At 45.6% G+C, this 144,179-nt stretch overlaps 1 protein-coding gene across 4 annotated transcripts; it reads left to right on the top strand.

The window, feature by feature from the left end:
- The first annotated feature begins 72,076 nt into the window (after positions 1–72,076).
- ITPRID2 (ITPR interacting domain containing 2) lies at positions 72,077–143,361 on the top strand. Of its 4 annotated transcripts, none has more exons than XM_075001371.1 (19): positions 72,077–72,144; positions 72,575–72,817; positions 73,142–73,187; positions 83,503–83,552; positions 84,709–84,765; positions 86,906–86,945; positions 88,548–88,646; positions 89,821–90,029; positions 90,721–91,427; positions 96,603–96,678; positions 108,083–108,162; positions 112,216–113,415; positions 116,625–116,702; positions 122,954–123,081; positions 124,148–124,298; positions 128,604–128,669; positions 130,148–130,561; positions 141,523–141,647; positions 142,170–143,361. In XM_075001371.1, the coding sequence occupies exons 2-18, from the start codon at positions 72,628–72,630 to the stop codon at positions 141,625–141,627; spliced, it is 3,696 nt and encodes a 1,231-aa protein (XP_074857472.1). In that variant the 5' UTR covers positions 72,077–72,144; positions 72,575–72,627; the 3' UTR covers positions 141,628–141,647; positions 142,170–143,361. The 4 variants fall into 4 exon arrangements, with proteins under 4 accessions (XP_074857472.1, XP_074857471.1, XP_074857470.1 ...); XM_075001370.1 differs by having other exon boundaries at positions 142,165–143,361; XM_075001369.1 differs by having other exon boundaries at positions 130,148–130,573.
- The last annotated feature ends 818 nt before the right edge of the window (positions 143,362–144,179 follow it).

The raw sequence follows: 144,179 nt of genomic DNA, 5'->3' as shown, positions 1-144,179 counted from the left end.
GTTACACTCATATGTATTTTATTAACCATCATCGTTGGATTAAAGGTGAAGGGAGAACTAGCTTTCAGGCGCACACCCACACCCACTCATACCCTCCTGCACTCATATACCTGCACAGGTGAACTCACGCAGGCAAAGAGTTGCACAGAAGCAATGGAGGAAACCAAGGCATAGTGGGTACATTGTGTCTGCCTGCCATCATGAATCCAGGGTGGTGAGCTGATTGTGGGACACCTTTTCTCCCTTTTCATCTTGTGCTCTCTAACAGTGTAGTTCTCGGGAACAGTCAGTACCATTCATCCTGGGGAGAGGGGGAGGGGCCCAGGGCCAGGGCTCTTGCCCTCCTCCTGCCTCCCCAGCCAGCTCAGACTAACTCCTGAAGAGTGTTGGTGTCAAAAAGAACTCCCAGGCCCCATTGCTTTGCACCCATCTTCTTATATGTTTCAGTCCATAGCTCTTGTCCTGTCCCACTGCCATAGGAATCTGTGGCTATGTCTACACAACCAAGTGTTTTTGAAATAGCAGACATTATTTGGAAATAAGTGGGGCATGGTTTAAACGACACACGCACTATTTAAAAAGAGATTTCCCAATAGCAGGCATGTAATTTCGATTCCAGCAAACCTCATTCTATCAGGAACATTGCTGATTTTTCAAATAGATATTTCAAAATAAGCGCCACTTAGACAGAACAAAGGGCTATTAAGAAATAACTAGCCTCCAGCCCCACCCCAGCATGCCCTAGCAACCTCTCTGGCCAGGAACAAGAAGGATCTGTGGTCTCCCCCCAGCCCAGAGCCCTTAAAGAGGACAGAGTCCTCACAGCCCGCCAGTGAGTCACACCACGCTGCAGGCCCACTGCACATGTGCTGCTTACCAAGCCCTCCAGCACAAGGGTGGTGAACTGCCCCCCCCAGCTCCAAGGGTGGAGACTCTAGCCCCCCAGGAACCAGCACCAGTCTGAAAGAGGCACCTTCCTGGTTGAGTATGGAATTCCAGGACCTCAAGGTCTGGGGGAGGGAAGCCAACCACCAGGCTGTCCACACCCAGCAGAGGAAATGACCATCTATGGCTGCCAGCCTGGTGGAGCGGGGCCACATCCACACTCAGGATCAGGTATGGATGAAGGTCGAAGAACTTTGCCAGGCCTATGGCAGGTCCAGGGAGCACAGATCCTGTGCCTGTCAGCTGCCCCTACTACACGGAGCTCCATCTTCTCCTGCAGGGCAGGGCCATCCCATTGCTGCCCCAGGTGGTAGACTCAGGCCTGGAGGAGCTGGTTGTCATCTGCCCCGGGGAAGCAATTCTGCAGATGAGGAGCAACCTGATGACAATTACCAGAAGACGGCCGAGGACAGCCAGGTGACCGTGTGGGCACAAGGAGAGGCACTGGAGCCATCTCTGTTGTTGTCTGAGATGGGTGAGGGACCATTTGGTGAGTGCCATCATGCTCCCCCATGGGGAGGGGGAGGCTGTTGCTGCACACCTGTCCCTGGCTGGTCACAGAGCATGTGGGACCATGTGCTGCTCTGCTCCCACTCCTGAGGTCCTGGGAGGCTGCTGCAGAGGATCCCAAGGCTCTTGGGCACAGGGTGGATGGAGAGGTCTGCAATGCTCCCCACCCTGGGGTGGGACACCCTCCCTCCACAAGTCCCCACAGGAAGGAGGGAGGGGACAGCACATGCACTCCCAGCAGTCCTGCACACAGTCCCATGGCAGCCTCATGCCCAGGGACAACAGGGGCCAGTGGCCATACCACACCTGCCCTGGCTTCCAGCATGCTGGCTGTGGCAGAGGTGAGAGCCACCACTCTCAGCTCACAGGTGGGGGCTGGGCTTCATGCACTCTGTTCCCTAGGATGATTGACCCTCCAACCTTGTTCTCCATAGCCAGACTTGCAGCCAGAGGAGGGTGACCAGCATCTGCCAGTGCAGAATCCCTCTCCAGGGCCACCCCCCATGCCAGTGAAGGATAATAGAGTACCAGTGCCAGAACCTGGGAGAGCTCTAGGCCATGTGCTGCTTCATGGAGCACTGGGTGGAAGATGACCTGTAGCTCTGCTGGGATCACTCACAAGTGCAGCTGGCCCCGGGGCAGGCCCCAGTCGAGGGAAATCCTTGGTCAGCTTAAACTCAAAAAGGATGCACGTAAGATGTGGAAACTTGTACAGATGACTAAGGTGGAGTATAAATATATGTCTGGAGAATGCAGGGGAGTAATCATGAAAACGAAGGCACAACTGGAACTTCAGCTAGCAAGGAATGTGAAGTGCAACAAGCAGGGTTTCTACAGGCATGTTAACAATCAGAGGGTTATCAGGGAGGATGTGACACTATGGCTACGTCCACACGTGAAGCCTACATCGAAGTAGCTTATTTCGATGAATACGTCTAAACGTCCTCCAGGGCTGGCAACGTCGACATTCAACATCGACGTTGCGCAGCACCACATCGAAATAGGCGCTGCGAGGGAACATCTACACGCCAAAGTAGCACACATCGAAATAAGGGTGCCAGGCACAGCTGCAGACAGGGTTACAGGGCGGACTCAACAGCAAGCCGCTCCCTTAAAGGGCCCCTCCCAGACACAGTTGCACTAAACAACACAAGATCCACAGAGCCGACAACTGGTTGCAGACCCTGTGCATGCAGCATGGATCCCCAGCTGCCGCAGCAGCAGCCAGAAGCCCTGGGCTAAGGGCTGCTGCACACGGTAACCATAGAGCCCCGCAAGGGCTGGAGAGAGAGCGTCTCTCAACCCCTCAGCTGATGGGCGCCATGGCGGACCCTGCTATTTTGATGTTGTGGGACGCGGATCGGCTACGCGTGCCCTACTTCGACGTTCAACTTCGAAGTAGGGCGCTATTCCCATCCCCTCATGGGGTTAGCGGCTTCGACGTCTCGCCACCTAACTTCGATGTTAACATCGAAATAGCGCCCAACACGTGTAGCCGTGACGGGCGCTATTTCGAAGTTAGTGTCGCTACTTCGAAGTAGCATGCACCTGTAGACACGGCCAGTAAGTTACCTCTCTCATGCAGTCATAGGCCGTGTCTACAGGTGCATGCTACTTTGAAGTAGCGACACTAACTTCGAAATAGCGCCCGTCACGGCTACACGTGTTGGGCGCTATTTCGATGTTAACATCGACAGGCGGCGAGACGTCGAAGCCGCTAACCCCATGAGGGGATGGGAATAGCGCCCTACTTCGAAGTTGAACATCGAAGTAGGGCACGTGTAGCCGATCCGCATCCCACAACATCGAAATAGCGGGGTCCGCCATGGCGGCCATCAGCTGAGGGGTTGAGAGACGCTCTCTCTCCAGCCCCTGCGGGGCTCTATGGTCACCGTGTGCAGCAGCCCTTAGCCCAGGGCTTCTGGCTGCTGCTGCGGCAGCTGGGGATCCATGCTGCATGCACAGGGTCTGCAACCAGTTGTCGGCTCTGTGGATCTTGTGTTGTTTAGTGCAACTGTGTCTGGGAGGGGCCCTTTAAGGGAGCGGCTTGCTGTTGAGTCCACCCTGTGACCCTGTCTGCAGCTGTGCCTGGCACCCTTATTTCGATGTGTGCTACTTTGGTGTGTAGATGTTCCCTCGCAGCACCTATTTCGATGTGGTGCTGCGCAACGTCAATGTTGAACGTCGACGTTGCCAGCCCTGGAGGACGTGTAGACATTATTCATCGAAATCGAAATAAGCTACTTCGATGTAGGCTTCACGTGTAGACGTAGCCACTGACAGAAGATGTGGGAAAGGCTGCTTTTTTTGCCTCAGTCTTCGCAGGCAAGGTCAACTCCCAGGCTATGGCACTAGACAATGCAGTATGGGAAGGAGGTGGGCAGCCGTCAGTAGGGAAAGCACAGATTAAGAGCTCTTTAGAAAAGCTAGACACACAAATCTCTGGGTCCAGATTTAATGCATCCACTGTATTGAGGGAACTGGCAGATGTCATTACAGAGCCTTTGGCTATTATCTTTGAAAACTCGTGGAGACCAGGAGAGGCCCTGGATGATTGTAAAGAGGCAAATGTAGTGTCAATCCAGGGAATTACAGACCAGTCAGCCTTACCTCACTCCTCACAAAAATCATGGAGGGGATCCTCAAGGAATCCATTTAGAAGCACTTGGAAGAGGGGAAAGAAATCAAGAGTAGTCAACATGGGGAAGTCCTGCCTGACCAATATGACTAGTTTCTGTGATGAGGTAACTGGCTCTGTTGACTTGAGGAAGTCACTGGATGCGATACACTTTGACTTTAGCAAAGCTCTGGGGGGTGGGGATGGATAACTCAGTGGTTTCAGGATTGGCCTGCTAAACGTAGGAACGTGAGCTCAGTCCTTGAGGAGGCCATTTAAGAACCTGGGGCCCAAAAAAAAAAAAAAAGATGGTATTTAGTCCTGCCAAGAGGGCAGGGACTGGACTTGATGACCTTCCAAGGTCTCTTCCAGCTCTATGAGATGTGTAATTCTATATATTAATTTTTGATAATTTATGGGCAAGAATGTTGTGGGAGACTAAGGAAGTATGGATTTGATACATGGCCTGTAAAATGGATAGAAAGCTGGCTAGACAATGGGGCCCAATGGGTAGTGATCATTGGCTCAATGTCTGGTTGGCAGTTGGTTTCAAGGGGAGTGCCCCAAGGATCAGTTCTAGGGCCAGTATAGTTCAACATCTTTATTAATGACCTGGATGAGGGCATGGATTGCACTGTCAGCAAATCTGCAGATGACACTAAGCTGAGGGGAGAGGTAGATACATTGGAGGGTAGGGATAGAGTCCAGTGTGACCTAGATAAGTTGGAGGATTGGGCCAAAAGACTCTGAGGTTCAACAAGGAAAGGTGCAGAGTCCTGCATTCAGGACATAAGAATCCCAAGCACTGTTACAGGCTGGGGAACAACTGGCTAAGTAGCAGTGCAGCAGAAAAGGACCTGCGGATTGTGGTGGATGAGAGGCTGGATATGAGTCAGTTGTGTGTCCTTGTAGCCAAGAAGGCTAATGGCATATTGGGTTGCATTAGGAGGAGCATTTCTAGCAGATCTAGAGAAGTTATTATTCCTCTCTATTTGGCACTGGTGAGGCCAAAGCTGGAGATTTGCATCCAGTTCTGGGCCCCGCTCCAGTTTTGAAAGGACATGGATGCACTGTTGGCATCTTGGTGAAACTTTGTAAGACTTTCCTAGTGCAGATAAGCCTGGCCTGAACCGTATTTTTTTAAAAGACCTCTGTAAGGAGGTCCCACTTCTATTGATGTCAGTGGGACTTCTGCCTTTGTATTTTGTCCATTGTAAGCTCTTTGTGGAAACTAGCAGAGCATTAGCATTGTGCCAGGTGCATATAGTTTGATTCTGAAAAGCTTACTGATAGCAAACTATTTATGTGCCATACTAAGGAAATTTCTGTGACCTGAGATACAAGTATGTAACTTAATAGTTACAGCTTTCTAGATCTACAACTTGGAGATGTTCTGGGCTTTATTTGGTCATAGCTTGAGCTCAGTTCCATTGTCATCACCCAAATCAAAACTGAAACAGCTCAGATTTTGTGTAGCGATGAGCTGGGCAGCCAAAGTTTGGATTTAAATCCTGCTCTGTATTTGGGTGCTGAGATCAGATAGTTTTGTTTCAAGCTCCGCTGGACCAGGTTTGCAAACATGGACCAAATTCTGGTGCTGGGGACAAGGATCTCATAGAAGTGTATTGGCTTTGCCTTGTTTCAACAGTAAACCAGGCCAGCAGTGGTGATTCAGATGTATTTTTGTTTGAGTTTAGGGGGTTTATACGGTGAGCCAACAATAACTGGCTCAGAACATTTATATGAAATCAAGACCAACTTTGCCCTCCACTCTGTCTGGCTGAGAGTGCTGGAATGCATTGTTGTGTGCATATTGCTGACATGGCAGCAGGCTGGCCACAGAGTTGACTCAGTGCAACACTGAAATTTTGATTTTTTTTTTTTTTGGATGTTGGAAATAGAACTTGTGAATCACCATGAAAATTCAGTGGACAAGTCATCTGGGTGTGAATATACTCCTTTGCAGCTGTATCGCTTCAGTGATCTTTTTCCCTTGTAAATAACAAAAATGAATGTAAGTAGAAAGAAAAAAGAAAAAAAAACAAAATGAAATGTAAGTAAAATGAAGGGAGCTTGTAAAAAGCGGAAGACCCATTTTGATCTGGGTCTAAGTGGGTGGGTTGTGCTGTTCTGGCTCTTGGCACAGGGCAGGGAGTCAGAAAAGTCCATATCATAGGTAGTGTTAATTTCAAACTCCAGAAGGTAGTTCTTTCTGAAAAGATTCAGGAGCCATGTGAAACACCCCAACCCCCCTTCTCTCCTGCCCCCCTATAAAGCCTGTGTTGCATTTGTTCATAGTCTACTGAAAAAAATGCTAAAAAGGATAATTTAAAGAAAAAATATAGACCAAGAACAAGATGAAAAGGCAAGACGGTATTTTATTATTTTTTCTTTAGGAAGATATTTGTCTGGATAAGATGAAAGAATAATAGTCATAATAACATTTGTGGAAGAAGGGCCTTCCAGAAGAGGGATTTTGTTTGGAGGGACCCCTGTTTCCTTCCAAAGGACCCTAGTCTACATGGCAGCTTTTGCTTTAAGAAGGGAATCTTCCACAAGCGAGATCTCATGGGAATATGCAAATGTAGTGTGAGATATTTTAATCCATGCCTCATTTGCATCTTACACTCCTCTCATTACTATGCCCCTTCTGGAAGGGGGGTGGGCAGCGTAGATGTGGTCTGAGTGACAGGGCAAGGAGACGGGAATAAGGTGGCACACAGTGGAAGAGCTAGGAGGACTGATGTGGCAAATATCAGGAAGAAGTTGCTGGGAAAGGCCATTTGGGAAGTGGCCCAGCGTAGGGCTATCGCTCTGGTAATGGAGGAAAACTACCTATTGCCATAAGTGCCCCTGGCTAGAACAGAGGGAGGGCCCAGATTGCCCAAAACCTCCCCACACCACTACAGAGACACACCCCCGAAAGGGAAGACTGAGAGTAAAGAGGGTTCTCACACCAAACCCATTGACTGGCCTATGATGAAGGTGGCTTGGTGGGCTGTGACCCTTGCCTTCACAAAAGGGAGGGAGGCTATATTGAGGGTCACAGTGAGCCTCTGCGGCAAGCCCTAAATACCTAGAAATGGAGGACCCCGAAAGCAAAGCCAGAGTGCTGCCACAATTTCTATGGGTCTTGGATCAGGATTGATTTCATTTGAGCTATATACATAGTTGCAAGGAGATTAGGATTCAGAGTGTGAGAAGGAGAGGAATTTTGTTCATCCTGTATCTTTATTGGCCTTCAGGATAGAAACTCATGTTGAGTTCAGAACTTTCAATTGTCTGCATCTGTAACAGCTGTTGCTATTGGGCAGTGTAATCTTCTGTCAGTGTGGTTTTCATACCAATGTGTCAGTGTAACATTAATAAATACAAACTATGGATGTTGTATTAAGAACCCCAAGTATTTACCAGATATGCTTGTTCAATGCAAGCCATGTCCTGCATCTATATAAAAATACAAGCTGTCTTGTAGAACCTTAAAAGTTAATGGATTTATTTATTAGGTGCACCAGGACAGCTAGGCTACGTCTACACGTGCAGCCAACGGGTTGCGACATCGAAATAGTCTATTTCGATGAATAACGTCTACACGTCCTCCAGGGCCGGCAACGTCGATGTTCAACTTCGACGTTGCTCAGCCCAACATCGAAATAGGCGCAGCGAGGGAACGTCTACACGTCAAAGTAGCACACATCGAAATAGGGATGCCAGGCACAGCTGCAGACAGGGTCACAGGGCGGAATCAACAGCAAGCCGCTCCCTTAAAGGGCCCCTCCCAGACACAGTTGCACTAAACAACACAAGATACACAGAGCTGACAACTGGTTGCAGACCCTGTGCCTGCAGCATAGATCCCCAGCTGCCGCAGAAGCAGCCAGAAGCCCTGGGCTAAGGGCTGCTGCCCACGGTGACCATAGAGCCCCGCAGGGGCTGGAGAGAGAGCATCTCTCAACCCCCCAGCTGATGGCCGCCATGGAGGACCCAGCAATTTCGATGTTGTGGGACGCGGATCGTCTACACGGTCCCTACTTCGACGTTGAACGTCGAAGTAGGGCGCTATTCCTATCTCCTCATGAGGTTAGCGACTTCGACGTCTCGCCGCCTAACGTCGAAGTTAACTTCGAAATAGCGCCCGACGCGTGTAGATGCGACGGGCGCTATTTCGAAGTTGGTGCCGCTTCTTTGAAGTAGCGTGCACGTGTAGACGCAGCTCTAGTGTTTTGTGAAGCCATAGACTAATTTGGTTACCCCTCTGAGACAATGTCTATATAGCAGTATTTGGGGATTTGAAAATAATAAGTTAACGTATCTCTGTCTTTGAAGCATTATTATTTGTGATATAAGTAGTTATGTGAAACAATATATGGGATAATGCCTGTCATTCAGTGATCAACTACATTTCCAGGTCAGAAACATAAATAGTTTCCCCTGACCTCAGAAGCAGTATGGTGAGCTTTGAAAATAAGTTACATTTCTTTACGATCTCACTTAGAAATTAAATTTTTTTCAGCTACAGGGGGCTGCCTGACAAATATACGAGCAAAACTGCCTTTGTTACAATACCATTCTGTTAGCCCAGATCTGCTGATCTACTGGTCATATTTTGGTTCCTGAGGAAACACTACCCTATTTGGAAACAAGCCCAGCAACTCCCTGTAGGCAGCAGAATTATGCATTTGGTCTGAATCTAAACTCCTTCTTGTAATACTTCCTCTTGTATTATTGTTTATCAAAAGCTCCTCAACAGGTTCTTAACAGTTATTCTTTAACCTTAAAGAACTTTTCTGCTAGTACAACAAAACAAACAATTCTTGACATCTTCCACAATGCTGTAGAGCAAAAGGATGTGATCAATTCCTGACCAATACACTGCACGGTCCTGCCTACCATTTGACTTACAGATTATTTCTTGGGTATATAGCTACATTTGATTAGGACTAGAGCAATGTGGTGTACCCAACAACACTTCGGCGAAGATGAAGTAGAAATAAGTAATTCTGTTCTAAAATTTTACCCTTAAAAATCAATTTGATGCTAGACTGAAGTTATAACTTGTTGGATTTTGTGTTTATTTTTTGGTTGCTGTAGTGCTGAAATGAACATAAAGTTCTGTTCTGTAGATCCTCTGCTGAGCAGTCTAATAACTGATGTTTCAGGCAAATAAAGGCTTAACATGATGCTAACCAGAATATTATCTGCTTGGGTTACAGGCTTTCAAACATAATGCACATTGTCATAACTTCCAGAGTTCTGCAACCTTTTAAACAAATATTGTCCCTAGAGTTTCAGCAGGTCTCAGCATGTAATTTCCCTAGTACTATTTTCTGTCCTTTGACAAAATCTGAGTACAAGAAACTGACCAACCGGGTAGGAGAGAAGCTTTGGTATGGTATTCGTTAGCATTAAATTACTAATCTTTACCCATGTCTTAATTACACCTACAGCTCCAAAACTATTAAGGTAGACAACGTGGCTATATTAAAAGTACTAATGCATGTTTGTATCTTATGATACATCCTATGTTCAGGCCAGACCAGTGGTAAAGTTCCTGTCCTGCTGTGCAAGATATGGAGTGAATGTTTTGGCAGTGATGTTTTGCTCTCCAGTTAATCAAGAGTGTTGCTGTGGTCCAAGACATGACTACCATTCCTTCTTCTCGAACTGATAGCGACTATAATGTGTAGCGGGTGCACAGTGGGGAATTAGAATGGAGGAAAATAGCGGAGATGTTCTCCTGCCTCAGCATCAAAAGAGAAAGTAAACTGGTGTGCTTCAATGGTGGAGAACAAGGAAAGTACCTGAAAAGTGGCCCCTATTATTATGAGGGAACTCTGTGAGTATTCTGTGAAATTCCTATGATTTCACTAATAACCATGATACCTACATTATGTTTCAGCAGTAGAAGTGGAGCCAGGGGGCCTGGATTAATAGGAGAGTGTGATCTAATGGGTGGGGCAGGAGTCTGGGCACTAGAACTCTTTTGATTCTGCTCCTAGCTCTTCTGTTGACTACTTTTGGATGAAGCATTTAAACATTTTGTGCCTTTGTTTGTTAATCCATCTGCAAAACACGTAAGATTTACTTACTTGAGGGTGAAGTTGTCGTCGTCGTCATCAGCGTCATCAATAACCCTGGGCTCAGTGCCCGTTGGTGTCTGATGCCTCTCTCACTATTTCTTTCCATCTTTCCCTGTCCAGTGCGGAATGGCTTAGTTTCTGTAGACTAGCTCCACTCCAATCTACTATATCATCTATCCATTCTCTGTGTGGTCTGCCTCTCCTATTCAAACTGTCCATTATGCCAAATACTAGGGTCTTGATTTTTCCTTCGTCGTTCATTCTGCAAATATGCCCACATACTTGTAGCTTCCATTTTATAAGCTTCTGCAGCAGGTTCTCTTTCAGCTGTATCTTTCTATATAATTCCTCATTGGTGACCTTCTGCATCCATTCTATTCTCAGAATCTTTCTGTAACAACTCCTTTCAAACGCCAATATTCTTCTCTTCAAATCTTTGGTTATCACCCATGTCTCACATCCATACAACATGCTGCTGAATACACACGTTTTCAAGATGCCCACCTTTGTTCTTAAGCTAATTGTTTTGCTTTTCCAGATCTTATCCACCATCTTCAAACTCACTCTTCCTTTTTCTATTCTAATCTCTATTTTCTTCTTACAGTCTAGATCATACATTATGTTGCTCCCCATATATGTGACCTTCTCTACATTCTTCTAGTTCAATACCATTGACGCTGATCTTCCTTCCTATTTCCTTGTCTCCAAATACCATTGTTTTTGTTTTATTGATGTTCATAATCAGTCCATATGGCTTCCCTTTTTCGTATAACACCTGCACTGTTTTCGCTAGCTTCTCCTCCTCTTCCTCAATAACTATATCAGCTGCAAACCTCAAGTTGTTAATTCTTTTTCCATGCACAGATATCCCTTATACCTCCTTCCTTGATCTTGTCCATCACTCTCTCCAGGTGTGCAATGAAGATACTTGGCAATTTTTGGATCTCCTTGTCTCGTACCTCTACTTGTTTTAAACCAACTTCCCAACTCTCCGCATGTTCTCACTGCTGCTTCCACTTTACCACTGCTGCTTCCACTTTATCACTGATATCCTTCAACAACCTTATCACTCTGCTATCCTCTCCATATGACTCCAACACAGCCCAAGTCACTTTCTTGATGAAGCAAGTGTATACATTCTTGTTCTTTCATTGAGCTTTTTCTGCTATCAGTCTTAGAGCCAATATATGCTGTATGGTACTTCTGTCTTTTCTGAACCCCACTTCCTCATCTGCTATATGTTCTTCTCCCTGTGTTCTTAGTCTCTCAGTCAGTATCGTCATCAGCACCTTGCCTAGATGACTCGTTAGGGCAATCATTCTGTACTACTTGCACTCCAATGTACTTCCTTTCTTGGGCATTGTCACTAACACAGATGTTCTCCATTCCTTAGGCACCGTCCCTTCTTTCCATTCTATATTACATAGTCGGTGTATTTCCTAATCATGCTTTCTCTGCCATATTTTGATTATCTCTCCTGTGATCTTATCATTTCCAGGGCTCTTGTTGTTCTTTAGTCATTTCACTGCTTTTTCTATTGCCTCCTTCAAAATATCAGTCTCGCTCTCTATGGAAATATCTGTTTCAGTTCTTGAGTCAGTCTCTGAGACACTTGGGTCCAATTGTGCTTTGCATAGATCGGTGCAATATCTCGTCCACTGCTGCACAGTCTTCTCCCTGTTCATGAGCACTTCTCCGTTCTCATCTTTGATTGCCATCTGCTTCAGTTGCCAATTCCTATTAATATTCCTGATTGTTTTATACACCTCCCTGGTCTTACATTCACCATAATACCTCTCTATATCTTCACATTGCTCCTCTAACTATTTCTCCTTATTCTTTCTGGCTGCTTTTCTTGTCTCATTGCATTTCACCTTTTATATTGCTGTTCTGCCTTCTCAGAAACATCTCTTCTGATCTTCAATGCTCTCTTCTCTTGAACCAACTTCAGTGTCTCCCGGGTAATCTGCTTCTTATTGATCTTTTCTTCTTCTAGAACAGTCTGCTCAATTGCCTCTTCTATAGCAATGGCTATCCCTGCGACTCTCTTATCTAGGTCTTTCTCTGTGGCAATATTCTTAACCTTCTCTTCGAGCATTGCTCTGCATACATAGCCTTGCCATGTCTCTTTTCTTAAACTGTGCCTTTACATTTTTCTTTTGAGTTTTATCTTGATGTTTATGATCACTAGACTGTGGTCTGAGTCTGTATCCACTCCTTGGAAAGTTCGGCGCTGCTGTACTGATGTTATCCATCTTCTTAACAAAATCATACCTATCGTATTCTTGGACTTTCCGTCATTTGATCGCCATGTCCACTTTCTACAGTCCTTTTGTTGGAATCTCTTGTTGCAGATCACCATCTCATGCTCTGTAGCAAACTCTAGTAGTTTCTCACCTCCATTAGTTTCTTTCTCCATGCCCAAACCTTTCCATTACTCTCTCCCAACCTTCGTTTATCTGTTCCAACCCTCGCATTCCAATCTCCTCCAATGATCAACACACATCTTTCTTCGGTATCTTCTCCACCGTCTTTGTCAAGTCTTTATAAATAGCCCAAACTCTTCCTCCGTACTGTCCGACGTGGGTGCATACACCTGAATGACTGAGATGTTGAACAGTTTTGCTTTAAATCGCACTACCGTAATTCTTGCACTCACTGGTTTGTATCCTAATAATGATCTTCTAGCTGTTTTGCTAAGAAGGAATCCAACTCCTGCTTCATGCTTCATTTCCCAACCAAATGACCTTGCAACTGCATATCTCTTCTGATGCCATCCAATGCATCTCTTCCAATCCAAGTATATCGCATCGGTATCTCTCCATCTCCTTCCAAAGCACCTCTAATTTTCCAGTTGCCTACAGTATTCGGACTTTCTATGTTGCAATGGATAGCATATGTCTTAGTTGTAATTTCTTTCGGTAGCCAACTTATCGACCCAACCCTGATCGCTCAATTGGTATCACGGACCTTGTTTATCCAGGTGACATCTGAGCCGGCATTTTTTTTCATTTAGTTGTACTGGCATCAGATTTCATTTATATTGTTGTTTGACGGTCAGTGCATCGACACACCATCTGACCAGCCCTCCTCCTTCATCCAGGCTTGGGACTGGCATGGAGTTCATAGAGGCTTCATTGCAGAGTTGAGGGTGATGTAATTGAGGGTTATGTGGATACTCATGAATCTTTTTGAAATCTTGTAGAAACACTAAATATTTATTCTTTCTTGGCATACTTCATTCCCACCGTCCACTTGTAACAAAATAGTTTCAGAGATTACGTATCCCCTGTATATACATTTGGAGACTTTACTTTTATGGTGATCAATTTGTTCAGTGCACAGGATTTACAATAAACTTTTCATAATCAAACAGAGCATGCATGCAAAACAATCAGTGTGTTGCTGGTTTTTAAAAAATAGTAATATAGAATGACCTTTGCAAAATATACCAATCTACTGCACACTTGAGAGTTTGTCTGTCTGTCTGTTCAATAACTCCTCCTAAATAGTAAGAGCTAGGCCCACCAAATTTGATATGCAGCTTCCTCTTATCAAAACTTAAAGCAAGGAAATGATTTGGTTTTGCCAGGACGATGGGGGATCTGCCTAGAACAGAACTGTTTTTGTTAGAAAACCACACAGAAAAGAGACAGAATCACCAGGCAGGTGAAAGAGGCCCTAGCCTGAGCCTCCCACCCATCAGGTGCCATTTAGGGATTATTCCCCCCTTCCTGTCCCCCTACAGACCCCCCGATTTGTATGGGAACATTGCTGGCTGTTCCCCTTCATCAGGGAACTAGGGGAAAGTGCAGAGTTCGCTGCATTCCGCACTCTGGCTGGGGAATATAGTGGGAAGATGGACCTCCAGCCCTCCCCCAGCTGTGCCTGTTTACGCTGCAGCACCCATAGAAAGGCACTACCTACCTAGCCCCAAGGAGCTTCAGTGAGAGAGGGTTGGGACAGTCCCCTCTCCCTGTGGCAGCCTGCATACTAAGCCCTTCTTCTTCCCAGCCTCACCCCAGAACAAATACCTAAAGGAGGAAAAAAAATTGAGTTAAGGACCAGAGCAAAGCTGGGTAAATCTTCCAGTAGAGTATATTGGCAGAAGCTTGTTTATGAACTTGTGAGGAACATTGGAACAGCTTCTGAGACAGTTTTAGACAACTTTTTTGAGATTTTTTTTATTTTTGTGGAAATTCAGTATTTCCAGGTGCAGTTGGCGTACAGTAGTTGCTTTATCATTTTACGTCCACACTATTGAAGTAATAATGACCTATGCTCGACTCTGAGCTCAAGGGTTTAAGTCAGTGCAGTAATAAATAATATCTAGCTCCTTTTAAAGATCAGAATTTGCTAGGAAGAAAATGGAAGACAGGAATGATGGAGATTCTGCAGACTCTTTTTTCACGGGTGTGCCCAAGGTGACTGAAAGGGGTTACCATTTGGTTTTCTGTCCTGCATTTCTTACATGTAGAATCCCTTCTGCAGCCACCTTGTTCTGCTTTCCTCCAGGCACCCCTCCTGTGAGCAACAAGGCAGGACTGTGTGTCTCTGCTCCTCTCCAGATCTCTCTTCCTTCCTCGCAACACCTGGTCTGCGGGGGCAGGGGTGGAAAAACCCTAAAAGGTACTCCATAACCTGGGTGGGGATTGCAGTGATGGGGGAGATGGGAAACATTATTAATTATTGGCAGGGGATGGGTAGATGTGTGGGTAAGAGGGAGCCCAAATCACCTTGCACCACGGCTAATGGTCTCTCTCCATGCACGCGCACACACAATAGGCAGGGGCAATTCAAATATGAAAAGAGACCAGGAATGGCCTTAGGGTATCTTGAGGGCCCTGCTCTCTTACTACAGCATCCACTACTCACTGGCTGGTCCCCGATGGGATGGCTCTGAGAGAGAATAAACCCATAATATGGTTGTTGAGAAATCCACATGGCTTTTGGAGTTTGACTCATGAGTTTTGATCTCTCAAGGCGATGGTTCTGAGTGGGCCATTGGGTTTTCCTGGCAGTGGAGACTCTGGCCTTTTTCATTCTATCTTGTGACTTAATTAATCTAAAATAAATCATGAAGGCACAAAGTACATGCTTTGGGCTTTGTCTATGAAAACACAATGCTTATGCTTACGCAAAAGAAACTTTATCAATAAAAGTTTGATCCTGCTCCAAAAGCAAAACCCCACCCTGACTTCAGTGAAAACAGTATCTAGCCTTAAATTAATAGACATATAAAAGGTCACTATTTTGCTCATTACTGGGCTGCAGCCACCTCTGGAATGAACATATCAAATGTTTTAACGGTGCACAGCAGCATGGCACTGGGGTTTGGAAAGAAGTGGAGAAGAACACAGTCTCCACTGGAAACTGCAAGGGCCCACTACTGACTCATAATCCTTACTCACATGAGTAACCCTTACTCATGCAGAGAAAACCATTACAGTGAGACAGACTATATTTACCTAGATATCAGAGGAGTAGCAGAGCTCATCTACATCTTCAAAAACAACAAGAAATCCTGTGGCACCTTATAGACCAACATATTTTGGAACATAAGCTTTCATGGGCAAAGACCCACTTAGTCTCTTCATTTGCCCCTTGTTCAGGGACAAATGCCCCTCCCTCAAAGGGGAGGGATGGCTTGGTGGTTTGAGTGTTGGCCTGCTAAATTGAGGGTTGTGAGCTCAGTGCTTGCAGAGGTTATCTAGGGATTATGGCAAATAAATGATTTTGATGCCCAGTAAGGAATATTTATGGGAGGGACAGCTCAGTGGCTTGTGTATTGACTTGCTAAACTCAGCATTGTGAATTCAATCCTGCAGGAGGCCATTTAAGGGACAGGGATAGCTCAGTGGTTTCAGCATTGGCCTTGGAAACCCAGGGTTGTGAGCTCCATCCTTGCAGAGGCTGATGGGGGGAAACAGATGTCAGGGATGGTGTTTGGCCCTGCCAAGGGGACTGGACTAAAGGACCACCTCAGATCCCTTCCAGTTCTAGGAGATGTGTATCTCTCAATATATTCTGGTCCAGAAGAGAGCAACAAGAATGATTAAAGGTCTAGAGAAAGTGAGCTATGAAGAAAGGCTGAAAGAATTGGGCTGGTTTGGAAAAGAGAAGATTGAGGGGCAACATGATAGTGGTTTTCAGGTATCTAAAAGGGTGTCATAAGGAGGACAGAGAAAACTTGTTCTTTTTGGCCGCTGAGGACAGAACAAGAGGCAATGGACTTAAACTGCAGCAAGGGAGGTTTAGGTTGGACATTAGGAAAAAGTTCCTAACTGTCAGCGTGGTTAAACAGTGGAATAAATTGCCAAGGGAAGCTGTGGAATCTCCATCGCTGGAGATTTCTAAGAACAGGTTAGATAGACAGTACTTGGTCCTGCCTTTGGGGCAGGGGGCTGGACTCAATGGCCTCTCGAGGTCCCTTCCAGTCCTAGTATTCTATGATTCTATTCTGTGATTCTTATTTAGGCAAGTCAGAATTCATCTGAAATATCAATTTTTTGAGATTGTGAACACTGTGCTGCAGCCCAGACCATTGGATGTGATCTAGTTGACTTCTATAGATCCTGCATAAACTAAAAAGAAATGAATAGAGAGGTAGCTGCGTTAGTCTAGTGCACGTTAATGTATTCTGATAGGTTAATGTGCACTAGGTAGCATTTAATTCATGCAAACAGGATATAGATGGGCCTGTTGGATTGTGAGACCACGCAGACAAACCTTATGCAACACTTCTAACTTTATTGCTGTCTAGGGCTTATATTACACTAAATATCTTCAGTAAGACCCCCATGTACTTTTCATTGAGGGGTTCTAATTATGTATAATTTATTTTTATATTGCAATTCAGCAGTAAAAATGTTACTATAGTGCAAGTACATACAATACAACAGGGATGTGAGATCAGTATTAAGTGGACAGGAAATGACACTGCTGAATCAAAGATTTTTATAAATGGTTAAAAATGGATGGTGCAACCTATTATTAAACTCTTTCCTCAAACAATCTAATGTATGCTTTGTGAAATACCATAATTAGTTCAAAACACTCAAATATTTTTTTCTCTAGTGTGTTAACAGCAGGTGTGGACTAGTTGAAGACAATTAATTGAAATAAAATGCGTTTTTTTTCTGGTTGCCAAGAAACATATTTTTCTTACAGTATGCAGCACACTATGCTTAGAGCTTTAGTTTCTTCATTTTTCTTGGAGGATTTAAGAATTATATGCTGTAGCAGATTAATTACCCTGTGTGAACAGCAGCACAAATCCAGAAGCAGTAATAGGCAGAATGTTATTAGGTAAGAGCCAATGTTCAAACCTCTTGCATATATTTAAAAATGTTAACCTATTTGTTGGGCCACTGTTACGTTGTGCCTTCAGAAAATTTATGAACTAAAATAGACTTTCTTAAAGATTAGAGATGTTGTGTTTACAAAACACAGTCACCACCTAACTTCTTGGTCTGAAAAAAGAAGCTGTTATAGCTTCAAGCATAATCACCAGTTATTTACTAATGAATATGCTACAGATGTGTTCTGTCTGGATTTGCTCCTTGGTACCAGTGATTATGGTGTGTCATCCCATCATTGGCTTTGGAATATGTGCCAGGAAATCCTGAATCTTTGCATCAGAGATTAAACTACTGAACTAATTGTCATGAGTGTTCGGTAATGCATTTTTTGGTGATGTGATTTCTGCTCATACCTCTTACTTAGTGCATTCTAGTTTGAGACTGTGATGTTTGTATTTGTTAAAATAGCAAGCACCACTGATCTGAATCACTCTCCCTACTACCACCTGTCTCTCTCTGTAATCTGTTTCTGTTCCCCGTCTCTCTTCCTGTAAGACCAGCCCACCTCATCTCATTCAGGCCTTCAACCCATCATCATAATGCCTTTAGAAGCTTCACTTTTGTGGGTCCACACCATACTCTGTCCACTGAGATGGAAAGCATCAAGTAGATCCTGAGTGGAGGCACCACTGGTGTAGATAACAGACACAGCTTCTGTTTGGGGCTCCCATTTCTCTAAGTCTACATGCCTCTTTTCTCACACAAGATTTGGTGGTGTCAACCAGCTGTAGATTAAGGAAGACCATGTCCTATTTTTTTTTTTTGCTCCATTTCCTCTTTTCCTGGGAGATAAAGGGACTTTTGTCCCATTGCCTTCCTGCTTACAAAGTGTATTTAGGAGGAGAAGATGCAATCTTATTCTGTAGATAAGTTTTTTTTCTTCAGGACCCACTGTGCAGTCACACATCCTTGTGCTGGAGTTTTGTGCAGTCTAGCAAGGGAAACAGCACTGGTTTTGAGTTAGAAGTTGGAGGGTAGACCGATATGGACCACTAGCTAGGAAGTGATGTCACTAGAGGTACATTTAGACTACAGGGAAGATTGACCCTGACCAGGACAATCTTCCAAAGTTCTATTTTGTGTGCCTGGTGGTTCTATTTCACACATCTCTATCAGAGGGATCTACTCTGACCTCAGCTCCTCAATATTGCAAGGAGAAAGTGAGGTTGACAAGATAGTTTCTCCCTTCAACCTTCCTCTATGAAAATGGCCAGGAAAGTCAATTGCAGATATGTAAATTCTAGCTACACAATTCTTGTATCTAGAATTTCATATCTGCAATGCTACTTACCTGCCTAGTATAGACCAAGCCTATGATAGCTAGTACCACACTTTCCTTGGAGACGGTACTGAACAAATGCCACAACATGGTGTTTGGGGACACTGCACATTCATCTTTTGGAACAAAAAGCAGTCAAGTCGCACTTTAAAGACTAGCAAAATAATTTATTAGGTGAGCTTTCATGGGAGAGACCCTCTTCTTCAGACCTTAGCCATATGGACCATACGGCTATGGTCTGAAGAAGTGGGTCTGTCCCACGAAAGCTCACCTAATAAATTATTTTGCTAGTCTTTAAAGTGCAACTTGACTGCTTTTTTGTTTTGATAGAGAAGGAGCTGTGCTAGTCTATATACTGTTACTATCCATCTTTTGGGTGAGACTCACAAAAGAGGTCCTGACCACCTGAAACGGTGGCTGTAACCAACCAGGCTCAGGTTCCCCAGAAATGAGGCTTCACCCAGAAGGCAAGTGCTATATTTGGTTTATTGAAAGTGCATGACACCCGCAATGGGAGCCCTGGAGACGCCGCAGTCACCAGTGGGGGAAAACCCGACGCGTCGGAGCTTCGCTTGGTCAGAGGCTCTGCACGACCACCACGTGACCCGCAGTCTGGGTAGAATGCAGAATGGTCACCTCAGCTCCAGTGTCTAATAGAGCTAGCACATGCTGCTCCCCTCCCCGGGGCCACTTGATGGTTACTGGGACGACTGGGTGCCGGTCCCCTGCTACCTGTTGCACCGCCACAGCCTGTACTGCACTTCCTAGAGGGAAGGGTCCAGGCGACCAGGGCACTGGGCTCGGTCCTCCCCCCAGCTCCTTTACCTTTCTGTGGTGCCTGAGTCTCGCCCGCCCTCTTGGAGGCACCCACCTCCTCACTCCACTGAGTAGGCGGCAGTTGTAACCAACGCTTGTACAGGTCTGGTGTTGGCAAACCATTGATCTCCTCACGGGGGACTCCTGCCTTCAGCAAGTCCGTCCACATGGTTCTCTGGGTCACCCGAGCGTGCCCTTTCTCCTGCCCAGGGGCTCCCGCCCAACCACCTTTCCTTTTGTGGCGCAGACCACTTTCGTGCCTATGACAGTCTCTAACTGCATCAACATTCCAACCAAGTCACCTACATTCCCGCCCGCTACCATGACCATGGCGATAAGGGAGGCCTTCAGCTCGAGGGGGGCAAGGCATAACAGAGTGGCCTTGATGGATTTATGGATCCCTATATTGTCCGGTCCCATGTCTATGAAAGCCACAGCCCACGCCATGCCCAGCTGCCGCAGCGCACTCACCCCTTCTGGGATCATACGCCAGGGCCTCACCAGTGCTTCCAGTTCCCCCAGGGAGGGGTAGACCTGGTCTACCACCACAGTCAACCAGCGGTACAGGGACGGCGCTTCCATGGCGTTTCCCTGTGCATCAGTAAGACCTTGCATAGTCTGCAGCGCCTGTCTGACCTGTGAATCCTGGGACAGCATACCCATCTGGTGGAGTTCCGCAAGCAGCAGCAACACAGTGTTGCCCGCATTGTCCCACACACGCACTAACCAGGCCAACAGGCCTTCCCCGGCTCCTGCTTGAAACTCTTCACCATCTCCTGCACCTCACTTGTCTTAAACGTTCGCCAGACCTCATTGCAGTGACCTACTTCTGCCCTCAACTCCCGAATGGGGTGCGCCTGTCTCGGGTTGGTTTGCACAGCATCCTCCTCAGACGAGGAAGAGCTCCAAATGTTCCCATCCCAGGTCTCGGGGTCCCAAGTGGCTAGCACAAGGACCGCACGCACTTGGGCCATTGACACCGGTTCTTTCCCCAGTTTCACGCGCCGCTGATTCACAACTCTCACCGCCAATACCTCACAACGATGGGTTAACTCTTGAGTCCTTTCGGACTGTGAGGTAACAACCTCCTGCGCTATTGCCCGTGCATCCGCCAAATCGCGACATTCCTTCTCCTTTCCCGCCAGTGCCTTCTGCAAGCGGAGAAGCTCATCATCCAGGCCCCAGAGGGCGGTTAGGAAAAGCCATGCTACCTCTCCCACTGCTCTTTTTTCAGTCCCTGGCCAGCTGCTCAGACGCAGCCCACGCAACGCCCCTTCTACCTGTACCGGTGTCATGCCTGCCGCCTCCTGCAACTCTGGCCAGTCTTCCGGGGCTGCCCAACAGGCCACCATCCGCGCTACCAGCCCCCATCGCTCCGTTGAGGGCCATCCTGGTATGCACTGCAGGGACAGCGCCAGCTTCCCTGCCTCCCCTGCTTTTGACCAAAAAGGCATCGTACCTGGAGAACCCTGCTCACTACGCCAGTTGTAACCAACCAGGCTCAGGTTCCCCAGAAACGAGGCTGCACCCAGACGGCGAGTGCTATATTTGGTTTATTGAAAGCGCGTGACACCCGCAACGGGAGCCCCAGAGACGCCACAGTCACCAGTGGGGGAAAACCCGACACGTCAGAGCTTCGCTCGGGAAGAGGCTCCGATGCGTCGGGTTTTCCCCCCACTGGTGACTGAGGCATCTCTGGGGCTCCCGTTGTGGGTGTCACGCGCTTTCAATAAACCAAATATAGCACTCGCCTTCTGGGTGCAGCCTCGTTTCTGGGGAACCCGAGCCTGGTTGGTTACAGTGACCAATCATAACTTTCTTAGGGTAGCCCTGCCTAATTCCAGCTGGTGTACTTCCATTCGTCCAAATGATACTAGAGTTTTGCTGCTCTTTCAGAGGGAGAAGCAGCTCTTTATTCCCTGTGCTGTAGAGTGGCTGGATATGATGGACAGCGTGGTGGACTCTATATCAAAATCTTCTGACCACAGAATATTTTATTGGAACCCTTTTCAGGAAAAAAAAAAAATTTCTGACTGGCTGTAGTGGCTACATTTTAGTAGTTAGCCTATCAAACAGGCCTTTCTTTTCCTCGTTGGGCCTCTGATATTTCCAGCACTCCCTTCAGGCACAACCAGCCTGTTAATTGAATTCCTCTTTGCTAACTATACAGTGCCATCTACAGTAATTACTCTTAGAATGTCACAAGATTGCTTTAACTAAGGTTGTTTCAGAGTTATCTGGAGTATTAACTGAGTAAAATTTGGATAAAGTAACTTAGATATTAAAAGCAATTGGCAATGTTTTGGGGGCAGCGGTTGTTTTGCCTTTTTGTTTTTTCCTTTGCGTGACCACTGTAATACAAATGGCTCTCATATCGCTTAAAAACCTGAGCAGACAGTGCACAATGATCACTTCAGGGTGCGTTGGGCTGTCATCTGTTTAGCTAAGTATGTCATACTTTGCAACAAGTTTGGAAGATGTAGAACAGGAGATAGTGGAGGGGAACTGATGCCTGCACAATGTAACTGTCAGAAATTAAACCAGAAGAAAACTTCTTTCATTAGCCTACATAGGCATGTCATAGTCTGCCTGTCTTTGTCGGCAGTGAGTTGCGGCCTTTGAGCATGTGCTGTGTATGTCATTTCAGCTCTGTGTTATGAATGCTTATTGCATGTTTGTGGGCTCTCTTCCCCTGAGCTAGATGCTATTAAACAATACAACTGCAATACCATTCTCTTCCTCCTGTCATTAGAATACAAGCTAACTTGCTTGAAAAAAGTAGGTATCTTGCAAAAAAAAAAAAAAAAAAGTAGGTAGGTATAGTAGCTGAATTAGTGCCTTTATAATATCAGCTCCTGATAGTATCTTGTAATCAAAGCTGGCCAAGAGGGAAATACTCCTTTTGTTTTAGAATGGAAACTTACATTTGCAGATGGAGATTTTCATCTAGCTTGGACACTTCTTTAAGCTGCCTGTCACTGTGGAATCTAAACATTGTTTGGAAGTATCAGAAATACCTAGGTCTAATCTATACTAGTTAAACATTAAAAGAGCAATGGCCTCTGCTCTTCCACAACTCTGGGAAGAACTCCAAAGGACCAAGCTGAAAAGAAAAGAAATGGGGGCAATACATCAGGGCAAGTGCAAGAGATGGACTGAAAAAATGGCTTCAGCCTCGAACCATTGAAAGGAAATAGAAGGTTGCCCACAGTTCTCTGTTAACAAGTTTTGCCCTTATACCTTTGCTCACTTCTCCAAACTGACTTGATTCTCTCAGGCAAGGAGAACCTGCTAAAGGGATCTCTCCTGCCTCTTCCTCCTCCTACTGTGCTCCCTCGTATGCAACATGCTCAAGAAACTTCAGCTGTCTTCAGAAAGAACTATGCTTAGCTCACTACCAGCTCTTCAGGGCTTCCTATTTATGTCCTCCTGTGGAAACACCTTCCAAAGCCCTGATTATCTGACACCTTCATTATTACAGATTTTCACTGGGAAACCAACAATCTGTCTGCAGAGCACAGGCTGGAAGCGCTGATGCTCACAAAGCTCCATTTACATGCAAGCATAATGACATCTGCCTACTCCTTCATTGGCTACCTGATTCTCAAAGAACGCATCTCCAGGTCCAAGACATGCCTCATGGCATGCCTCACTTACCATGACTTCTATGTGTGCTTGTGCTCACCTGCTCATCCCCTCTTTGTGTCTCTTCCATTGTTAGCATCAGTTAGAAGTCAGGAAAACTTTCTCTAATGAAGTTCAATGTCATTGGCTCCAATGGTGCACTCAATTCCCTCCCCTCCCCACTCCACTTTCATTTTTTTTCCTTTCTGCTGTTCAGCCCCATTGAAAGACTGAAGTGGGACAGCAGCAGGTCACCAGGTTTTCTCCCTTTTATTGCGTTTGCACTTTGTTTTTATGTGATCCTTGCTCCTCCTGTCTGCTTCATGGTGTTAATCTTTTTGCCATAGTTTGTTACAGACTTTGATCATTGTACTTGAATATCCTTTTTTTCACAGTGTAATACGCCTCTGGACCGTAAAAATAACAAGGATTACAAAAATATGAAAGGTATTGAGCTGTTCATTTGCTTTTGGAAGTCTCCTAGTTTAAATTTATTACTCTTGCTGCAATTATTCCTTCTGTCGTACCTGTATTTGAAATGCATAACAATGTATTGATGTGGAAAGTGTATGTCGTGCAAGTTTCAGCAGGTAGCCATGTCAGTTTATTTCAGCAAAAACAACAGGGGATCGTGTGGCATCTTAAAAAGTAACAAAGTGATTTGGACATAAGCTTTCATGGCCCACTTTGTGAGTGAGACCCAAATCAATTTACTAGTCTTTAAGGTACCACAAGATTCCTTGTTGAATGGGGCTCATAAGCTTTACAAAAACTTTCTATTGTCACTAACATGCAAAAAAGTTTTTTTTAATGGTTCAGTGACTCATGTGGAACTGTAGAATGCAACCCAGAAATTTTAAATATAGGGCATCTTTCTTCTCATAACAAAACTAAAATTACAGGAGTGCTGCTTAAGAAGCTTTTTAAAAAGGGAACCACCAGCTTCTACCTTGATTCTAAATTAGCAATGTATAAAGAAAATTGCACAATTTTGCAGAAATACACAATTGCCTATGCTACCCAACCAAAAGGCAGACTAATCTCCTGGTATCTGCAAATATTAGAAATTATTCCTATAGTTTCCCACAGAGGTGGTGAATTTCCTTTCAAACTGGCTTGCTGGAGGGAGTGAAGACAAGGTACTTGAAGAAACCTGCTTTATTGAGAAGCCTGGAGAACCTGCTGAAAAAGGTCAAGTTTACAGTATTCTGTTGTCAGGATCCCTGACTTGCACTTGTGTGTGTTTGTAGTATTGTTTTGTGTTTTTTTTTTTCTAGATGCTGGTGAATACTCAGAAAAGAGTGCTTTCTGAAAGAGGAAGGGAAAGTGTTTTGTCAGCTTTCCAATTAATGCATAAGCAATGAACACAGACCTTAATGTGTTTGCTGTGGCTTAACATTTTAAGGCTAATGGATTTCTGCTGGCTGCATTCACAATGTGTTTTGTGCCCAAAGTGCCAGTTTGGTGGAGTTAATCTTGCTTTGACACTCAAGCAGTGTATCCCGTGATATCACTTGCAGTTACCCTTTCCCCAAAGTCTCCATAGTCCTTTCTCAGGCCAATTTTCCAGCACGTTATTTGCATTTGGCTAGCCACAAATAATAATGGGCATCATTTTTCGTGGCTGCAGATTGGATTACAGACATCTCAAACTCTCTGATTTGCTGTTGCGATAAGAGACAGAAAGGTCTAAGTGACTAAAATTGTGGTTGCCATTTTGTACAAATAATTTTTGTGCTTACAACATAATCCAGCAAAACTGGAGCTTTAGTTAAACCCATGTTGGAAGTGTGGCCCTAAATGTAGGTTTCTAAAGATTAAACCTGATCCAAATAAATAATAATAATATTTCAGTTTTTTGAAACTGACAATATCCCATTTTGTCACCTACAGACCATGTTGCGAGCCAGGTACAGTTCTAGCTTTTTCCAGCAAAAAACCCTTTTTTACTACAGGTGGCACCTCCCTGTCTGGCACCCTCAGGACTTGACCTGTCCCAGTGTAGGGAATTTTCCAGATGAGGAGAGGTCCCCTGACTCCAGCCCCATAGCCTGCTGCAAGCTCTGCTTCCCCTACTGGTTCCCCTGGCTCCAGTCCCCCACCTCCACCCTTGGACCCCCTTACCTCCTCCCAAGCCACGGCCCTTGCTGGGCAAACACTGGCCCCAGACCTCACCATGATGCAGCTCGGCCCCATGGAAGCTGGCTCCAGCCGAGCTGGGCTGCTGGTGAAGCCTTCGCCCTGAAGACACCAACTTCAGCAGCCAGACATCATCCTAGCCCCATGGAGGCCAGTTCCAGCTGGCAACACAGGCCCGCTTCCCCCACCCAGGGCTGATGATCCACTATCACTGGGCTCCACCATCCCTCCCTTTAATAGCCTCCCAACCCAGGACTCTCAGGTCCTGTAAATCCATGATCCTGCAGGACCACTGATGTTGCCAGACCAGAGAATCCCAGTTTTGGGAAGGCTTCCCAGGGAAGTAATTCTTTGTTTTTTAACCCACCTTTTTTAGTTGCTCTGTAATATCTAACAACCCTGTTTGCTTTCTCATGTCTATCTTCATGTTTTGTTAATAAATCACCTCTTTGAGGCAATGATTCGATTGCTGTGTCCTAGAGAAGGGTCAGTGTGTGCAAGTCTAAAACTGAAAGGTCGGCTCTCAGAGACTGATGTTTTTTGTCTTTGTTTTCAAGCTCTTCCCTACGGGTAGGGTGACCATATTTCCCTGGGCTAAATATGGGACACCCTGGGAGTGGGAATTGTCCCGGCTAAAATGGGACAGATGATCAGGCTGCATCAGGCAATGGCTGCACCCTTCTTTGCACCCAGACCTCTCACCTCTGCTCCTGAACCCACCCACTGCTGCACTTCACCTCCTGCCCAAACAGAGTAGATCTAGAGAAGTAGTTGCTCCCCTCTGTTCAGCACTGGTGAGGTCACATCTGGAATATTGTGTCCAGTTTTGGGCCCCCCCAGTATAAAAAGGATGTGGATTTACTGGAGCAGGTTCAGCAGAGGGCAACAAAAATTATTAAGGGTCTGGAGTACAAGACCTACGAGGATAGGCTGAGGGATTTGGGCTTGTTTTAGTTTATAGAAGTGAAGACTTAGGGGTGATTTAATAGCAACCTTCAACTTCCTGAAGGGGAGCTCTAAAAAGGAGGGTGAGAAACTGTTCTCAGTAGTGTCAGATGACGGAACAAGGAGTAATGGTCAGAAGTTGAAGAGGGAGAGGTGTAGGTTAGATATTAGGAAAAACTACTTCACCAGGAGGGCAGTGAAGCACTGGAATGCGTTGCCTAAGGAGGCGGTGGATTCTCCATCCCTCAAGGTTTTTACGTCCTGGCTGGACAAGGTCCTGGCTGGGATGACTTAGTGGGGGTTGATCCTGCTTGAAGCAGGGTCTGGACTAGATGACCTCTTGAGGTCCCTTCCAAGCCTATGATTCTGTGATTCAAACACCCAAACCACAGCCCATTCCTGCATCCTCCCTCCCATCCAGACCTCAAACACTCCACCCCCCGACAGCCCAGGGGGGCCGGGGAGAAAAACAAGCCTGGAGCAGGTTCTTCAGGGCTTGGTGCTGCGGACTCCTGAGGGGCTCTGGCCCTACCTCACTCCGCATACGGCTTCAGGGTATGGTGGGGGGCTCCAGCCCTGTGGGACATCTGGGGGGGCCTTGGCCACACACACAGTACAAGGCCCTGGCCCTGTGGCATGGCAAGGGCTGGCAGGGGTGGTGGTTCCACCCTCATGCCATGCAGGGCTCTGGCCCCAGGTCCACAGCAGGGGCTGCCCCGGTAAGTCTCCAGCCCCAGCTACACCCCGACCACAGCCCTGTGGCAGGACTCTGGGAGGAGGGCTCCAGCCCTGCAGGAGGTCCAGGGGGCCCTCGAACCTGCACCATACACAACTGCAGCCCTGGCCTTGTGAGGTGGCAGGGGTTGGTGTGGGTTCCGGCTACAGTCGGGATCTGGCTCCACACCAGCCCAGCGGTGGGGACTGGAGGGGGAGGGGGGCTCCAGCCATGTCCCCAGCCCTGCACTGTGGTAGCCCCAGCTCCAGCCTCCACTTTCCCACCCCCCTGCTCTGTCCCCAGCCCATCCACCTGAGCAAGGCTGGGGCTGGCAGTGGTGGCCCAGTGGAGCAGCAGGTCGGGAGCTACGTTTCAAAAATTGGTGATGGCTGGAAAAAGAGCCCTAAGAGTCTCCAGCCAGCACAGGGAGAGATCAGCAGGGAAAGGCCAAATAAGGGAAAATTAGTCCCATTTACAAAATAAGTTGGGACACCTTTTTGGCTTCCTAAATATGGGACCATCCTGCCTAATATGGGACAGATGGTCACCTGCCTAAGGGAGGGGCAGGAGGTTTGGGTTACCCCACAGGGAGCCATCCCAAGTGTGTCTTCCTGAGTTTTGGAGAGGGGTTTTCTCACTTGGGAGGTGGCAGCTACCTCCCAGGGTCAGGGCATATGTGATCTTGGGAAGCTTTTAAGCAGAAGCCTACAGAGGCAAGGTAATTTTAACATCTTCTGTGGTCCCCACCTTCTGCACTCAGAGTGTCAGACTGGGGAACAGACTTAACATTCCCTGTGAGTCAGTTGAAAAGTCGTTGTGTGTGGGGTGGGGGGGGCGGAGCAGTGAATCAGTCAGTGTGAGAGCTCCCGAACGAAACCCAAAACAAAAAAATTATATGCTCACATGAGACTAAACATTTCCTTTCCACTCACCTACCTGTTATTTCAGGATTTCTTTTGAGGCCTGGATATTTACAGAAATCCTCCAGGCCTGGTTCAGACTTAATTCGTCCCATCTCTCTTCTCTGGCAACATAAAAGACTCTCCTAGCTGGTAACTGATTTCATTCAAAAATCCCCCTCTTTCTTCCCATTGGCTCACCTGGCTGCTGGCCAGCTCAGAACCTGCTATCTCTGGGCTTCACCCTTTACAGGCTTTTCATAAATCTTTCAAATAAGCATCTCAGAAGTATCAAACACAATATAGTACTTGGGTATCAAAAATATACTTCGTAGTAAGTATCAGAGAGGTGGCCATGTTAGCCTGTATCTTCGAGAACAACAAGAAGTCCTGTGGCACCTTTATAGACTAACAGATATTTTGGAGCACAAGCTTTCATGGGCAAAGACCCACTTCATCAAATGCATCTGATGAAGCGGGTCTTTGCCCTCGAAAGCTGATGCTCCAAAGTATCTTTTAGTCTATAAGGTACCACAGGACTTCTTGTTATACTCGGTAGTGACTATCTCACAATTTATTTTATCTCCACTACATCCTTGAATTAGCGAGAGAAATACTGTTGTTCCCACTTTACTGGGATAGAGCTGAGGCAGTCAGAGACCAGGTGGCTTTCCTGAAGTAACACGAGGTCTGTGGTGATCCAAGGAATCGGACTTAGGTCTCCCAAGTCAGTCTAGCAACCTGATCATTGGGCCATCCTTCCAATCACTCTTTTCAAACTGCTTCGTAGTGTTAGGTGCCTATCTCCAAACGAAAGGAAAAAGGAGTTAAACACTTATCTCCTTTATGCAGTTTTGAAAATCCTACCCTAAGCAAGGCACAAAAAATCTGTGGCAGAAGAAGAAACAGTTTTTAGCCCTGGGCCTTATGCACAAAGCTTTACTTCCTCTCTTTAGCTGCATTGCTTAAAACTTCTCAGAACAAAGCCACAAGCACCTACAGTCACCCCCTGTCCAAAGACTCCTTAGGGAAAGTAGCGGATGCCCAAATCTCTCAAACCCAAAGACAGCAAGGGCAGTATGATACTGTACATGACCGCAGTGCTTCCATCATCTCTGCGTATTGAACAAAAACTAAGGGCAAACATCTCTAAATGGCTGTTTTCTGGCTGTATCTAAATTAATCTTCTTCTCTATAGCGAAATGAAAAAGGGTTTGAGGGAAGGAGTTAAAAATAATGAGAAGACAAAGTAACTGCTCCTCATGCTGTGTACCATTCCGTCTGTCGTAAAACATAATTGCAATAATTCTGGAGGCAGCAAAGTTGAAATTTTTCCTCCCAGTCTCCCACAACTTTAATTTTTATTCTGTTCCAAGTGGCTGCAGTGAGTTTTAGTCAGACTTTTACTAGACGTATGAACTATTCAGAAAAGGCTCTGTGCAAGGCTGGTGTATTTGCAGCTCGAGGGGAGGGAAAATCAAGGCCACATTGATATTGGTTTATATATCATAATTCATTTCTTGGACGGCTCTAGGTCACTACAAGTATAAACCATCCAGGAATACATTCCATATGGCAGTTTCTCAGGTGCTCTGATAGCTAACTGGAGTTAATGATTAAAATAAATTTGCATCATTCTTTCTTTGGGATGGAAAAAAAGTTTCTGTGGGATACCCATTTCCTCATTTTTCTTGTGGAACATTACATTATCTACAGTTACATGCTGTGTGTGTCTGTTTCTTGCATTGTATAATAGTTGGTCTGAATTAGAATTTATATGCTTATACAATTTTTATACTGATGTGTATAGTAAAGAAGCGTCTCTGGCAATGTCTGTGACTGATAAGCATTGTTAGTGTGACTGAGGGCTGTGTTAAGACCCCTATCCTGGAGGAACGTTGGAAAGTTGCCCCCAGACTTCATCTCATTCACATACTGGGGGCGGGGAACAAGGATCTTGAATTAAGTGACAATTGAACAGAAAGTTACATTCTTGAGTTCAGCAAAATCAACGGCTGCTGTAATCAGTATGACCCAATTTGGTATTTGCTGCTGCCAGAGTGACTTTTACTGGTTGGTGCTGTAATCTTAGCAGGCTGCATGCTCTGGAGAAGCAAGCACAGGACTGGCAGTCTGACATTCTGGGGTTTATTTTTGGCTCTGCCTTGGCTCCTTGTGTGGCCTTGAGAAAAGTCAGTTTCCCTGACTTACTTTCCCCATCTGTGAAATGGGGATGACGACATACCATAACAAGGGTGTTCTGAATATTGATTAATAACATGAAACAGTATTATCATGGCACTCACTAAGCTCTCAGGAATGAATGTAGCCCCTTGACATGATGAATTATCCCTCTCTCCTATTTGCAGGCATGATGTATTTTTATCTTTAAGTACTTAAGAATTCACTTGGTCAGACCAAGGGACCATCTAATTTGGTAGCCTGTCTTCTGACAGTGACCAGTGCCAGATGCTTCAGAGGGAATGAACAGAACAGGATAATTTTCAAGTGTTATCTAGTCCTGGCTTCTGGCAGCTGGAGGGTTAGCATAGAGCATGGGGATGCATCCTTTATATGTCCTCTCTCACTGATACCCACAGTTTTGAATATGCATATCATTATAACATGACTCAAACATAGGGAAATACTGTTCTGACTATTTTACAGATGTGGGAACTGAGGCACACATGGACTAGGAGACTTGCCTAAACACGGGAGGTCTCTGATGCTATGGCTACACTGCACCCTAAACTCAAAATAAGATGAGCAATTTGTGCTATGCAAATTATCGTATTTGGTGTTTATTTCAAAATAGGCTATTTTGGCATTTGGTGCTGTCTACACGTGGCCAAATGTCAAAATACTGTGCTATTTTGAGGCATCCCGCTCTCCTCCTGCAATGAGGGATGGAGGGATGCTGAAATAGCATGTCTATTATTTCAAAAATATGTCAAAATAATGGGCAGGTTTCATAGACATGGAGTAGATATTTTGGGACACCTCGGCATCCCAAAATAGTTCTGTGGTGTAGACATAGCCCACCAGAGCAAGGTATTGGACCCTGGTCCCCCAAGTTCTAAGCTAGTGCCCTAACTGCTGAAATTGTGGAAGGTCCAAGAAAATCTTTAACATATAATCTGTAGCATAATCCATCAACTGGCATCTGCAGTGTGAGGATTGATTAGTCTACTGTACACCAAAGCTTTTGATTTTCTGTGCTTTATGTATTTTTATGACTTCCAGTAGGATAGTTTCAAAGTTCACTGCGGGAACATTAAGACCTGGAGGAGTCTTATCTACTATTGCAACAGCCCCTTTAAAACCCACACAGGTGATGGAATTGTACAAAAGGCAGCTGTACAGTCTGTATGTTTTTGCATCAAGGAAACTAAGCTGCATAGGTTATGTGCGTGGTTTTATGCTTCTAGATTTGCCAAAATATGATGTCGATCAGCTTAGTGCTTAGTTTATTTCTAGGGCACTTGCATGAAGTTTTTAAAAAACATTCAAACAATCGTTTAGTACTTGTTTATTTTTAAAGGGAAGAACAGAGAGATTAAACCTCTTTGCTAATGGGTGTGCGTCTGCCTTCACCATGCTGCAGAAATTTTATTATTTAAAGCCAGCCAATGTCAAACCTCAATAACTAGGAGTTCTAATTAAAGTAAGCCACATATTAATTTTCTTGTCCTGTCCTGGTTTAGGGAAGTGTTTTCCCCACGCTGGAAGAGAGGGTACTCTTCCTTGAGTTTTCAGAGACTGAGCAGAGCAGAAAGTGGTGGAACTGCAGAGCAGCCGCTCTTCTTGACGTGCACCCTAAACACTCTGTCGCTGTGTCTACATGTAAGCGCCCTTTCAAAAGGGTGAAAATCGAAGTTTGGCGTTCGAAAAAGCGGCCATTGAAAGGGAGCACCAACCACCATTTTTCAGATCGGTGTTCCGATCTGCTCTTTCGAAATACTGTCGAGATCTTTCGAAAGAGAGCGTCCACACGGCTCCAGGCCCTCTTTCTAAAGAAGGAAGGCAGGAAACGCCGCGGATGGGGTCCTATGACTGACAACCCCTTCCGGGGCTGCAGCCAGCCACCGCCTTTACAGGGCCCTTCCTTCCACCCTCCCCTCCGCACAAGCCAACTGCTGCCCAGCCTGTCCCAGCCCGGCAGAGCCCACTCGTGCTCACCATGGAGGCCCAGCGACAGCTGCTGGAGGAGGACGCCCTCATCGTGGATGCCCTGCTGGCAGTGCTGTGCACCCTCGCCGCAGCTGCACCCAAGCTCATCGGGTGGCTGCGCAGTCCCCCCCGGTGGGGCTAGGGGGCTCCCCCCACTGGGTGCACTGCTGGGTGCCCCCCTGAGTGCCCCAACGCCTCTGGACCCACCCCAGCAGCACTGACTGGTGGGAGCACGTGGTGCTAGGGGAGTGGGGCGAGGAAAGGTGGCTGTGGGAGACCTTCAAGGAGATCTGCCACTGGCTCGCCCCCACACTCTGGCACCATGACACCTGCATGCGGCCAGCCCACACCCTGGAGAAAGGGGTCACAATTGCCATTTGGAAGATGGCCACCCTGGACTCCTATCGCTCCATGGGACAGCAGTTCGGGGTGGGCAAGGCCACCATTGGGGCTGTACTTACGGAGGTAAGGTGGGCAGTGGGGCTGAGGCAAGGGGAACCCTCCCCTGCAAGGGGCTGGATGGGGCAGGGGCTGGATGGGAGGGGGCAGGGGCTGCACGGGCCAGGGGCTGGATGGGAGGGGGGCAGAATGGGCTTGAGGAGGGGGGCAACAGCCACCACCCCCGCACTAGAGCACATGTCCCCCTTCCCCCTCTGCAGGTTGTCAGGGCCATCAAAGCAATGCTGCTCCATAGGGTCATCCGCCTGGGGGATGTGGACAACACTGTCACTGGCTTCCAGGACCTGGGCTTCCTGAATTGAATCAGCGCGTTGGATGGCACATACATCCTCATCCATGCCCCACCACGCAGTGCCGGCCAATACGTGAACAGGAAGGGCTACCATTTGGTGGTGCTGCAGGCCCTGGTGGACGCGAGGGGCCGGTTCACCGACCTCTACGTGGGCTGGGCCGGCCACACCCACGATGCCCAGGTCTTCCAGAACTCCGGCCTCTGCCGCCGCATGGGAGCTGGCACCTTCGTCCCCCAGAGGGAGATCCCCGTGGTGGAAGATGTTACCATGGTGGCAGATGCAGCATACCCCCTGCAGCCATGGCGCATGAGGCCCTGCATGGGACACCTCGACCCCACCCAGGAGACGTTCAATGAGCACCTCAACCATGCCTGCAATGTGGTGGGGCGGGCCTTTGGGCACCTAAAGGGGCGGTGGAGGTGCCTCTTAACGCAGCTGGAGGTTGGGGTTGCCAACGTGCCCCAGATGGTGGGCACCTGTTGTGTCCTCCACAACATTGTGGAGGGAAAGGGGGATGCCTATGTCTCCAGAGGGGGGAAGGCGGCCCTCCAGTTGGCGCTGTCTATGAGCAGCCGGGCGTCGCCCCTTTCCGCCAGGCCCACCGGGATGGCCACCACATTCAGGAGGCCCTCAGGCAGGCCTTTGCTGATGGCCACCTCTGACCCGCACACACGCCCACATCCCACGTACATCCAACACCCACCATCCCTGCCACCCCCACCAGCACCGCACCCGCACATCCACCAGCCACCGAGGAGCACAGCATGGAGTGGTGAATAATAAAGAAACATTTATAAAACTGGGTGTTTGTAAATATGTACAAGGGGGAACCTAACTTGGAGGGGGGCAAGGTGCTCATTCCGGGGCAGGGGTAGTGGGCCGTGAACCCCCCTGCCACCTGGAGCCCCTGCCCCCCCAGCCACCCAGAGCCCCTGCCCCCCCAGGTGTGGGGTCCCCGGGTGGGGGGGAAGGGTGCCGGTAGCACCGGCAAATATTGCCAGCAGGTGGGCCTGGTGGGAGCGGAGGGGCTGGGATCAGTGAGTGCGGAAGGGGCAGGCTTGGTGGGGGCAGGGGGAGCAGGGCCAGCACGGGGAGATGCCGGGGGGGGGCCAGGAGGTGGGCCACAGTGGCCGTGTGCTCCCACACAGCATGGCCATGCCCTCAAGGGTGTCCAGCAGTCTATCCCAGGCTGCCCTCCACCACTCCATTTCAGGCCGGGCCAGCTGAGCATGCTCCTTGGCCAGCCGCTGGGTGGATGAGTCTTCCTCAGCCTGGCGGGGGGCCCTCCGGCCATGGCCCTGATGGTGCGCTCCCTGGGGTGGAGTCCAGACACCTCCGATGCCTGTGGGCGGGCTCTCCGGGATGAAGGATGGCGCGGGGTTCTCCTGGCCCACGGATGGTGCAGCTGTGTGGAGAGGAGGCAAGCGTGTCAGTAGTGTGCCGTGGACAGAGGGGACCCTGCTGTGGCCTACCCACCCGAGCCTACCCCATGGGTCCCCTGCACCCCACAAGGGACACTGACCCCCCCTCAGGGAACACCGCACCCCCCCCCAGGACTGGGCCTCCCTGCCTGGGTGTGATTCCAGGGGTCTGTCCTGCAGGGCCCTTCCTGGCCTGCAGTGTGCGGGCCTCAGGCGCCGTCTGGCACTGACTGGCCTCCACCGCTGTGCGGCTTATGGCAGGTGCTGGGCATTGCTGGTGTGGCACCACGGGGTGCCGCATCCCGTGTGGGGGCTGGCCTGCGTGTGGCCCGGGACCACCGGTTCTGTGTGTAGGCACTTAGCTGTTGCGTCGCCCCCACCCTGTGGAGTAGGTGTCTGCCCCTCCCTGGACGTACCTGAGGGTCCCTCAACAACATCCAGAGATGTCCGGCCCTCGGTCACCCGGCTGGAGGAGCAAGAGGGGATGACTATGGTCAGCTCCCCCTCCTCACTCAACCAGTCTGTGGTCCCCTCGCCCACCTGGGTCCCTGATCCGGGCTGCTCCTCCTCTTCCTCCAGCTGCAGCTCCTCCCCGGAGGTGCCCAGGAAAGCCATGGGGGGTGAACTCTCCTGGGGCCCCAGGATGCTCCCTAGCTCCCTGTAGAAGGGGCAGGTCACTGGTTCTGCCCTGGAGCGTCCAGCCTAGTCCCTGGCCCGGGCGTATCCCTGACACAGCTCTTTTACTTTGGAGCCTACCTGCTCCGCGGTACACTCTGGGTAGTCCCTGGTGTGGAGGCCCATTGCCAGGCGGCCGAAGGCTGCAGCATTGCGCCGCTTCATGCCCATGTGGCACAGGACCTCCTCATCCTGCCAGAGGCTGAGGAGGTCTTGCAGCTCTCGCTCCGTCCAGGAGGAAGCCCTTTTTTTCTCCTCCTGGGAGCCTTGCGGGGGCTTGGAGGGGGGACTGTGGGGCTCACGGGGTGGGGGGGGGGGCGCTTCCTGCTACAGGTTTCCTGCATGCGTGCGGCTTTAAGGCAGCCGAACGCAGAGATCATAGAGCCCCACTGCTGCTGGCTGGAGTGGCCCTGCGCTCCAGCTGATTGGCTCCATGGCGGACCTGTATTTCGAAAGAGCGGACTGTGGAGCGTCTACATGTGTACTCTTTTGATGTAGCATTTCAAAAGACAGCGATCTTCCTGATACGGGATCAGGGTTCAGATTTTGAAGTCTGTGCCCCGTTCTTTTGATTTTCTTTGGAAAGACGGGTTTACACGTGTGGACGCTCCTCCTGCTCTTTCAAAAAAGAGCCATTTATTTTGACGTTTTTTGCACATGTAGACACAGCTTGTTTGTTTATGATGCAACATCCAGATGCATTAACACCTCTGGGACTGCTTTTATGGGTCAGCTGCTGTCCCAAGCCACTATGGGAGTCCACTTGCAGCGCCATCTCCTTCAGAAACTACACTGCCAGAGGTGCAAGAAAAGGGAGAGGCCAATAAGGGGACTGTGTGGAGACATAAGAGTCTCTGGACTCAGCATCCACACCATATGCCTGGTTTACTGAGGGGCAGATGACCCACAACTTCCCACTGGACTCCCAGTTTGCTGAATTTCCTGGTCTCTCTTGGAAAGAATCCATCTAGTAGAGAAGATGGTTCTAAACTGGGAATGTTAAATTGTAAAAAATGGTCCGAAGATAGCCTAATGGGAATATTCAGTATATACAAGGCTCCCCCTTGCTGCATTCCAAACCAAACCCAAGCAAACATTCAATTTTTTGTTAGTGTCCATGGACTAAATTCATTCCTGGGTGCGCAGTGAGTTTGGCCCACAGCATCCCACGCTAGACCCACACTAAGTTTCTTTCAGTGTTTCATATTCCCCAGCCATGACTCTTAAGTTATCCAGTACCACGCAACAGTGCACATAAAATCCTCTGGCACATTTATGTATTTGCTGAAACTCCACACAGAGAAACTCTTTTGGGGAGACCAGTGTCCCCCTTTTGGTCAGGAGCTGCATTAATGAATCCACATAAAGCACCATTTTCATTATAGTTATCCATCTAAAATTATCTGTTCTTGTAACACATCCCTTTTGTGCATTCTTAGGATACTGTATCTCAGAGGAATAAACACATGTGGACTTACAGATGAGTTCTTATCTTTATCAGGATTGCTATGCTTTTGTTGGCTGCAAAACATGAAATAAAGTGCCTAAAGCACTCCAGAGTGTTCTTTTCAGAGTTCTTTAATTTCACTTGCAAGCAATACATTACACATGCATCTGATGAAGCAGGTCTTTGCCCGTGAAAACTTATGCTCCAAAATATCTGTTAGTCTATAAGGTGCCACAGGACTTCCTGTTGTTTTTGAAGATACAGACTAACTCAGCTACCCCTCTGATACTATCTACAATATGGTATCTCACTTGGAACCCTGAGCTACTGAGTGCTGAAAATGTAATTTTTGCAGCAAACAGTAGACTACACTGTTGAAACGTGTCCAACAAGTAAATCGATTATGATTACATCAGGTTCAAGAGAGTATACAGATTTTCAAGGATCTGTACCTTGGAGAAAAATTAAAGCATGGAAAATATGAACTTAAGCAGTAACAGGCTTGGTAATAGAAACATTGAGGGCACACCAGAAAACAAATAAAATGTGCTGTGTCCTTATTTGTATTTATGGAAGGCAATTGATTTTTTTTTAAATTGACTTTTGCAGTATGCATCTTTTGCTTAGCAATTGTTTCAGTGTCTTTGGGCATGATGTGAAGCATGCCAGTTCTATAGGTGAGACAGTTACAATGGAATGTGTCATTTTCATGTTTTAACGTTTAGGGTGGCATTTGCAAAAGCACTCTAACTCCACCTTGGTCTGATCCTGCTCCCATTTAAGCCAACAGTGAAACATAAGTGGATTATGCCAGTGCAGAATGCCTTTGCAAATTCCACCCTTTCTCTGAAAACACACATTCCTTAACCTCCATCAGCATGTTGGAAGTAAAAGTGAAGGCCTTTGCTATACTTTTATAAGCTTTCCATTGCTACTGTAATTGCTTTATGAAAATCATCAACAGGGTGTTACCAGCATTCAGTTCTGCCAAGTCAGAAAGGTGGAGCTGCATGTGGGAATGAAGCCTTGTTTAATCGGGTTTCATAATTGCTTTGATACAATTTTAGCTGAGGCATGTTGGATCAAGCAGTCCTTAGTTTCATACTCCTCAGAATTAAGTCTGACCAGACAGCATTTATTACAGCACTGTTCTTCAGCATTATTTAGTGATCCACTTATAAATACCAAAAGTAACTCCGTTATGGTTTTGTTTGTTCATTTAGACTTTACTAATTACCTTTAGGGGTAATCGTCCTCCCAATGGAGGGTGAAGGATTTTGATACTGACTTCAATGACTGCAGGAACTAACTCTTAGTTTGCACACACAATAGGGAAAGGATAGGTAGCACAAATGTTGCTAAGACTCTATTCCATCTTCTTTATTCTGGATTTGTACTTTTAGGCATTGGGCTTCTTAAAATACTGTTCTCCTAAATATCTGTCCAAGTTTCTTAATGATAGTAAATGAGATAAGAGAGAATACCATTCACTAAACAGTGTTGAGAGGTGATGTTGAATAATGATTATCTCCCCTGCCAAATTCTGCATCCCTGGTAGGGATCACTGTGACTTAAGGTTTTGGGGGGTGGCATTCTCTGGACAGGCAGGGCATCCACAACAAAGGGCTGCCCTGTCTGCTGGTCTTCTGGGGGCCTGTTTTGCTGAGGGAGCAGCCAGGCAGTCCAACTGTTTTGTAATCAGAGCGGACCGCTCTCCCAATTGGCTTTTGTGTGTGGCTGTGCTCTGTTGGCAGAAGTTTTGTGGGAAATCTCCTCCAACAGTGACTTGTTAACAGAGCCCTGTAGTGTGACTGCAGCCAAGGAGTACTGTACAGAGGCACCTATGGGGTATGTCCTTTGAAATTTGGGAGGAGTCAGGCATAGTTAAATTGGTCTGTATAGTATCCTAGGAATCTCATAACACTGATGAGCTATTATCTGCAGGCACCACTTGTTGGTATGGGTGGATGTAGATGTTTCATAGATGATTCCTAAGAATAGAGGCATGCCACCCACAAACAGTGGAAAAGCATAGACTCTCTTTTTGATTCAAAGAAGCTGGCTGCATAATTGTGAATGTTTTAGCCCCCTTGTACAGCTGTTGCCAGACATTTATGAAGGTAATTTTTTTCTCAACAAAGATCTGCTTCTCTTGGGACTGGTCTACATGAGAATGTTCAGGAAAGTTAAGATGAATTAAGTAAAGCTGGGAAGTTAATGTATAATTGAAGTACATTGAGAAGTAACCTGAGCTCAAGATTGCCTGTGCTATATAGACCAGGTAGGCTATGCCATACTCCTGGCACAGGCCACACCTATTTTATGAGACTCCACTGCTCAAGCCTAATAGCTGGTCTACCTTAGTAAGTTAGATTTGTTCTGCATAACTCAGGTCTATGAAATATTCAATGCAGTGTAATTAAACTGATCTAAATCTCCAGCCTTTTCTACACTACTGTAGTCCATTGTGCTAAGTTACACAACTTCAGCTGTGTGAATAATGTAGCTGAAATTGACATATGTAGATCTGTTTACTGTGGTGTCTTCACTGCAATAAGTCAACAGCTGAAATTCTCCCATAGACTCTGCTTACTCTTCTCATGCTTACTCTTCTCATTCTGAAAACAAAAAAGCAGTCCAGTAGCATTTTAAAGACTAACAAAATAATTTATTAGGTGATGAGCGTTTGTGGGACAGACCCACTTCTTCAGATCATAGCCATACCAGAACAGACTCTCATTCTGGTGGAGTACTAGAGTTGATGGGAGAATGCTCAGCCATCAATTTATCGTGTCTATTCTAGACATGATAAATTGACCTCCACTGTATGAATCACTGCCCATCAGTCCAGTATATAGTTAAGATGTACCCTCAGTGTACACACAACTAAGTAGACAAAAGAATTCTGTTCACTTAGCTACCATGTCTTGGAGAATCCCACCGCCCCCCCATCACTTTAGTGTCTACACTACAGCACCATTTCTAGCATAGACACACCCTGTTTTTGTGTGTTAAGGCTACTGTACACATGAATAAATGTGTTCTACTGGTTTAATGCACTTTAGTTAAGGTGCAATCACATGCTTTCATTAATTCATCTTAACTCCCTGTGTAAACAAGCCTTTGGTTCTCATTGGTGTTTAGAACCATATATTCTGCCAGTTACTACAAAAGGGTGTGTTTCTTTATGTCAAAACTGGGTCATATTAACTTGCTCAGTGTGTTTGAACTGAGATCCCTTTCCAAGGATTGTATTAAAGAGAAACATCATAAAATTAGGTATAATATCAAATGTTTGTAGCAAATGAATGAATACCTCCAAATTGTTATGCATTCTCTAGCTTAAAAGTCCAACAGAGGTCTAAAGTAGAATTAGTATTTCAAATATTCCTACACTGTGAAGAAGTTAAGATAACTGGAGTGGGGTAATCTTTACAGTGTGGGGCTTACCCTGAAAATGCAGGAAGATGGAAATCAGTGCATTCCCCACAAACTGCCCCCACCCCAAAAATTATCGAGTTTTCCTTTCAGTAGCTGTGCAGACTATCTTAATTATACAAGAGCCTACGTAAAGGTACCACTGGATAAGAGCCAGTTACAGCTACAGCAAACAATATGACAACAAAAAGGGCACTTGCGTCATTTGACTTAGTTCTTTTCTTACAAACAATAATTGGCAAATAAAAAGCCTTCTAATGTGTTGTGTGTACAATCATGCCATGCCAACTGCTGCGCATATGGATATGCATTGCTGCTTTTGGGTTTTAGCACAATTTTACCATATGGTGTTGCATTATATAGTCCTGTTTTATTTTTGATGGGTTGCGTAAGGAATAGTGTGCGTATAGAATAAGAGTTCAAAACAGACATGATTTCAAAGTCTCTGCTCTTCTGGGGCTGGGTTTTAAAGGAGCCATGTGGTCTAGCAGATAGAGCACAGAGATGGTTCCTGGGTTCTGTTCCTGGCTTTGTCACTGGTCTGCTGGGTAACGTTGGGGATGTCACATCCTCTCCCTGAGCCTGACTTTCCTCATCTGTAAGATGGCAATGAGACTGACATCCTTTTTAAAACATTTTGCGATCTCTGGGTGAAAGGTGCTATATAACAGCAAGGGGGTGTTATTATTTTTCTCTATCAATGCTTGTGTTTATTATGCATTTCTTAAGATTCTGAAAACACACACACATGGGTTTTAGATGGCAGTTCAGCTTCTACCATTCAAAAAAAGACCATCACCACAGAGTTTCTGCCTTCTTCACTCTGATCCACAAAAGAAAGGGCTTCCATTAGCAAGAGTGGAAGTTTCCTTTAGTGCCACTTCATCTTTGTGAGAGAAATTTCTTCACAATTTCAAAAAATAGGATTAATACTCTAATAATGGTGTTATCTAGTCTTGTGTTTGCATGCATGCACACATGCACTGCTCATGATTGGTAATAAAAGGTAGCAAAGGCTAAGAGAAGCACGTTCATGTTGGTGATTAAGCAGGTAATACGGATCTTTAGTTCTAGAGGTACTATCTTTCGGGTAAGACTTTAAAACAGCCCACTCATGAGCCTTAAAAATGTTCATTTTCACAACTAGAAAAGCATTATCTCTAGCATTCTGGCTATATTTAACTTGTGCAATTATAGTTTTTGTACTTAAGATGACTATGGCAACTAGTAACTTTGTAGAGAGCTAAGTTTAAACAAGTCTAGTTAGTGAAGCGGTCTAGGTCTAGCCCATATTCCCACAGATTTAAAAGTAGCCGTTCTTCTACAAAACAATTTTACCACAAGATTACAGACGGAATTCATTTGCAATTTTGACACATTTAACCTAAGCCTGGACAGAAATCACACTACATTATGCATTAAAATGGCAATTTCCCCGCCTTTGATATTTGCAGGAGTGGGACACATCCTACTTAATTTGCTTCATCAACTGGTCTTACTAGTGACAGGGTAAGCCCGCACTTCTGCCCCTCATTGCTATATGATCCCTCTATTCTACATTTCTATTCCATTATCATCTGAAGAAGTGGGTCTTACCCACTAATGCTCATGACCGAGTACATCTGTTAGTCTCTAAGGTGCTACAGGACTGCTTCTTAACATGAGTTTGTAAATGCATTTCTTAACATGCATTTTTCTGTGTTGATATGGCTTGTCTTGGCCTTTGTGCAGAAAATACACAATTTACCTGATGTGCAGCACTGTGAGTATAATCTTTAGACAGCTATTAACTATTTCTCATTTCTGTGAAGACAAAAGGGAACAGATGACAGGATAGAAAGCTTGTAGGGAGCACAAGGAAATTTGAATGTACTGCTTTATTTGTATTCCATATGGAAATTGTGCATCAGCTGGGATACATCCAGATTTGGCAAACCTAGATGGTCAGCCTCAAACGGCAGATTTTTCCCTGGTTTCCTCACATGGAAACCCTTTTTATAAAGCCTACAGCATGGATTAGTTTGATTTACCTTTTTCGAAAACACATCCCTTATGCAACATGAAACTTGCACTTTCATCTTGCTTAACTTTTTGAAAATACAGTTTTATGGGGAGAAACCTTAGAGCATCTACTTTCTAGATAGCTGTTTCTGAGAGTGTAGATGGTGATGTGAAGGGTCAGCCAATGAATTTGTCACCTTTGTATGCAGGATCTGAATGAGTTCTTCCCTGACAGGTAGCTGGGAGCTGGAGAGACTTTCTGTGTATTTATGTAGATACCACTTGGTCCTGCTTTGCTCAGATATCCAGCAGCTAGGGTGGTGTTTTGCTCAACGTAATCAATTTTGGCTTGTGTTGAATCACAAATCACTTTAATATGGAATACAGGTCTAGTGAAATGTTGTTACCAGTGTTGTAATTATTGCAGAAGTACAGAGAAGCAGGACTGGGCTTTACCTGCTCTAAATGAGAATGCCAGCCTTAGCTGAAAGAACTTAATTAAGCCAGGGACTGGAATACAAGTCAGAGAGGTTGGGTTAGGTATGCTAGTCAGGAGATGTGGATCCTTCTCAAAGAAATGTCCTTAGACTGGCTTAACCCGTTCTCCCTGCAACACCCATTCAAACCAACAGCTAGATAGCCATCATTAGGAGCCTTTTTGTTATGTCAAATGCTCAATCAGTGATTAAATTGGTTGTGGGAAGACTGTGCTTTTACTTTACCTGCTAATAACTGAAAAATCATTAAAAGCTAAATTCACTTGAGACAGGGCAGTGTTTCTACCCAACTGCAAACAGCTGAAAATTAGGGTATGTCTATACGTACAGAGGGTTCGATGTGCTGCGATTGATGCTCTGGAGTTTAATTCAATCTCTCTGGGCTTGTCCATCAGCCCTGGTACTCCATGCTATTTCATGGAATGAGGGACACCAGTGCAAGCCTGAAGTGCCAGGATCTACACAAGGGCAGGAGGTCAATCCTGGTATGGCGATTCTAGCTACACTAATGGCATAGCTAGAATTGCATGTCTGGGGTGGACTTTCTGCCTTTTTATACACCAGCCTTACTAAGAGACAGATGTGCAGAGGTCACAGCAAAGAAGTATCTGGAAGCAGTTAGCTGGTGAATGAGTGACTGGTGAGCTGGAGGGGCACAGTGAGTGGCCAGCTGGGCAGTGGCAAAGAGGTGTGACGAACAGCTAGCAGGGTGGCTGGTGGACAGGCGTGGCAAAAGTGATGAGTAGGTGGCCAGTTGGAGCAGTGAACAAGTGACCAGCAGGAGTAGTCTGAAGGAGCAGCTGGTCTGGGTGGCTGGAAGAGAGGGGTGGTGAGCAAGCAGTGGAGTTAGGTGCTCTTTACTTTCTCTTCACTTAGGGTGGGAGGTCAACTTTGCAAATGTACTTCTGAACTCTGAGGCTACATCTACACTAGCACACTACGCTGAAGTACATTGAAATAGGCTACTTCAATGCGTATCGTCTACACGTCCTCCAGGGGTGGTGCCGTCAACATTCAACGTCGAAATACTGATGGGGAATGTCAAAAGGAGCCGCCCTGGAAGGAAATGCAGAGCGTCCACACACACACACATGTTCTCCGTCGAGATAAGGGGCCAGCAAAGCCTGCAGATGGGGTCATAGGCTGGACTAACCATTCTGGGGCAACAGCAAGCTGCTCCCTTAAAGGGGCGCTCCCAGACACACTCAGCCTGCACAGCATGAGGTCCGCAGAGCCAACAACCAGTTGCAGACCCTGTGCATGCAGCATGGACCCCCAGCTGCAGCAGCAGCAGCAGCAGCAGCCAGAAGCCCTGGGCTAAGGGCTGCTGCACATGGCAACCACAGAGCCCCACAGGGGTTGGGCAGAGCGTCTCTCAACCCCTCAGCTGATGGCTGCCATGGAGGACCCTGCTATTTCAATGTAGCAAGATGCAGATCAGCTACACACGCCCTACTTCGACATTGAACGTCAAAGTAGGGCACTGTTCCCATCTTCGGATAGGAATAGCGATTTCGACATCTCTCCGCCTAATGTAAATTTCAAAGTCGAAATAGCACACAGCGTGTGTCGACGCGACGCGTGCTATTTTGACTTTGTGCCAGCTACTTCAAAGTAGCTGGCTAGTGTAGACGCACCCTGAGACTCCATTGATCAAGGACTGCAAGCATGAGTAGGGTGCAGAGAACAATTGGGTATGTGAAAGGGACTTTTTGTGAGGCTGGTCTGAAGAACCTGAGAGGAAAAGGAAAATGCCCAGCTTGCTTGAGGGTAGTTCTTTTACTCATGGCTTATGTTTATGAACCCTGTATTCAGTGTTTTTGAAGTTAATGCTGAGTTACTTCCCTCATTTTGTTAAAATGTTACTATTTTATTAAAGAGTAACAGAGAGGAAGCCGTGCTCGTCTATATCAAAACAAAAAGCTGTCAAGTAGCACTTTAAAGCCTAGCAAAATAGTTTATTAGGTGAGGTTTGGGGGACAGACCCATGTCTTCAGACCATAGCCAGACCAGAACAGACTCAATATTTAAGGCACAGAGAACCAAAAACAGTAAGCAAGGAGGACAAATCAGAAAAAGATAATCAAGCTGGCTTTTATATTCAAATTCAGCACATTCACACGTGGTTTAAACCAGCATGGGAACTTTCTGAGTCACTATAGGGGCTCGTCTGCATACTTGGCTTAATCTAATTCTTGACCTTCCTCCCCACCCCTCCACTCTCTGATTTGCTCACCTTGATTATCTTTTTCTGATTTGTCCTCCTTGCTTACTGTTTTTGGTTCTCTGTGCCTTAAATATTGAGTCTGTTCTGGTCTGGCTATGGTCTGAAGAAGTGGGTCTGTCCCATGAAAGCTCACCTAATAAAGTATTTTGCTAGTCTTTAAAGTGCTACTTGACTGCTTTTTGTTTTGATATTTTACTAAAAGTTTCTTTTCCACATTCAGGCTCTGTGCTTAAGAGTGGGGAAGTATCACCTCTCCAAAGCACCTGGGCATGATGTGTAATTTTCCCAGGTTACTGGGTAGGGGCTCTAGCCAATTCTGAGTTGTATTAATGGAAAGGAACCCCTATGCTTTTGACACAGCTGTGCTGTAGCTGGCTCCACCTGTCAGGGGAAACTTTATATTCTCATGTGCTACAGCAGGAGAAATGCAAGATGATACTTTCTCTGAGAATATTTTGTATCTCCTCATTTCTTACCTTCATCCTGGACATACATATGCTGCCCTATAGTATTTTTTCTAAACCAAAGAGAAATATACACCATGTTTACATGAAAACTAGCACCTTTGTCTCTAGTAAATCAGCCTCCTTCTGCCCTGTCATGTCTACATGCTATAATCTCTCACTTGTGTTATCAGAACCACTCCAATATTTATTGATTATGGTCTCTGAAAGAAGATGCCTCTTTGTTTATGCATGAGAACACTGGTGTGGTAGTTAAAAGCAATGCTTTTTTGCAGAAAACCAACACTATACATGGGTTGTTAACAAGCCATTTAGGGGAGAAGCAGATACTGTCTGTTCTTGACCTACAGAAAACTAGCAAAGTTTCAGTCCAGGTGAAAGTTTATTTTAAAGGGACACAAGCTATTTTTTAGATATTACAGTGAGATCGTCTTTGTTTATGTATAACAATGGTAATTAATGTGGAAGAAATGAAGCTTCTCTGCGTTTGGTTAGAAACTGTCAGAGACTCTTTATTAGAATATACAAGCAGCTGCAGGGGACAGCACCAGCTGACAGAGTTTCCCTTAGCCGGTTTATAGGTGGCTCCCTGAATACAAATTTGGGCAGGTATATATACCTTTAAAAGAAAAGAAAACAACAGTCTCATGACTTAGTAACAGATAAGTGTCAAAACTTATTCGCCTAATTAATAGGAGTTTTGTACTGCCTGGGTCTGGCTTATCTCAAAGCTGCTTGATGTTATCACTATGCTAGAAGCTTCTGCTTCTCATCTCTTGTCTCGCATACCTTCAGCGTAACACCCATCATTCCTTTCAGGCCAGGCTATAGCTTGACCAAACTTTTGTTAGGCCTCTGGTCTTTTGCTTCTACACTCCCACCTTTTGTGCTCCAGCACAACCATCACACATACAAGTTTTATCTTGCTGTGCTTACCTAGTAAAGCATGCCTACATATTGCAAGCTGATATATATATCACAGATGAGGGCATATTTCGGTCTTTTAGAACGCTACTGGACACAGGAGGTCTTCTAATGCCTCCCTTGGGTAATTGTCATCAGACCGCAATTGCTGGGTAAATGGTAGCCACATAACAGGTTCCTCCCCAGCCAGGAGGGAGATGCTTATAGGCCTTATTTCCACATACAAAATAATGGCCCACCAAGGTGGTAGAACCCTGGTGACGCAGTGGTGAACTCATCCATTGTTCATAATATCCTGTAAATCCAGTGCTGTGTGGAGTAAGACTGGATTTCCAATCTCGCGTACGGTTTGAAATCCAAGCACCGTTTACCTTAAATTCAACTTCACAAGCACTATTTCTCACAGGATATATAGTTCCATTACAAGTCCAGCAATACTGTTGTTTTACAGGGGAGATCAATTGCACATAATCAGTTCGGTTACACTGTATATCTTGCTGAGTTTTGTTACCTTTTAAGTTCAGAAAAAAATGGGGTTATCATTTGAGTGGTGTTTGAGGGAGTGGTATCATGGGTATACCCCCAGTAGAATGCAAGGGGACACGGCTACTGATCCAGCAACGAGAAACATTTAACTCTTGTCTGATTTGTTCTATAAACAATAGAAATACATTCTCTGCTGTGGCGGAATACAGGGCCCCAGGGTGCAGAGAACCCAAATATACCTTCATACTTCAATTTGGAGTGGCAAATCCTCTTCACTCTGGAGAGGCAAATCTTCTTCATTCAAAGGGAGAGGTTTACTAGTATATCACCTTATAGCATGAGTTCGGCACAGTGGGTGCATCAATCTTTGGTAATCTCAGGAGCTGTAGTCTTCTTACAATGAGATGCGTGGATCCAGGTAGGAGTACTTGGCACTTAACAGCAGTATTAGTGGTGAGGAGGATCTGAAACAGACCTTTCCAGCGAGGCTCCGATGCAGTTTTCCTTTGAACTTTCACATGCACCCAATCGCCAGGCAGCAGGCAGTGACATGGCTTCTCAGGTTCTCTACAGGTTCTCTACAGTGCTTCCTGTACCTGTGAATGGAAAGTCTTGGCACCCTTCATTAATGCTTGACAATAGTTTAAAAACTCTTCTTCAGTCAAGTGAATATCAGTTTTTGATGCTGACACCAGGGTGGAGGCTGGGATCCTCATAGGCTTTCCCATTAAACTCTCATTCTCTTCAAGGCTAGTGGTAGGGCATATACCCATTTTAGGCTAGATTTTTGCATTCTTGTTCTTTAGAATCCCATTTTAGGCACAGATTTTTGAATTCTTGTTCTTTAGAATCCCATTCTGTCTTTCCACAGCTCCTGCTGATTGTGGGTGGTATGGGCAGTGAAAATTCTGCTGAATTTGCAAGGCATTACATATCTCCCGTATAATCTTGACCTGTAAAATGAGTTCCTCTATCACTGTTAATGGTCAGTGGGATTCCAAACCTGGGGATGAAGTCCTTTAACAGAATCTTGGTTACAGCTTTTGTATCTGCTTTGGTCGCAGGGTAAGCTTCCACCCACCCTGGAAAACATACAAACTACCATTAGTACATCTTGATATTTACAACATTTTGGCATTTGAATGAAACCAGTCTGCATATTGACAAAGGGTCCTCACGATGGGGGATGTGCTGCCCTTTTGGTCTTTACAGGTTTCCCAATGCTATGGGCCTGACGTACTGGACAAGCCTGGCAATAATGCTGGGCTATAGAGGGAAAATTTGGAGCATACCAATAAGTTTGAACAGCAGTATTCATCCCCCCTTTGCTTACGTGAGCCATGCTGTGTGCCCGCAAGCAAGATAAGGGAAAAGGACCTTGAGCGCAAGCAGGCGGCCATCTGGGGAGCACCAAAGGTGGTCAGGATGCAAAAGACATCCATCCAGTCTCCAGGTGGCCTTTTCCGAATCTAGGGGCTGATCTTGGAATAGTGCAACATCAACAAGAGTTGCAGTAGGAGACTGGGAGTCTGTAAAAATAGGAAATATTGAAGTGGCCCAAGTGGGGAGAGGGCCGCAGCCTTAACTGCTGAGTTAACCAAGGCATTTCCACGCGTAACTTCATCATGAGCAGCTTGATGAGTAACACACTTAATATCTGCAACAGCACACAGTAGCTGTGTCTACACGTGCACGCTACTTCGAAGTAGCGGCACTAACTTCGAAATAGCGCCCGTCGCAGCTACATGCGTCGGGCGCTATTTCAAAGTTAACGTCGACGTTAGGTGGCGAGACGTCGAAGTCGCTAACCTCATGAGGGGATCGGAATAGCGCCCTACTTCGACGTTGACATTCAACGTCGAAGTAGGGACCATGTAGACGATCCGCGTCCCGCAACGTCGAAATTGCCGGGTCCTCCATGGCGGCCATCAGCTGCGGGGTTGAGAGATGCTCTCTCTCCAGCCCCTGCGGGGCTCTATGGTCACCGTGGGCAGCAGCCCTTAGCCCAGGGCTTCTGGCTGCTGCTGCGGCAGCTGGGGATCCATGCTGCAGGCACAGGGTCTGCAACCAGTTGTCAGCTCTGTGTATCTTGTGTTGTTTAGTGCAACTGTGTCTGGGAGGGGCCCTTTAAGGGAGCAGCTGGCTGTTGAGTCCTCCCTGTGACCCTGTCTGCAGCTGTGCCTGGCACCCTTATTTCGATGTGTGCTACTTTGGCGTGTAGACGTACCCTCGCAGCACCTATTTCGATGTGGTGCCGCGCAACGTCGAAGTTGAACATCGACGTTGCCAGCCCTGGAGGACGTGTAGACGTTATTCATCGAAATAGCCTATTTCGATGTTGGCTTCATGTGTAGACGTAGCCAGTAACTGCAAGGCCTTTAATAAGGCAGCAATATATGGACCATTTTTAATTTGCGAGCTCCCCCGAGATAAGAAACCCTTTTTACTTCCATAATTGACCATAATCATGAACAACTCCGAAGGCATAATGAGACTTGGTAGAATACTGAGAGGTTTTTTTTGCCTGAAGTGAGGATACAAGCGTGAGTAAGAGCAACAAGTTCAGCCACTTGGGCAAAATATACATTTGGCAGGGAATTACTTTCAATAACATCATATTGGGAACACATCACATACCCAGCTACTAGGTTTTCCTTGTCGTTTCTTATATACCAGCCAGGTGGTGTTACAAGTGTTGACGGTGTGGCTGGAAGAACTGTATTTCTTTGTAAAGAGTTTAAGCATGACAAAAGCATTACTTATGTAAGCAAGTTAATGTGGGACTCAGTTTTAGCTCTTTTCCATACTCTTCCTTTAGTTTGCCTGACAAAGCACACTTGAGGGAGGGTGGAGATGCTAAGCACCGCACTCTTTAGTGTAGGCAGCTGCTGGGCAATTTGGTTTGTGGAGCTGATACTGCATTGTTACTAGCAACAGACCAGATAACACGTGGCCTTGACAGAAGAACTGAGAGTTGAAACTTTAAAGCACTTTGGGCAGAATCTTATACCAAAGGGGTTTACCTTTTCTGCTTTTCTGGGTTTTGCCTTTCCTGAAACATTGTGAACCCATGTGTATTTTTATGTTTACTTAGCAATATAGACAACTTAACAATGCTATTAATAAGATATGCACAAACATAAAATACAAAACCCCTCTTGATTTTGAAAGGGAATTCATGATGTTTTAGGCTGTTCTTCAGTAAATACCAGTTTTTCTGTGTTTCTGAAAGACAAAAGAAGACTTTTATAGCCCCCCTTTGGGGGTGGCAGATTACATTTTAGAATACAGATTACATCATAAAATACTTTATTTACAAATATGCTTAGTTCTTTTTAAACTCTGCAAGCTACTTACTCTGAATTTTCTCCAGATGCTTCAGCGTTAGTGACTTACTGTTTCCCTCTATTCACATGCTTGCTCCCTCAAAAATGAAAACTTTATTAGTTCAGATCTCACCATTTGAAGGCGTTATTACAGGGATCTGACTTTCCCTTTGACTTTTATTACTTCCCTTATTCCGGCTAATATGCCCTCAGGGCTCTCAGACTATAGCTTTCTTTATCTATTGCTTACCTGTGTGAGCCCAATCCTGTTTACATAGTCAAAATGTTTCTTTTTATGGACACAGGGTTTAACTCACTGCCAATATAGCAAGGAGAGTGGGCTTCTTGACAACCCATACACACACCTTTAATCACCAGGGATTTTTTAATTACCATTTTGAACATTGCTTACAGACTTTCCCTTTATTAAAAGACAATCATACACATTGTACCTTATTACAGGGTCACTCATGTTAAGTGCATACTTTTTTTTAACACCCGTTGCACTACTCTAACTAATTTTACAGTGCTGTACACAGCTTACATTCCTTTTATACATTAGGGGCAGTTAAATCCCAATCGAAACCGTTTATCTTCTTTTAGCAAATTTTACTAAATTATGGAGATTTAAATTTGATTATTTCTTTAGAACTGGCCAAATTTGGGCTATTGAAGGGGCTCTGGGTCTTAATGAGGACCTCTTTCTTTAGTAAATTTTGGATTACTCCCTCTATTCCTGCCTCCACTTCAGCACGGTAGAGTTTGTCTGGATTAACTTTAAAGCTGAGAGCTGTTGGCAGATGGGTATTAAACTCTTCTCTGAACTTGTATATTTGACTTACCAGACCATGCAGATTCCTGTGGTCCTGCTGGGCATAATCCTTAGCAGGTGATTTCAAGTACATCTCACCCATTATTTCTGTATATTGATGTTATATCTATAATTTACTTAATTTACAACAGAAGAGAAAATTCAGCTCTGTGAGACTATTTAGGTTTTACACAACTTCTGTTGCCTATTAGAAGGTGTCCATATCAGAAGGCATCCCCACCTTATGGATACACCAGCAAGACAGACAAACAAACAGACAAAATTACCCCAGACCAGTCACAAAGCAAAGAAACTCCACACACAAAAGGATGAGTACAGATTAGTACAGATTCTAATTGCCAGACACTTGGCAGTACAAAACCAAAACAGTTATTTGTTGCCGCAAGGGCAAGTTATCATATTTTGACACAAACACTTGTTAGCAAGACAATTTAAACAAAACTCCATGACATATACACATATACTGCAACATAAATGTTTGCATGACTACACTCTGTACCACAAACAGTTAAGGAGTTGGGGAAAAAGAACTTGAACTAACAGCTTTCAGAGTTGGGCAGTTTCTTCAAGGTCTTATAGTCTGGGCTTTTGTCCAAAAAGCTGTTTCTCACAGCCCAGATGCAACTGCCCCGATATTCCTTACTCCCCTAACTTGTGTTTGATCCCATTCTCCTGTTGTGACTGCTGCAACCTGACGAGTTGTGAAGTTAAGTTTCTGCTTAAACTGTTTAGTATGGATTCACAGTGATTATGACTTGCAGGGGCTCTACCTTGTTTTAGTGTTAGTTTCTTTATCATGCCCTGTAGGACCTGGTTTTAAACTTGAAGGGTCAGACTGATCAGTCCTATTTTGTTACTTCAATTCCTTTACCTGCAACATCAGTTTATTATTGGAGTCCTTAAGACTCCTTACCTGGGATTCATTTAAGTGCTTGGCTGTTTCCTCTTATTAGTTTCTTCATACCAATCAAAATATACATCCCACTGAGTCTGAGAAATTTTGCAACCTTTTGATTCTAATGCCCTCTGGAAAGAAATATTTTTATCTAAGTCAAATGTACCCTCTAGAAGAAATTGCTTTGAAGGATCATTTCCATTTATCCAAAAACACACATATTTTATGGCCATAATGAGCAAACATATAGTATGCCAGGGTGCCTTGGCAGAGCTGGGACCTCCTTGGACCCACTGCCTCCCATTACCTCAGTTCACATGGGGCACGCACACAGGAATGGCTTATTAAGGATTAGCTGACCAAGACCAAGGGCAATGCTTAAAGAAGCGTCCTAACGGTCTGACAGTCACACTCACCTCCAAACATTTGGAAGAAGTACCATGGAGGGTATATGGAAAGAAACCACACAAGTCCTCTGGGTCACGAGGTTCTGACTGGTATCAGAGAGGTAGCCGTGTTAGTCTGTATCTTTGAGAACAACAAGTCCTGTGGCGCCTTATAGATTAACAGATATTTTGGAGCATAAGCTTTCATCGGCAAAGATCCGCTTCATCAAACGCATGATGCAGATCCACTCATGCATCTGATGAAGCAGGTCTTTGCCCACAAAAGCTTATGCTCCAAAATATCTGTTAGTCTATAAGGTGCCACAGGACTTCTTGATGTTCTTGAGGTTCAGACTGGACAGTCGCGGAAAAGGGTCAGAGTAAGACAGGCCTAATCATTGGTCCACAAGGTTTCATTGACCCCCCTCCAGCTTTCAGAGACGCCTCATATCCTGGGAGCCCTGGTGCTGCTGGAGTCAACTTAAGTCCCAGGCTTGGTCAACAATTTATACAGTGATTCTAAAGGATGACACATCCAGTCCTAGTCCCAGACCTGGTGAGCGGCTCATCTCATTCATCCATAAGGGAGGGGAAAAGCACTGCCTTATCCTTGTCAGTGCATACTGTGGAAACAGGCGCACAAAGGGAAAGATGCTGGGGCACAGGGTTCAGGATTTCTCCCTAGTCCTAGGCCTGGTCAGCATAACCGTGGACCTCAATTCACACAAATTGGCCACCCCTATTGGCTAGACAACTTATCTGAACCTCAGCTCACACCAACACACCTACGAAGCCCCTTGGAGTGCCTGACAGCTTTAAAGGTTTAAAAGTCCAGATGGTGTTGCCCTGACACCCACAGGTGTTGCCCCGACACTCCACCGAAAACGCTCATAGAGATTTCAAAAGGTCTCTTACCTCTCAAGTGGCACAGAGGGTTTTGAGGGGAACGGTCCGTAAGTCGTCGAAATTCTAATGGGGCATTGCCATCTGAGTCACAGCACCAGAATTGTGGAGGAAATGAAGCTTCACCCTGCATTTGGTTAGAAACTGTCAGAGACTCTTTATTAGAATATACAAGCAGCTGCAGGGGACAGCACCAGCTGACAGAGTTTCCCCTAACCAGTTTACAATTGTCTCCCTGCATACAAATTTGGGCAGGTATATATACCTTTAAAAGAAAAGAAAACAACAGTCTCATGACTTAGTAACAGATACGTTTCAAAGCTTATTTGCCTAATTAATGGGAGTTTTGTACTGCCTGGTTCTGGCTTATCTCAAAGCTGCTTGATGTTATCAGTATGCTAGAAGCTTCTGCTTCTTACCTCTCATCTCGCATACCTGCAGCGTAACACCCATCATTCCTTTCAGGCCAGGATATAGCTTGACCAAACTTTTGTTAGGCCTCTGGTCTTTTGCTTCCACATTAGAGAGAGAATTTCTGACAGGATCTGAGACTGGTGCCTGAACTAGAGTGACTCAACGTTCACAAAAGTCAAAATTTACACAGTCCTTGTTCAAGAGGCTGGATTGATGAAATCCTCTAACTATTTAAAAGTGAAAAGACAGAGCTGGCTCACCAAAGTGCCTCAACTTCTGTCTGAACAAATAATTTCTTTTGGGCACCTCAGGTCACGTCAGTGTTACTGGCTAAATCAGCACTGCTGCAATCAGCACAGTGGTGTTGATTAGTTGGTCTAATGAAGACATGCAAAGTCAACGGCAGGTTGATCCCCTGTTAACTTCTGTATTCTAGCTTGCTGAGAAAAGTAAGGTAAGTTGTTAGGGAGATATTCTCATGACACATCAAGGTGTAAACACTGCTGTAAGTCGACCTTATATAACTGAAGAGGTGTACCTTAGGTCCACTTACAATGTTAGTGAAGAGCAGTGCTCAATCTGCGTTCTCATTCACTTTTTTTAGGTGACTCTTTTGCCAGTACCTAAAAGCTCAATACTGTATTTGCCTTGTACTGGACTTCAAAAATAAATTAATGTGATTCCTGTGCATAGAGATCTTGCCAGATTGGGCCTTGAGACTAAAACAAGGTTTCTGTTTAGGGCAAAATATGACTGTCCTTTGTGATTTGGACCTCACTGAGGTCCAGGGGGACAAGAGCACCTTCTATAGCTCCGCATCCGACGCAGGAACGTGGATGTCTATGGCTGCTTGGAGGATAGCATGGCCAGCAGGAGCCACATCAACACTCAGGAGCAGATGTGGATGAAGGTCAAGGAGCTGCACCAGGCCTACACCAGAGCCAGGGAGTGTAGGTCACACTGTGGGGCAGCACCCCTCAGCTGCCCCTATTATGAGGAGCTCGACTGGATCCCTGGGGGGCAGGGCAGTCCCATACCCACCCCTTGTAGTCAACTCCAGCCAGGAGATGCCTGTCGTCATCGCAGAAGCAAGGAGAAGGGGCTACAGGACATTAACTGCGACCTGGATGCAGCCAGCCAGGCCACTCAGGGACCAAGGGGACCAGAGGCCAGCCAGCTGAGCCATCCCAGGCATGGTCTGCAGCAGGCAAGGGACCATCAGGTGAATGCCATGAGTGTCCCCCATACAGGGGGTGGAGGGGCTGGCCAGGTGGGGGGTAGGGAAGCTGGGTGCTTTAAGCCAGGCCCTCGTTGGCCATGGAGCACGCAGCAACCAGTGCACTTGGTCCCACATGCCATGCTGCTCCCAGGCAGGCAGCCATGGGAGGCTGCCACAGCGGATCCTTGGCCCTTTGGCCACAGAGTGTCTGGAGACACCTCTCACTCTCCTGACCCTGGTGCAGGATGCGCTCCCCACTTAAACCACCTCATGAAGGAAGCAGGGGACATTGGAACACACACCCAGTAATCCCCCATGTAGAACACAGGCAAGCTCACAGTCCTGTGTCAGCCCCCCACTCCCAGGGACACAGAATCATAGAGACCTCAGGAGGTCATCAAGACCATCCCCCTGCCCTTCTGGGCCAGTGACCTTACGCTGCAGTACCTGCATGAGCAGGGCCCCAATGGTCAACCTCTCAATGTCGAACTAGTTCCCCACAGATCACTAGCTGTTTGATGTGGCAAGTTTCCAGATGGTGATGGTGACACTCTTCCAGAGGAGGATGGTGGGCCTCGTGCATGGCCCGTCACCACAGAGCAGGGGCGAGCCACTTGCAGAACTTGAGGAACATGGCCTTCTTCATCCTGAAGTGATGGAGCCACTGATGATGATGATGTGGTCCCAGGAGTCTATACAGGTGTCCAGATGCCAGATGCTGCAGGGCAAAGCATACAGTCCATGGTGAGCAGCTTCCAGCTGCTGGCTCCACTCACCCAGATACCCAGGCAGGATGTGCCGCAGGGGGCTGGGGTCCTGCAGGTCCAGGCTGGCTGTCTGCAGGAACTGCTGCAGGAATAGCAGCAGCAGGTAGAGACTGGCCAGGAGCAGCTCTGGCTCCATGGTGGAGAGTGCTGTGGTGTCCTGCAGCATGGCAACCAGAGCAGGTGGTGGCACTGCTGTGCTGGCCCTCTGAGAGGTGGGCAAGCAGGCAGAGAAACCCGAGAAGCAGCTGTCCAGGGTGTTCCATTGAGCACTAGCCTCAGATGCCCTCAGGCAAAACCCACAGGAAGTGGCTACAGATCTGGTGCCCTGCCTCAACTGTTTGCAGGTGGCCCTAACTGTAAGTTAGCTTTCTGAACGGTATGGGGGCTCTGTTAGGAAACTGCTAAGTGCTGTTTTGAAATACACTTTGGCTGTGGTCACGGGGCTATGGTAAATGTGTCACTTTGGAGTATGCTCACGAGGCGCTGTCATGAATATGCAGTACCTCATTAGCATAATGGCAGCCAAACACGCTTCGAAACTGCTGGTTTCAAAATGCAGCCACCTGTGTAGCCTGGGGCCTTTCAAAACAACCCCCCTGATTTCAAAAGCCCCTTCTTTTCAAAACCAAATGGAAAGAAGGGGCTTTTGAAATCAGGGGACCATTTCAAAAGGCCCCCGGCTACACGGGCAGCGTGTGTTTCGAAACCGGCAGTTTCAAAGCGTGCGGCTGCCATTATGCTAATGAGACATGGCATATTCCTGGAAGTGCCTAATTAGCATATTCCGAAGTGCCACATTACCATAGCCCCTCCAAAAGGAGGGGCAAGTGTGGCCACAGCGTTTGTGTTTAAACACGTTATTTCAAAATAAGATATTTTGAATTAATGCCACAGCGTAGACATAACCCCAGAAAATAATGAATCAGAGCAGAAATTATTTTAAAAAATAATGAATTAATCCTTAAAACATACAAAAATTTAATTAAGCCAACAAATGAGTTCTTTACAATGCTACATCTGTTTCAGAAAACTATTAAAAATAGATGTAAAAAAGTGGCTCTTGCAGCACACCTACCAACCAAATGACTTGCTTTCACTGTGTGTGGTTGCATGAGCAAGGTATCGTACTAGACCGGCTGATTTTTAAGTACAGATATTCCAATATCCCACTTATATTCAGAAAATTTATTGAAGATTGGGTGATGAGACAAAAGCAGAATCTCAAATTAAGCACAAAGACAGTCAATTTAAAGCTAGAAGTGTAAAAAATTAGAAAAAGACCAACAAAAATCATTTTCAGAGAAGATGGACTATGTTGAAGAAAAGCAAAAGGAATCATCTGGATTCTGACATAAACACTGAAATGAACCATACTGGCTTAGATTCCTTCTGTTAGCAGATTCTTTTTTATCCAGTTTTTTTTTTTTGGCAGAAGTTACAGCTACCCACTTGCACAATCTGCTGACATGAGTGCATTTATATTTAGAGAGATTAAAAGCCTCTTTTATGTTCTCTCTTTCTTTATGATATTTGTTTTCGTACATTTCTGTGTGCTGGTCTTAGTCTTTTCTGTCTGATCTGGTGGTGCAGCTGTAATCCACTTGAATACAGATATCCGGTTCTTCCTTTAGAAACTTCCTTTTCAAAAAGCAATACTATATTTCTCGTAAACGCCCTGACGGAAGTGGATTTTTTCCTCCTTCCTCCTCTAGCCAGAGGTCCTAGAAATACAAACCATTTTTTCTTAAAATTGAGAAAATTTGGATTAGAAAATAGCCCTACAAGTTCTACTGTTCTGAAAACATGCGTTTTGTCCTAATGATAATGCACTTTTTTCCTGTCTTATAAAAGAAATACGCTTGTCATTAATCCACTGAAATAATTTGTTGGAAAAGCGATAGAAACCATCCCCCTAACACTTCACTTTGTTAGAGGAAAACTGGCAGACTATTTCAGATCCATTCTACTCCATATATTTGAAAGCAAACATCTGTCTTATAATACTGACAGATCCAGCTCAGGCATGCTGCTCTGATCTGGTTAGAGGAAGAGGTAGGTAATTGGTTTACTCTGAATGTGATGATTGATTCTCTGGCTCTGAGCTTTTATTTTAAAAGCTAATATTCATAACTAAGAGAAATTAACATGTGAATTTTTATTACATTATTTTATAATGCCTAAAGGTGTAGAAGGTGTTTCAGATCATGCAAAAAGAGATGTAGTGTGTGTCTCAACAATACAATTATGAGATTGTTCAGACAGGGCTGTTGCTGATTGTGATGATTCAGTGAACGAGGGTTCTTAAAAATAATATTTCGCTCAAAACAGGACAAGAGCAGTATAAAGTGATGGATATCCTTGACTTGCTTATTGTGGATATTTGGAAAGAAGTGAGCTATTATGAGGACCTCCAAAGCTCTGTGCTGATCTGGTAGACCAAAGTGAGTCAGGGATTTCCAAGCATAAATGGTAATGCTTGTGGGAGAAAGATGCCAACCACTCATACAACTCCGGCAGGGTGGAGCAGCCAGGGCAATGTGATGTGGGATAGGCTCTAAAAATTGGGAGGATCCATTATCTATGAATATTGAAACACAGCAAGATGTTGTAAATTTTGACCTGACAGAGCCGAGGAGGCCAGAGAAGAGAAGAGGTGATATGACTGAAGCAGTCTGGAGTGACAGGTTAGAGTGGTTATTTTGGTAGCCATAGTTAAATATAATGGAGTATGGATTTGTGAGTAAAGGGTTCCCAAAAGCAGGGGATTGCAGTAACTGTGGCAGGAGGTGATCTGAGCATGGATTGCAAGCTGTCATGCCAGTATGGGGAAGAGTGGTTTTCTCTTTAAAATGTAATGGGGGATAAATGGGCTGAATTTGGTCAGGCTCAAGAAGAGGTGGGGATAATGAGAGGAAGCAGTTGAAGATTATGCCTAGTCACATGCCTGGGCAAGAAAGATGATAGCCAAATCACCTTTGGAAAGTGTGGTGGATTAGACGGAAATCACAAATTCAGGTTAGGTTTCAGTGAGAGATGTGGAGATAGAAGAAGAGAGATGGGGCGAGGGAGACGGAGATGGTTGTTGAAACCCTGTGAGCAGAAAAGATCTCCCAGGCATGGGCTTAGAGAGCGCACGTGCCAGGAGAAGAGAAGAAGGTGAAGAGACTGCTAGAGAGATAGGAAGAGCTTCATGAAAGTCGAGAGAGAAGAGGATGCAAAGAAATGGAAGAGATCAGCTCTGCTTGGGAGGATTTTTAGCATCAATATTCTGTCCTAGACCCATTCGGGAGCCTTTAAGTTGATTGACTTCTTGTTAGGCAGCCAAAAAAAGATTGCTTCTCAAAAAGGTCACTTTTCAAGAGCGTCTGACCCTCCACACTGTCCCCTTTAACATATTTATCTTTCACAGAAAAATAATTTCATCATCTAACTCTAAAAGGTGGAAAATTGTAGTTGACAAGCCTAGAAAAATGGAAATATGCAGAATCATGAAAAAATCAGCTACATTAAGGATTAAGGGTTCGACCCATCAATTGTAATTTGAGGAGATTATTGTTACAGGGGTAAGGACTTCTTGGTGGGTAATTTAGCTCCAAAGCACAAATACTATTACTGAAGCTCAAGCACAGAATAGTGGGCAACCCACCTCTGTGGGATACAAAGATGTGTGTTGCCAGTGTGTTGCACAAGCTAATCTAAATTTGTTTATTCCAGCAAATGTATATTAATATTGTCTGAACACATTTTACATGCTCTAACCCTTTCTTTTGCAAACATGCATTTTTAAGTTTAAAGCTGCTTCCAAATAGTATTGCCAATGCTGTGTATTCAAAAGTCATAAGTCAAACTCCAAAATCATGAGATTGATTTAAAAATCAGTTTATAATAATACATTTTTGGGAGCCTTTAATTTGCATTTTAATTTGAAAGTCTTTGAGGCTCACTGAAGCAACATTTTCAAACCTGTCTTTACAAGCATGAGGGACGGAAAAGTTACTTTTTAAAGGGACAGCTGGGTTCCTTTCCTCTGCAGCTGGGATTTCACAAAAAAACTCCAAATATCATGAGATGCACGAGAGTTGTATAATCAGCTGATGTACCCAACATTGCACTGCAGCTCTGACAGTGTTAGTCTCCACTCTCTGCCACTAGACCCAGGATATGTAATAGAGAAAATCAGGAAATCTAGTTGCCTGACCCTATGGCAGGTCACTTACATGGAAATATAGTTTAAAAACAGAAGCAGGAGGCTCTCTTTCTCTTATTTTTTTAAACTATGTAGAACTGACTGTTCTGGTGTCTTGCCAGGGCTGTCATTTCCATTTACAGTTGAATGGAATTTTTCTGTAGTATCTTGGCCCAGGAAGAAACTTCATAATTTAACAAAATGCATTTACTAAAAATGGAGCTTTGGAGACTGTGTGTTGTGTGTTTCTTCATGCATTCTCTCTACTGTTAAAAGAATCCTGTGCCAAAGCAAATAACAGAACGATATCTTAACAATATATATCATCGTTTTGTTAGTATGTAAGATCTTTTTTTTTCTTTTAATTTTGCTTTGTGTGCTGTTTTCTTATATGAAGCATTTGTATAGTTCCTGTTTGGTTCTGTTTGGAAGAACATGGAATTCAGCTGTGATCATGAAATGTTGGTCTGAAAGTGTTTGTCCTAAAAGCAGACCTGCCATTGTTACATAGGAAAGAATCCTGAACATTCTTCCTCTTCGTCAACTATGATTTTTTTATCAGTGGGGCCAACAGCCTCCCTGGGCTGTGTGTGGAGGGGTGGGGGTTGTCTCCACACCCTTGAAAGGGGCAGGTCCTCAGGTAGAAGGTGGAGGACCAATGGCAGTCAGCCCTTAGTGCTGCTTGGAGCATGTTGCTGCTTCTTCCACTCCCCTCGCCCCCCCAAAAAACACACCCTCCCCAGCCTTCAGAAGTCAGTGGAGTGACAGTGACACTCACTCAGTATTTCAAAGGGGCCCAGAACTCCTGATCACCACTGCTGCTACTCTGACAGCCAGAAGCTCCAGGCCCCTATGCAGTTGTCCCTCTTGTGCTCCCTTGTCCATGGGCTGGTTTCCTATTGCAATTTCTAACTCCAGCAGGAATCTCTTTTTCCTAGAGCAGCCCAGTAGTCATGCTTCTCCCATGGAAGAACATTTTCATGGAGTTCCATTTTTCTATCACTAAAGTGCTTAATGGGGCACTACACTAAAATGTCCAGAGATTTCCCTTTTAAACTATGGCAGCCTACTGCTGCTCTAGATCTTCGCCTCCATGTAATTTTATTGAAAAGAAATGGAGTTATGCATGGATCACCACCAGAACTTAGTCCTAATGCTTCTTAGTTTTTCATCCAGATTTTTCTTTTGTTCCAGGGCATGTGAATAGCTGTAAGGCAATATTATGTTTTTATTACACTGTTAATTGACACTGGACATCCATGCCCTTTATGGTGTAATTACACGGCCAGGAGAAGAACCTCCACATGATATTCCTCATGGAGCTCCTCCCCAGCCTGTTGTCTCATAAGGAATCGGGAAAATCCCATGAGAAGATGCCAGGGGACTGCCCTGCAGATCAGTGAAAAGCCATCCACCTCCACAGTACTCCTGGCTCCCAGTAACCCTATCTCCTCCATTAGTGCTTCACCTAGGGACACCACAGGGAATGCTTGTCAGAAAAAAGAAGTGAAGATAAGGACTGTTATCTTGCCTGGATATTCTCCAAGGGTTCAGAGGGGCTATGTTTACCTGCTCAGCCTTCAGGACCCAAGAGCAGGCATTAGTGGGGTTAGCCCTGTGTACCTGGATCCATACAGATCTAGTGAGAGGCACTATCTGAGCCATGAGAAATGTTATTTCTGTTACAGAAAAGGAAGAGTTAGGAAAATATTGGCTCAGTATATTATGAGATACTTCCTAGTAGTAAGGTCCAACTTTAGAATAATTTCCTAAGGGAAGTTGTGGAAGCTCCGTTACTCTGGGTCACTTTGAACAAGGCAAAATTTTTTTGTTTTGTTTCTCCTCTGTTTTGTTTAGTGAGTACACTGCATGAGAGAACCCTAAAGAAATTCTGTTCTCTCTGACTGTTCTTTTATTAACTGAGCCCATCTCCATTGCATCTAAGTGCCTCTTATTAAATAGGTATTTTCTAGGAACTGATTACAAGACCAGTAAGATATGTGAAAACTTGTTTTTGAATTATGTGGCAACTTAATTCATCCCTTGTTTAACTGTATGCAGCTTGGATTGCAATGAAGCTACTGTTGCTTACAAAGAGATGAATTTGACCCTATAATGTAACTAAATGGGACTTCTCCCAGGACAAATATACTTGTGTATTTGAAGGACCAGGGACTAAATTGGTAATATTTTTCTTCTAAAGCTATGCTTAAAAATGGTGCCTGATATTACTGTTATAATTAAAGATATTGGTATATCTATTATAAATCTTATTTTATAGGTCTATAACTGGCTGTTAAAATTTTCTGTCTGCTGAAAATTGACTGTCAGTTTATTATTTGAATACTTAAGACAATTTTGAAAAAAATTCTTTACTCCACAGAGCTATTATATGAGATTCATTTCAAATGCTCTCTGAGTATGTGTTGACACAACAGCAGTGAGCCATTACAGAAAATCAATCTGTTGGTGATGGACTCTCTCAATATGTTGACATAATGTACTGTTAGGCTATATCTACACTAGATGATTTTGTTGACAACCTGGCATTTTATTGACAAAACCCAGGGAATGTCCAGATCCCCAAGGTGTTCTGCCAACAGTAAATAGACAGGATGCAGCACTTTTGTCAACGGTCTTATCCTGCTCCCCACAAGGCATAACGCCTCTGTCGACAGAGATCTGTTTAGAGAAAGTTAGTCTGGACATTCTGGGGGGGTTGGGTGGGGAGGATCTGTTGACAGACAGAGCTTCTGGGATCTCAGGCAGCCATGTCTGCTGTGCTTCTGATTGCTGTTGTGTCGAGAGAGCAGCCGGGCAGTCCGGTCACTTTCCGTCGACAGAGCCAATTGCTATTGCAATCTGCTTAGTAATTTGGCCATGATCTGTTGACAGAAGTTTTGCTGGCACTCCTCTGGCCCAGCCTGGGGGTGGGGCAGGTGGGCCACACAAGCTGGGTGGAAGCTGCCTGGGCCTGGTGTCAGTGAGCCATGCTGACCTGGAGGAGGTTCGCTGGGGCAGAAGAGGGTAACCCTGGTAGAGTGGAGGATCCCCAGGGCCATCTAGGATGGTGCGGGCACTGGATAAGGTAAGGCCAGAGCCCCACCCTCAGCGGGCTACTCCATTCCTGGTGTGGCTGCTTCCCTGTTTCTGATACCTGACACCTCTCTTTCTAGTTTATTAGAAACAATCAGATTCCAGGTACTTCCTATTGTCCTGGAACATCCAAACCATGCCCTTGCTTTTAGTTATTATAAGAGAAACCTGGACACCAAATTTGGTGGTCCTGGCTCTTATAGTTTAGAAGAAGTTCTTGCAAAAATGGACTCACAGATTGATGGACAGTCAGACAGATGCACATTTCTGTAAGATAGAGAGCATCCAATCTCAAAATATAGATGACCACACTAAAATATTTTTAAAAACTAGATTAGATACACCCCTGCTTCAATTTTTTTTGTTTTTAATAACAATACATTAAAAAAATGAAGATTTACCCCTTTTCCCCTCATCCCCAATGGCTTATAGCAGAAGGGGAAAGTAATCTTAGCAAGACAGATAGACAGTATCAGATGCAACGGGGATTGAAACTTGTTTTGTTAATTAAAAAAAAGACATTTTATCCTTAAAAGAACATAGAAACTTCTAGAAAGGGGGCTGGGCTCTGAAAATGAGAAATAAGACCACATTGCTATGATCTCTCCACTACAGCAGGAAATATTTGTTTGTTTATCATGACTCCAGTATTTCCATAGTCAGATTAGTTTTTAAATAAAAGGTATACTTTCTGTTTGTCTACAGCAATCGCTCTCAAACTGTTCTGCTGGTGAACCCATTCACATAACAAACTTCTGAGTTTGACTCTTCTCTCCCTCTATAAATTAAAAAACACTTTTTATATATTTTCATGTGTGAAAGTAAAAGCGGCCACAACTCTGTCCAGACTCAGCAAGAGAGTGTGGAATAACAACAAGCTGTACACTCACACCAAAATGCAAGTCTATAGAGCCTGCATCCTCAGCACCCTCCTTTATGGCAGCGAGACTTGGACCCTGTATGCCCGCCAGGAAAAGAGGCTGAACGTCTTCCACTTGCGCTGCCTCAGGTATATCCTTGGAATATCATGGAAGGACAGAGTGACCAACACTGCCGTCCTTGAGCAAGCTGGAATCCCAACCATGCACACCCTCCTCAGGCAGCGTCGGCTCCGCTGGCTTGGCCACGTCCACAGGATGAATGATGGAAGGATTCTAAAAGACATCCTGTATGGCGAGTTAGCCTCTGGCAAAAGACCTCCCGGACGCCCCCAGTTGCGCTACAAAGATGTCTGAAAGAGACTCAGACAGGTAGACATCGAGCTGGACAACTGGGAAGAACTAGCAGATGACCGCAGCAGATGGAGGCAGGGGTTACACAAGGGCCTTCAGAAGGGCGAGATGAGGATCAGACAGCTAGCAGAGGAGAAGCGAGAGCACAGAAAGCACACTAAAGACTTGCCAGACACCCACCACATCTGCAAGAGATCCAGCAAGGACTGTCACTCTCGTGTGGGTCTTCATAGTCACAGTAGACACTGTAAATGAAATCCTCAATTGAAACTATAAAGGCGCGATCCATAGTCTATGCAGACTGAAGGATGCCTACTACTACATGCGTGAAAGTAACCAAAATATCTTATCACAGAGGTAGCCAAGTTGGTCTGTATCTTCAAAAACAACAAGAAGTCTAGTGGCACCTTATAGACTAACATATTTTGGAGCATAAACTTTCGTGGGCAAAGACTTGCTTTGTGCATCTGATGAAGCGGGTCTTTGCCCACAAAAGTTTATGCTCCAAAATATGTCAGTCTATAAGGTGCCACAGCACTTCTTGTTTTCAAAATTTCTTAGAGCCTGGTGGGAGGAAGGGTTATGATACCACAGTACATGAAAGACAAAGCTTTAAGTGTGAGATGGTGGGTGGGAGGCTCAGGGAAGGAGCCTGGCAGTGTGGAGAGGGGAGACAGGAGTCAGGACAGGGGACTGGGGAGGCTCTGAGCAGGGTGATGGGAAGGTGCATACAGGAGTGCGGGAGTCAGAAAAGGGGGCTGTGGATGCAGGAAGGCTTGTGGGTGAGGGTACAGAAGTCAGGCTGGTGTGCATGTGTATGGGAAAGCATGTGGGGACTAGGGACTGGGTTAGTCCTGGTCACAGCTGGACATGTCTCTGTCCCACTGCTGTACATGGTCAGTGCCAAAGGAGCTGTGGGATGGTTATGTGGGGGCACTGCAGCAGGCCAATGGACAGCAGAGTCATGAGACACTCCCCCCCAGCCTGCCACTGCCTCCCCAGCTTCCTTCCCGGGGCCACGAGCAGCAATGCACACCACAAGACTGCACATGTGCTGTCTGGTGTCCAGCTGGAAAGGGAAAAGGCAACAGACAGGCACTGCCAACCCACCAGGGGCCTGGCTGGGAGCCTGCATATCACCCTTTCAGCACACCCGCAGCTGGCCCCTTTCACACCTTCCCGTCTCACGTGGGGGCCTGCTGTTTGTGGTGCACTGGGCCACTTGTGCCAGCATGCCTTCGGAGACCCAGCTGGAAGAGCGTACCGCAAGCTACACTGCATGCCTCCTCTGGAGCCAAGTGCCCCAGACACGGCCTTACTTTTATCTTTCAATTCAACATCACTATAAATGCTGGAGGCAAAGCAAGATTTTTGGGTAGAGGCTGACAGCTCACTTCTGTCAGGCAGTAACCTCATGACCCCCTGAGAGGTCCCCACACTCAGTTTTAGAATCCCTAGTCTATGTGGACTGGCAGGCCTGTTGTTTACCCTGGTTTCAAATGTGTAGTTACATAGGTGCCTGGCCTTAGGAGCTCGTTACTGTCGATACCCAGCGATCTAGCCCCTCTTTCTGAAGGTATCCATGGGACAGAGCTGTTTTTAAAGTTTTTCTGATTACTTTTCTCTTTCCTGGCTGCTGCTGCTGCTGTTTTTACAGCCCTGCCCTGTGTTAATAAGAGGTGGATTTGAGGAGCTTTCTGAGTAGTTAACCTTTCAGTTCTCTAATTCTTTTGTTAGAATAGCAGGGCCTAGTCCTAAACTGTGCATTGTGGAAGGAAATTCCCCAAGCTCCCTCGTGGAACATGGATATCAGGGACTGGCAAAAATACAACTCTTTAGAACTCTTAGGCTCTGATTCTACCATGAGTTCTGCATAGGTGAATCATTATAAAAGCCAGTGGCTACGTCTACACGTGAATGGTACATCGAAATAGCTTATTTCGATGTAGCGACATTGAAATAGGCTATTTCGATGAATAACGTCTACACGTCCTCCAGGGCTGGCAATGTCGACATTCAACATCGACGTTGGGCAGCACCACATCGAAATAGGTGCTGCGAGGGAACGTCTACACGCCAAAGTAGCACACATTGAAATAAGGGTGCCAGGAACAGCTGCAGACAGTGTCACAGGGCGGACTAGCGCTTCTGGGGCAACAGCTAGCTGCTCCCTTAAAGGGCCCCTCCCAGACACACGCAGCCTGCACAGCACGCGGTCTGCAGAGCCATAGGCACGCACACCTCGAGCGACGCAGTCATGGACCCCCAGCAGCAGCAGCAGCAGCAGCCAGAGGTCCACACAGCCGCCCCTGCAGGAGCAGTGCTCGCCCTGCTCGATGCCATGCAGGAGGCAGCTGAGCACCTCCTTGCCACAGAGGAGGAGCTGCCTGCAGAGGAGGAGGACGCAACCCCCAACCCTGCAGCACCCCGCCCTCCCCCCGCTGCACACGCTGCCAGGTGTGGAGCTACCCCACGAGCACTGACTGGTGGGAGCGGCTGGTGCTCAGAGAGTGGGACGACGACCGCTGGCTCCAGAACTTTCGCATGAGCCGGCAGACATTTCTGGAGCTATGCCAGTGGCTCACCCCCGCACTGAGGCACCAGGACACCACGATGCGGCGTGCCCTCAGCGTCGAGAAACGGGTCGGCATCGCTGTCCAGAAGCTGGCCACTCCAGACAGCTACTGATCCGTGGGCCAGCAGTTTGGCGTCGGCAAGGCCACCGTCGGGGCTGTCCTCATGGAGGTAAGAGGACCCACGGGGGGAGCGGGAGGCAGCCCTGGTGGGGTGTGGGGGGGCAGCCCTGGCAGGGGAGGGGAGGGGAGGGGGGCCCTGGCAGGGGAGGGCCACACACACCCTGCACACCCCTCATTGGTGCTCTCCCATGTGCTTCCCCTGCAGGTCGTCCGTGCCATCGACGCCCTGCTCCTCCACAGGCTCGTGAGGCTTGGGGACCCGGATGCCACCATCGCGGGATTTGCCACCCTGGGCTTCCCCAATTGCTTCGGTGCTCTGGATGGGACTCACAACCCCATCCGCGCCCCGGAACACAGTGGAGGACGCTACTTAAACAGGAAGGGCTACCACTCAGTGGTCCTCCAGGCCTTGGTGGACAGCCGGGGCCGTTTCCTGGACATTTATGTGGGCTGGCCTGGCAGCACCCACGACGCCCGGGTATTCCAGAACTTGGGCCTGTGCCGCCGGCTGGAGGTGGGGACCTACATCCCCCAGCAGGAGATCCCTGTGGAGGACACCACCATGCCCCTCTGCATCATCACAGATGCGGCACACCCCCTCCGGCCCTGGCTCATGCACCCATACATGGGCCATCTCTCTGCAAGCCAGGAGCGCTTCAGCCAGCGCCTGAACCATGCGCGCCAGGTGGTGGAGCGCACATTTGGCCGCCTCAAAGGGCGCTGGAGGTGCCTCCTCACCCGCCTTGATGTGGGCCCCACCAACATCCCCCAGATTGTGGGCGCGTGCAGCGCCCTCCACAACCTGGTGGAGAGCAAGGGGGAGGCCTTCTTTCAGGGCTGGGCTGTGGAGGCCAGCAGGGCTGATGTGCAGCCACCCGCTGCCCCCAGTCGCCAGGTGGACCCCGAAGGGACCCGGGTCCGGGAGGCCCTGCGGGCCCAGTTCGATGAGGCCGCGGGGTGAACGCTGGCAGGCCCCCCACTGCCCCCCCATCCTCCACAACACTCCCTGCCCCTACGCCCACACCACAGAGCACCCAAGAGCACACCCCCCGACTTTTCTTGTAAATAAAAGCAGACAGTTGTTCATCAACTCAAATATCTGTAGAACTCTTATTATTATTATCAACAAGACTAACTATTTACAGGCAAAATGTAACATATATATATATGTATTATAAATAGGGATAAGATGAAAGGGGAAGACAAGGAAGGGGAGAACTATTTACATGGGGGGGTAAGGATCAGCATAGTAACAGGGGTCAAATATACAAACTATTTACAAACTAACATCAAACTGGGGGGAATATATACAAAGGTGGGGGGCACGTCCTGGGCCCCACACCCCCTAATGTCCAGCTCTGGGGGTGGGCGGCCAGGATCCCCGCCTCGGCCTCAGCCCTGGCCGGGGCTGGCTGGGGGCCGGGCGGACCGGGAGATACGGCCGGCGGGTGTCAGCTGGCCCCAGGTCCCCCTCGGCGGAAGGGCCCTCGGTGGCGGGTGCAGGTGCGATGGCGGACGGCGCAGCGGCTGGAGCAGCAGGTGGAGTAGCGGGTGGAGCAGGCAGGGCGGGCACAGCGGCGGCCGGAGCAACATGGGGGGCCAGGTAGTCCGCGATACGGTTGAAGGTCTGCATGTAGGCCCCTCGTGCCTCCTGGCACCAGGCCAGCGCCTGTTCCTGCAGCTGGAGGCGGCGCTCCTCTACCCGCAGCTGCTGCTCGGCGACCTCCAGCTGCCGACGGTGGAGGGCCAGCAGCTGGGGGTCCGTCGCCGTCGGCTGGTGGTGCTGGGTCCGCCATCTTCCCCGCCGTGGGGCTGGTCAGTCCTCCGCTGAGGGGCTGGCCTGGAGTGATGGCCCCGGAGGGCTGTCTGGGACCACTGACACCTCGCCGGCGCTCTCCAGTCCTTCAGATGGTGCAGCTGCGGAACACAGAAGGGGGGGAAGAAGAGTGGAGACAGCCGTTAGTGTGGGCCCCGAGCCGTGGCCCTTGTCCCCCCACCCCTCTGCTGCAGGTTCCCCATCCCCGTCCCCGGGAGATGCTGCTGTGATGGGGTTCAGGGGTCCCCCTGCACTGCACCCTGTCTGCTGGCAGGAGTGACTCTCACTCAGCAGGTACAACAGGAGGTTTATTAGGCAACAGATGCCCAGTTTCTCACAGAAGCGACAGTACAGCAGTCAGAGACAGTCCTTCCAACCCGTCCTGGGGAGAAGACCCCGAGGGGTGCCCCTCTGGGGTGTAGCTTTCCCCCTCCTCAGGCTGGCTGCCTTCTAGCTCTCCCTTCCCCTAGCCTCTAACTGCTGCCCCCCATTCAAACCCAGCTCGGCTCCTCCCTCCTCTTTCTTCAGGGCAGAGGTGTAACCTGCCAGTTGTAGCCCCAGCATCATCCTTAGCCACTGGGAGCTATTCTGCTTGTTTCTCATATATAGCCTGAGTCTCGCATTTGCACTCCCCCCCCCTCCATCACATGCTGCTGCTGCTGGGTGTCCCACCCCCTCCCCCTGGGGGACCCTAGAGGTTCCGCTCCCCCCAGCCCCGGGGATGGGGCATGGCACTGTCGTGCTGGGGAGGCGGGGCAGGGGCTGATGCACTCTTCTGAGGGATATGCCACTGCTGTCCTTGGGGCCATGGTCATCTGGAGGGCCCTGGTCATATCTATTACCCCCGCCCCTCAACCCTGGGGGTGTGCACCGGGGGGGTACATACATGACAGTCCACTCCCACGGTCGGGGGACACCCGGGGGGTGGACGCCCGGCTGGAGCTCCTGGATGGCAGGACGATCCTCAGGCTGGCGTCGCTGGAGGAGGACTCCCCCTCCACCTCCTCCTCCTCCGGTGCCCCGGGGGTGGGCTCCTGGGGGGGCCCCTGAGGTGCGGGGCTTGCCTCGAGGGCGGACTCCGCCTCTGCGGCCTGCTGGGGCTCGTTGGCTGAGGTATCAGCGTGGCCGGAGGGGAGGAGGTGTGCTGGGGTCCAGGATGTCCCTGAGCTCCCTGTAAAAGGGGCAAGTGATGGGGGCGTCCCCAGATCGGCCGGCTGCATCCCGGGCCGGGGCGTAACCCTGCCGCAGCTCCTTCACTTTACTCCGGACATGATCCGGAGTGCGGGCAGGGTGACCCCGGGCGGCCAGGCCCTCGGCCAGCCGAGCGAACGCATCCGCGTTCCGCCTCTTGCTCCCCATTACCTGGAGCACCTCCTCCTCGCTCCAGAGCCCCAGCAGGTCCCGAAGCTCGGCCTCCGTCCAGGAGGGGCCCCACTGCCGCTTCCCTGCCTGGCTACTGGGCTGGGAGCCCTGGCTCCCCTTGGGGGGGGTCCCCTGGGGGCGCTTGGGGGGCTGGCGGGCGGCCATTGCGTCGGTTGTGGGTGTCTGTGGCTGTGGAGGAGCGTGCAGGCTAGCCGCGTGGCAATGCTGCTGCCTGCACGCTCTCTCACCTTCCTGCACAGGAAGGCAGGGGGCGGGGAGCTTTAAGGGGCCGCTCCACACGGCCACCATTGAGCTCAGGGGCTGGAGAGAGCGTCTCTCAACCCCTCAGCTGATGGCCGCCATGGAGGACCCCACAATTTCGATGTTGCGGGACGCGCAACGACTACACGTTCCCTACTTCGACGTTGAACGTCGAAGTAGGGTGCTATTCCCATCCCCTCATGGGGTTAGCGACTTCGATGTCTCGCCGCCTAACGTTGATGTTAACTTCGAAGTAGCGCCCAACACATGTAGCCATGACGGGCGCTATTTCGAAGTTGGCGCCGCTACTTCGAAGTAGGCGGCACGTGTAGACGCGGCTAGTGAGACTTCGCTCAACTGCATTTGTTTGCCTACAGGGATTCAATAGCTGGATAACGATAGGCCAGCATAGTCCTTAGGAGCTTTACCATTAACTTTAATGGAGCTGGGATTTCACCCCTAAAGGTCCTAGAGACCAGTCCACCCTTGACATTTTCTTAGGTACTGTTTTTTCAGACACTGAGCCTCCATTCTTCCTGGATTATACTGTTTGCTGGATTTTCAGGAAACACTGGATGCTTTAGTCTTCCTAGAAGGATTATAAAGACTTCAAGTGAATTTAAATAAGATTTTAAAAGGCTTCCTCATTCCTGCCAGTGTTCCTGTGCTAAGTCAGAAAGAGGATTACCAAAGTTTAGACTCTTAGAAATGAAAGTTCTGAGCTTGATGGTCACAGCAGGAGGACTGCTATTGCCCCAGTGTTAAATTTACTCAGGAAAAAACACAAAGCTTTTACAGGGAGTCATGAAAGCTCATGGCCTAATAAATCGGTTAGTCTCCAAGACCCCACGGGACTGCTGGTTGTATCTGAAGTTACAGACTAATATGGCTGCCTGAGACTTTTTGTCCCATCTAAGTTGTATGGTGACTGATCTCCATCTCCACTGTGTATTTAGATGGAAGGGATGGGAAGAAGGATACCTTACAGGGGTAATTGTCTGTCACCCGGCTGGTAAGAAAATGAGTGACCTATGGCCTCCATGGTGTTAGATCTGAAAAGATGGTGTCAATCCTCCTCATTTAAAAGTAAGTCTGTTTTCACCCATCTCAGCAGCCACAACTGTTAAACAGATTCAAACTGCCGAGGAGGCAGGGGCTATCTTATGGTTCTGGTTGTAAATCCAGCACAGTGGGAGCCTGGTCCATGCTTGGAGATTCCAAGTGCTATGAACATAGACATTAATTGTATCTTCAGAATGTTGAACATTCTCATCTTTGCACCTTTCTCACTTTTCTGTCCATCTCCCCCTTTCCCTTCTCTCTGCATGTTTCTCACACTTTCCCCCCACCCTCTCTGAGGGTCCCTTCCCTTTAGCTAGTTCCAAGTCTTTCCTGGTGTGCCCTTTCTCGCTCTTTATTTGAGCTCTTAAAGTCTTCTAGGGGTGGGTGTGCCTGGGAGCTGGACCAAAGCAGGGGAGAGCAGCAGGGAGTGAGGGTGGATGGGCTGCCACCAGCCTTTAGTATCTCTAACATTTGCTCTCCAGCAAAACCCCATCGATATTCCAGTTGCCCCTTTTCCTGTTTTAGTTTGTCTACACTACAGCGATGTTTTGAAAGAAGCCTTTCCAGGAGATCTCTTCTGAAAGAACTCCTTTTGAAAGCGTGCGTCCACACCCAGAAAAGCGGATCAAAAGCGCTATCTGCTCTTTCGAAAGACAGCGTCCACACAGCCCCTGCTCTTTCGAAAGAAGGGGCCAGGGATCGAAATATCAGGCCCCATGAAGACCACTCTTCGGAAGAAAGGGCCTGCAGAGCATTTTCTTTGGAAAGAGGCTTTTGAAAGGGGGTGCACTTCCTGAAACAGGAGTGGAAGAGTGATTTTGAAATGAGTGCTGCATTCTTTCAGTTTACATTGGAAAACACTTTTGTGTGCAGACACTGGGTGGGATCTTTCGAAACAGCCCCCTTCTGTCGAAAACTCAAAAGAACTTGCTAGTGTAGATGCAGCTCTAGAGACCGTCCCCCCTCCCTGCCCTCCCCCTAGGCCCGTTACGCTGCGTGTCCTCACGGTCTGGGCGCCAGCTCGGGGACGGCTGGCCCCAGCACCAGGGAGATGCAGCGCTCCCAGCAGGCGCCAGGGGAGTGGTTCCCTGCAGCTTTCCCCCGCTCTCGGGCTGGGCTGGGCGGAGAATGCGCGGCTCCGCTTGGCTCCCATCACGTGGGCTGCAAACTTCTCTCCCAGCGGCGGTATGAGGAAGTCAGAGGGAGGCTGCTGCGATCCCAGCCGAGGCGGGTGAATCCTCCCCTTCCCGGCCCGCTATGTGAGTACGGCTCAGCCCCGCGGCGGTGCTGCGAGCACCGGGCTGGCCTGGCGCACCCCTGCGGCGGTGCAGGGTCCCGATCCCGCCGCGGCTGCTGCTGCCGCCCGGGGTGGTGAGGAACACCCCGATCGGTGAAATTCTCGGGTTGCCGTTCGGCGGGCGGGCAGCGTCTCCCGGGTTGTTTGTCGCTCGGTGCCGAGGCCGCTGGCGCTGGAGCCGCCCGGGAGGGGAGGGGAGCGGAGCGCTCCGCTCCCAGCTGGGGCGGCCCTGGGGTGTTGCAAGAGGCAGCGCTGCGAGAGTCGCCTGCTGAGCGCCGGGCTGGTGCCCCCGTGCGGCCGGGGCGGGTTCCCAGCTGGGCTCCCCGCGCCTCGCATGGGGACCGCGCTGCCTCCCGAGCCCGCTCCTGAGCCCGGCTGGCTTTGCCCGGCAGGCGCTGCTGCTGCGCGCGCCGCGTGAAGTGAAACCGCCGGCGCTGCGGGGCCGATGGAGGAGCCGGCGGCGGCGGCGGCGGCGGAGGAGCGGCAGGGGGCCAGCCAGAAGAGGAAGGCCTGGGCCAAGAGCAGGGACTCCTGGCAGGCGTCGGAGGCGGAGGAGCTCTCGGCAGAAGCGGCCGCGCTGGCCCGGCAGGAGGACGAGCTCGCCGGCGGGAAGCTGCTCCTGGCTGCAGAAGCAGGTTTGGCCTGTCCGGCTGCCGCCGCTGAGACGCGGGAGGGGGGAGCGCAGGGCTGGGTCAGCCCCGCTATTCCCCGACCTGCGGAAAGCCTTCCCGGGGCAGCCGTTCCCGGGCCGCGCAGGTGTGGGCAGCTCCCCGGCGCGTGGCCTGCCTCGTTCCGACTTATTTCTTGCGTGCATTAGTGGCTTTGCTGTTACACTTGCAGTAGTGTCAGCGGGGGTGTGTGTGAAAGGTCCCCTCCCTTGTCACCAATGTTCCTTCTGCCCAGTGCGCCAGTGACACCTGTTTGCCTTTCTCCCTCCTTCCCTTTCTTTTCTCCCCAAGGTAATGTTCCGAATGAAAAAATCGCCATATGGCTTAAAGATTGCAGGTAAGTCCTTCTGCAGGTCTGGTGCTGCACGGAATAGTTACCTGTGTCTAAGCAGCAGTGTGAGAAACGCTTCAGTAGCCCAGGTCCCACACTGCTAGCTTTTGCTGATGCTAATGTGAGTTGAAGGCTTGGGCTTTCGAAGTGTGTAAGAGGGGAGAAAAATTAGTTCTCTGTGTTACCTTTGTCTCTCTCTGGTGCGTAGGAAGTTGCTGGAGTAGCGATGCACATTGAAGTGTGGCTGTTTTGCGAACAGTAGATTTTATTTTTCCCATTCTATTTCTCTGTCGTGACAGAGCTAAAGCACCAGAGAATTAATTTCTTATAATCCTGAGCAAATATTAAGGCAAACAGTATCATCCCTAAATCTACGCTCTGTCTCCCTGACTTCTCTTGGAACTTTCCCTAGCCTCATCTTGTCTGGCTTCCTGTTACGTATCTAAGGAAACAGTACACATCCCCTTCCCGCCTCCCCTTTATTATTAAATGTTTAGCCACAGATCGTTGAGTCACCAGTTTTACCAGGCACCCACACAGAGCCATCTTCTGGCCAGGAGGAACCTTCTTGTCTGTTTGAGACTGACTGACATGAAGTATCTAATACCAACTGTGTAGACTCCTGTCTAATAGGCTTGAACTTTCCTAAAGGATCATCTCTGGGGCCCCATCAAATTCACGGCTGTGAAAAACGCATCACAAACCACAAGATCTCCCTTGTGAAATATGGTCTTTTGTGCTTTCGTATCCTGGATGGGTGAGGCCAGCATTTTCTCAAACTGGGGTCCCAACCCAAAAGAAGATTGTGGGACAGTCAGAAGGCTGTTGTATCAGGGTCATGGCACTGGGACCCTTGGTTCTGCAGTGCCCTCAGAGCTGGGTGGCTAGTGGTGCGTGGATGCTGCCTAGTTTGAAGACTGAGTTAGCAGCAGTGCAGAAATAACGTACCATACCACATCACCATTATTTTTGCACTGTGCTGGTGGTGGCACTGCCTTCAGAGCTGGACTCCCAGTATACAACCACAGAGCTTTCTGCAGCTGAGGTAGGTTCCTACAGGTGTATCTGATGGCCCTGGGTGTGGTCCCTGCAAGCGAAGAACTAGACTTAGTGCATCAGCAGCTGGACAGGACCAGCAGCTGGAGGCTAACATGCAGTAGGTGCCGTTAACCCGTGCTCTCGTGCTTTTAGGTTAAACAGGCCTTAGGCTGGCTGTGTGTGAGGGGAGAAGGGATGACTGTGTACTTCTCTCCCTCCCCCAACCTGTGTACTGTGCCACCCTCAGTTCTGGGCTCCCTTTAGAGCTGGATGCTGCTTTCCAGCTGCCCAGCTCTGAAGAGACTGCTGCCCCCACCAACAGTGCAGAAGTAAGGGTGACAGTATTGTGAGCCCCAGTGGTAACTAGTTAGAGGAATTCCTGGGGGGGCACAAGCCATATGCCCTGCCCTGTCCTCTCCCCACCATACCTTTATCTGCCTCTTCCCCTGGAAATGCCACACCACTTCTAGCGCGTGCAGGGGTGGCTCCATCCTGCATGTCACCCCCTACTGACCTGCCTACAGTAGCCTGTGACTCCCTTTTGGATATGAACCTCCATGGTTATAACAACCTGAAAATTCAAATTTAACTATCTGAAACCATGATGTTTACAATTTTGAAAATCCTATGGCCATGACATTGACCAAAATTGAATTTGGTAGGGCCCTAATTATCTCCCTTTATTCAGACTGTAGAGTGAATACCTCTTCTGCTGTGGTCACCAAACAAAAGTTCAGCCTGGTTTAGAAAAAGCTTTTTCTTAAGTCTCCATCTATGGTATTTTGCCGTTCATCTGGATCCAGTGACAATAGGTGCATCTTGTCCAGTATTTTTCTTTCAATTGTATAAGGGGTAGTTGTCCTTGTTTATTAGGTTAGATGAGCTTTGGGCCACATACTAGTAGTTAAGTTTCAGGACCACCTGTCTTTCACTGCCATCCTTTAGACATATCAGCTTATGGTGAAAATTTACTGTTAGGGTTGGAAGTGCCATTCTGATCTGCTAACCTGGTGAGCAGCTCAGCCGGACTTACTCTAGTGATGTGTGTTGCCGTGGAGATCCACAAACTAATATGGTGTCTTTGTTGGAGACTTCTTTACAGGACCAATACTCTTATGAGCAGGGAGGACTAGAGGCATTCTGCATCCCAGAAATTTGGTATTCACTGCTGAGAAACTGTGGTCCATGATCAGTGACTTTTTTTTTTTTTTTCAGACAGTGAAAATCAGAGAAGATGCCTTAACTTTTCAGGCCCCTCATGACTTGTGGGAATTGCAAAATTAGAATTTCAGCAGATCCTGGAAAATAGTGGCTACCAAAATGATATATTCCTTTAACTGAGTACAAATCTAGTGCTAAACTAGAAGTTTTAAAAGATTGAGAAAGTATGGAGCAGGAGCCAGTCTAGCATTTGTACAAAGAGACAATGTACAGGTTTAAAGGAATTGCACATATATCCACACAATGACAATAAGCATACTCAATAACTAAAGTCACAGACCTATATAATAATAATTAATAATAAAGTCTCTTCATTGTGCTGGATGGAAGACTTATGAAAGCGAAGTGTCTGTTCATTTGATCAGAGCATTGGGCGTAAGAACTGGTTTTCATTCATACCATTGCTACTAGCTGAATTGGGGATCCTGAGCAAGACAGGTTAATAAAAAAAAATGGATAAATGGGGATGTTGCAAGGTTTGTTTAATGGATGTTTGTACAGCCCTCTGTGATCCGTTTATAAAAGAGCCTGTGCAAGTTTACTGTTTTTGTAAATGATGTTGCTGACCAGTTCTATACTTCATAGTCAGAGGGGGCCAACAGCGTATGCAGGCTCCAGCAAATGGTGGGGGCAGCTCTGGGCCCCAGAAAGGGGAGTCTTTGGCCGAAATGGCAGGGCCTGGGCAGCCAGCCCTCAGGGCCACCTGGACTGTGTGTTGCAGGACCCAGCCCTCAGTGCTGTGCAAAGTATGGGGCACAGTGCTCTGAAAACAATTTAAAGGGGCCTGGTGCTTTGGCTGTTGCAACTGCCATAGAAGCAGCGGCAGTCGCCTGGAGCCCCTTGCCTTAGAATTGCTGAGCCCTGTGGCAACTACCCACTTTTTTTCTCCTCCCGGGCTTCAATGGGCCTGTTTGTACAAAAACTTAAATTTGCGTCAGTTGTAGAGCTGACAAATCCTGTGTTGATTCTGTTCCTTTAATTTCCATATATTACAAAGACTGTTGCACACTGTGTTGTCTTAAATGCACTGACATTCCACCCTGAATCATTGTGATATTCAAACTTCGCTCTTGTGGCTGGCTTTAGCAAAGCTCAGGAGACTTGTGAATGTTAGTGATTCCCTGATACTGGAAATACTGTCCATCTGGCACCTGTTGAAGTTAATGGAAAAACTCCCAGTGACTTCAACAGGGGAGGATCAGTCCTGTAGGCATTTAGGGTCTAATTCTGTGATCTGGTAGTTGTGGGCACTCAGCAGTAATGTGTGTGGAAGCTGGGAATTCTCAGCGCATGGCAGACATGGTCAGCTCTTCACAGGATTATCCTCTCAAGGCTGTAGGTATCATACAGTTGAATAGACCAGAATATGCATTTTATAGGTGTTGAGTGGGAGATTAATTTACTTTTTGACAAAGTATCTGCTACTCTGTATGCATGTGCATATGTAATCAAAGGGAGTTGGGCTAAACTGGTTCTTCTAGCACTCAATGATCCCTTGTGGTTTTCCTCTGTCCACAGTGTTAAGTGGTTTTCTGTCCACAGTGTTAAGACAAGATCAGCTTAAAAGTCTGGAACATATTTACATTGTATTGTTAAAAATAGCACCTAAATTACTATCTTCCTGGATTACAACTGAATTTCTTGTAACAACTTCATGCACGTTTCACTTTTGGACAGCAGAAATAGGTCTGATTTTATTTCTGTTCGTAGTCAAACACATATCCTCGCTTTCAGGAGTTAAAAATGCCAAAAATACTTTCCCCATAGGAATGAATGAATATACGTCTGTTGTTTGTAGGTTTATATAATCTTTTCCAAAATATAACTTCAGAATCAAGTTTGTCTTGCCGGTCTTACTTGCGGTTTTGCAGCAGTATTAATTCAATGAAGTTGAATCAACATTCTTGGTAATGAGATCTGCTTGTAAGCTTTGTTTCAAAATACCATCCACACTGTTGGATTTGTGAGGAAAATGGACTTACTAGCCGGTCATTGCTGTTGTATGCCTCCGCAGTTTGGGACTGTAACTGCTCCACTCAGAAATTTCTCATGTGTTCATGGCTATGCAGAAGTCTCTCAACAGCATTCCAGGTTCCATTTACATAGTGTCCTACAGGGATGACAGTTCCCTGAAATGGAGCAGAATTGTCATCCCTCTGTGTGAGTCTGTCTTTGTTCAGCTCCACTTTACCAGTGCATTGAAATGCTTTAAAAGATATTAGTGTATTTACTAAGGCTACTTAAAATAAACATCAGAAATCATCTGTGTTCTCATTTTACACTGAAACAGAAAGGAAGAAGGCCTCTGTCTGAACTCCAGGAGGGCTTCTATTTTTTTTTTAACTTGAGTATTTTGCTTGGCCAAAAATGTCTTCTACAATAACAGCATAGTTCCTTTCCAACAGGGTAAACTTTCTCATGTAGAGTATTCAAGAAAGAGGACGTTTTGAAATGTGTCTGAGAAGATATATTTCTGTTTTGAGTTTTTGATGACCAAATGAGCAACCTTTTTAATTGTGTCCTTGCTGCTAAACTATGATTTTTACAGGCAAAATTCTAACTGCTTCTAAAGCACAGTGCAAGATCTTTATTAATTGCTAAAGATTTCCTACAAGAGACAATACTGGATCAAACAGACATTTTCTACAAGATGTGGAGGAGGAAAAAGCACAGTCATTTTCAGTGAAGGCCACTGTGGGCATAGCTGTGTGGCTCTAATCTACCTGATCAGTGCATAGAGATTACAGTGATGGCTGCTATGGATGGAAAGAGGGGTAAATATTTGAGCAGAGGTGTTCAGTAGAAGGCTCAGAGAATTCATTGTGGCATGCCCCTCCTGTTCTTCTTGACTGAGTGCCATCAGTGTGAGGGATCTAAATTATGCTGGTTCCTTGACTCCAGTGCAAGTCGGGATATTTGTGCAGTTTTGCATTCCAGATTCTTTGGTTTCCCATTTGTGCTTGATCGGTGTTACATCTGCCCCACGCTCCTGCCCCTTCACTTAGGCTTGTACAAGCAGGCTACTTCCTTGGAGTCTGTCATAGCAGAATGGTATCCATTCCCACTGTAAAATGGGCTTTCTCTCACGTATGAGAAGATACTGAAAGATCTCCTGTTTAGCAGCATGCTACACTTGAAATTTCGCAAGCCCAAATCAGCTGACATAGGCTACGCCTACACTGCAACCTTAATCTGAAATAAGGTATTTCAGAATATCCTATTTCAAAATTATACATCCACACTTAAAATCTGTTTTGAAATAGCATTTTGCTATTTCAAAGTAGAGCGTTTACACTTATTGGACCTTGAATAATATTAAGGCCACCCAGAAGCAGTCCAGGCAGTGCATCAGGTCAGCAGTTGCTTCCCATGGCTTCTGCCTGAGGCTATCTGAGGCTTGTGCTTAAAGGGATCCCCCAAACAGCCGTTTCTCAGGTATCTCTGCTCACTTGCCTACCTCTGTGAGGGACAGCAAAGCATTGCCACTGTGTGCTCTGGTTGCCCTGCCTCAGGGCACCACAGCACTCCTTGCCATGGAGCCGGAGCAGGCCCCAGCTGGTCTCCACTTCCTGCTGCTCCTGTGTTGGGCCATGGAGCACTTGTTCTGGGCTGACTCCCGTGTCCCACAGCAACCCCACCTGATGCCCGTGTGGCAGACCCTCCTTGGGCAGCTGTGGGAGCCGATCCACCAGCTCGAGGCCGCCCACCAGGGACTGGAGCCTGTGCCCTGCCGTACCTAGCTTCTGGACCTCATTGTCCTAGAGCACTGGGGGGGGACCAGCAATGGCTCCAGAACTTCAGGATGAAAAAGGCCACCTTCCTTGAACTCTGTGAGTGTCTTGCGCGTGCCCTGGATCCATGAGACATGCAGCTGAGGCCCGGTGCGTGAGGGGGCAAGGGCTGCGATGTGGCAGGACACCATGGCCCAGACAAAAGCGTGAATGTCCTGGATTAGGGCTTGCCCATGTGCCACCTGCACCTGCTGTGCCCTAAGGATCTGCCAGCAGATGCACAGCTCCTTCTGCACCCACTCCCACAGGATCCAGTTCAGTGCCTGGAGTTTCTAGAGGTGCAGGTCCTCCAGGCTCTAGGAGTGCCAGCAGTTTCCCAGGGTCCACCCTATCTCAGCTGAGCTGGCTGTGGAGAATAAGGATAGAGGGTCAGTCATTACAAGGGTCACAGTGCGTGAAGCCCAGTGCCCATCTGAGAGCCAGGAGTGACAGTTCTCGGCTCTGTCGCAGCTGTCATGCTGGGAGCCAGGCCCTGTGCAGTCTGGCTGCCGGCCCCAGGAGTGGGGGTTGCTACAGGACGGTGGGCGTGCCGTGTGGCGGGCTGCTGGGGTGTGCATGTGTTGCATTGTCTCCTGCCACTTTCTTGGTATGGCTTGTGGGGGGATGTTCTCTCCTGTTGCCCTGTGCCCAATAGCCCAGGGTCCTTATGTGACAGCCTCCCAGGGCCACGTGCGCAGGAATGGCATGGCATAGCATGTAATCTCATGTGCATCAGTTGCTGTATGCTACACGGTCAGCCAGGGCCAGATGTGGAGCATCCTGCTAGTCCCTCTTCTGGCCAGCCCTTCGAGGGGATGGCGATGGCACTCACCGCATGAGCCCTTGCTTGTGTCAGACAAAGCCTGCGATGGCTCCACCTTTGGGCCTCTGGTTCTCTGCATGGCCTGGCTGGCCTTGTCCGGCTCCTGGTGGTCATTTGAAGTCCCCTCCTTCACTCTGTTGTTGCTGGCTGCTTCCAACTCAACGACGAGTGGGTTGAGGCCAGGGTTGCTGATAAGGGTTGCAGGTGGGACCACCCCACCTCCCAGGCTCTGGTTCAGGTCACTATGGTTGGGGCAGCTAATGGGCACTGCCCCTGACTTGAACCTGCCCTCTCTGGGCCTGGCATAGGCTTGGTGAAGCTCCTTCACTTTCAGCTGCACCCGCTCCTGGGTGCGGATGTGGCCCTGTGCGGTAAGAGCATCTGCCATGTGGCCATAGATGACCACGTTCCTGCATCAGGTGTGCAGATCCTGGAGGATGGTGTCCTCCCCCAGCCCTCAGTCAGGTTCTGGATCTCTGTGCCTGACCAGGAAGGCACCCAGCTCCTTCTGGCCCAGGCAGGCTCTTGCGGATCTTGTCCAGACTCCTGTGGAGCCAGTGGAGGCACCTTGGAGCCCTTGTACTGGCTCATGGTGGCACAGGAGCAGGCCATTACTAGGGTGCTGGATCTGGGCCTGCTGCTGCACACACCCTCATGCATTCTGTTGCCCCTGTAAGGGCTCGGGTGGGGGGCATTGTGGTTTCCTGTTTGTGGTCAGCAGGGTGGAGGAGGGCACACTGGGGAGGGCTAGAGGCCCCTTATTTTGAAAAATAGCCCTTATTCCTTGTCCAAACAGCACTTATTTCCAAGTTACTATTTTGAAATAAGTGATATTCCTCTCACTTTGGCTATCTCTACACTACAGTCCCCTTTTGAAAGGGTAATGCAAATGAGGGAAATTGGAAAGGCAAATTAAGTGCTGATTTGCATATCTCACACTTCTTTTGCATAATCATATTTTGAAAAGGAGTCTTTGGAAAGAAAAACCACAGTGTATATGGGGTTCTTTCGAAATAAATCCATTTTTGAAAGCACCGTTCTTCCTGAAAAAAAATTAGTGAGAAGTGTGCTTTCGAAAACGGGGTTTTATTTCAAAAGAACTCCAGCTGCACTGTTGTTTTTCTTTCAAAAGACTCTCTTTTGAAAATGTGATTATGCAAATAAAGCATGAGATATGTAAATTGACACTTCATGTGCATTTCTGATTTGCCTCACTTGCATTCCCCTTTCGAAAGGGGATTGTAGTGTGGACACAGCCTTTGAGAGTTACCAATTTCAAAATAATGCACCCACTATTTTGAAATTATTTTGAAATAGCAGATGCATATTATAGACAACATGGAAATTAGTTCAAAATAACAGTAGTAACTTGGTAAAGTAGCTCTAGCTTTACAGGCCTTGTTGCTGAAAATATTTCCTTAAAAATATTCCAGTAGCTTTGCTATTGTCCAAAGGACTTCTAGTGTTCTTTTTGTGCTCTATCTCTTTTTAAGTGCACATTTTTTCAATAGAATGGGCTGTTGAGTTATTGGGCGTGTGTAGAGAAGGGAAGCAGACAGATTACTTGTCAGAGCTCCTTTCCTGGTAGTTGTTAACATACTACAGAGGAGACGGTCTTAGTTTTTGAGAGAGAATGCTGGTTTCATTGCTTGCTTTTTACCATTCATTGCCAGCCAGTGCATGCACTACTGGAATCAACTGAAGAAGTTGCTGCCAGCAACTTTGTCTAGCTAAAAAGTATGACATGCCGAAGTGGCCACCAAGGAAGGAGCTGAGGAAGAATAGTAATGTAACCATTAAAACTGGGATATAAACAGTAGGCATAATTGTTAATTCAGAAAGTAAGACTTGCTGTAACTTGAACAGATTTAATTTAAAAAGAAAACTCTACTCAAATCCTTATTTATTCCCACAAGAGATCCAAAATTCCAGGAGATTTAAGTTACTAAGGGCTTGTTCTGTCACCTAGCTGAGTGAATATTATTCATGCTGTCATTATTTTCATTGGAATATTGACGTAACGAGTTCTTACTCAAGCGGCATTGTCAAAGGTCTGTGGATTATTTGATATGAAAGGGCAAGGTATAGCAATGGTAAACAGTTCCAGAGGAACAATTTGCATTGTAAAATAAAGGGTCTGTTAGGAATAAATATAAGCTTTTTATTCCAGAATTCAGTCTTGGAACTGGAAAAAATACTGTGTCATGTCTTTGTTTATTTCAGGATATGTAGGTAATATTCTCTGCTTGTCTAATCTGTCATATGCCCATATGTGAAGTATTCATGATGTAAACATTTAAGTAATCTGATTTGCCCTTCTTTAATCATATTTTACTTGTTTTGTGTCTTGGGTTTGTGTCAAAGCTGCTTTATGACATAGCTGGTTCTTTATTTTAATCGTCATTTTGTCTACATTGGTGGAAGTTCTGTAGTATTTTGTATGCTTAAAGAGCTTACACACAGACTTAGTTTACACAGGATGAGTGATAGAAACTCCATTAGGGTGCAGTCCTGTCGTCAATGGGAGTTTTACTGTTTACTGTCCAAGACAGCAGGATTGGGCCCTTGGACAAGCCTCCTTCTAATCTTGAAATAGTGATTAGGTGTGGTTTTATGGCAGAGGCAAAGAATCCAATCAAGTACTAGAGCTAGCGAACGACTTGACATATTTTAGGTCTCAGATTGTTCTTATTTCTAATCAGACTTAGTATTACCTATTTAATGTGTTGTATTGCCAAAATTCCTGTCAGTCCTAGGCATGAACCAGGACCCCCATGTACTGTGCTTAATACAAACACAGAACAAAAGGACTGACCAAAAAGTACTTACAGTCTGTCTGTCTGTCAGGCTCTTTCATTCATTTATTCTCCTGCCCTTAGGGTTTCAGTGTAGGAAAAACAGGTATCAAATTTAAAAGTGTAAATCAGTTTAAAATGAATGTACCCCTATTGCTCCCCATGCATTCTTGCTGGTGCTGTGAGCACACTATAACACACATTTTCTTCAACAACCTACAGAATGCCTGTGGCCTTCTTAATGTTTGCCTTGGTTCTAATTTCTGTCTGTGTGCAGAGGTGAGAGTGCTGCTCGTTTTTTCCCAAGTGTGTGTTTAGCAGGTTTGATAAGCCATTGCAAGTTCCTCAGCATTTGTGCTGCGAGCAAGGTGGAAGGAGGCACAACTGCTGCTATCACGAGCTTGTGGCATCTTCATAGACTAACAGATTTTTGGAGCATAAGCTTTCCTGGGCAAAGACAGATACATTTGATGAAGTGGGTCTTTGCCCACATAAGCTCCTGCTCCAAAAAAATCTGTTAGTCTCTAAGGTACCACAGGACTTCTTGTTCGTTTTGTGAATACTGACTAATATGACTGCCCCTCTGATGCTTACCACAAACTTGTTATAGCTCTTGTGGACGGCCATGAAGACACAACTTTTTAAAATAGTGTTAACCATTTCTGTGCTTTCAGAACGCCTCTGGGAGCCTCCCTGGATGAGCAAAGCAATCCTACGTTGAAGGGTAAGAAAGGGCTTTGTGCTCTTGGATGGCTGCTTTTATTATGAACTTTTTTGATTTCATGCATTGATTTTAAAATTATAAGCTGTTAACCAAAACGTATGCATGTGGATATCTTGATCTTACTAAATTATTGGTATTTTTATGCAGTGGAGAGGGAAAGGGTCAGAAGATTTTTTTTTAGACCAGGATTCAAAAGTTAAGCATTTTAAAAGACTACTCCTGTGCTTCAGCTTATATACCAATGCAAAATCTCAGCAGAAGCAAAGTGAGGGCAGGAAGCTTGCTAATGTCCAGTCTTAGAACTGGGTCAGCTTCCGTGCAGTCTTTCTTTGCGTGCTCTAACGGAAATTGCCACACCTGAAACATTTACTATCTGTGCGAGACAGAATTCGAAAGTTCAAAGTGCAACAAAAATCCACAGGTAGTGGCAGAGCATATAAACAGTTCTCAAAGTAGCTGAGTTTTACCTGCTTTTATACCTGGGGAGGAAAGGGAATGACTGGACTAATTTCTTACTGCTGAATCTCTGTGGTAAGATGTTTGAAGAGTTTGGGGGGAGGGATAGCTGAGTGGTTTGAGCACTGGCCTACTAAACCCAGGGTTGTGAGCTCAGCCGTTGAGGGGGCCATTTATGGGTCTGTAGGAAATAGGTTTGGGGAAAAAAAACTGTGAGGGATGGTGCTTGGTCCCGCTGAGATGGCAGGAGACTGGACTTGATGACTTCTCAAGGTCCCTTCCAGTTCTACAGGATGTGTATCTCCATATTGTTGTTGTTGTTAAGTGTAATGATATGAAATGAAATGAAATGAAATGCTTTCATTAGATATGCTAGCTGGGGATTGGTAGCCATTATTAACTAGTTTGCAAATCGATATGAAGGTGTTCTTCATTTGGCTGCTGGAGTAACTTTAGAGCCACCTCTCTGTCATGTTTTCTTTTAAAAGTAGCATTTCTGTAATGTGAATAGTAACTTCAAAATACCATAGACTTTGTTTGTACACTATCAGGGTGTAAATATAAAGGAGCGACAAAGATGTTCTGAGTAAATCCAACAGCGTTAATTCTAAGTGTTTTAACTAACAATATTGTACAGACTTTTGGAAAGAAAATACTACAGCACTGTATGGGCATTGAACTGCCAAATGTACATTTTCAGGCATGCTGGTGAAAAATGGAGGAAGTTTTGAAGATGACTTATCTCTGGGAGCAGAAGGTGGGTGTGGCAGGCTTGTATGACTCTTAAAGCAAGTATTCATTATTTTTAAGTAATGCTCAAGAGTTTTCAAAATAGATTCTAAGTCAGTATTTCTAATCTCATCAAAGGCTTGTGGTGAGATTGTCTGGAAAGCAAGAGAGAAAATGAGAAATTTGCCCAAACTCCCCAAAACAAGCCTATTTGTTTTTTCTTTCATCAACATTTTGTTTCATTATATTCTCAACTTTTTGTGAACTTTTATTTTGTCAACTTTTTGCGAGCAGAACCAGCCGTCAGGGGGTTTCTGTAGTGAAGGAAGCAGCTTTCTGCTACTTCTTCCTGACTTTTGGTGTAAACAATAGAACAGTCCAGTGCACTGGTGGAAAGAGTGCAAGCAGTGAGAAAAATGACTGCGTTAATACTTGTGCTCTCTCTGTGTGGTCCAGATATGGAGGTCAAATGTGTGTCCCTGTACCCTTGAAGCCATAGAGAATGGCATGTGAGGGTTTTCATAGTGCCAGATGTTCAACTAATAGCTCTTAGTTAAAGAGGAAATAAAGAGAGGAATTAACTAATAATTAAACCTGGAAATAAAAACAGATAAGTGCTTAAGTGCGGGGGGAGGGTCAGGCTGTGGCGGGTTGGGTCTGTGGGGCAGGCGGGGGGGGGAGGAGGGGGTTAAGGCTGCGGTAGGTTGGGTCCACAGAGAGGGCAGGTTGTTAAGGCTGCAGTGGGTTGGGTCCGTGGGGCGAGTGGGGGTGTTAAGGCCACAGCAGTTTGGGTCTGCAGGGCCAGTGGGGGGGGTTCACACTGCTGTGGGTTGGGTCTGCTGGGCCGGCAGGTTGGGTTTGCGGGGTCAGCAGTGGGATCAGGCTGTGGCGCGTTGGGTCAGCGGGGGGTTCAGGCTGTAGGGGGTTAGGTCTATGGGGTGGGGGATAAGGCTCATATTAGCCAGGAGGTGGGGGAGTTCACTCACCTAGTGATCAAAGGTAGGTGTATGTGTTCCTCATTTTAGCAAATACTTGTAAGTAAAGTACTCCTTTAACAAGGGATGAGTATATTTATTCAAACGTGGTTATACATTTTTTAAAAAACCCAAACAACCCTGCAGCTGACAACAACTTTTGACGTTCTAAAAAGTGTTTGAACAATGTCACATCTCATCTGGCTTAAAGCCTAGCCCTGTTCTTACTGGAGTCAGTAGGAATCTCACCAGCAGCACCATGGAAGGTGGGAAGGGCCTTTAGGGAGGAACTAATTCTTTGCTTTGAAGTCCTTTAAAAAGAACAGGGAAAGCAATGTATCTGATCAATTGACTTGATGTGATTTAGTCACTATCACTTAGTGAAGTGTTATTGAAAACTAAGTGAGATTAAAAAGATTCCTCCCATAAACTTTTCATTTGCTAGACTGCCTGTTGTACAAAGGACTTGTCGGAGAAGTCATCCCTTGTTTTAAATAACAGTCCAAGCTCTGGTCATAAGGGAAGGGGAAAAGACAAAGCCAGGGCTGCTGATGAAGGTGGGTGGAGAGGGTAGTTGTTCCAAGGCCTGGCAATTTAAAAAAGCTGGGGTTTGAGGCTGCTGCCAGAACCTCAGGCCCTTAAAATCACTGCTGGAGCCCTGTGTAGTCTGAGTGGCACTGAGGGCTGGCTGGGGGAGGCACAGTATGGTCTGGAAAGCTGCTGAGGGCTACCTGCCTCTGGTGCTGCCCCTTCCGGGGAGAGAGGGGCCCTTGAGTTTCTCCCCCTCCTCCTACATTGCCCAGCAAAGTCTGTCACCAGCCCTGGACAAAGCTGATTCAGCTGGCTGAAAATTTAAAATGTCACAATTTTCAAAAGGTGGGGGGCAGAGGAAAAAGAAAAATAGTTTTTCACAACACTGTTGACCTGCTCTAAAAGGGTAGATATGTGTGTGATTTTTCTTTTAAACACACTTCCAGAATACAGCAAATGAAGCTCTTAGTATAAAATAGATGCAACTGACCCCTACTATTATAAAGGTGTAAACATACAGACCATACACTTTTAAGCATAAAGAATGGACTCTGGGAGGCGGAGTGGCATATTTTGAACATATGTTATTGAATTCAGTGGCTACTATTTATCATCAGTTGTCAAAGAGCTTTATGTACAACTCACTCTTCTGTTTTTCTGCAGCTAATCATCTGCAGCAAAGTAATGCAAAAATGGAAGCATGGTAAGTATCTCATTTTTGTTGGGGAAATGTTGAAATAAAATGATGTGAACTACAAGGTAGAGGTAAAGGCAAACTAGGCCACCCCAGTACTAAAACCATTCCATGCCGAACATCTTACTCCTTGAAAGATTATACTATTACCAAAAAAAAAAAAACACTAAGACTCCTAAATGTGTTCCTTTGCTTCCACGGCATTTACTTTGGAGTCTCAAGTAAAATGGGGAAATGTCTGATCACAAAGAAACTCTCTTGCAAGATAAAACTGTATTAATTCAGTGCCTTCACTTGTCACTTGAATGCCTGATGTATTTCTAGACAATGTTGGGAAGCCCCTCCTTGTTTCAGTTTTGGAGATGGAACCTTGACTAGAAGAAGTCTCTCTTCTGAGGACTGAGGAGGGCAGGTGACTGGATTGGGAGAAAGCCACTTAACTCCCAAAGGGGTGCCCTAATAAGTGCTGTCAGTGCCCAGCTACACATGTAAATGGAGAACTTTGCAACTTCTCTTTAGTTAGGCCCAGTTAGAGCCCTTAAATAAATGGACCCAAGTGTTCTGTGTTCCCTTAGCTCTTAGGGGAGCTTTCTGCCAGATGGCTTTAACGTGAAATTCCCGTTGTCTAATGGTTAAAAAATCTGTATCCTGGAAAAGCACAATGCTGCTGCTACCATGCAGGCAGACTCATTCAGCCTGTAGAAGATGCCTAGGTAGCTGCTGGTTGCTGGGTAGGTAGGGAAGAGGGAGTTGGGGAGTCTGTGTTTAGACTATATCCCTGGGTTGAAATAATTTACACAATTTGCAAATTGCCTAAATTATTTTGAGTTACTTTATTTTGAACTTGATGCATCCAAATGGCACTGAGGTCTGAAATAAGGGCCCAGGGCACACAATGAGGGGTAGTGGAATTGGACTGCTGCATTCAAAACAGTGCTGCTATTTTGAGTGCGGGAAGTAGCTGCACAGTTACTATTTCAGGATACATTTGTATCCCAAAATAGCAATCATAGTCTAAACATAGCCAGACTGGGGAGAAGAAACCGGCATGGGAGTTTTGGTTGGAGCCAGTCCCATTTCACTTTCCCCACTCTGGAAGCACAACCAATTTCCAGGCCTGTCTGGGAGGCTTCCCCTGCTTCCTACTGCTCATGAGCTGCACCTCTGCCTCACCCCAGAAAGCATCTGGAGTTGGCAGTTGAAATCAGCATCAGCCTCTAAGAGCAGGTGCCAGCAAAGAGCAGTTCCAGTGAGAAGAGGTTACTCCCTTGTGGGAGACAAGGGAGTGGAGAACATAAGCCTACTGAAGTAAGGGATACTTTTGACATTTCCTCATTGAAGGAGGATGAGAGCAGGAAGAGAGATTGCAGAGGTGTTTTCTCAGCTTGCAACCTTAGGATTCTCCGTGCATACATACCTATTCTATTAAGGAAAAAGGATTAATTGTTTCTTTGTGTTTATAAAATGAGACCAAACAAATGTAAATCAGCTCATACTGAACTGGAAAATAAATTCTCCAAGAGTGGAGGCCTAGATTTCCTTAGAATCCGAGAACTGAATCACTTGCAAGGAACCAGTTTATCATACTGGTATTGTCCATCCGTATGACAGCAATGGTATGTTGGCGACGGAGAGACGACACCAGTTCCACCAGAAGGGGAGAAGTATGAATTCTACTGGCTCTGGGAGAAGCAGTGCGACAGTTTCAAGGTAAAAAAAAAAAAAAAAAAGCACAAACAAAGTTTGTCTGTCTGTGTGTTTATTCAAGAACGTCTAAACAGTAAGATCTCGAGCCATCAAATTTGGCATACAGCTTCCTGTTGTCATAACTTAAAGGATTTGGTAGAACCAGGAAAATGGGATGTGCCTGGAATGGGCACTGGTGCCGACAGCTGCTGTGCTCCCCACCCCCTGTCAGTGGCCTGGGAATGGAATTGGTTCTAATAAAACCATAAAGAAAATCAATAGGCAGGTGAAAGGGGCTCACTGGGGGAACTCCCTCTTCCAGAACTCTCCTGTGGCTGGGGAGTGTAGGGAGCAGACAAACCTGAGCATTCCCTAGCTGGGGTCATGCGTCCCTCCCTTGGCTGTGTCTGCTGGAGCTGCAGTGGCCATGGAGTGTTACTTCTCAACTGGCCTCAAGCCGCTGTGGTGAGATGGGCTGGGGTAGTCCTCTCTCCCCAGAACAGCCTGCATACTGAACGCCTCATCACCAGCCCCACCACAGAGCAGTGATTTAAATGGAGTTAAGGACCCTAGCAATTCTGGGTAAATCCTCAGTAAAGCTTGGATTTGAATATTGACTGGGTTCATCTCTGTAGTGACTTAGAATCATAGGGCTGGAAGGGACCTCAGGAGGCCATCTAGTCCAGCCCTTGCTTCAGGTAGGATCAACCCCAACTAAGTCATCCCAGACAGGGCTCTGTCAAGCTGGGGTTTAGAAACCTCTAGGGATGGAGATTCCACCACCTCTCTAGGCAACACATTCCAGTGCTTCACCACCCTCCTGGGTAAGTAGTTTTTCCTGATATCCAACCTACTCCTCTCCTTCTGTAACTTCAGACCATTGATCCTAGTTCTGCTATCTGTCACCACTGAGAACAGTTCCCCTCCATCCTCTTTTAGAGCTCCCCTTCAGGAAATTGAAGGCTGCTATTAAATCACCCCTCAGTCTTTTCTCTTCTGAAAACTAAATAAGCCCAAATCCTTCAGCCTCTCCAAAACTTGTGAGTTGGGTTCAATTCATAATATGCACTGAGCAGCTGCAGGAGACGAAACTTCAATAGGGCACAGACTGACGGGCTGAACTAGAGACCAAACTGAAGGGATTATGTCACAAAGAGAGCCATTGTGTAGAAAAATCTCTTGTTTTTCATTTGTCTAGTGTTTCTGAATTACTGGAGCTTTATGAGGAAGACCCTGAAGAAGTACTCTATAATCTTGGATTTGGAAGGGATGAACCAGATATTGCTTCTAAAATTCCATCCAGATTTTTTAATTCATCATCATTTGCCAGAGGGATTGATATCAAAGTATTTTTGAGTGCCCAAATGCAGCGGACAGAAGTGGAAAATCCAAATTTTGCCTTAACAAGTAAGTATACTTTTAAAGCAAAGGTTAAGTTAAGCTTTTAAAATTCTGTAAATAACCGTAACAGAAAATCTGTAGTTAGGTACCGTGGAAGGCTATTGTAGTCTCATGGCTACATTCTGGTACTATCAAGAATCAACTTTAAACAGTCCTACTTAACTGCAACTATTCAAAGGGGTGTGTGTGTGTGCGCGCATGCGTGTGCAGGTTTTTGGGGTGGAAAAAGGGGGGAGCTCCATTTTCCTTCACATTTTGAATTGGTTGTTGGTCCTTTTATGAGTCCCTTGTAAGCCATCTTTCATTTCAGTTTTAAAGCACTGGAAGCAAGCACAATAAATACACTCTAAGGCTAGGGCTACACTGTAGCCAAAACCAAAAATAACGTAAACAATTTGTGCAATGCAAATTGCATAAGTTATTTCAAGGTAATTTATTTCAAACTTGGTACCATTCAAACGGCACCAAAGTTCGAAATGAGCACCTATTACAAACTTCCCACTGCCCCTCTCATGACAAGGGGTAGCGAGAACAAAATAATGCCCTTAAAATAGCCCTGCTGCAAATGTATCCGGAAATAAAAACCACAGTTTAGTTGAAAGACGCAAGACCTTATCTACGTTGTACAAATATTCGACACAATACCATCAATTGTTCTCTTAAAAAAATTAACTTGTGCTTTGTTCTTGTGCTTCAGGTCGTTTTCGTCAGATTGAAGTGCTTACTACTGTGGCCAATGCTTTTTCTTCCTTATATTCCCAAGTTTCTGGGACTCCTTTGCAGAAAATTGGCAGCATGAATTCAGTGTCTTCCAACAAAGAGACCCCCAACCCTCCACCTTTAAATCGAAGCAATACTGCAAGTCGTTTAATGAAGACCCTTTCAAAACTCAATCTGTGTGCAAACCAGCAGACAGAAGAATGTAGCAGTTGCACAACTCCCCCAGCTGTTGAAAAAGGGAAAATGCCATGTGGCCAAGGGACTGAAGAAACTGATGTCAAAAATGAGTCAAAATTACCAAAACACTTAAAAAAGAAAGATTCTCCGTTTTTGGCTACAGTGAAAGAGGAGATATCTAGTAATCAGCTCAGTTCTACAGACACACTTTTTCCTGCTGGAATTAGTGACAAACAAGGAACTCAGGATGATATCATGTCGTATACAGAAGAGCAAAAGAATGACTCACTACTTCACCAGGTGGAGTTGTCTGAAGAATCTGGTATCGTGGATTCCTCCAATGTCAATAGTGATGCTAGCATGTCTACAAATAAAGAGCTTGAAAATAGCTCTGAGCTGCAAAATCCATCTACATCAACACCAGATAAAGAACCTTGTCCTCCCATGGCCTCTCCTTCCATACAGATTCTAAAGCTACCACAGAAGGACTCATTTGAGATGGAAGAGGTAGGTAGGAAAACGTGACCTGACTTAGCACAGAGTTGACATAGCCTTTGTTGGTTCCTACAGTGATGCAGGAAATATTGAATACATGGGTTAGAAAACAGTAGGGCAAAAACCTCAGCTAGTATAAGCTGACATAACTCCATTCATGTTAATGCACTGATTTATAGCGGATGTGGTTTTAGCTTAGGTCCTCCATTTATTTGCCTGTAGTGATCTGAGTTAGTGGTTCTGAGTTTGCTCTAGAGCAGCAATGGGCAACCAGAAATAAGGAGTGGGCCACCTGAGTGGCTCTCCTTCACTTCGGTGGGCTGCAACAACCCAGTGGCCTTCTGGGGCTCTACCAGTGGCTCACGTACCAGGGCACTGGAGCCCTGCACTTTGGGACTCCACATATTTACAGAGTCAGGCTCTGTCCCTGCTCCTATCTCTTCCTCCCAGGCCTGGAATACTGGGAATCAGTTGGCCCTTGTTTGAATGTTTATGGGAGAGCGGCTGCTGTGGATTCCAGCTGATGACAATGATTGTATGTCTTTTTGTTAAGTCCTACCTGAAAAAAGGCATGACAGTTTTCTAACACAACCAAGGAGAACCTGGTGGTGGTTCAGTTTTGTTACACAGATAATTAGATTGGGTTCATAAATCTGAGATTTGTTTTGTTTTGTTTCCTTTTGCAATACTGGGCCAATATAGGACAGGCTGAATCGATACAAAATGTGGTGTCTTCCACTGACTTTTAATATGAGTTGGACTTTTAACAGGAAACATGAAGCAAAACAGAAAAGGAGGCTGCTGAAACCCCTAGAGCCCAATATTGATGAGCGTATGCGGCTCCAGTTGATATATTTGCAATGCTGTTTGTGCATAAACACAGCTGTTTTGGCACGATGAAGTAAAATGTAGGCTAGGGTTGTGGTGAATTTTTGTTGATACAAAAACAGTACATGCATTTCAACTGCTTTCTGATCCCCAGAAGGGATTCAGCCGTACTGAAAAAATAGCATTACCAGGTAGTTTTAGTTTCTTGCCTTTTAAAGAGGGTGCAATGAACAGTGAATGAAAGCAGAAGCAATGAAAATAACTTTTCACTCATGCCTCCTTAAGCTTTGTTTGGAATGTATTCCTACACATGAGAATGATGACAAATACTTGAAGGAAGCTCTTCCCATGCTTTCTAATGCCTAGATGGTTTGAGCTCTGTTAGGAGGGCTGTTGCTGTAAAGTGTGAGAGCGAGTCAGAACAAGATTCCCTTTAAGCCAGTGAGACTCATTTAAGTCTGTCTCAAGCTTTGATATTGGCTGAAGAGATGGAGGGGTATAATGTGCTTGTGCTGCGAGGAGAGATATCCAGTAGTTTAGCCATGGTCAGGAGGTGAAAGGCATTTAAGATGAAAAGGGATTGGCAGTTGAAAGGCAGAGCGTATCTGTCAGAAAAGAGGGAGGGGAAGAGAACCCAGGTATCGTTCCATGAAGATCAGTGTAATCAAAGAGCCTGTAAGATGAACTTCTCCCAATTTTTCCAAAAAGTAAATCAACTTAATTGGAGTATTTATTTCATTACATATTACAAACATTTAATATTTATTTATGTGTAATGTATCTTAAATAAGTATCTGTATTCTGAAAATCACCAAGGACTGTGTTAAATCAGTCTTACTCTTCCATTGAGAGGGTGGGATCAGGGGGCCCTGATCCCAGATTTAGGCCTCTACTATGCTAGGAGCACAGGGAACGGAAAGTCCCTGCCACAAAGAATTCATAATGTAAGTACAGATTATACCTGTTCCAAGGATAAAATGGGAGGCAACAGGTGGATAAAACTGAGACGAGTAAGGTTGGTTATGGGGTGTACAGTAGACACCACTCAGGCCTTCCCTGCATTACTGCAGTTTCCCTCATCGAGACCTTTGAGCACATTTGCTCCTATAGAGGTTAGATTGCCCAAAAGCATTGCTGATCTCTGCTTCAGCAAATCACTTCACATTGCCAAAGCTGCTGAGAAAGACACTATAAATGACGAGTTACTAATAATGAATATCTGGTGACTGATGGTAAGCTAACTAAACCTAATAGCTGTGTCTGTGCTAGCCCCTTCCTTTCAGAAGGTGCATGGTAATGAGCGAGGTTGGAAGACGCTAATGAGGCACTGCTATGAATATGCAGCACCTCGTTAGCATAACGGTGGTCCCGGTGATTCAAAAGTGCTGCTTTCGAATCATGCATCGCCCGTGGAGATGGGGGCCTTTGGAAAGGATCCGTCAGTTTTTGAAAGCTCTTTATTTCTATTTGGTGCTAGGAGGAGGGAGCTTTCGAAGACTGGGGGGTCCTTTCAGAAGACCCCCATCTGCACGGGTGGCAAGCAATTCAAAAGTGGCACTTTCGAATTGCTGTGGCAGACGTTACGCTAATAAGGCACTGCATATTCATGGGAGCTGCCATTTGCATCTTCCGACCTTGCTCATTACCATGTCCCTTCCGAAAGGAAGGGGCTAGTGTAGACACAGCTAATGAGTTTTGAAGTAGCAGCTTTTCTTGTATTTCTTTCTCTTGATTTGATAAATGTTTGGGTTTCTTTTTAACTAACTGCCTTTTAATCAGATGAAGACATCAGCTGTTCTTCAAGTTCTGTTGCATTCATTTCATTTTTTTCTATAGGGGTCTCTTTTAAGATAGTGCATATCTAAATTTTAGTGATGGCAGAGTTCCTGCTAAAGTAAATTTAGTTGCACTAGCTTACATTGGGATTAAATTGGCTTAAAATTTTGCTGCGCAAAAATGTTAAATGCACAGGACTTGGTCCTGTAACTTTTAGTTGAAGATGATCAGCAGCCTTCATGATCTTAAGGTCTTTGACAAAGATGGGACCAAAGTGCTTTAGAATATTTTTTCCCTATAAACATAATATCTTTCATATAATTTTTCAGTTTCTGTTTTCTCGTAAGTAAACCCCAGCCCATCCCAGTTTGTAATGTCATTTTGTAATTTGTAATGTCATTTTGAATACAATAATAATTAGAGAGCCAGTTTTTCACCTCATGCTTTGAAAAAAAAATCCATATTTCTTTTAAGAAGTCCTTTTGATGCTGGCGTTCCCATTTGAATAAATTGGAGTTATGAAAATTAGAGCATGTCTTTGGAGAAAACTGAAACACCACAACTTTATCACTACTTAACAAACTGATTCAAACTTAAAATTGAGAAGTGGGTGAACCAAGTGTGAACAAAGATATATTTTTTTAAAGATACTTAGTGGCTGACTCTTTTTCCTTAGTAAAATACGACATACATATTTCAGTGTGGAATATCATGAATTAAAGTAATCTATGAAACTATAAATGAATCAGTGCTCTTTTTAAAAAAACGTCTTCTCACCACTCTTATTTCTGTCATGGTAATTCCAGCATGGTGAAACAGTGATAGCAGAGATTATAGCTTGAAAACATTAAAAAGTAACCATTTTAGTTAGAGAAGAATATATAGTAGCTATTATGATCATATTACCATGTTTTTCATTCTAATATTTATTTAAGGACAATGGAGCTGGATGTACTTTAGAGAGCCATACATTCAAGTAATGATGTGGTCATGGATTCTAGCCAACCGGCTTAATTAACAGATATGGGAAAGCTGTTTGAGCAATTGATTGTAACAGGAGAATGCAATATTATTTCCTCATACAAGGACATCTAAAGGATTTGAAAATTCCTTCTAAGGATGAGATCCTTTGGAACTGCTGTTTTGACTCTAACTTATCTTTGTGGCATAGTTTGTGGTACTATTTAATATATTGTATCCATTTTAATATTATAGAGTTAACATCCTGAACCTCTTTGTCAGTAGCCTATATTTTGAGAAGATGATGATTGTACCTCTTGGGACAGTCTACATAATCAGGACCAGATCTGACGCTATTTTAAATGTACACTTTAATTCTCTTTGAAGTCAGTAGGAGCTTCCATCTTTTCCCTTTTGAAGTCATGAACAAACCCATAGAATGCCATATACTTCCTGAATCCCCTAGAATTCAGAAAATGTGTTCAGCTTTTTGCTTCATTCTGCAGCAAAGATTGTATCAATGTAAATATATCTTATGCTTTTTGCCAAACTCTTCAAAAATTAGAAATATACCAATTTTTTGTGCAGTATCAGTACATACTTTTATTTTTAGCTGAGTCTAGCTACAGACGCAGCTGCAAGTTTCTCTCCTTGTGCATCTTTAATTTAGTTAAACTAGTACATTATCGTGGGTTTTTATTTTCACAGTCCAGCCTTGCATGCAAACTAATGGATCTTTTGTTAACATACCAAAAAGAAAATATATCAGGACTTTCAAACAAAAAAAAGGCTTTTCTGTTGACATTTGAAACATATTCTTTTCATGGTTTGGTCATCTGAGAACTGCTTACTCATCAGTAAGGTTTACTGTTTTTCAAGAGGACTAAGTAGCAGGATTAATTTTCCATGGTATGTAATTTGAAGTTTCCCATTTGGAATCTTCATGGCCTACAACATGGTCACTTCCATTCAGAATTTCTACAAAGAATAATATAGCTAAGTGCAGATTGAGTCCTCTCAGGACCTGAGCTCCTTCTAAGAACTCATTAAACTTACGTTTCAGAAAAATGTCAGCATCTTATGAAATGCTATAGAGCATGTTAACTTCAAAAAGGTCACTTGATTCACTATGTTAAATCTCTATTTTATTCACACAGCATGCTGCTGCTTCAAGCAAGGGGCTAAAAATGACTGCATTTCCCAAAAGATATGAAATAATGTAACTGGAAAGAATACTGTAACATTGTAAAGATAGAATTGCATTACTATTTAGGCTTATGTCATAGAGTAATAGGATTCTCCATATTAATAGAACATTATCACATGATGTTGACCTCCTGATGTTTGTGGGAAATTAATGTAAGCTGAAGCAGACCCATTATTTTTTGAAGCTGGTGGCAGTATTTCAGGGGTTGGGATTTATACCACTGTTCTGCAATATTGTATTAAGAATTATTTTAATTTGCAATATAAGATTCATGAGAATAATTGTTGCTACCTGTCAGTGCAGACCTGGTGGATGAAAAAAGATTGCTTGCAGAGAGGACAGTTTCAAGCTCTCTGAGGTGTAGGAACACGTTTCCACAGGTGTAACTAAATACATACACAACTCCTCTCTCCCAGATTCAAAGCACAGAGGGAGAAGCACCACATGGAAGCACTACTTCTCATCAGTTGTTCTTGACCAAATCAAGAAGAGGTGAGTAGATTTCTGTCTTCAGAGCCAGTGCAGTCTTAATGGTGTGTCTTGAAGTGCTGACTTGGGTATTTAAAATAACTTGAGCAGTAATCCTCCTCCCCAGAAGAAAAAAAAAAAAGAGAGACCTGGTTTTAAGTTTAAAATCACAGGACTGATTGCTAAGTGGTGCATCAGATTACAGGAGATAATGCAGCATTATAACCTCAACTAATAGTTTGAGAAGCTCTTGTTCAGGGCTGGGGGCTCTCTGGATCCAGCCTGTGGTTTATCTGGCTCCAAGCTCCCCTCCATGGCATCTAGCTTGCCTTGTGGTCCAGATCAGGCAAGCTGTGGTTTGGAGCAAGACTGCAGGCTGTGCAAGGTGCTGGGGCGGGGGCAGGAAGCAGCTCTGGGCTCCGCTGCTGGTCTCTGCTGTTCTCCCAGCCAGGGGAAAGAGAGCAGGAGCGGCGGTTGCCTCAGCAGCCTGCCCGGAGGCTTCCTACTGCTGCTGTGAATGGCTGAAGGGTGGTGCCTCAAAGTGGGGGGAGGGAGCAGAACCATGTGCATCCAAGGATGCTGCAGAGATAAGTTGCACCCCCATTGCCCAGATCCCATGCTCTCAGATAGCTCCTGCACCCCGTCCTGCCTGGTTCCCACCTGCACCATGCTCCTGCTCCCTCCCTTCCAGACCCCACCTCCCAAACCCTCTTGCACCGTTCTTCTCACCTCAACCAACACCCGCAACCTGCTCCTGCACCCCCTCCTGCCTAGATCATCCCAGTCCACTCCTGCACCCTTCCACCCAGAGCACCCCAGTTCTCAGCCTACTCCTGAACCCTCCCGGACCCGATAGCCCTGGCATCCAGACAGTCAGTACCACATCAGCGTGGGTGGTTCTTTTTTTCCTTCTCACTTCTATGGCACCTGACTGATTTGTCGCTGGGTCAGAGGCCCCCAACCCAAAAATCTTCCCCATCTGTGCCCTACTTCCTTAGATGACAAACTCACTGAACTGGAAAATGTTGCATATTTTCATCTTGAATGAGGTTATTTTATATTTTGGCTGGAGAGAAGGACAAGGCAGAGGATTAAATTTATTTTGTCGATGTTACTGATTTTCATACAAAAGTGGAAGATGAAGTTTAGTCTGCATCTGATGCACATGTAACTAGTAAAAGACTAGACCTTGATTCATCAAGTGACTGGTGTGTTTGCTTAGGAACTGTATACATGGACACCTGATCGCACCCCAGCAAAAACTCTAAAGAGGGACAGAGAAATCTGTTTAAAGCAAAAATCTGAGAGATTAACAAATTTAAGTTGAATAAAATGGGTAGTTTTCTAACAAAAGCAGTAGTGATGTATTCAGTATATTTGACGACACCTTGATGTGGACTCTGAAGGTTGAAAACCACCCGGTAAGGATGATTTCCTGTGTAAGTGCTGCAGTGTTTCCCAGAATACAAATACAGTTGCACTGACTATTCCTTCTCTGTTGTGAAAAGTCAGACAGAAAGAGAGGAAATGACAGAAGTTCTGTCAAGAACAATTTTTTTTTCACAGTATTCCCATATAAATTTCTTTTCCTTCAGCATTGTACATGCTTATGGTATACCTGTCTATAAGTACATCTGATATTGGGCTACAGTCCTCAGGTAAAAAAGCTCTGTATAGGCTGTATGGCAGAGATCTGACTTTTAGATGGCAGGGGTGGGGTGGGATCCTTGTTTGTCAGGTCTTAACCAACTTTGAAGGAAGTACTAGCTGTACTTTCCCCACCCAAAACAAAGTCTGTTTCACATACCTACTCCAGGAAAAAAATGTGTATCCAAAGCCCTGTATAAACGTGTTGCTCAGGAAAGGTGCTCAAGAACCGTGGCATTGGAAAACTTCTGTATATCCACAGGACTGGTGTAAATGGCAACATCAGTGCAAGTTTTCCCATATTACACATCCACTGTGCTTCAACTCAGTTTGGGAACACCATGCATAAAAGCAGAAGAATATTTAAATTTCTGTGACTGTGCACGTTCTCAGCTGAATCTACCAAGAGGGGTGTTAATTGTGATGGGAAGAGCTACTGCCTGCTAAAAAGTAGTCTTGAGACCAAACATTTAGTTCATACAGGACACAAAATACCTGCCAAACCTCAGCAGAATTCAGTCCAGTGAGCTAGAAGTGAAAGATGCTGTGCATCATTATCGTACTATGACCTAGCTACTTACCTGTTTTGTTAAACATTTACCCGTATTGTTGGGTCAGTTCCATTTGTCTCTTCTATTACAATGATGGCAACACTATTACCTTTAAACAGAAGTTGAGATTACACCAAACATTATTTTATTGGTGTAAGATTCTTACACTGACATCAAGATGGCCTTGTATCTCCAAGAAGAGATGCATTTTAGGTGACTAGTGATTTTTGGGTGCTCAAATTGAGACACGGAGCCTGATTTTGAGTGCTCAACAAACATGGAGGCACCAAAAACTACTACAGCAAACCCTTGATTTAACCCTGCACCATTCTTTCCCTCACACCTCCATCTCCTTCTCCCAGTTACCAGGAAAGGAGCTGAATGCTGGCTTGGCTCCTTCCACTTTCTGCATCTCTCAGCGCTGCAGCTTGTTCAGCCCCCAGCTCTGAGCTGCCCACACAAAGGTAGAGCATGGCTGCCCCCACTCTGTCAGCAGGCAGCAGCCTCTGACACCATGGCTGCCGCTCAGCACCACTGCAGGCAGCAGCGGCCAGGCGCCAACATGCTCAAGGCACACTGTGTTGAGGGAGGAGAGCTCCTGCTCCCTGCCACAACCCACACCCCTGGCTTCTCTGGCCCTGCTCCAGCAGCTCCTCCAGCCCCGGCATGGCTCTGGTGAGTCTCTGGCATTTATTTAGGAGGGTGCAGTGGGCAGGGGGGAGGACCAGCAGCCAGTTTCCGTTATTTCCGAAGTCCATTATCTTAGGGTCCATTAAATCGAAGGTTTACTGTAGTTGCTTTAGAAAAAATCTTAGCCACTGTCTCTGAACAAGAGTACTCCTCTCTTGGTGGTCGCTTGATAACAAGTAGGATGTCTTGAGGTTACCTTCCTCTTTGTGAGTCCGTTGATGACTGATCAGCCCAATTCTGGAGCTGCAGGGCTTTTCACAGATGGGTAGGTGTTAGTAGCTTCACCTCCTCTCGCGTGCAGTGCGTTGGGACCTCTCAGATTGCGCCATCCTCTCACAGATTACTGTTCTCCGCTGGGCACGGTCCTGGGCAAGGTTCTCCCAAGTGTTAACACCGATACTGCATCTTTTCATGTGTGCCTTCAGCATGTCCCTATTTTGCTTCCGCTGGCCCCCATGCACCTCTGTCCTTCCTCCAACTGGGAAAACAGAATCTGATTGGGAGCTGCTAATCAGACATCCAAACCACATGACCAGTCCGTCAGAGTTGTTGATGAATGACCATGGGTTCAATGCTGGCCATGTTCGACTCTTGGAGGACGCTAGTGTTCATGTGCTTATCCTCCCAAGAGATATTTAGGATTTTCCTGGGGCAGCATTGATGGTATTCTTCAAGTGCCTTCAAGTGCCACTTTTTTGTTGTCCAGCTTTCACATGCTTATAGTAGTGTTGGAACAACCACTGTGCAGTATGCAAGGAGCTCTGTCTTGGCATATATATTCTGGTTTTTGAAGAGACCTTGTCTCAGGCGGCATAAGCAGAGTTTGCACAGCTCAGATGATGCTGGATTTCTGCATCAGTGTTGACTTAAGCAGAAAGATGACTTCCAGAATATGGGAAGTGTTCCACATTTTCCGGCAGTTCTCCGTTGACTTTAATAGGCGGTCATGAGATTGTCACATGGTGAGGGTTGGTGGAGTACCATGGTTTTTTTGATGTTCAGTGTGAGGTTGAGATTCTCGTATGCTTTGGTGAAGAATACTAGTCTTGCTAGGGATCCCTTAGTTCAGTTCAGCTCTGGAATAGAAACCCTAGTTCTTTGTTACAACATATTTGCTGTTAAGTATTTTAACGTACACTAACCTGTTTCAGTTTAATGGTTCCACTGTACATAAGCACCCTAACGGAACTACATATTTCAGACGTAGCTTTTAAAAATGCAGGCCTGGGTATTTGTTTCTGGAAGGATATTTCTGCGTCCATAACAGGATCGTGCTGCTCAGTACAGAATGCTATGAACTTATAGGATATAAAAGGAGAAGGTATTTATAATGACACTGTTCCAAAAGGGGGACTGTGGCTTCTTTTTGCTGACTTTTTACTGCAGTTTGCAAGGCATTTTAAAGAGGAACTACAGTAGAATGTACAGTATTTAAATTTAAAGTTAGTGGTTCTATTCCTCTCTGTTGAAATAGGCTGAAGATAACTAAAACATGCTTAAACAGTGCTGAACTCTGCAGCAGGCATTGTCCTCTACCATCCCACATTTTTCATTTGGAAATAGATAATATTTATTATAAATGGAAAGTTTATTTTTTAAGTGTCTTGCAAATTATTGTTTTGCTATTAGAGTCTTGGTTTGTCAAACACTTACATCAGATCCCTTAGCCTGGAAGGACCAGCTCGATGTATTTTTTAGGTCATGTCTGGTAAATGATACTGAACTAATTTATCCAATATGCTCAGTACTGGTTTTTGTTCTTACTTCAGTCAACTGTAGCTATGTTTTACTTTAGTGATTTTTGTAGGGAAACTGCAGAGACAGATGAAGAGCTTCAGTTGCTTTATGCTGTAAACACGAAGTACAGCTAAATGTACATTATAAAAAGCAATTGCAAAGCTAGTTGGAAGGAAGTCTTCGTTAGCTGGAAAACAAAATTCTTCACATAATGATGACTTGCATTTATGCAACAGCAACTTCTTTCCAGCACCTCTTGAATAGAGTGTCATAAGTACAGGCTGTACATCTGGGGTGTGAGACACTGTGTTTTCAGTGTTTAGTGGTTTTTGAATATTCGGATTGTGATTCCTTAGAAGTTCCTAACTTTCAGATATTAAGCAGCCCAAAATCAGCCCCCTTGAAGGTCTCTCAAATTTGGCAGGCAAAATCACAAATCACTCTTTGAGATAAAGGCCAAATTGTAATGGGTTTGTAGTTCAATTAACAGCAACACTGCAGTTAATTCTGGCTAATTAGCAGCGTGCCCACAGACACTCCCAGTGGGAAGCATGTGTTTCTATTGGTGGTAGACATTTGCACATACCTTGGTGCACCACATAACAAAATTTATTCTGCCCATGGATGGAAAAAATTAGAGGGAACAGCAATGGGTGTGTACACACATGTACATACCTATAGAAAGAGAGGCCAGAAATTGGCCAGATATTTGGGGAAGTTCAGGCTCACGCCTTCCACATGCTGTGATGCCTCTTCATTTTCCTTGAAGGAAGACTTGTAAGGGATTATTGTGGCAGTGCACCCTATTGCACTATTTATTGAGTTTTTGGCTGCAGACAGTGATTGAAGCTCCTCTCCCAGGCAGAGTCAGCAGAGGGGCAGAAAAGGAAGCACTGAAATGAGTCCCCATAATTAGGGCACCTCCGAGGCAAATCTGGAATGTTGATATAAAAATTTGTGCATTTGAGTTCTTAGTATCCACCATACAGCTCATTACAGCAAGTAGGCCAAATACTGCTAGATGTAAATGAACAGATTCAGTGCATTTCTTTCTCTTTTCTCTACCAGAAGCACAAACTCAGGTAGATGATAATGGAAACACTGTTCTGGTGTTTAGGTAAGCTGCCTTGAGTTGACTAGACTGCTGGAAGGATGAGAATCCTACTAAGTTGAGAGCCGAGTAGGGTAAAGTAAAGCATAGTTGCTTATTTTATTATTTAGTAACTAATGTGTGGTGCCCACACTAAATGCAAACCTGCTTATAAATCAGGGTCTACGATATTTTTCTTTCTTTAGAGTTTTGTCAGGTGAAGTGTTGGCTCTGGCATATTTTGAATATTTTAATAGTTTAGATCAGGGATGTGCAATCTGTGGCTATGAAGCCACATGTGGCTTTTTTTAAGGACTTGCTTGTGGCTCCCAACACTGTGATTGGAAAGGGAGGGGGGAAGACACTTCTGATTATGTAACAATGAACATCTAAAAGCCCCAAAATGAGCAGCTCATGTCTAAATAGATAACGATATGTGATCTTGAAACGTTGGATAACTCCCCCTAGCGTCCTCGAGAGAGAGAAGGTTCGAGAGTGAAAGTGAGGAAGACAGTGGTACAAACACACATGCAAAGTGTCAGGAAAATGAATATGTAAAAAGTTTATGACCATCCTGCAGTAAACACATATCACATTACAAATCATTGCGTTTGCTGTTCTTAAAATAGGGGTTACAAAAAGTATGGTTTGATATGACTTATTATGGCCCATCTCATATTCACATGCATTGCAGCTCTTAAATTACTGATTTTTTTACTGAATTGGAAAAAATGGCTCCTCTTGCTATTTTGTTGCTGACCCCTGCTTTAGGTGGTTTGCTTTGTTAGTATCACACCAGCCATGCAGTGTACTAGTTGCCAAAAAAGTAGCTGCTGAGAGATGCTGAGGCAGCTGCAAAAATGCAACGTAACAAAGGCTGTGTCTAAACTAGCCCCAAACTTTGAAGGGAGCGTGATAATTAGGGTGTTGGGAGATTACTAGTGAAGTGCTGTGGTGCATATGCAGCACTTCATTAGGCTAAATCTCCCACGCAGCAACTTCGAAGTAGTGTGGGCACTTCGAAGTACCGGTGGCTACACGCAAGCTGGCACTTCAAAGTTTCACGCTTCGAAGTTCCTTTGCGCCTCAAAATTTTGAGGAGTAAAGGGACTTTGAAGTAGCATGGCTGCTTCAAAGTACATGGCTGACCCGTGGCTACAAGCAGGCCAGCTCTTCGAAGTTTCACACTTCAAAGTTGCTGTGAGGGAGATTTAGCCTAATGAAGTGCTGCATATGCACTACAGCACTTCATTAGTAATCTCCCAACACCTTAATTACCATGCCCCCATCAAAGTTCGGGGCTAGTCTAGACACAGCCAAAGTGATTTAAAGTACTGACTGGCTTTAGCAATTTGCCTCTCCGGTAAGCAGCAATAGGCTTTGAGGGCCATAAAGATTTATTGTCCTGAGAAGTAGAGGCAAAGGTCAGCATTTTTCTCAAGCGGCAACAAAACTTCACCAGGCAAGAAACCAATAAACCTATTGATGTTTTTCTTTATCTAAAACAATATGAATTTGTAGCTCTGAAAGTCATAGGTAACTTTGTAAGAATGTAATGGCAATACTGGGTTAGCTGCATGATCCCTCTAGCTCAGTATGCTGTCTTCTCACAATGCCACAGTCTTTGGAGGAAGTGAATGGGACAGGTAATCAAGTAATCCATTCTGTGTTGCCCGTTCCCAATTTCTGGCAGAGGCTAGAAATACTTCAAGCCGTAGTTTTGCAGTCCTGCCCATCCTGGCTGTTAGTCACTGATGGACTAGTTCATTTTTGCACCTTGTTGTCTTGGCCTTCACAAAATCATCTTGCAGAGTTTCCACAGGTTAATGGTACACTGTGTGAAGAAATGCTTCCTTGTGTTGGTTTAAAGCTACTACATATTAATTTCATTTGGTGACACCTAGTTCTTGTATTACAAGTTGAAAGTTGCATGATTATATATTTGAAATTTAAATCTCTGGGAAGGATTTACGGATTTTACCATGTGACATGTTGACAAGTGAAATGCACATGTTGAAAATTGTCTGTGTGTGTTGAAAACTAATGCTTATTTTCACTAATGGGTAGAGGTAGAAGTTGTGTTGGTACTTTGTCACAATCTTACATGGCATGACTCTATAAATGTATAAAGTTCAGTGCTACAGAAGTGTTGTGAATTGTACGGTGGGTGTCTGCTTCAATACTTGCACAGTTCCAAGTCACTATGCAGCTCTTTGTATACATCTAATGTGAACCAGGATGACTTGATTGTAATCTTACATTTTAAGATTAGATAGATTCCATGCAACTGTAAAAGACAGTTTATCATTCCAAGGTACAACAGCTAGCAAGATAACAGGGAGTGCTGATGTTACAGGGAATTGAGTGAAATATTTGATGGCAAAGTTAAAAAGGCTTTTTGAATGTTTTCTAGTTCACAAAGCTGCTGTGCACATGCAATATTCTTTGGCTATTTATGTTTGCATTAATAAAATGTTCATCAAAATTAATATTCAGTATTTTGTGTTTTGTGATGCACACTGAGGAAACTGGTTCATTCTGTTTCTCACTTTTCAAAGCATCTATTGTCTTGGTATCTCAACATAAGCAAGAGTTAATGTGCTATGATTTAAAAATCTAAATATATAAACTTTATCATACTCTCCTCCTCCTTCCCTTCCCCATCCCTCCGTGGTCCAGCAGAGGATCCCAGCTGACACCACTCTTGGACAGAAACCTACATCTTTCTTCCTCCTGACAGGGATGTGCATAGTTTTCCTTCGAGCAGTGTCACCGTGAGTGCTCCGCTCTGGGTGTTGGTGTGTCAGAGATTCTTCAGTAAGTGTGATTTCCTGAGCTGCACATTCGCTGTAGCACTTGTTCCTTGTGCTTTCTGGTGCACGCATGGCACAGGCACCTCTGCTTCTTCTCTACCATCTTTGGCATCAGATGAAGCTCTTCTCTCTGAAAACAAGAGTTAGTTAGCTTAGTTTTACTGTGCTTACTCTTATTGTTAGTTAATTCCAAGTTCATTCGCCCTGGTTTTAAAATCAAATAAAAGGGTTAGAGTTAATAGAATAGTTGAGTTGATGCACTATTGCCATGCCAGTCTCCCCTGGCTTTAAGCACTGCACAATGTGCAGGGAAGCCTTGTCTGTCTCCCGAGGACACACCGTGTATTAAGTGCTTGGGTCAGGGGCATCAGACTCAGACCTGCACCCACTGCTCCAGCCTCACATCAAGGGCTAGATGGGACAGGGGCCAACAAGTTATAGACATATGTATCTGAGAAGTTGCTACAGCCAAAAGGGTACCAGAGCCCAGAGTTACAGGCTCTGTTTTCTCCTCTACATCATCCAGCATCCCGACCACTAAAACGGGAAAGTGTCCAGCTCTTTCCTGGCCTCCAGCATGCTTGTCATGAGCCGTGCCAGTTGATAAGTACACTGTAGTGCCTCTGGCTCTGACCAAAGTGGTGCCATAAAAACAGGTGTGCATTCGGAGCTGAGCTGCAAACTCTTGGTGCCATCAATGCCGACCGCCACGAACTCATCTACACCTCGATGCAAGAGGTCTTCGGTGCAGAATACTCTGCCCTCCTTGGCGCCAGCATCGGAGCAGAAAAGGCATTGCACCAATTCTCTGTTCTGTTCCAAGATGATGCCAGATTTGGCACCATGGAAATCCAGTGCTGAGGCACCAGCCCACTCCCATGCAGCACCAGGGAAGGCACTGAAGCAGCACCAAGGCACATGTCCTCCTAAGTCTGCTGCACCGGAACGTATGGCACTGAAGAGACCTGTGTAGACTTGCCATTGAAACTGTGGGAGGCACTCTCCATGGCATCGTTAGCTTCACCGTGCCCCAAGTCTTCTGTTCCACCACTGTCTCCATGCTCATCGTGGCATTCAGTGCTTTCCCATGGCTCAGGTACCAGGCCACTGAACACGGGAGAAGATGGTTCTGATCACAGGAGTGTATTCTCCTCTCAACACTCCACCCCTACTCACTTCAACTGGGAGAATGTGCCAGCCACCCTTGCTTACCCACCTCGTCCACCTCCGTGTTTTGCTCACCATCACCCTTGTCCACCACAGCCTGCTCCACACTGGTTCCTTTTGGATTCAAGATCTCATAATTCCAGCCTCCAGTTGGCCCCTTGACCACTTCCAGGGACCATCCAACTTTGCCGCAGCCCACAACTTCAGCCATATATCCCTCATTGCAGCATTCAGATGTGGAGCATTCTGTCTTGGAAGGTGAGGATAGATCCCCTCTGTTCCATCTTGGTTTCACCGCCAGCAGCTGACAACTCCTGGACATTCCAGGAGCTTTTCAAGAGATTGGTGCTGGCCTAGGAAGAGGATCTTCAGGTGAAGTAGGTCAAACAATGCAGGATACTGTGTACCCTCCAGCCATCTACCTCCTCCAGGATCTCACTACCCGTGGATGGGGCCATCATGGACCGATTCAACCTATTAGGAAAATGCCAGTGTTTATCACTCCTACCAAGAAATGGGCAAATAAGAAGTACTTTGTGGCCTATTTATGTGCCTATTTCCTATTTGCGTACTTGCAACCCAACTCCTTCATGACAGATGCGGTCTGCTACAGGTCTAAAAAGCCATTCTTCCAGTCCACCCCACAGGGGACAGAAGGTCTACTCGCTGGGGACCCTCCTTCTCTGAGTGTCCAATTTTGTGGTTACACGGGCCAATTATGATCATTTCATCTGGTCCAGGAATTGGTCCCATCCCTGCTGGAACAACAGCTCCCTGTTCTGCTGAACGTTATCCAGGAGGAGCACATCATTGCCTGCACGGCACTTCAGTCCACCATGGATGTGGTGGATATGGCGGCTAGAGTCATCACCTACACAGTGGTTGTGCAAGGCATTTCATGGCTTCAGTCATTGGGGTCCCAAAAGACCTTCAACAGAAGGTGGAGGACCTACCATTCAATGAGACAAATTTGTTTGCAGAAAGAACTTATAGGGTCCTCCACTCCATGAAGGACCCTTGCACAACTCTGCGTATTTTGGGGGCGTACGCTACCCCTTTCAAGCAGGCCCAGGACTCCTCCTACCAGAGACCAAGTGAGCAGTTCTGGCAGCAGCGTCAGCAATATGACAACCGTTAGAACCACAGGCCCCCATGACGCAAGTCTCACCATCAGCAGTCCTCCACGTCTCACCATAAACAGTCCAAACAGCAGTTTTGTGGATTTTGTCAGAAGCCCAAGAGATCTTCCCGATCCAGTTACTCTGCATTCTGGTCACCACCAGAATTCCACCACTGTCGTCTTTTTCTACCTATGGGCCTCCATTGCATCAGCCAAGTGGGTCCTAGAACTCATGGCTTGGGATTACTCCATCCCATCCACTTTTACCCCACCTACCCATCCCCCCTACCCTGTCCCTCTCCAGGGACCCTTCTCACGAGAACCTGCTCAGTCAAGAGGTATAGCACCACCTGCATCTGGGTGCCATGGAGCCAGGTCCATCCTTGTCTGGTGCCTTGTTCTATATCCTTTGACATTTATACCATTTCCCAGGGTTCATACCCTGTCTCTCCTAGAGACATGAACCCAGTCCACAGTGGTACATGAACCATTATTTTAATACAGTGGACCCCAAAAGATTAGTTAAATTCAATAAAATATACTAAGGATATTGCAGGAAATTGCCAAATCTGTCTTAAACTTACTATAATCTCCCTGCTGTTTTCCTTTACAGACCATCTGTTGCGAACCGGTAGTCAGCATTCTGATAGCAGTGGCTTTGCTGAAGATTCTTCTGCAGACTTCACACTCCAGGTAAGCTGCTCTTAGATTCTAACACAGTGAGTTTCTGGTCCATGACTAAGGCTTTGCGGGGCTGTCTACGTAGCCCACAGCAGTGAACCCCCCAAGTTGAGGTCAACAGACTTGAACTTGTGGCACTTTCTAAAAAGAGCTATGTAGACATTGTGGCTTGGGCTCTGAAGCCTCTCAAAAGGGTATCTGTGTAGCTATTTTTAGTGCCATAGTACAAGCCCAAGTCTGTTGATTCAGGCTGGGAAGCTTGCTGCTGTGGGCTATGTAGCTGTACCCCTAGAAGGTACAGTAATACTAAATAGTTGTAATACCTTTATGGTTGGTGATCTTGCTGACTAGCCCTGGATCCTGACAGGGTTTTCTGTTTCAGGACTGGACTTGTCTGGCCTCCTTCTGTAGTTTTGCATTAACCTTTTAGAGTCTTCTAGATGGGTAATCTGACCTGAATTATTTGAGGCTTAAAATAAGTTTTAAGTTCAATATTTCCTGTTCACTGATTATTTGGTAAACCTTTGCTCACTGACTGAGCCTTTAAAACTGATTAGCCTTCTTGCCTAATAGGCAGAGAATAAAGGTGAATGTAAATAGGACAAAGATTAGCAGAAAAATCCAGTTTTCCTCCCATCCACTGGCATGTATTTGACGGAAGTTGGTGCTTTTATATCAGTGTAAGAGGTCTGTGCTGGTCTTCATACTAGTTAAAGAATCTTTTAGAGAGTCTTCATGTAGTCCTCAATGAAACATGGTAACTAAGTTCTTAGTGGCCTAGACAGGCCCCAATAGTGATGGCTACCTGTGTTCATTAGAAAAATACTCTTTATTTTAACTTCTTTTTTATTGTTTTTTACTTATTTTAATGCACACATTAAGAAATTGTTGTGACTGAGACAGTATTGGTTTGTGCTATGGGATTTTTAGATTGATGTCTTCTCCACTTCATTTCAGAAAAGTACATAATTAAGGTAGAAAATATGGGTGAGTGGTTAAGCTAATATAAGAAGAAAGTGAGAGCTTGACAACTAGGTGCAGAGGACTTGTAAAAAGTCTCAAGGCATAAAAATGGTATAGAATGTTTTCTAAAATAACAGTATGTTAGTGCCATCTACTGTTACAGCAACGAAGGGTCCTGTGGCACGTTATAGACTAACAGAAAAGTTTTGAGCATGAGCTTTCGTGAGCACAGACTAACTTCATCAGATGCTGGTCTTGGAAGTCTGCAGGGTCAGGTATAAATAAGCCAGAGCAAGGATGGGGATAACAAGGTTAGCTCAGTCAGCAAGGGTGAGGCTTACTACCAGCAGTTGATCTGGAGGTGTGAACACCAAGCGGGGGGGAAGCTTCTTCTGTATTTAGCCAGCCATTCGCATTTTTTGTTTAAGCCAGAGCTGTGGGCATCGAATTTGCAGATGAATTGTAGCTCAGAAATTTCTCTTTGGAGTCTGGTCCTGAAATTTCTTTGCTGTAGGATAGCTACTTTTAAGTCTGCTACTATGTGGCCTGGGAGATTGAAGTGCTCTCCTACGGGTTTTTGTATATTGCCATTTCTGATGTTTGATTTGTGTGCGTTTATTCTTTTACGTAGAGACTGTCCAGTTTGTCCGATGTATATAGCAGAGGGGCATTGCTGGCACATGATGGCATAAATTATATTGGTAGATGTGCAGCTGAATGAACGCACGATGGTGTGGCTGATCTGGTTAGGTCCTGTAATGGTGTTGCTGGTGTAGATATGTGGGCAGAGCTGGCAACGAGGTTTGTTGCATGGATGGGTCCCTGAGTTAGAGTGACTGTGGTGCGGTGTATAGTTGCTGGTTAGGATTTGCTTCAGGTTGGCAGGTTGTTTGTGGGCAACGACTTGTCTGCCTCCCAAGGCCTGTGAAAGTGGGGGATCATTATCCAGGATGGGTTGTAAATCCCTGATGATGCACTGTAGAGGTTTTAGCTGAGGACTGTAGGTGATGGCTAATGGCGTTCTGTTGGTTTCTCTCTTGGGCTTGTCCTGTAGTAAGAGGCTTCGTGGCACACGTCTGGCTCTGTTGATCCATTTTTTCACTTCCTCATGTGGGTATTGCAGTTTCAAGAATGCTTGGTCGAGATCCTGTAGGTGTTTGTCTCTGTCGGAGGGGTTGGAGCAAATGTGGTTATATCTTAGTGCTTGGCTGTAGACAATGGATCGTGTGGTGTGTCTGGGATGGAAGCTGGAGGCATGAAGGTAGGCGGTTACGGTACAGGGTGGTATTGATGTGGCCATCATGTATTAGCACCGTGGTGTCCAGGAAGCGGATCTCCTGTGTGGACTGTTCCAGGCTGAGGTTGATGTTGGGGTGAAAGTTGTTGAAGTCCTGGTGGAATTCTTCCAGAGTCTCCTTCCCATGGGTCCAGATGATGAAGATATCATCAATGTAGCGTAAGTAGAGATGGGGTGTTAGTGGACGAGAGCTAAGGAAGCGCTGTTCCAGGTCAGCCATGAAAATATTGGCATATTGAGGGGCCATGTGGGTACCCATAGCTATGCTGCTGATTTGAAGGTATATGTCATCACCAAATCTGAAATAGTTGTGTGTGAGGATAAAGTTACAGAGCTCAGCCATCAGATGTGCTGTAGCATCATCAGGGATACTGTTCCGGACAGCATTTATTCCATCTTTGCGTGGGATGTTGGTATAGAGAGCCTCTACATCCATGGTGGCTAGGATAGTGTTTTCTGGTAGGTCATCAATGTCTTGCAGTTTTCTCAGGAAGTCAGTGGTGTCTCGGAGATAGCTGGGAGTGCTGGTGGCATAGGGTCTGAGGAGAGAGTCCACATAACCAGACAGTCCTTCAGTGAGACTGCCAATGCCTGAGATGATGGGGCGTCCAGGATTTCCAGGTTTGTGGATCTTGGGTAGTAGGTAGAATAGCCCCGGACGGGGCTCTAGAGGTGTGTTGGTATAAATCTGTTCTTGTGCTTGTGTAGGGAGTGTCCTGAGCAGATGGTGTAGTTTCTTTGTGTATTGCTCGGTGGGATCTGAGGAAAGTAGCCTGTAAAATTTGGTATTGGAGAGTTGTCTGGAAGCCTCCGTCTGGTAGTCAGACCTGTTCATGATGACAGTAGCTCCTTCTTTATCTGTATCTTTGATTACAATGTCAGGGTTGTTTCTGAGGCTGTGGATGGCATTGCGTTCCGCATGACTGAGGTTGTGAGGCAAACGATGCTCTCTCTCCACAATTTCTGCCTGTGCGCGTCGGCGAAAGCATTCTATATATAGGTACAGACTGTTACATAACTTTCTTTAACAGCTCCTTTGCAATACAGAAGCAAACAGAAATAATTAGAGCTGCCAATACCTCTCCAACTCCTCTAAATTCTAAGCAGCTGTTGAATTTCTTGGGGTTATTATGAAAGTGTATATCAAGGACTTCCTCTGTCAGGGGGAAATTGGAGGCATTCCCCTCCCAACTGTTGTAAAATTGTGGAAATGACTTGTGAGTGATAACAGTTGCTTGGTCTGCAAACTTTGTACTTCACCTTAGATATTTCCAACACAACCATCATCTTTGTGTATAGGAGTTTAATAACAGCCCTGAGAGAGTATCATCATCATATCTGGACACCCATCTTCCCTTTTAGCCATCATTTGTCTAAGATGTTCATATTTGCTATGTTAAAATTTTTCTTTTTAAGTCCCTGAAACCCCAATTTTTTTTTGCTCTTCCATTCTGTTCTACCTCCATTTTATTTATTTATTGGCAATGAGGTATCTAGAATGGAACCCAGTGTTATAAAGTGACATAGAAAGGACCTTTGTTTATATGCTATGTAACATATGGCTCTTGTATTTTCTTTGACCTGTTTCAGTGTCGTATGTCATTACATATTCAAATTTAACTTCCCCTCTGATTATTATTCTTGCAACATTACTGATTCTCAAATTTCTTCCTGCCACTGAGAATATCTGTGTTTAGGATCATTTCCACCCCAAAGTATGAAATGTCTCTGTTGCTAGAAGTTGTATTCCTAGTGTTCTGTCCCTTTCTTTGGAATTTCTCCAATCTTTGTTTTGCCTTTCACAGGTTCATGAGTCATTGCAGGCCATGGGAAGCAGCGCTGACAGCTGTGACAGTGAAACAACAGTGAAGTCGCTTGGTGACGAGATTAAGACGCCAATAGCCAAGAAGCAGATGTATTTCGATGAGCTTAAGGAAGAGGAGGAAATTATCCCCACAGATGTGGATCTGCCTTCTAAGAACAGAATAGAAGATGTGGAAAAACTCATGGAATGTGGATCTGATGAGAGCCAAGGTAATAAGAGCAAGCAGATTCAGACATCAGATAGGGGCGAAGGGGATTTCGGAACAGAAGACGAAAGGGGTGTTTCCACTCAGCAGAAGGAATTTGAATTACTAGAGGAAGGTAGTGATGAAAGTGATCTGGACAAAAGCAGCGAGTGTGAGTTTCCTCAGTACCTAACACACCATATTCTCAGATCAGCGGCATCCATGGAAAGCAGCAGTTCATCCCCTTCTGCTGTGAATAGGGTGAATGTTGCTTTGCAAAGAGCCCAGATGAAGATCAGCAGCACTTCTGGTTCCAGACCAGGGCGTGTTCTTCTCACATCAAAAGATCTCCACTTAAAGCAGAGATGCCACTTAGCCAAATCAGGTTATCCTCTGAGGCGGTCCCAATCCCTCCCTAATACGTTACTGAATCCTGTGAGAGTTGTGTCTGTTGTGAATGTCCTGTTATCTCCAGGAAAAGAGACTTTGTGCAGTCCCCCTTCTTTCACCTACAAGTACATGCCTGAGGGGGAAACCATACTGGCAGATGAGGACGAGAAGTCAGCAACTGAGACAAACAACAGTGCATCTGCGTGTACATCCACGCTGTTCATTGCTCCGTCACCCATGAAAAAAGAAACTTCCCAGAATAGGCTGAAAAGGCTGGTGGATGAATCCAGTCACAGTAGACTACAAAGCAGCCATTTGTCCATACCAGCACACCTATCTCAGTCGACGTGTTCTCTCCACTCTCTTCCTTCTGATTGGCAAGACAGGCCTGTGTGTGAGCATATGAGAACTCTGAGCACCCATAGCATCCCAAGCATCTTGGGATCTTCCTATAGTCCACGAGCTTCTGCTTTTGGATGCCCCTATTCCCAGAGGCAGGCTGGATGTCCTCATCGGCCTCATGCTGTTAACCCACCTTCTACAGTTGAAATGCAGCTGCGTAGAGTCCTGCATGATATCCGCAACTCTCTGCAGAATCTCTCTCAGGTAAGAGGAAGCCAAATTCAGATCTGTGGTCAAAAGGGTTTTTTTTGGTGGTGATTACTGTTGAATTCAATAGCAAACGTTAATCTGCTCTTAAATGTGACTTGTATCTATCCCCTGTGTGTTCTGTCAAACCAAGTTGTAGCATGATCAGTCACAAACGTGACCTTTATGAATGTTTTATTCGATGGGCTTCTGCGTACAATCACCTCTCCATTCCCACCTCCAGCTGGCTTTGCTTTCCTTAATACAGTTGAGTCAGTGATGATGGTTCTTTGTAAATATTGTGGAAAAAAATTAACTGTTTTGTCAAACTTAGACTTGCTTAGACTTGCAAGTCATTGATTTTGTCCTTGCCTTTAAGGATCTGCTTAATTCCCTCTTCATCACCCTATCCCTTTAGCTAACCATTTTTTTGGTTTGTATATTCCCATCCCTTTTGCTCCATCAGCTGCAATACCCATTAGTTAATGTATCCTGTAGACATCTTGAGCTGTTCATTTTTGCTCTCCCTGTGTATACAGTATTCTTTTACTTTCCAGCTGATCCACAAGCAGCCTCACTTTTTCCATTCAGGTTGCTTGTTAAGGCCCACTGTTGCCTTAAGATTTATCTGTAACTACCCAACTTTGACAGCCACTCAGAATAAATCCATTTAAAATTAAAACACACTCGTTACCAAGTTATGCCAGGCACTAGCCCTTGCTGATTAACCTCACAGTCTTATTGGTATGCTTTCTCCTCCACTGTCTCTCTGACTTGTTATCCACTTGGGTGGCTGACTTTGGCTCCAGTCCTGTAGGCCGCTCTGAATGGCACAGAGGTTTACGTGGGCAAAGCAGCTTCAAGGTCAGGGTGTTGTGCTCCAGTCTTGTCATGGGATGTTTGTGGGTGGACTCCCATGTCCTCATGGAACTCCATTCTGTTTGATGTGGGGCAGGGCATCAACATACTCACACACCCAGTTGCAGGTCCAGCATCTCCATCTGTCTGCTCCTTGGCACAAGCTGAGGTGGTCTGTCTGTCAAAGGACCCCAGTGCCCGTGGAATTGATGCTTTTGTGCTGTTTGCCATTTATTGGAATTTAGTACCCGGTCTTGGCATAGGGCTGACTATATTGACTTTGAAACCACTGGGACTACTCAGAGCTGTACACACTGTGCTGGTAGTAAGTGTTTTCAGACTGACCTCGTACCTATACTGGGAATTTTAGCAGGAAGTTCCCTCCCGTGGAAGCATGTATAGATAAGGCTGTGGAAGCTTAGTCTTCTCACCATCATGTTAACCAAAACTGCTGAAGAAGAAGCCAGTATCTGTCTACCTCAAAGAGCTAGAAGGGACCCTCAGAGGTCGTTGAGTTCAGTCCCCTGCACTCACAGCAAGACATATCACCATCCCTGACAGACTTCTTTTTTAAATCTATTTGCTGCAGATCCCTAACTGGCTCCCTCAAGGACTGAGCTCTTAACCCTGGGTTTAGCAGGCCAGTGCTCTAACCACTGAGCTTTCCCGCTCCCTTATTGGAGCCATGTCTGTAGCAGGATTTTAATGGTGAGATAGACATGAGCATTGGTGGGAATATTTTTGTAAAATGTCCTCATTTAGACATAGCCATAATAACCCATCCCAATCATGCATGAAGCATATCTCACCTGGGCCAGAGTCTCTATCCTGTTGACTGTATTTCACTCCATCAGTATTATTAATGGAGATGTTTGCATGAGGAGTTTTATAGGAATAAGGACTAGTATATTTGTTTTTATTCTCTGTGCAAAGATGTCCTCTGTCATATTCACTGCTGAAAAAAAATTAGTGAAAAGTTCCAAACTCTAGAGTGCAAATTCAGGTTGAAGATAAAGAACAGATAAATTCCTGGAGTGTGAGGAAGAGAGGGACAAAAACCTTATAGTGCTCATGTTTAAGCAAATCTCCTCTTAAAATGTATTTCAGATTTTCTATGGCATGTCAGTTACCCTTTGACATCTGTCAGAATTACGTTGGGCAATCCATATTTTTCTGAGGGGTCACTAAGTGCAGTTTTCAACTGCAGCGTGTATGTAGGTGTAACAATTTGAAAACACTGTCTAGCTGCACCACTCCTGGGATACGGTAAACAAATAAATATTTTTTTTCTGAAATCTATTAAGGCAGGGACCTTTGGATGCAGGCAGTAGGTTGACCTAATATACAAAAAGGGTAAATCTGCACAGTGAAGGTTTAGGTGATGATGGTGTGAAAACAATGCCCTGTTTTGGTTTTGTATGAATCCTTTTGGCAGCCCTGAACTACTGAAATGTCAACTAAACAAATTGTATAGGCCAGTGGTTCCCAACGTTTTTAAGATGGGGACCTATTTTTACAATTCAGGAAGACTTTGTGACCCAAGGCAATTCAAAACGGGGGGCGGAGGGGAAGAGGAGGTTCTCCCCTGGGAAAACCTCCTCCTCTAGCCTGCCCTGGCTTAAACCCCTCTCAGCCCCAAAATGCCCACACACCCCTTGGCTTAAACCCCTCTTAGCCCCGCCCCCTCTCCTTGGGTTAATTCCCTCTCAGATAGGGTTGCCAGATTTTTGGAAAATTTATGTGGGATAGGCAGCTCCAGCCACAGGGATCCCCAGCCAGGGCAGCCTGTATTGCATAAGATTTCCAAAAAACAGGGCGGCGGTGGGGAGGAGGGGCATTAATACAATTAAATTAAGTTCCACTTCAGCACAGCAAGGCAGGGCAGGGATCAGGAGCTGGGAGAGTGAGCGGCATCAGAGCCACATACAGCTTGGAGCTGCCGAGTTGGCAACTCTTACCAAATCTAATTGCTACTCATGTTTGGTTGGGAATTCCTGGTATAGGCCCAAACATATCCTTCCTTCCTGTTTCCTGCAGTCAGCATGATATTTTCCTATCAAGTTTTAAGTCAGTGCTTTGGTGGTATTGAGTCTAAAGTACCATGCTTCAGGGGTATCCTGTGTCTCTCCACTTTTTAAGGCTGTTGTGCATGCACATCAAATATCCTTTTCATGATAATTGTATCAATTGTACAGCACATATTGCCATAGAGCCATTATTGTTTGACTGGTGCTGCATGTTTTATTTTCTTTATCAAATTCAGCACAATTGATCTTCTAGGATTCTGCACTGCTGCCATTCACTGTAGTGTGTAAGGAATGATTTGTATTGGCATTTTCACTTCCAGTGATTTGTCTCTTTTTTTCTAGTACCCTGTGATGAGAGGACATGATCTTGCTGTTGGCTCCTATAGTGCTCAGAGATCATCCATTCTACCTCTGTATGAAGTAAGGACCAGTAAATTTGGTTTTATTAAGTGTTTCAGTAGTACCCTCAGTGTGCCTTATTCTGTACAGACACAAGTCAGCAGGGTAGGAAGAAATACATTCTAGAATATGCAAGTAGCTAATTGAGGTGATAGCTGAGATATTAGTGATTATCTTTAAAATCACAGAAGCTGGGTGACAGTCCAGAGGGCTGGGAAAGAGCAAATTAGAATGCCAATATGTAAAAAGGGGAATAAGGACCACACAGGGAATTGCAGACCACTCAGCTTCATTTCTGTACCTGGCAAAATAATGGAGGAAATAATTAAGCAATCAGTTTGGAAACACCTAGAAGATAAAATGGTGATAAGTAACAGGATGGATATGTCAAGAATAAAATGTGTCTGGCCAAACTAATAGCTCTCTTTGAGAAGGTAACAAGTTTTGTGGATAGTGGGCAAGCAGTAGATGTGGAAAAGCTTGATTTTTTTTTTAGTAAGGCTTTTGAATATTGTTGTGCATGACCTTGTCGTAAACAAACTAACATGTGAACCAGGTGGAGCTACTGTAACTCACCTAGAAAATCATTCTGAGAGGGTAGTTAGCCGTAGTTCAGTCAAACTGGAAGGGGCTATCGAGTGGGATCCTGCAAATAGCTCAGTGGTCTGACCGTTGGCCAGCTAAACCCAGGGTTGTGAGCTCAATCCTTGAGGAGGCCATTTAGGGATTGGGGCAAATAGCTGTCAGGGATGGTGCTTGGTCCTGCCAAGGGGGCAGGGGACTGGACTAGATGTCCTTCAAAGGTCCCTTCCAGTTCTAGGAGATGTGTGTGTGTGTAATGGTCAATCTTGGGCTTGGTTCTCCTACATAGGATTGTAGAATCCTAGGGCTGGACGAGTTTTTAGGAGGTCACAAAGTCCAGCCCCCTGCCCAAAGCACAACCACTCCTAACTAATTGATCCCAACCAGGACGTTTAAAGCTGGGACTTAAAAACTCTAGGTATGGAGATTCCATTCTACGTGATGCATTCCAGTGCTTTCCCACCCTCCTGGTGAAATAGATTTTCCTAATATCCAACCTAAACCTTCCCCACTGTAATTTGAGATCACTGCTCCTTGTTCTGCCTCCGTCACTACTGAGAAGAGCCTCTCTTCATCCTGTTTGTAATCCCCATTCCGGAAGTTGAAGGCTGCTGCTATCAAATCTCCCCCTCACTCTTCTCTTCTGCAAACTAAATAAGCCCAGATCCCTCAGTTTCACCTCATAGTTGATGTGTTCCAGCCCCCTAATAAATTTGTGTGCCCTTGGCTGGACCATCCACATCCTTTCTATGCTGGAGGCCCCACAACTAGATGGCAGTACTGCAGATGCAACCTCACCAGTGTCAAAAGGAGGGGAATAACAACTTCTCTAGATCTGCTGAAAATGCTCCTCCTAATGCACCCCAATATGTCATTAACCTCCTTGGCTACAAGAGCACGCTGCTGACTCATATCCAGCTTCTCCTCTGCTGTAATCCCCAGGTCCTTTTCTGCTGCACTGTTACTTAGCCAGTTAGTTCCCAGCCTGTAACAATGCTTGGGATTCTTATGTCCTGAATGCAGGACTCTGCACTTATCCCTGTTGAATCTCATCAGATTTCTTTTTGCTCAATTCTCCAATTTATCTAGGTCACTCTGGACCCTACCCCTGCCCTCCAATGTGTCTTCCTGACCCTCTAGCTCAGTGTCTTCCCCAGTTTGGTGAGGGTGCAATCCATTCCCTCATCCAGGCCACTAATAAAGATGTTGAGCAATACCGGCCCTAGAATCAATCTTTGGGGCACTTCACTTGAAACTGACCACCAACCAGACATTGAGCTGTTGATCACTACCCATTGAGCCTGGTGGTCTAACCCAAGGGTGAGCAAACTTATTACATGGGGGACCTCCTCTTCATCCCTGCAGTTAGCCTCGGGGACCCCAACGTGTGTAATAAAGTCCAAACCAATGGAAATTTCTGTTATGGTCATATGGAAAAAAAAAACAAACCAAAAAAACCCTACCTTTGGCGTGTGCCAGTCTGTGTGAGGCAGCAACATAAACTGCAATGGTGCAATACAGGTGGAGACAAAGCAAGGCATGTTTGAAGAGCCACCTTCCCCAGCCCACCCACGCAAATATGAAAACAAAAAATTCACTCTGTTTGAAGAGCCCTCCCAACTCCAGTAGTCCCAGGTAGTTATCTAGCTTTTTCAAGAGCCTGACCCAGCTTAGGAAGGAAAAAAAAAAAACACTGCTGTTTAAAGAGCCCACTTTACCCTCCCCTTTTCCAGCCCTCCTGGGCAGCCTTTGGCTACGTCTACACGTGCACCCAACTTCGAAATAGCTTATTTCGATGTTGCGACATCGAAATAGGCTATTTCGATGAATAACGTCTACACGTCCTCCAGGGCTGGCAACGTCGATGTTCAACTTCGACGTTGCTCAGCCCAACATCGAAATAGGCACAGAGAGGGAACGTCTACACGCCAAAGTAGCACACATCGAAATAAGGGAGCCAGGCACAGCTGCAGACAGGGTCACGGGGCGGACTCAACAGCAAGTCGCTCCCTTAAAGGGCCCCTCCCAGACACACTTTCATTAAACAGTGCAAGATACACAGAGCCAACAACTAGTTGCAGACCCTGTATACGCAGCACGGACCCCCAGCTGCAGCAGCAGCAGCCAGAAGCCCTGGGCTAAGGGCTGCTGCCCACGGTGACCACAGAGCCCCGCAAGGGCTGGAGAGAGAGTATCTCTCAACCCCCCAGCTGATGGCCGCCATGGAGGACCCCGCTATTTCGATGTTGCGGGACGCGGATCGTCTACACGTCCCTACTTCGATGTTGAACGTCGAAGTAGGGCGCTATTCCCATCCCCTCATGGGGTTAGCGACTTCGACGTCTCGCCGCCTAACGTCGATTTCAACTTCGAAATAGCGCCCAACACGTGTAGACGTGATAGGCGCTATTTCGAAGTTACTGCCGCTACTTCGAAGTAGCGTGCACGTGTAGACGCAGCCTTTAAAGTAAACAAAAGAACTAAACAGAAGATCAACATAATTGCACTTAAAGCCTGGACACTCTCAGGAAAACTGAAACGAGGGGTTGTGCCAGTAAAAGCACATCTCTGCAAAACTGGGGGCGGGGTGGGGGAGGGAGAAAGGGCACAGAAATTATGTCAGAGTCTGCTGGAGGCAGGGAGGTGGGAAGCTAAGCCAAGAGAGGCTACAGGGGGGCAATAGAGTGGGCCCCTGCAGGGAGGGGAGGGGAATTGGAAATGAAGCCAGATGGGAGGCAGGGAGCCGATGGCAGGAGGCAGGCAGCGCAGCTCAGCTCATGAGCACAGCAGCTATGGGGAGGAAGTGGAGAGCCTCCAAGGGGGTGAGCCTATTGTCCTGTGTCCCCCTTTTGAAATTTCATGAGCCCCAGCTTGCATACCCCTGCTCTAACCAGCTTTTTATCCACTCCACACTTCCTGTAACTTGTGGGCAAGAATATTGAGTGAGACTGTATTGGAAGCTTTGCTAAAATCAAGGTATATCACATGCATGTCCACAGAGCCAATTAACTCATCATAGAAGCTAATCAGATTGGTCAGGCATGACTTGCCCTTGGTGAATCCATGTTGGCTACTCTTGATCACTTCCCCCTCTTCTAAGTCCTTCAAAATGGATTGCTTCCGGTTCTCCTCCATGATTTTTCCAGAGACTGGGGTAAAGCCAAGTAGCGAGGCACCACTGGACCCAAAATCTCTTCATTACCAGACAGGCGCTTTAGCAATATCAATGTTCAGTGGCTTCACCAGTGATCTAGACAATGCTATAAAGTTTGTGGCTAATACTGAGCTGAGAGGAGTTGCAGGTGGTTTGGAGGATAAGGTTAAAAGTCAAACTGGTCTGGACAAAACTGGACAAATGTTCCTTCCTGTGGTGTGGTCAGTCTCATTCCTGGGCCCCAGGTCCTCTGTTTAGTCCACTGGTCCTACCGTATGCATCACGTTACGCTTGTTGGGGCAGGGGGCAGTCTTGGGGGGAACCCAGTCCCCACCCGCTTGCTCCAGGTTCCAGCCCAGGGACCCTGGACAGCCGCTACCTGTGAGGGCTGACTTACTTCACCCAGGCCCCTGCAGCTCCTCTCCCTGGGCCGCTTCCCCCAGACGCTTCTCCGTGGTATCCCCTTCCTCGAGCGGTAGTCATGGCAGCCGGTCTCCTCCTTAGTTGGCTCCTTCTTCCAAGTCTCTGGTGAGGCTCCAGACCCTCCCTGGGTTGGGGCAGCACAGCCCCCCGGGTTGCTGAGGCTCTTCTCCTCTTTCATGGTCCCAGGTGTTTCTCTCAGTCTCTTTCCTTCTCACTCATCTCCCAAACTCTCCTTCACCACCCTCGCCTTGCCCTGCGTGGAGAAGAGCTGATAAAGGTAGCCCGGAGTAGGGTCAGCTGGCCCTGATTGATTTAGGGCAGCCTGCTCCTCAGCTGTTCCCACTTTGGTTGCCAGCTCTGTCTCAGCTCTCTTTTCACTCCTGCCTCCCCTCTCCTGGCCCCACCCTGCCACACTTGCACTTCGGAAGGAAGGGCCAACTGAATACATACAAAAATGGGAAGTAACTCCCTGGGATGGAGTAGCTCAGATAGTGGTCTGGGGGCCATAGAAGAGCACATGGTAAACATGAGTCAACAGTGTAACATTTTGGGGGGAAAAAAAAAAGCAAACGTGATTCTGGGATGCATTAACAGGAATGTTGTAAGCAGGACACGAGAAGTAATTCTTCTCCTCTGTGCTGATTAGGCCTCAGCTGGAGTATTGTGTCATTTCTGGAAGGATGTGGACAAATTGGAGCAAGTCCAGAAAAAAGAAACAAATTATTAATGGGTCTAGAAAATCTGACCTATGGGGAAGATGGAAAGAATTGGGGGTCTCTTGTCTGGAAAACAGATGATTTAGAGTGGACATAACAGCTTTCAAATACATAAAAGGTTGTTAGAAGAGGGAAGAAAAAACGTTCTTGTTAACCCCCTAAGGACAGGACAAGAAGCAATGGGTTTAAATTGCAATAAGGGCAGTTTAGGTTTGAGATTAGGAAAAAATTCCTAATTGTGGTGATTAAGCATTGGAATACGTTGTGTTGTGAGATAGTAGCATCTCCATTTTGGCAATTTTAAAGAGTGGATTGGACTGGTGGTATAGAACAGTGGCGACCGTGTGTGCCTGAGAGCCACGTGCTGGGATTTCTGTATGCTGTTCTGTGCATGTGCCCCACTGCTTGGCTGGAGAAGCACATGGTGGCAGTGTTGGCAGCTCTGGGGCAGTAATGGCAGCTCAGTGAGTCACCAGGATCGAGTTAGAGCGAGGGGGAGAGGGATGGCATGGAGTTAGAGCCGGGGTGGGGGGGCTGGGGTTGCCTGGTTCTCAGGGGGAGGGTGGGGATAAGGTTATATACATTGGATGTGCTGTGAAAATGTAAGAAGTGCTGAAGTGTACCATGAGGGATAAAAGTTGCTGAGCCCTGCTCTGCAAGTCTTGCCTTGTGTGTGGTAAATTGACCTAGAAGAGGTGCCACAGTCCTTTCCAGTCATATGATTCTGTGGTGATACAAGTGCTGCTCTAAAGAGCTTACAAATAAGGCTCCAGTCTCACAGACACTCGTGTATAGCAAACTCTCATATCTGGGGGCCCTGGGACCAGGAGGTTGCTGGATATTAAAATATTCTGGGTAATAGAGAGGGATACCTAGCAATGCATAACACTAAAAAAAAGATTAGATATTAAGAACTAAACAAAAATGAATCCAGAGTACTTTATTTACCAACAACAGTAGTAGCGTACACTGTAAATTTACAGTGTTTGCTGTATTTATGTATGTTTACTTTCACTACACTGTACTTATGGAAAATGTAACTAAAATTGATTTATGGTTAAAATGCCGGTTATTTGAGAGTTCTGGATATGAAAGAGTTTGCTGTATATATATATTTTTTTAATACAAGTAGTCTTATTGAAGTGAGTGGAACTACCTCTATGCCTAAGTTATTCAGGGGAGTACATTCTGGAGGGTCAGACTCTAAAACATAAACCCATATCTCTGTTTTGGTTTTGTTTTATACTGGCTGTTTTTCGGTAACTCAGTACTTCAACCTGTGGAAGTCAGTGGAGCTGTGCATACATGTGGAGGCCCAGCTGTGTGGATCCAATTGTAGGATCAAGACCTAAAAACAAAATTCTGTGCTTGACACCATCTTGTTCTTGTCTTTCTAGAATACGTTTCAGGAACTACAGGTAGTGAGACGGAGTCTAAACTTGTTTAGAACACAAATGATGGATTTGGAATTGACTATGTTACGCCAGCAAACAACAGTTTATCAGCACATGACTGAAGAGGAAAGGTAAATATTGTGTATGTTAATAAAGAGAAAATAAGTACATATTTAAACTTCTTTGGTCCAACAAAAGTTACTATGAAAAGAGACCTGCTCCTGTTTCCATCGAAGTTAAGACAGTTGCCTTATTAATTCAACAGCGTGAGGCCTAAGTTTTGTCTCAAATGTTGGTGATTATCTTCTGACCCCCAGAGCTGTAATTCTTCTCTCCTGATTTTATTGGTTTGTCTTTTGTGCCACTCAGCAGAACTGTGGTCCCACTCCATTTTTTGATAGATGTGGGTTTTGATGAGTTTTCATCAAAGGCTGCTTTTGAGGTTTTTTTAAGTTAAATGTTTTTGGCTTAGATTTTTTTTCTCTCCCACCTTTTATTAAAAAAAAAAAAAATAGTGAATTGCAATGTTTGGATGTTCTTTCAACCCCCAGCTGCCCTTTGAAGTTTAAAGATGGCACTCCTTATTTTGGCTGTGTTTAGCTATCCTGACTGTTGCAGCTTTTTCTGGCTGGTCTGGAACAATTTTAAATATTGTTCATCTTCTTCTGACACTTCCAGCACCTCTTGACTTGCCTAATTAAAAACTAATAACATTCCAAAGCAGTTTGCCTGTTGAAAATGACCTCTTGACCTCATTGCTACTACAGCTTATAACAAGAGACCAGGCAGGAGAAATAAATTTTGATCATGATGTTGCTGTTCAGATTGGTTTAAATTTACAAGTGAATCCACTTTAAAATGTATTGAATATCTAAACTCCATATATTTGATAATGTTGAATTTAATTTGAAATTTTTTAGACCACGTTCCCAGTTACACAGAAAAGAAATGTTTCACCCAACCTCTTTCTCTGTCATAGACAGGCACTGACATATATTTTCTCTCTGGATTGGTCCTCTCCATCTTCTTAAAAAGAGAGATGGTGTTGGCCTTTTTCTCCCTTCCCTGTCACTGCTGCTCAGGTGGTCACAGGTTTCCTGTGAAAGAGCACCATTCAGTATTGAGTGCACCACAGGTTCTGTTGTGGCTCTTTTCTAACAGAATACTTTTGGTTTTTTTATCATTTATTGTCTGTAGATATGAAGCTGATCAACTCCAGAGTTTGAGGAAATCGGTCCGCATTGAGCTACAGGAGTTAGAAATGCAGTTAGAGGAACGTCTGCTTGCTCTAGAGGAACAGCTTAGAACTTTGCACATGTCTTCACCTTACAGACTTCAGACACTCTCAGTGAGTGTGCTCTGAAAGCTATGAGTATTCATATATTTTTAGCAGCGTTTTAATTGCATTGTTGTAATAAATCACAAGCTCTCTCTCACAATGCAGAAGACACCAACTCTGATATCAAAATAGTTTCCAACCAAAGCTTTGTACGTTTTTCTTGACTAATTGGGGAAATCTTTTGCATCTTGGAAATGTGTATTTAGTTCAGTTGAGATGTGACACGTCATTGTTATCTGTCAGGGAAGGCCCTTTCAATGTGAAGAGGCCATCCAAGCACAGGGAAAATGAACAAAAATATAGTCTTCCCCGCCTTGAGGCTAAACTAGTAACACCTCACTGTGCAGATCTTGTTCTCCCATGCTGGGATTCCCCACCTCATTACTTCTGCTGTTTCTCCTTTCTCTCCTCTTTTTGTTTTGGTCTGCACCCTAAGAAATGTACTGTGATCCCCACAACCTTAACACTCATGCATCACAACCATAGGAACTGGTAATGTTCAGGAATTTATCCACTGTGCTCCTTTGGCTAGCCAAAAGTCATTGTAGAGAGCACTGTGAGATGGGGCCGTATGCTTTGAAGACATTAAGCATGCTATCTCCAGTGTTGCCTAGCCAGTGAATGAAACACTGAGCATAGATCTGAATTTATCTCTGCTTTTCATTGTGTCTTCCTTCTTCAGGTTTCCTTCCCCTTCTCTGTCTCTGCTTTGCTTCCTTCAAATGCTTCTCTTTTGCTCCCATCTGACAAATTATGTGTGTTCTCCTGCCAAGTAATTAAGGAAGCACTGGCAGCATGAATCTTCCCCTCGGAAGGATAAGAGACATGTATGTCAGTGGGGTAGAGGAGTAACAGTCTTGTCCTTTTTTATTTCCCCCTCTCTCCCCTCTTTCCCCACCCTTGCAAAAAGTACTGCTCTTGTGTGTCTGCTTCGGCAGGTCCATCTCCAATGACTATACTGATGTAAATAATGTAGTCTATGGCCTGGTCTACATTAGGAGATAAAATTGAATTTGAGGGACTTAGGTTGATTTTATAAAGCATCAGTTTTCACCACGGACTCATTAAGTTGATTTTAAGAGGCTCTAAAGTTGACTTTTGTAAATCCAATTTCACTAGGAGTAACGCCAAAATTGATTTTTCAATGTCAACCTTACATTAGTGCAGAGGGCAGCATTGTTAAAATTAATTTTATTAGCCTCAGAAAGTATCCCAATGTGTCCTTTCTGGTCATCGCTTCACCTTCGCTGCTCTCCAGAGCTGTGTCTACACGTGCATGCTACTTCGAAGTAGCGGCACTAACTTCGAAATAGCGCCCGTCGTGGCTACACGCGTCGGGCGCTATTTCGAAGTTAACTTCGACGTTAGGCGGCGAGACGTCGAAGTCGCTAACCTCATGAGGGGATCGGAATAGCGCCCTACTTCGACGTTCAACATCGAAGTAGGGACCGTGTAGACGATCCGCGTCCCGCAACGTCGAAATTGTGGGGTCCTCCATGGCAGCCATCAGCTGGGGGGTTGAGAGACGCTGTCTCTCCAGGCCATGCGGGGCTCTATGGTCACCGTGTGCAGCAGCCCTTAGCCCAGGGCTTCTGGCTGCTGCTGCTGCAGCAGGGGATTCATGCTGCATGCACAGGGTCTGCAACTCGTTGTCGGCTCTGTGGATCTTGTGGTGTTTAGTGCAAGTGTGTCTGGGAGGGGCCCTTTAAGGGAGCAGCTGGCTGTTGAGTCCGCCGTGTGACCCTGTCTGCAGCTGTGCCTGGCACCCTTATTTCAATGTGTGCTACTGTGGCGTGTAGACATTCCCTCGCTGCGCCTATTTCGATGTGGTGCTGCGCAACGTCGATGTTGAACATCGACGTTGCCAGCCCTGGAGGACGTGTAGATGTTATTCATCGAAATAGCCTATTTCGATGTCGCCACATCGAAATAGGCTACTTCGATGTAGGCTTCACGTGTAGACGTAGCCCAGGTGAGCAGGAAGTAGATGACAGAAGTAGGGATCATCAACCCTGGAATTCTGAATTAATTTCCTTTCCTTTCTCGCCAGCGTGGTGAGCACAGCTCAGGAGCATGCCTCAGTAGGATTTGGCAGCAGATACTGAGAAAGTTGTTTTCTGTGCTTTTCCCCGCAATCTGCCATGTGGCTGATGGGCTCCCCCTGTCCCTACCACCATGTGCCTGCAGGGCTGTTCAGACCCTGCTTTGTGACACCGGCATGTCCTGTCCTGTGCAGGGTTTCAGTGCTTTAGAAGGCTTATTTTCCTTCACAGGATTTAGCAGAAGAGACCAAGAAAGTTGTTTTCTGCACTTTACATTTTGCAGGGCTGCCCTCCCAACTCACATGCAGCTAGTGGACTCACCCTCTGTCTCCACAATGCAGGTTTTACATTTTAAAGTGGTCCCTGCTGAGAATGCAGGGGCAGGGAGGGCAAGGACAGCCTCATCCCCTACATGAAAAAATGGTGTCATGAAAACTAGTGTGTCATGTATTGGTTAATATGGGTTGGGGTGCAGTTGGAGGTGCTTTCAGTAAAGGTCATGCATGCATCAAAAGGTTGTGCACACATCAGTGGTGGGGGTGGTATCACAACAGTTAAATGCAGCAGATTCACTTGACTGTCTGCTCATTCATAAAGCTATTTTTCAAAGCATCCCTGATTTTCATTGCATATGTTGGTGCACTGCTGATAGCCCTTATGTCTGGCTGTTTTCACAAACACTGCCCAAGACATCTGCCTCTGCCCTGTTCCACATTTGAAATTTTGTAAAGAGAATTGTCTTCTCTCCCTCTTAAAAAGTCACCCCAATAGTGTCTTTGGTTAAATAGAGTTTGCTATGCTCTCCCTGCATGGCCACACTTCCTTCCCAAAGCATGCAGCTTGGGGGATGATTTCCTATGAAGTAATGGAGCTCCTGGGCTTGTCTCTTCCTTCCATGTGCTGCACAGGCAGTTGAGCTAGTTCATCCTTAACAGAAGAGGTGTGTGAATCCCTGCTTATGCAGGCGAAATAATTCTTGAGTGGGGCAAACAGGTGCCAAATGACTGGGACGCTCCACAATCTCCCAAGTAGCTTCTGACAAGCTACATGCCCCATGTTGGACATGTCTGTGTAGTGAAGTGGGAAGCCATAAACCCTTTCTAACTCAATGCACCAGTAATTGTTTTCTTTCCCATTCATGAGCACAGGGAGCTGCAGGCTTTTCCCCTGCCTGTGGAGGAGTTGGCTTTAGTTGTTATGGTTTGCACTTTCCTCAGTTTCGCTATCCTACTGTATTCCAAGCAGTCCAAAGGCTCAATTCTGTCAGTCCTCGAAGCTACCAGAGGCCTGTTCATCCCAGGTAGGTTGGCTCATAAATAGCAGACTCTGTCTGATGGTATCAAGAATCACAGAGTCGGACTCTAGGAAACATCCTGAGTCAGGGGCAGGCTGCTTTTTAAGGTTTTCACTTTCCTCAACTTTGCTATCCTCTACTCTTTCTTAAACTTTGCCAGTCTGTTGTGCTCCGGGCAGATTGGCCCATAAATAGTCAGCTCTGATACCATCAGTCATCACAGGTTTGGACTCTAGGAAGTGTCCTGAGTCAGGAACATGCTTCAGAAAAATGGGCATTTGTTTCAACAGCAGGGGGAGTGATGGCAGTGCACTCTGGGAGGACATCACACACCAATGATCACATGCAGTGCATTTTTTTCCCCCATAACATGTTGGCAAAAAACCCAAAATACAATGGGACTGCAAGAACTGTGGGATAAGTGCCCACAATGTACTGTGGGCAGTCGAATTTAAGCAGTTTACTGGGACACACTGAGTCAACTTTGTGAACAGTGGCCAACACTTTTTGAATGGGTGGACACCCAACTTTGATTTCATAAAATCTAGTGTTAAAAAGTCAACTTTAACACATTTGATTTTATTCCCAAGTGCAGACATACCCTAGGACAGTATCTCTTAAGTCACCCAGCCAGTGGTGTCAGAAGTTCTGTGTGCTGGAGCAGCAGTGACCTAGGCCAGACATGACAGGCTGTGTCATGGAGATATATTTTGAAGTGCAGACAGAACAGAAAAATCCGAAATTACTGTGATACAAAACTAAGTTTTAAGTCTGAGAATGCTATATACACACACATACATATTCTGAAACCTCGTCTAGAAAATGACCGAAAATTGGCCCTCTTTGATCAGGTTTCTGTGTCCTGTTGTCCATGTTTTTACTTCTTCAGAGTGTTTCCTGCCGCACAATATATTATTAACATTTGACAGCTTAAAAAACCAGTAGACCTTGGTATGCTAATTTTGTTTAATTTTCCAGGGCATGTATGGCAGCAGGAGCACTGATAATCTGTCATGCCCTTCTCCACTGAACGTCATGGAACCCGTAAGTAATTTTGTTCTAAACGTTAGGAAAGACTTTCTTAGGAGAAGTGGAACAGGTCTAGTATATATTAGAGATTAGTACCTGCAAGCACTTACCCAGTGAGTAGTTCTGTAGAAAATGATTGCATTACCCCTGTGATCATAGAAACCACATGGACATAAGTGCTTGTATTGTCTTGCACGTGTTTTATTGCTTGGCATTAGTCAGGTATTGTTCGTATGTTCTGAGCTTGCTGCAGTACTTCTCTTTTATTCTGTGGTCAGTTATTTGTAGATAAGTACCTCTTTTGTCATTAATTTATTTTAGTTTAGACATACAGAACAATAACAGACCACATAAAGGCCGTGTCTACACGTGCATGCTACTTCGAAGTAGCGACACTAACTTCGAAATAGCGCCCGTCACGGCTACACGTGTTGGGCGCTATTTCGATGTTAACTTCGACGTTAGGCGGAGAGACGTCGAAGCCGCTAACCCCATGAGGGGATGGGAATAGCGCCCTACTTTGAAGTTGAACATCGAAGTAGGGCACGTGTAGCCGATCCGCGTCCCACAACATCGAAATAGCGGGGTCCGCCATGGCGGCCATCAGCTGAGGGGTTGAGAGACGCTCTCTCTCCAGCCCCTGCGGGGCTCTATGGTCACCGTGTGCAGCAGCCCTTAGCCCAGGGCTTCTGGCTGCTGCTGCGGCAGCTGGGGATCCATGCTGCATGCACAGGGTCTGCAACCAGTTGTCGGCTCTGTGGATCTTGTGTTGTTTAGTGCAAGTGTGTCTGGGAGGGGCCCTTTAAGGGAGCGGCTTGCTGTTGAGTCCGCCCTGTGACCCTGTCTGCAGCTGTGCCTGGCACCCTTATTTCGATGTGTGCTACTTTGGCGTGTAGACGTTCCCTCGCAGCGCCTATTTTGATGTGGTGCTGCGCAACGTTGATGTTGAACGTCGACGTTGCCAGCCCTGGAGGACGTGTAGACGTTATTCATCGAAATAGAAATAGCCTATTTCGATGTCGCTACATTGAAATAAGCTACTTCAATGTAGGCTTCACGTGTCGACGTAGCCAAACAGAGCTGCCCAGAATTTGCAGAAACATAGGCATATTTCAGTTGCTTTGCTAGGGAGAGAAACAATAAAAGACTTATGGATATTTTCATCATCTTGATCTTTGTCACTAGTCAGTGGCTTGCAGTACTGTAGTCATTTCGATTTCATTTGGCTTTAAATAAAAGAGTCTTCCGTATGATCCTTGATCAGTCACAAAGGCAAAGCATATATATACATTTCATGAAATGACAAAGTGACTGAACAAATAAGGAAAAAAAAGTCACATCTGTACATGATTTGTGCACTTCTGCATTCCAGTGTAAATTGCCTTTGCCTGTGAAGTGCACAGGCAAAGCACCTGTAAAAACCAATTTCTAGTGTTTTTTATCTGAGAGAATACAAGGGGAAATAAAGAAAACTGGTTTCACTGTACTTCTAGGTCTCTGAACTTATTCGAGAGCAGTCATTTCTGAAGTCTGAGTTGGGATTGGGACTGGGAGAACTTGGTATGGAAACTCTTCCAGCTGAGGGATCAGAGTTGATGTTCTCTCATGGAAACTCAGATTCGTCTTCGGTATGCTCCAGTCATACAAGTAGAAAAGCTGCTGTAAACCCATCTGACTTGACTGGAAAATCCAGGAACCAAAGCAAGATGTTATACCGAGCTTCTGTTGCTTTAACACCCACCCCGCCAGCAAGAGCAAGTACTGGGCAGCATGCTGAGTGCTCTGTGGATTCAGGGGATGCCAAATTAGGGGTGGAACAAAAACCTGAAAAAGTCTCTCATGTGCCTTCAGCTGATGAAATTCACAGAAGTGTGGAGAATGAGGAACTTCAGCAAGTCATACGGGAGGTAAGAAATATGGTCAGTCTACTGGAGTCCTGGGTTTTAAAATGTTGGTTAGTTGAGGTGTAGATGTATTGCCCTTAATTGTTTGACACTGGGAATCAGGAACCTCTTCCCCTCCCATCCCTACCAATGAAATGGAGCCTGCTGCAGTGGCCCTACTGCCAGTCCCAGTGGGTTGAGCCATAATTGTTATAGCTGAGCAAAACCATTAATGAGCACATTAAGGCTAATTGATTAGTACCATGGGGATGGTAGGAAACTGTCCAGCACATCTGGTTGGTAACATGAAAGCTTGTCAGATTTCAAAGTAAAATTAGATTGGAGGATGCTTCTCTTTCTGAAGTTCAGCTGCCAGTAAGGGCTATATGGAGTTAATTTATTGGCGAAACGTATCTAAAAGGTCTCTCTAATAAATTTCAAGATTGCTCTCCACCACTTTTATTGCCCTGCAACCAAACCATTGCTGGTTCTAGGCATCTGACTGGAGTGAATGAAAGTGACTTCAGCTCTTCTGAACCGTTAAAGTGATTCCTATTTGTTTGGATTAGTTGTTCACTGTCAATGAAAGAATGGGGGTTGGTTGCCACGTTCTTTATTCTGTAGATTTGTCTTTAAAAGAGGACCGTGACACATTTTCTTAATTGCATGAATTGCACAATTCAGAATGATCTAGACAAACTGGAGAAGTGGTCTGAGATAAATAGGATGAAATTTAATAAGGACAAATACAAAGTACTCCTGGGGCAGAGAGGCGCCTTTTGTATGGTGTGAGCCACTCCCAGTCTCTGTTTAATCCTTGGCTAAGGGAGTCAAATTTGCAAATAAATTGTAGCTCAGCTCTCCATTTGATTTTTGAAATTTCTTTGTTTCAAGACTGCCACCCTTAGATCTGCTACTGCGTGTCCAGGGAGATTGAAGTGTTCCCCTAGAAGTTTCTGTACATTACCGTTCCTGATGTCTGATTTATGTCCATTTATTCTTTACATAAAGACTGTCCAGTTTGGCCAGTTTAAATTGCAGTGGGGCATTGCTGGCACATGATGGCATATATTATATTAGTAGATGTGCAGGTAAAGGAACCCCTGATAATATGGTTGATGTTAGGTCCTGTGATGGTATCACTGGTGTGGATACGTGAGCAGAGTTAGCAGCAGGGTCTGTTGCAGAGGCTGGTTCCAGGCTTAGAGTTACTGTTTTGTGATCTATAGTAGCTGGTGAGGATTTGTTTAAGGTTGGCAGGCTGTCTGTCAGCGAGGACAGGCCTGCGTCCCAAAGTCTGTGAGAGTGAAGGATGATTGTTCAGGATGGGTTGCAGATCACTGATGATGCGTTGGAGAGGCCTTAGGTGGGGGCTTTATGTGATGGTGGTCAGTGGTGGTCTCTTGTTTTTCTTGTGAGGCCTGTCTTGTAGCAGGTGGCTTCTGGGTACCCATCTGGCTCTGTTAGTCTGTTTCCTCACTTCCTTAGGTGGGTATTGTAGTTTGAGGAAAGCTTGGTAAAGGTCTTGTAGATGTTTGTCTCTGTCTGGTGGATCAGAGCAAACATGGCTGTACCTTAGTGCCTGGCTATATACAATGGATCATGTAGTATGCCCTGGATGGAAGCTGGAGGCGTGTAGATAAGCATAGCGGTCCATGGGTTTTTGGTATAGGATGGTATTTATGTGACCATCACTTATCTGCACAGTAGTGTCCAGGAAGTGAATCTCTTGTGTGGACTGGTCCAGGCTAAGGTTGATGGTGGGGTGGAAACTGTTGAAATCACGGTGGAACTCTTCAAGAGCCTCCTTCCCATGTGTCCAGATGATGAAGATGTCATCAATGTATCACAGCTGGAGGAGGGGCTCTAGGAGACAAGAACTGAGGAAGCATTGTTCCAGGTCAGCCGTAAAAATGTTGGCAGACTGTGCGGCCATGCGGGTGCCCATAGCAGTGCCACTCTTTTGAAGGTATAATTTGTCCTCAAATCTGAAATAGTTGTGGGTGAGGACAGTCACAAAGCTGTGCCACCATTTGTGCCACAGTCTCATCAGGGATAGTGTTCCTAACAGGTTGGAGTCCATCTTCATGTGGGGTATTGGTGTAAAGGGCCTCTACATCCATGGTGGCCGGGATGGTGTTTTCAGGAAGGTCACCAATGAATTGTAGTTTCCTGAGGAAGTCAGTGGTATCTTGAAGAAAGCTGGGGGTGCTGGTAGCATAGGGTCTAAAGTAGAGAGTCCACATATCCAGACAGTCCTGTGGTGAGGGTGCCAGTGCCTGAGATGATGGGGTGTCCGGGATTCCCAGGTTTATGGATCTTGGGTAACAGGTAGAGTAAATCTGGTTTGGGTTCAAGGGGTGTGTCTGTGTAAATTTGTTCCTGTGTTTTTATAGGGAGGGTCTTGAGCAGATGCACACAGAGTGGGAAGTGACCGTCTAGGAGGGAGTACTGCAGACAAGGATCTCAGGGTCATAGTGGACCATAAGCTAAATATGAATCAACAGTGTGGTGGTGTTGCAAAAAAAAAAAAACATGATTCTGGGATGAATTAACAGGAGTTTTGTGAACAAGACACAAGAAGTCATTCTTCAGCTCTAGTCGGTGCTGATTAGACCTCAATTGGAGTACTGTGTCCAGTTCTGGGCACCACATTTCAAGAAATATGTGAAGAAATTGGAGAAGGTCCAGAGAAGAGTGATTAAAGGTCATGAGCTATGAGGGAAGACTGAAAGAATTGGGCTTGTCTAGTTTAGAAAAGCGAAGACTTAGAGTGGATGTGATAGTTGTTTTCAAGTACCCAGAGAGGTGGAGGGAAGAGAAAGGAGAAAAATTGTTCTCCTTGGCTTCTGAGGACTAGACAAGGAGCAATGGTCTTAAACTGCAGCAATGGAGGCTTAAGTTAGACATTAGGAAAAACTTCCTGTCATGGAAGTTAAACATTGGAATAATTTGCCTAGGGAGGTTGGGGACTCTCCATCACAGGAGATAGTTAAGAGCAGGTTAGATAGACATCTGTCAGTGATGGTTTTAGATGGGATCTTTGGTCCTGCTATGAGGGCAGGAGACTGGACTTGATGACCTCTTGAGTTCCCCTCCAGTTCTAGTATTCTATGACTATTATGATTTAAACTTCATGACACCCAACATACCAGAGAACAACAAATAAATGTTTTTTCCTCAGATGTTGTTTTGTAGGAATGTGGACTTTTTACTCTGTGCACTGACCACAGGAATAGGAACCAGCAAGTTTTAATCCGAGCTCTAAAAGTGGCTCACTCAACTACAGTGTGTCACTGAAGGTTCACTCATGGCTTTGCTGTGAGCACTGAGAAGGGGTTAGCATGTGGTTGTGCTGTCCGGGGAGCACGTCATTACCAAGTATAAATCTCTGAGTCTCAGTATAATACCTGGGCCCGAAGTTGCTCCAGGTGGCTGGGGATGGGAAATTTATCTGATCCAGCATTATTAATTAATCTGATCTAACATAATTAAACATCAAATTAATCTGATCTAACATAGTACAGTTAGAATACTAGAAACCTAGGGCTGGAAGGGACATCAGGAGGTCATCGAGTCCAGCCTCCTACTCAAAGTAGGATCAACCCTAACTAAGTCATCCCAGCCAGGACTTTTTCAATCTGGGACTTAAAATCTCTGGGGAAGGAGATTCCCCCACCCCTTGCATTCAAGAACTTCACCACCCTCCTGGTGAGATACATATACTTCCTCGGGCAGGCCAATTTAGCTCCACCTACTTGTGTGGAAGGAGAAGTAGCAGCCCTAAAGAAATTGCCTTCCACTTCCCTGTTTTCCCTGTGGTGTTACTCACAATGCAGTTAGCCCGTGTAAGTAGGAGTAAGGGATTGCCTCAGGATCCTTTACCACCCCCACTCCCTTCTAAAATGTGGTAGACATAGCTATGCTCACAGTCTGACCCCAGCTCATGCACATTTGCACTGTCTCTGTTCCTCCATCTGTGAAAAGGGGATATTATTTTCTTGTCTCCTTCACAATGGCGATATGAAGCATACTGCCAATTTGCACGGCCCTTTGAAGATGTAATGTGATCTAACAGGATTAAGTTCTGAACTCCCCCAGTTTTCCATGAAAGCACCAAAACAGTCTTTGTGCTCTGGTGGAAAAACTAAACAAAGAAAATAAAGAATACTTGAATTTTTCAGACACCAAGGATTCTTCTGTGTTTATAAGCTTAGATTGGCTGGAATGTTTAGGCTGTAAAGTGGAGCATAGAATGGTAAATAATATGAAACGAGTTCTTGAGAGCACGACCTATAGTATGAGAAGACACTGAAGGCCTTTAATCTGTTTCTTGCCTAACTAGCCAAAGAAAAGAAAGAAAGCTACAGTATATTGACAGGATACCAGTGTTAAAACTGAGCAAAATAGTAATGTTACAAGAAGATATATCGAGCTTTGCTGTTAGGAAAACCAACTTGGTTGCACTGTGAGACAAGGCTCCAGCTTTCAATACCCTTGCTCACCTTATATCATGTGTAGGCCCATTAAATAATTGGAATATTGGTGGAGTATGATCGTACTCAGTGTCAGTAAAGGAATCCCAATCTGGCTGTTTGTGAGATTCGCCTGCAGTGATCACATGGTTTTTGTGATCAGCACTATTATATGCTACCTGTCATTGCACCAGGGGTAGGGTTTTGAGATTACTACCATTTGTCTCTCTACATAAAATGGAAAGTACTCTATGGTAAATGGTTTTGTTTGCTTTCTAATGGTGTCCAGGAAGGTATCTCAAGGACAGGTGAGACACATTCTGGAAACTGCCTGTTTGATTCAGGAGAGAATACCAGGTAGACCACGACATCCCAAATTGTCTGATCTGTTTCCTTTAATCCTTTTTGGGGAGTCTAATTGAAAATTGTAATTTGGAAAAGTTATTTATGAGGCCATTTAATGAGTTGCACTGGAGAAAGCTTTCTTGCAGCCCATTTTACCTTTCTGTATTGGTCTTCCAAAAGAACTCTAAGGTTGTATTGGTGACCTTTCTATTTTTTTTTTTGTGTGTGTGTGTCAATATATATAATGCCATATGTAGGATTCTTATATCATTGCTGAATGTTTTAGAAGAGGAAACTGAGGCTGCGTCTATACTACGAGAAGAAATTGAATTTATCAGTATCGATTGTGTAACTCTGGAATTTATAAATTCGATTTTGACTATCCTCACCTCCCAGTGTGCTCCTCACAATTTTGACTAATTACTGTCACACTCAACTGGCAAATATTGACTGTTGCAGTAAGAACATAAGAACATAAGAATGGCCATACTGGGTCAGACCAAAGGTCCATCAAGCCCAGCATCCCATCTGCCGACGGTGGCCAATGCCAGGTGCCCCAGAGAAGGAGAACAGAAGACAATGATCAAGTGATTTATCTCCTGCCATCCATCTCCTGCCCTTGTTATGAAGGCTAGGGCACCATACTTTATCCCTGGCTAATAGCCATTTATGGACCTAACCTGCAAAAATTTATCGAGGTCTTTTTTAAACCCTAATAGAGTCCTGGCCTTCACAGCCTCCTCGGGCAAGGAGTTCCACAGGTTGACTGTGCGCTGTGTGAAGAAAAATTTCCTTTTATTAGTTTTGAACCTACTACCCATCAATTTCATTTGGTGTCCCCTAGTTCTTGTATTATGGGAAAAGGTAAATAATTTTTCTATATTCACTTTCTCCACACCATTCATGATTTTATATACCTCTATCATATCGCCCCTCAATCGCCTTTTTTCCAAACTGAAAAGTCCCAGTCTCTCTAGCCTCTCCCCATATGGGACCCTTTCCAAGCCCCTAATCATCTTAGTCGCCCTTTTCTGAACCTTTTCTAATGCCAATATATCTTTTTTGAGGTGAGGAGACCACATCTGCACGCAGTACTCGAGATGTGGGCGTACCATAGTTTTATATAGGGGAAGTATGATATCTTTTGTCTTATTATCGATCCCTTTTTTAATAATTCCTAACATCCTATTTGCCTTACTAACTGCCGCTGCACACTGCGTGGATGTCTTCAGAGAACTATCCACTATAACTCCAAGATCCCTTTCCTGATCTGTCGTAGCTAAATTTGACCCCATCATGTAGTACGTGTAATTTGGGTTATTTTTTCCAACATGCATTACCTTACACTTACCCACATTAAATTTCATTTGCCATTTTGCTGCCCAATCACTCAGTTTGCTGAGATCTTTTTGTAGTTCTTCACAATCCCTTTTGCTTTTGACTGTCCTGAACAACTTGGTGTCATCTGCAAACTTTGCCACCTCACTGCTTACCTCATTTTCTAGATCATTGATGAACAAGTTGAACAGGATCGGTCCCAGGACTGAGCCCTGGGGAACACCACTAGTTACCCCCCTCCATTGTGAAAATTTACCATTTATTCCAACCCTTTGTTTTCTGTCTTTTAACCAATTCCCGATCCATGAAAGGACCTTTCCTCCTATCCCATGACCACCTAATTTACATAAAAGCCTTTGGTGTGGGACCGTGTCAAAGGCTTTCTGGAAATCTAGGTATATTATGTCCACTGGGTGCCCCTTGTCTTCATGTTTATTAACCCCTTCAAAGAATTCTAATAGATTAGACAGACACGACTTCCCTCTGCAGAAACCATGCTGACTTTTGCCCAACAATTCGTGCTCTTCTATGTGCCTTGCAATTTTACTCTTTACTAGTGTTTCTACTAATTTGCCTGGTACTGATGTTAAACTTATCGGTCTATAATTGCCAGGATCTCCTCTAGAGCCTTTTTTAAATATTGGTGTTATATTGGCCGTCTTCCAGTCATTTGGTACCAAAGTGGATTTAAAGGATAGGTTACAAACCACTGTTAATAACTCCGCAATTTCACACTTGAGTTCTTTCAGAACCCTTGGGTGAATGCCGTCTGGTCCTGGAGACTTGTTACTATTCAGCTTATCAATTAATTCCAAAACCTCCTCTAATGTCACTTCAATCTGAGTGAGTTCCTCAGATTTGTCGCCTAAAAAGGCTAGGCCTAAAAAGTAGTGCATTGTGGGAACCTATTGCACAGTTCTTTCATCCCCGTAGCATTCTGGATATGCTCGCTAGTCTTTGACATCATCTTCCCACATTGCATTTTCCTCATTCCCCTCCTGTGCTGAGCAAACATCCATTTTTCCCGTTGTAAGGAAGGAAAAGTAGGGCGTCCACAGAGATGGCAAAAAAAGTTAACAGAAATCTTTCTTATGTAACTGAATTCTCAGCTGGCCATCCTTGAGTGTCTCCCCTCCTGTGATTGCATCCGATCCCTGAAAATAACATGTGGGACCCTGAAAAGTTTGAAGAAAGAAATTATAGGAAGTTTTTGAAAAAAAGAGGAGGGGGTCGTCTTGGGCTTTCCTGTGCACTATAAGACTTCTGTGCACAGGCTGTGTTCTCAACTGGCCATCCACTGACTGTTCACCCCACTCCCGTCACTGCATCTGGTCCCTGAAAATAACACAGGGATAGACTGTATTCTCAAAGTTAGAAGAAAAAGAATAGAAAAGTCTTGGGAAAAAAATCTTTGTCTTCCCTCTTCACTACACAGACATTACCAATGGTGGGGGGCGGGAGGGGGATGGCTGTGAAACCTCAAACACTGAACTTCTAACACAAACAGGAATCTCAGCTTGTTCTCCACCCTGTATTTTCAGGGGGTCAAAGCATGAAGAAAGATAGTAAATGTTAGGAAAGTGATTGTATAACAGAAGTATCACAGTAGCAGGTGTCAGTAATGGACAGCAAGACGCCCAAAATATTTTTGGCGGGGAGGGCTGTAGTCTGCAGCTGCAGAGGCAGTTGAAGTAATTGAACTATTCACCCCAAATATCTTCGCCACCAGGGGAGACTTCATCCCCCTCCCACTCCCCAGTGTCAGCAAGCCCCACTGGTCCCTTGCTAGGGACGTGAGGGGCTTTCAGTGGGGTGTCAGTTGAATTAATCCCCCTGGGTATCTTAGCCACCAGGGGAGACTTCTCCCCAGGGGCAGCAATACCCAGAACATCTTTCCTGCCCTTGGAGCCCTAACTGTGCACAGTCCAGGACATGGTCAGCACCCAACGGCAGGCATGTCCTTTTATCACGTTGGGGGCTTCCCATGTGATCTGGCTGAGCGTGAGGAAAGACCCTGACTGGTGCCTGTGGAGGAGGGAGGGGGGTTCGTGCACAAATGTCAGCCACTGAGAAGAAGTTTCTTAGCCTCTTATGCAATCACAATCCCCACAACCTCCTCGCTACCACGTGGTGCGGGCGGGGTAGTGGCTGGTGCCGGGCAGCGCAGAAAAAAACAACAACTGTACAGAGAGAACCATGAACTCCATGCTGGGTCTATTTATGATGGGTAGGTGCATTCATAGCCCTAATAGCAAAGAAAGAAAGACATTTCTCAGGCTCTCATACAAACACGAGCCCACAGCCACAGGCTTCCTGATTTGAAATGCACGGTCTTTCTGTTACCAAATTCCTTCACACTTGGAGAGCAGCGGCCAGAGCAGAGCACTGTGGAGCATTCTGGGTTACATACAGGACATCTGTGGAGGCTAATAAATTCGATTTTAAGATGTGGTGCTTCCACACTGGCATTTAATTGAATTTTTGAATTCGAGCTTGTCTCTATACCCATCAAGTACCAACAATGTTGTAATATCAATATTGGTGCTCCCTAAATTGAGCTAATGGTATTTTACAGTTACTTGGTAATACCGAGCTAACTGCCTTAAATTCGAATTTATCTTGTAGTGTAGATGTAGCCTGAGAGAGGAAAGAGAAAGTTGTAATTCAAACAGTATGTAAGAGTAGCCTAAGAAACCAAAATGGTGACCAAGTATGCTGTTGTTTCAGGAAATGTCCTTCTCAAATTTACTCCAGTGTGAAAGTTCCTCTTTGAACCTGAGGTGATAGCAAAAAAAAACAAAAAAAAAAAACTACACTCTGAAGAGAGATTCATGGTATTTGCCTGTGTTTTCTGAGGCTTCTGTAAATTGTATTCAAATATGCTGACTTATTTGACCTGGACTCACTCAACAGGTGGATGTTGGAAAACATAACAAAGTTGTCACGCAGTTTAACTTTATTAGCAGCCTATTCAGGAGAGATTCAGACACAGAAGAGGAACTGTTTTGAAGGTCAGGATTTAGGTGAATTGGCATAGGGGTGTGTAGAAGTGTTTTGCAGAGTCTGCAAATGCTACCACATACTATTCACAAGAATCTTTCCATTTCATAAGCACTGAAATTACTACAGACTGAAATGTGTTGTGCTTGTGTAAGTCCATTATTAGCACTGGCATTCTTCTTTGTTGGAGAAGGAAAGGAAATTTATTAGTATGCATTCTTGAGATATTCCTTCAAAAATGCTAAACTCATTGCTTATTAATCAATGCCTCCCTTCTGTATAGTCCTATGATCTCATGTTGGGGAAGGAGAAGGTATATAGTGTTTCAGAATATGCTTGGGTGGACTGTGATGTATGGGACCGTTGACCTGTAAGTCTTTATTGGTTAAAGAAAACCCAAAACAAAAAACCTTAACTGCTAGCTCTCAGAGTTGATGAATTTGCTCCCACAGAAGAGAATTCAGCACTGTTAAATGTCAAAGTACTGAACACTGGTCATCTTGTTTGATGGAAGTACAGTCTTGCCTCTGTTGAAATAGCTCATACAATGCTTACTTCTAGACTCTTAGATCACAGCATTGAAAGAATTGCAACTGGGTTCTTTATTATTCTGCATGTTTAACAAAATGAAAGAAGCTTTCTTTGGGATGATGATCATTTGACCATATCCTGGTGTGGAAGAATTTTACAGAAATTGTATTTTAATTATACTTATAATACCCTGTAAGCACCTCACTTGAATGGATGGAATATTAGTTCATGGGATGGGATCAGCGTGTGTTGATTGGTGATGTGATATGAATACTTTCCCTTCTGTGTCTCCTGTTCAAATCCAACTCAATTTGGTAGAGACCAAAATGTTTGACAGCTATTGGCTATTTGGTGGCTAGTGTGAGACATACATGGTTGCCTCAGTACTTAAAATCTTAGAAATGTAAGGCTGGAAGAGACCTGCCCTTTCCTTAGTTTTTTTTTTTTTTTTTTAATTCCTAATGTATTTATAGAATCTCTTCTTACTGCCTTTTATGCCATTCACAGCACATATAACTCATTTTCTGCTATAGTCTGTCTGATTCTGTCCCTACATGCTTGTGTATTATAGAATGTAAAATTGCCACTATTATTGGCACTAAGGAGTAGTCTCAGCAGAGGCACCAAGAGATTTACACGGCATGGAAACTAAGCCTTTTGGCTTTTAAAGAATGTCTTTCCAAGACAGGGTTACAAGGCAATGGGAGGAACCTTCTTTTCATATTTTATATCCTCTGTAGAAAAAGGTAGGATTTCAGTCTCTAGAGCTGTCAATCCAGAATTTTTCACCCAAGCAAGAAATGCAGTCATGGTAGTGGTTGCTTTTTGAGAGTGATGGGGATTTAGTGCTTTATATATGACCCATTTGCCTGGCAGGGTCTTGGGACACAGGTTCTGAAAGCTGGCTGACCCAAATCAGGCAGATTGCTTCATGGAGGGAAAGAGAACTATGGCCGAACTTGAACCAGGGCAGGGGCTTAGTGTGCAGCACAGACATACTCCTAGGGGACTGAGAGGGCAGAGCTCAAATGTTTGAAAACATGGATTGAAATGTCACCTGTAGCAGCCTGGAAGAAGAGACTGTGGAAGGGTGTAGGGGAGAAATAAAAAGAGGGTGTTGGCATGCAGTAAAGGGAATAAATCGTGATGGAAGCTGAAGTAGAGTTTTGCAGTCTGGGAAGCTCTTCAGTTTACACCACCATGTTTTTCAGAGTCTTTAAAATCAAATAGTGTTGAATGCAGAGCTATGTATAACTTGATGACCTTAAAACTCCATTTAATCTTTTTTTTTTTTAGATCAAAGAATCTATTGTTGGTGAAATCAGACGGGAAATAGTAAGTGGATTGTTAGCAGCTGTATCATCCCCCGGTAGATCTGCTAATGTAAAACAAGATACATAGCGGTGAAGCAGGTGCTACAGGTAATTGTTGTGAATTGATTGATTTAACTTACTGACTGAATAACTGCAGAAAAATTTTTCGGGATACAGATTACATTAAGTTTTAGATGCACTTTTAAAAGTTCTCGCACATTTAAGTATAAAAGTTTTTTATACAGCTACAAGAAAGTCAAATCTTACATTGTTATTTTCCCTGAACCTAAACTGCACTAGTGCAGTTGAAGTTTAATGAATATTAATGAATGATATATGCCTAAATCTATTACATGGCTTTGACAGATGAAACTTAAATCTGGCAGTTTTAGCTAATATAGAACCTCCTTATTGCTATGCACGCAGTGTTCCCTTATATATCTGTGCTTTAACCGTACAGCATATGTTGTGTGCTATGAATATGAAGGTTATCTAAATAAAAATATATGTTTCATTATCTAAGCAATTAGCAAGTTTTAAAGGGGCACTACTGTGTCACACCCCTTGATGCATCTAGTCCTGCTCTTAAATGGTAGCTGTTTCATTGCTTTTTCTTTCTCCAAAGGATAGGCATGGGGACCAATGAAGCTGTGGAATTCTGCTCTTGGAATACATACACCGGTGAATGTGTCATGTTATGTACTTGGGCTGCACTACAGCTGCTGAGATGGGCTACTCTGCACAATGCTTAGTTCTATTTTACATGCCTTATTATCTCTTCCTGAGTTCTGCTACAACGAGTTAGACGCTTGGCTTAGATAACTACTTTCTGTAAACCATCAAGAAAACTCTGGCCATTTGAAAACCTAATATTTATTTCTATGTCCCTATTACTAATTTGTGTGCAGTTGATTTCTTTGTGGAGAGGCGTGTCATGAAACTTGATCTAACCAATTTATAAATAATACACATTTTCAGCCTAACTTTTTTTTAATATATGTAAAAAACCACTGACCTCTGTGAGGTATTTACTGTGCAATAACTGAATCACTCTGAGAGCTTGAAACAACCAAAACTTGTTTCCACTGCTGTTACTTAGAGTCACTTTAAAAGAAGAAAAAAAGTGTTTGTAAAAATTTTGTTAACTCTTGGGGAGGTCACCGTTAGAAGAGTTGTAGAACGATATGAGGTAACCTAAAACTACTTAAAGTTCTTACACTGAAAGCTTTCTCTTTGTGCAGAAGATAACTTTAATTTTATTTTGCTTCCTTACAGTTCCTCTCCCTACCCACTTGGAAATGTGCCTTATTTTAAACACTGTTATATGTATGTTGATGACGTCTCTGTTATATCAAGATAAATTCTTGTTGGTCTTTTATTAAGCAAAATAGAGGAAGAATACTGCTCTTGGGAAAAGTAATGGCATTTTATGACTTGGAGTGGGTGGATGGCCTTGGATGTATTTGGGGGAGATTTCTCCCCACATACACACAACTGGTTATATTGTAGCATAAGCCAGTGAAAATGTATTTGGTCAAATGGAAGTAAATAAGGTTCATATGTGGACTTTTTCGTGTGATCAGACAAACGTTTAATGGATGCGTATCATAAACACCTGGGATTCTCCTTTGTGCCTTTATCATTTCTAACTATTAAAAATGTTTATATTATGTCAAAAGTCTCAATCAAAGAATAGTTAAGGTATAACAATATTCTATTAAAAGGCTTATGTGAAAGATTTATAAATGTGTTTGGAAGACACACCTAAGGGCTGATTTCTAAAAACAGGAATATGAAACCAATAAAATATTTATTTTGCCTACATATGGTTTTTGCAATTATTTTTTACATTAATGTAGTTGGGTACATTTTTTATTTTGTTTTTTGCATTTTAGTTTTTGCTTAAAAATATCCATTTTATCTGGGGTAAATACTGTGGAGGGCTCTCTATAGACATTACTGCTGAGTGGCGGGTGAGCTGGGTGCATCCTGCCCTCCCCGGGGCCCCCACACACACGTGCAGCTTGCGGCACTGTCTGCGGGAGTGCATGCTGTCGCCTGTGGGCATGCTCACATGCTGGGAGCCACACTCAGTGTTTCTGGGGTCAGGCAGGCAGGCGCATGTGTGGCTAGCCTGCTTCCAGCTGTGGCAGGGGCTAGAAGGTCCCCACTCCTCTGGGGCCTGGGGATCATCCGGCTTCCTGTGAGGCTGGCAGCAGGCTGGTGCTGGTGCTTGTGCCTGGGGACTGTCTACTGGGTCCAGTCCTTGCACATGATTCTACATGCTGGGACCACAGCGTGAGGTCCCACCCAAGCCGGCCTGGCAAGGCTTGCAGCACGCCCCTTCTGTGCCTGCTCTCCATGTCCTGGGGGGTGTGACGTGGGGTACTTACCAGAGGGATCTTCAAAGAGCTCCAGGGATGCCCTGGAGGTGGCCTGGCTGGAAGTGCTGGAGTCCAGGGCAACGACCAGGATGCTGCTGCTGGCCTCAGACCCTGTGTCTGCCTCTGGCTCCAGTGGGGGTTGGGTCCTGGGGTGCTCCTGGTCTTCCTTCTTGGGCTCCAGCTGCAAGAGGGGAGGTGGTCCTCTGCAGTGTCCACAGAGGCAGGCATAGTGGAGGTGTCGTTGCCCCTCAGAAGG

The sequence above is a fragment of the Carettochelys insculpta genome, chromosome 8, assembly GCF_033958435.1.
Source record: "Carettochelys insculpta isolate YL-2023 chromosome 8, ASM3395843v1, whole genome shotgun sequence".
In the NCBI taxonomy this organism is placed as follows: domain Eukaryota; kingdom Metazoa; phylum Chordata; order Testudines; family Carettochelyidae; genus Carettochelys; species Carettochelys insculpta.
Note: the sequence above shows the minus strand (reverse complement) of the source record. Positions and strands in the feature narration are given on the sequence as shown.

What these genes read in the sequence shown, in the direction of transcription:
- ITPRID2 (XM_075001369.1), top strand. Translation starts at nt 72,628, where the DNA reads ATGGAGGAGCCGGCGGCGGCGGCGGCGGCGGAGGAGCGGCAGGGGGCC. An exon ending in GCTCCTGGCTGCAGAAGCAG is followed by an intron (nt 72,818 to 73,141) that starts GTTTGGCCTGTC and finishes TTTCTCCCCAAG; the next exon opens with GTAATGTTCCGAATGAAAAA. An exon ending in ACTCATTTGAGATGGAAGAG is followed by an intron (nt 91,428 to 96,602) that starts GTAGGTAGGAAA and finishes CCTCTCTCCCAG; the next exon opens with ATTCAAAGCACAGAGGGAGA.